We start from the raw sequence: 103,696 nt of genomic DNA, 5'->3' as shown, positions 1-103,696 counted from the left end.
TATTTGTTGTCGTTGTTGATGGAATTCTGCAATACTTTGATGGAGGATCGGTTACGACCCAGAACAGGCAGGAATTTTTTCTCGCTTTTCTTTAACAACATCATCAAATCCTGCACTGGGACTGTCGGGCTTTGGCTGGAAGGTTTGTGTATGAGTGCAATCTAATACATCATTGATTACTGGCTCAATGCAAATTACATTTGCTAAAGATGATCAGGGTCCCAAGAGGATAACTCCTCATGATTTTTGCCTGACCACTTATCTTGTGTTAATCCAATATTTTACTTTATGAACAAACAACTCAAAATAATGACATTCCCATCAGCTGTTTTTGTGTTTAGCACTGAGAAATTATAGCATGCTAACATGCCAGTTATTATTACCAGCTCAACATCAGCACTTCAGAGTATAAAGTGCAAATGTTTAGCTCAGAGCACTTCCGTGCCAAAGTCTGGCCTCGTAAAGCTGCCAGTGTGACTGCAGACTCAGTTTTGTCGGTATAAATTGCCCTCTTTGGGTCAGCGTTCCTCCACTGCAGCTCAGTGAGGAAACGCTGTAGAGAAAAAAAAAAGAAAGAAAAGGACTTCTGTTGAAAACAAGGCTTATAGAATTTCTTCCCCATCTCTTACATTCTTCATGACAGTTACGGAGAGGAGGAAGCAACCGACATGTACGTATGGCCGTGTGAGTTTCGGGAAACGTCTTCCAGGCCTTCAGACACTGGGACTGTATTAGTGCTGCACATTTGCATGTTATGTTTATAGAATGGACGTATTTTCTGAGGTTTTGCATCGAGAACCAATCATGTCTGAAACGGACATCTGCGAATACCTCTGCTGTACCTGTTGATTGTTTATGCTTGTAACCACCCTGTAGTGCACTGTGACACGATATAAAGAGGAAAACAGATGTATAAAAGCAAAGTGAACGGTGACCTGGGATGAATAACCTCCATTGCCCCCCTCACAGACACACTGCTGTGGGCGACATGTGGGATTTACCAGCGAGGAACAGAAGCTGTTCTTTCCATCAGTGCTCTCTTCAAATCCATTCTCTGATAGAAACAGTCATTTTACGTCAACAAGTTGCTGGTCTGCCGCTGCACTGATCGGTAACTTTGGTGTTTAAATGTGTTAGTACATCTTAACAGATCGGAGCAGACCCTCAAGGCCCTCCTGGAGCCAGCCCTGCTTGCTCTACATTGAGTTTCATCTTAATACAATAATATACCCGGGCGGCAACTTGTGTTGCTGCCAGTATGAAAAGTTATTCACAGAGGAGTATTATGCATATTTGTGTTTTTTTTTTTATGCATCCCCGGTGTGTGAAGGTCATTAGTTTCGAAGCCTCTCAGTTAATTCTTTGGATTTCCGAGCAGTGTTATCGACGGGAACAGACCAGAAAGCTTGTCCAGCCGCTCAAATTAGCCGCGGTGATTGTGCTCTGTCAGTTATCACATCTTGCCTGCCCCATTTTAGATGAACAGTTGCGATTGGCTCTTCACAAAAGGACACAGCGAAATCTGTCTGAATGGGAGGGTTAGGCCGACAAATCTGCCTGAGCAAAAAAAAAAAACCAAACAAAAAACAAACTTGCATCTTCGTCTGGATCCCGCGGCTACATGTGAGTAACGCTTTTAACAGAGGCTTGAGATGAGGTGAACTCATCCTTTAAAGCGAGGCTGCGGAAAAGGGCCCAACCTATTGACACAAGCTTTTCGGAGATGGAGGACGCACTCTGCTTCCTTTCAAGGCGCGAGTTTATGTGGGAGGGCTTGAAAATGGCCTCGCGGCGCTCCCCGACAGATGTAGCCAGAGAGAGAGCGAGAGAGAGGCGCCCGTCGAAAAAAAACCTGATTGCTCTCCATCAGGAGCGGAGTCCAATTAACAGAATAATTAACTGAACTAACGTCTCTCTTAAACGACTGTTACAGGCCACTGTGACAGCAACGAGTGTATTTTAATTAAAGTGCCCTCCAGTTAGCGTGTGCATTTATAAAGCCCACGAGGGAGTCCTTCCCAGCGAAAAAGAGATGTTCAATGAACTGCTGGAAGGCTGCATGTGCAGTGTGAACGCTTTATCAACGCGGGCTAAATTGGTTGCGGATTGTTGTCAGGGAAAAAAAAAAAGAAGAAGAAGAAAAAAAAAGGCAATAAAACTATTACTCTCCCTCGCGAACACCAAAAACAGCTCATCTCCACAACCAGTGCCGGCTCGTTCCTTATGGGCGTCCAATGAAGCATGCAGATCACTGTTGAAATTAAAGAGGGATCTGTAATGAAACTCCCAGAGCCCCCCACCCCCCAGTAGGCAAGTAACAAGACAGCCCATAAATAAGACACAGGGAACAAGATTATGAAACGATTCAGACACGCAGGAAGCAGGAAGTAGGACGCCAGACGAGAGTAGGAAGTCTTCTGGTGCCTTAAACGGCGTACCTGCGTTCCCGCGGCGGCTCCGGCGAGAGACATGTTTGGTATTTGGGGCAGAGATGTCATGTAGCCGTCACGAGGAGCGTTTAAACGAAGGACGCCGACGTCTCTGTTGAAGGCACTGATCTCACTCTTCAGTTTGAAATGTAAATCAAAGCCGGATTTAAAGAGTTTCTTCGCTCTGAGAAAAAAAAAAAAAAAAAAAAAAGGCTTCACATGAGTGCTGAATGATTTATAAAACAAACTACTGGTTCCACTCGACGGTAGGAGGTGGCTTTAATCCTGGGACGCCAAAATGATACCAATTTTAGAAGCAGGGCTCCTCTATTTTTTTCTTTTTACGGAAATATCAAAAAGATGAACTTAAGGTAATGACTTTTACTCTTCAAAAATAGATGGATACCCTTCAGGAAATGAACACTTCAAAAGTAAAAAAAAAAAAAAAAAAAAAGCCTTGATTTCTCAGTTACTGATGTGTGTGATGCAGCTGAAGCGTGTTCGGGCTGACTGAACGAGCAGGTGTCGCCCGTTAAAGAGATCGAGCAGCAGATGGTGAACAGAATCAAGACCGACAGAAAAAAAAGGAAGGGAAAAAAAAGAATAATATTAAAAATAAAAATATCGTGTTGGTTTCTCAAGTTTATTCGATTTGTGGTTATCAAAGACAATGCCCAAGAACATAAGTTATGAAAAAAAGCCTTCATGATGGGGACTCTGAGTTTGACATGACATAGCATTATCATTTTTAAACATATTTTTCCTCATTTATTTTTAAAACAGCAATGTTAAAACGTAGAAAATAAAAACAAACAAGTAGATGGACAGAAGAGACAGCAGAGGCGCTGAAAAAAAGGACTTTTTTTTTTTTTCTCGGCGGAGTGCTTCTTTTGGTGAGCCTCAAGTCGGGGACGGCTCCTATGTCTGCGGCGTGTGCGTGCACCATGAGTTCACCAAACTCCACATAATCTTACCATTGTTCACTAGAGGTTCACCAAGCGGAGTGACTGGAGTTTGATCCAAGTGCTGAGGGAGGGGGGGCTGAGGACAGTTCCCCCCCTGCTGTCGCTGCCAGTCTCCCGCCGGCCACACAAACACTATTCAGCGGGGAGGAAAAATAAAAAATAAACACACACTGCTCACCAATAACCAGGCACCAGGTCGTGACATGGCCCCCTTAGACTTAAAACAGCACACACAGGCTCGCTCAGTCACACTCTCGCACGCACACACTCATCCGTCCGCTCACACGCACACACACACACACACACACACACTGTACAGTATACAATGCACAAGCCCCCCCCCCACACACACGCACACAAAATTAAGACCGTTAAAAACACTCGATAAAAGCACAATATGGTATTTTAAAAAATAATTGCACATGTAGAGACGAGGTGGAGGAAGCACAGTGAGTGGAGCAGGTAGGAGGTGGAGGAGGTGGAGGAGGAGGAGGAGGAGGGGCAGCGGTGAGCATGGTAAGAAGAGGATACAGTACATTCAGTAAACAAAAACAGAACCCCAGGAGGAAAAAACTGAAAAAAAGGCAAGATTAGAATCAAAACCACTGAAAAGAATTAAATAAAAATCAAAACACTTTTTTTCCAGTTTGTCATTTTTTTTTCTCCCCCCCCCCAGTCATTGATTCGAAGCTAACTCTGGGGTGTGCCAGTCTTACAGTAGTCCCCCAGTCGTGTCTCTGGAGAGCGAGCTTGGTCAGTTGTGTGGATTTTAATTGTTTTCTTGCTTTTATTTTAAAATCAATGTTCAACGTCTAAAATCTCTACAGACCCGACAGACGTCAGAGAGTCGGGCGGGGGAGTGGTGGTAGGGTGCAAGTCTTCCATGACCTGACATATGCACAGGCATTTACACAAGTGCGCACACGCACACACACACACACACACACACCCACACACGCTTGCTCGCTTGCGCTCCTTCGTGCGCGCAGACACACACACACATACACACGCGCTCCCACATAAACACACAGAGTGCATTCTCATTCCTATCACCCCTGGGTGCAGGCTTTTTTTCTTTTCTTCTCAGCTTAGCGCACTAAGTACGCCTCTCTCTTCTGTACAAAAAAAAGCAGCCTCCTTCCCTGGAATCGGAGTCTGCGTGTTTCTCCTCGCTCCTTCTCCTCTTTTATTATTTTTTTTCATTTCTTCTTATTACTTCTTTTGAGAGTTGAGCAGTTTGTCTGCCTCGGGGTACGTCGGGTACTTCACCGTCTCGATTTTCTCTTTGACCTTGTAGGAAGGGTAGAGGCCCGTGCGGCCCAGTTTGCGGTTGATGCCTTTGGAGTATCCGTCCCAGTGGTTGCCGGCCACGCCGATCACGTCGCCGGGCTCCAGGGGAATGTCCTCGCTGTTGCGTGGCTGGTGAGGGTATATGGCGATCTGGTTGTGGGCGTTCTGGCCTCCGAAGTAGTAGATGTCGTCCAGGGAGTAGAAGAAAGACGAGGCGTCTGGATGCAGCATCTGCATTATCTCATAGGCCACGCGGCAGACCTGAGACGGAGACAGAACCAGGGATTACTTTTATTTTCGGAACTTTAAACACACATAAACGTCTTTGTGTGGATAATAAAGCTGCGGAGACAAGAGAACACCAGGATGAGGGACAAAGGGCCTCTTACTATAAGACACATCCTGGTAAAAGAGGGATAAAATGTGCTAAGTGACTCATTCCCGTCAGATCTTTCAAGTGGACTAATAAGCCCGGAGTGTGAATAGGAATTATGAGGCTCACACTTTATTTTTAGGGCTGGCAGGAAGCCCGACTCTCATGTTAAAAATGATGAGAATAATGGAAGATGACTGCCACTGTAATGTCAGAGCCCTAATAAAAAGGGCTAATCACTTCCACACTTTGAAACCTGTGAGTGATAATGAGACTGTGAGGTTGTTGACAGTCACATGATCGTGATGATCAGAGGAGTTCTGGTTTGTCTCGTGACATCAGGTGATAACTGTCAGGTCACTGAGAATGAAAGCCTTCGTCACGTTGGATGAGGTTGTTTTCTAAAGTCTGACTCACAATTCACAATACAATCAATCAATATCTTTTTGTTTTATCTCACTCATTGTTTTTTTCATCTCACTTGTTTTTATCATGCTTTTTTTTTTGTTGCTTTTTTTGTGCTTCACAAAAATGTTTAAAGAAACCTAAAGCAAGACAGCAGGTGAAAAGTGTGTATCGAAAAAAAAAACTAAGTAATCAAAAGAAGTGGAAGAAAAAGTTGACAAAAAGGGAGGAAGGCAGTAAATAAATAAACATATACTGCACGCAGAACAAACAATACCAAAAAAAAATACAAAATCAATGTGGAATAAATGTGGTATATTTACAAAAGAGAAAGTTACACAATCTGAACATAAATGATAAAACTATAATATGAATTAAAAAAAAAAGTGGCTATTTAGAGGCAAATTATATTCCTCAGTATAGCGACAAACAAACTGAATGGCTGTGATTAACGTAAAGAGGTGCCGATGTACAACATGAAGAGAAAATGAAGCACAGGTCAACGTAAAGTCAAGCTGAGGAATTCAGCTGTTTTCCGTTAAACATTAATTTTTAACGTCTCCTTTCATGGAAATTGTTCAGGTGTTATCACATGACGTGTCCATGTGACATGATGGTCGCACTTCGTTCATGAAATCACACATGAACCGTCTCCAAGACACTGATGAAGGCCGCGTGACGGGACTGACAGCTCCACAAAATGTGACGTGTGTTCACTTGCGTGTGTGTGTAAGTTTGAATTCAATTAACTACAGTTAGTGTGGATTCAGCAGTCTATTCGACAAACAAATGCCTGAAAACATAAAAAAAATTTAAAAAATCAAAATAAATAAATAAAAAATAAATAAAGCTCCACTTGCTTAACTGTTGTCATGCCAACATCAAATCCATCCAAACCTCCAGTTTCATGTGTCATCATCTGGATCACAACATCGTGTCGTGCTGTCTCCAAACGTGAACCGAGGAGGGCGGACTGACCTGCGAGGAGAAGGTGCAGACCAGGAAGTCGGTCTGAGACAGGAAGTGGATGTCCAGGATGACCCCTCTCAGCGAGTTCTCGGTGTAGCGGTTGTGAAGGCCCGCCGACCACGAGATGGAGTTATCGCTGATGAACTCGTAGTCTGGATACCTGGAAGAGACGCTGAGTCAGATCAAGTAAAGAGGGACGAAGACGAGACTCATGCTCGCTCATAATGGACACGCATGCACGCACACACACACACACGCACACACACACACACACACACACACACACACACACACACACACACTCCCGGGGACTGACTTGGTCTTGGCTTCCTGCAGCAGGGACGGATCGTCAGTGGCCAGGTAAACTCGTTTCTTGTCCACGTGCACACGTCTGGCCAGATGTTGGAACTGCTCCTCCACGTGCAGCATGTACTCCTCGATGGGGTGGAAGGCTGCCTCCGTCCCCACTTTATCTGTCCTCCTCACGTGGACTCTACAGACAGACAGAGAGACGGGGACACAGACAGGGTCACAGACAAGTACTTCACAAATACCACGACTGAGACTGATTTATTTTAGCTCAGTTTCATGTGATTTTTGGTGAAATCGATGTTGAGTTTCGGACAAAAACGCAAACTTTTAGGCATTTTCTATTTCCCTTAATATTTAATTAATACGAATGACAGAGACCGTGCACTTATTCCACAAACTCTCTTCCATCCAGGCGGCGAGAACTTCCTTTTTCACACCACCGAACAACGTTTGTTTGTGCTGTAAAGCAAAAACAGCTTTAGAGCCACCACTGTAAGCTGCTTTAACGCTGATCCGTGCACTTTTTTTTCTCCCCCTCCCCGCCGTCGACACGCACCCATCCTAATCCTGAATTACGCAGCGAGATATCAAGTAAAATAAATGGCATCTTGTCTGCTTTCTCCGAAACTAAATTTCTGTGTTTTTAGACACATTCAGGAAAGATGGCTTAGAAAAAAAACAGAAAACTTTCTCTGATGGAAAGGATTTGCACATGCTCGCACTGTTCCGTCACATGTGAAGGACAACTTTTATACGCTGTCTTACAACATTGTTTTACAGTGGATGACCTAAAAATGAATCATAATTAAGGAAAGAGGTGAAGGAAAATCGATAACACTGAGTGCTGCTGGTGTACACTCCGGTTCAAAGGCTTAGTATCAACTGCTACACAAATGTTTCCTTCAATAATGGCTGTTTTGACCTAAATAAAAACACCACATTACGTTTGAAATCTTTTAATTCCAGCTTGTTGTAGATGTGCACTTGACACTGAAACAGTAACCACTTATATCTGCACTCGTTTTGACGCTTAGCCTCCAATTTATTTCACAATGACAGGCGACTTCTTATATTCTCATTTGACTGCTTTTCTTATATTTTCTAAAAATAAGTAAACATGTCAGTCAGCACACCAAAAACAACACTAAAAATAAAGGGATGGCTTAATTTCAAAATGTGATCAATTTGATTTGCTTCCATACTTCTTTACCTTTGTATTAATTATTTGCTATTTATTTACTTCCCATTCCCATACCATATATATTTGCACATTTACTTTTTTATCAAGTCATTCATTTATTTCAGATTTTGGCACTTTCAGCCCTCCATAGCACAGAGCATGTAAGAGTTCTCCTCTCAGCCACGTGACTGTACCAAACAAGCTTTGCGTGACGTGATTTATTTAGAAAGATTTTCATCCTTGTTGAGAACCTCGCTGTTGCTCCGTCTGTTTTTGTCATTGTGTATTCATGCGTGGTCACATTTTCAAATACTCACAGCAGTGGTTCTTTTCTCTTTTTACACTTCAACTTGAATGACATATTTTGGGAATACTCCCATTGTTGTATAAATGCAAACAAAAGACTGACGGGACAAAAGACACGGATAAAAGGCAAACTGTGAAGTAGGTAAAGAAAGACGGACAAAGAAAAGTTTTTTTTCAGTGTCCTTGTCATCGCTTTCAGTAAGTAAGGATAAAGAGTGTTGTCGCCGACTGTACATACGAGAGCGAAGGACAACGAAGGAGGGACGTGAAAGGAAGTATTTCCTCTCCTGACACAGAGACATCCCTCAATCTAACGGAGGTGCAAACATAATTGTATCCTTCTCCCTGATACTACACCCACTACTAATACTATTCAATTACAAAACTCCTGAGCCACGTCTGCACAGTGACTCCTGGCCTGCAGGAGCAAATTAGAATTCTAAATCTGAAAGGAAAGAAATACATTTTATTTTAGACTTCACTTATTTAGGGAAAATGTAGTTTTACGTGAATGCTTCCTCCCCCATTTCTCCACATAGTCTCATCTGGGAGCACAACCATCTGTCAGCTTATGACCAGCAGCTCCACTGGAACATCTACGGTCAGGAACCTTCTACAAGTAGAGTATTAGACTTTTTTTCTTCCCGAATTCAGGGGTTTCCCAGTTGATTCGGGGCTTCAAACAGCTACTCTAACCTCGAGGCTGCCTCCAACTCTTGTGAGAATGAGGAAGAGGTGGGAAAGGTAAAAAAAAAAAAAAAAGTCAGCGGTTCAGAGGAGAATAAACAGGCTGCACCTACTTTCTACCACTTGCCAGTAATCAATCAGAAACTATTGGGGATGCTCGCCGGCGAAATAGACCCTTTATTTACGCAACAAATAGATACCAAAGAATGGAGTGAGAGCAAGTGGGTGGCGGAGGGGAGGGTGTCGGAGTCTTTCATTCAGCTGCATCTCTCTGATCAGACAGAGGTCTCGACTCCAGGCTTTTCCATCTTTTGTCCACGTCCCTCTCTTCTGCTCCCTCGCTTCTTTCATGTCTACTGTTTTTTTTGTTCCTGTGAACCCTTTTTTCTCTCGGCCTTTTCTCTCTCTGTCGGAGCAGCAGAGGCCGCGCTGAGGCACTGCTCGGCTCTTAACCGTCTCCTCCCTCCTCCGGCACCCTCCTAGCACTCTCCCACACAAGTGCTACAATAATTCAATTCATTTCTCTCTATTCATACAGCTCTGGCAAGGCAGGGCGATCCTCATGGTAGGCGTAAAAGCATACATTAAAGACATCAAACACACCCACACTAGACACAGCAAGTGCTGATTCTCGGATGCCTGTGATGACGAATGCAGCAACTCTGGGCTACCTGGCTTTCGAACCGCTGCATCCATTAGCATTTGAATCTGAGGAGACATCTCATGCCATCACATTTACATACACTGGCAGTAGAATCACTGCTTCTGCAACATGTGCCTTGCCAGCAAAACATGTCAAAATTCACTTTACTGCTCGGAAGTACAGATGGGTGACACAGGCCCACAAGACGAGTCTTAATAAGGTGATGGGTCACCAGCTTCTGGAACAACATCCGATTCCACAGAAATTGTCTGTGGAATCGAAGAGATGCACGCTGCCTTTCTTAAAGGTATATTCCGGTGTAAATCTAATCCATGGTCTAACACACCATGACATTGAGAAAAACCCCCTCATTGAGAGATCAAGTTTTCCATGTTTTAGCAACCTCAGAAAAGACCGCACAATAACAATACACTGCAGTCAATGCCTCCAACCAAGAAACTGCCATCAAATAGCCACTCATAGCCACAAATAATGCTCAGAACAGCACCAAACTTCAGCAACAGTACAAACAGGGTCCCAGCACATAGTTCAAGGCATCGAAAATCTGCTAGCTTTGCCAGATTTCGATTGAAAAGAGAACACAACTCACCACTCTCCTGCAGCAGCTTGCTCATTGTAAGGAAGCCCTGACGAGTTGATTACCGAGTGCAGTAGAGTTCCGCAGCTCAAGGATGAAAATGTATGATTATTACTCCATGGAAATGCAATCAAAGTTCATATGTGTCTTGTGTACCAGTTTATAACAGTTATTATCGAGAGCTGACAGGGAAAAGAACAGAATTGAGCATTTCTAACTGCACTCTGTAATCGACTAGCAGGGCTTCCCACCATCTCTTCTGGGCGGCTGTGGCTCAGGAGATAGTGCGGATCAGCCAACAGTAGAATGGCTGTTGGGTAGATCCCCAGCTTCAGCTGCAGGTCAAAGTGCCCTCGGGCAAGATCTGAACCTCAAATAACTCATCTGCTGTGACTGGCTAAGCATGGAAGTGTCCTGAGGCGTTTTAGCTTGGAAACGCTGCATCGCTCCTGATGAGCATGTCAGCACCTTGCATGGCAGCCTCTTCCATCAGGGTGTGAGCACTGCGCAGTGCTTACCACAGGACGGCTGCGAGACTGTGGTGCTGCGAAACGTGGGTATTTGATGATCTGAAAATAACACTGACAAAAAAAATCAATGACATTTTTCACTTTAAAAGTTTGCTGTCATAGTGTTGCTTTAATTGTCCACCTTAATGCACTCCCGCTGGGTGTGCCTAGGCTTTCTTTCCTCTCACCCAGCATGCGTCTGCTCTGTTGACTTTCTTTGTCAGCAGTATGTTTCACAAAGGCACCCAAAAAATACACCTCTCGGTCTTTTTCACCACTGATTCCATTTACACAAACAGCAGGTGAGCTGCTTGTGGCGGAAGCTTTTTGGTTAATCATGTAGCCTGTTGAAACTATCCCATGACATCGCAACAACCAGGGCGCCCTATTGGCTCAGCGTTAGAATCCATCCTGTGGCCCTTTGATGAACATCATGCCCTCTTTTCTCTGCTTCCTGTCACTCTACACCTGTTCTAACAGTACTGCTGAGAAGGAAGAAACAAATAAACAGGTGCAATTACAAGCTTTCATGACATAAGTAGGCCTATATTAAATAGGAGAGGTTGCATCACGAACAGTGTGTTTACAGGAGGGATGTAATACCAGAAACCATCTCTCTCTGTCTCTCTGTGCCTCTGCAGAGCATGTGTGAATGTCAGCAGACAGGAGGTGTAGAGCGAGGGCAGCCTGTCCACTACTTCACTGATTCGGATGCTGCTGGTGTCTTGGAGTAATATAAAAACAAGTGTTTCCAAATATACCTCGGCAGGCTGCCCTTGTAATGTCCATGTGTGGGACACACTGGCCTGTGACGGTGGCGAAATGGCGTGAAGTACATTTACACAAGTACAATTTTGATGTACTTTGCTGCATCAGAGACAAAGAATCACATTTTCAAATTAATTTGTTTTATCTGCAATCAGAGAAGTATTAAATATCAGATCAAATAATCAGACAAGGTGATAATCAGTCGACTCGTAGTGTACAGTATATAGATAGATATCATTTTATGTATATTTTACTTACTACTATTTGTAATATTCTAACCTGCAATCTTTGCTTTTCCTCAAGTATGACTTCTGAGTACTTGACACAACACAGCCTGTGAACAGGTCAATGTGGTGAAAGTTGTAAATCGCTTTGAATGTTTGGTGGACCATCTAAAACAAAATGTCCCGAGGGGGCTCCACTGGTCTGAGATCAGGTGACTGTGATGTTCAGATCTCATCATACATTGAACTCATACAGGGAGCCCTGATGTCTATTATGTGTCTGTACACTCATCACACACATTGTTTTCACTTGTTTATATAGATTTAAAACCACATGTTTAAGTTAAGTAAAATAATAAAAGACACATTTAGACGTTTTCTCCACTTTTGTGAAATGTGTGGAGAAGAAATAAATGAGTGTAAATAGAGATTTGATCATAATTTTATGAGTTAATGCTGAACTAATCAATATTCAATATGAAGAATGAAATCTATTGACTGCCTGTAGTGGTGAAGGATCCTCATGCACTATGCAGTTCCCCCGCAATCCAACAGCTCACTGTTTTGATTTAGAAGCCTGAAACTTTTCTGGCTCACTCTCACTTCTCAGCAGGTAGTTGTTGTTTTTTTTTAAAAACAAAAATAAAGCTCTAAAATCTTTCCTTTATTTTTTACCAGCTCTGCGCCAAATTGCTGCCCCTGGACAAAGTAAGTAACTAGCTGGTGATCGTAAAGGATCCATTTAGCAGCTAACAGCCAGATATTTCCCTCAGGAGTCGTCGGAGACCAAATTATTTCATTTAGTGATTTGTTCTGTTCCCTGCTGCAAGACGACGTCAACTACTGTCGTTTGTTGTAAATTGGGCTCTCTTGCAATGAGCAGTGGAGCAGAAAATCTTAAAGTATGAGTAAAAAAAAGTGAAAATGCATAATAGTTGCCGATTAAGCACACTCAAAGATGGGGGGAAAAGAAATAAAGAAATCCTGAGCTACACACTTTCTGCTGCAAATTGCAAAATTATATATATTTCTGTACCATTCTTTAAAAGTTTATCTGATTAAAAAAAACATATACACAATATATTGTATAATTCATGAATAGAGAACAGACCTGACACAAGGTTTCATAAAATATTTACACAGTAAATACACCTCTCGCCATGGCGATGACGCTGCTCTGGTATCTGCAACCGAAGCACTAACCCCACTCTCTCTCCGCAGCCTTACTACCATTAGGAAGTATTAAATGGAGGCAGGATGGAGCTGTGCTGATAGCTGCTTTTAGTCGCTGGCTTCCAGCCTTCCTGCAGCTCTCGTCCTGAGGGAGCAGCGGGGAGAGAGTGGTGCTGGGGACTGAGGCTTGCTGGGGTCGGCTCGGGGTTGCTGGGTGCTCTGGGGACAAGCTTGCCTTCCCATCCCTCGTGGTACTCTCTCCATCAACCCCTGTGTTTCCCACCACTGCCGCCCTCTCGGCTCCACACTATGGATCTCTTTCAAACCCACTTTTACATCCCACATTCGCCCCCCCCCCCCCATTGCTGTTTCATGCACGCACATATCGCCTTCCCCCCACAGCGCTGATAGAAGCACACAGCCGCTTTGTTGCAACATCAGTGCAGAGTGGAGTGGATGAGGAGGGAAGGGGGGAAAAAAAAAAAAAAAACGGGATGAAAACTTTGTTCTACCCAGCAGTACATTTCAATAACCCTTTTCCTAGTGATATGGATGGAGAAGAGCGGTGGGAAATATGAGCGTATAGAGGGGGGAGAACACAAAGAACGGTGATAGAGATGTGTGTAACACTGTGAGAGCAAGAGAATTGTGGGTACGGATGTGCGCCCGGGGAACGCAAGGGAGAGGTGAGTGTGAAATGTAAAATTTTCTGAAAGATGTTGAAGCAGGATGAACAAATGAAGACGGAGGAACGATCACAAATGAGGGGATGTGAGAGGACGGGGAGAGATTGGGAAAAAAAAAAAAGTTGGGATGAGTCACAGAAAATAAAAAAAAAAGGGGGAGGAGAGTCAAGGAGGGCTGGGATGAAGCGGCGGCAGCTGCCGGAGTGATGAAAGGAAAAGAGGTAGAAACCAAAGAAAGGAGCATCTGAGAACAGACGGGGAGAGAGTGTAACAAGAGGGGGAGCCAAGCAGAGCAGGACGGAAAAAAATGAGGGAGAACGGCGCCGATCGCTCGCAGCAAAATGTTAAGAAGAAGGTGAGAAAAGGAGGAGTTACGAAGGGCGAGAAGCTGGCGCCGAGACTATGAACATATGGATGTGAGAGATATGAAGGGCGTGACAGAACTAAGCCAGGCTGATTCACAAACTACGAGAATATAGCTCTTTGCATTCGTTTTAAAAGCACTTCCTCTACCAGGCCGGGTGGAGTCAGCCTCATGGGACGGTGCTTAAACTTTACACGTTGTCAGCAAAGTACCTGAAAGTCATTTCACATACGTTCCCATGACTGACATCTCACCAGTCATCTTGTGCATCGTCCTGATACGGTAAATCCCCTCCCATCTTCTGGACCGAGGAGGTTAAAACGACCGGAGAGAATTATTTGCGAGGTATTATTTATCCCGGTTTGAAGACAGCTGGAATTATTTATGAGTCGAGAGAGGCGGGCAGACAGCACACGAATGTTGACTGAGCGCCTGACAGGGATACAGAGAAAAATAAACGAGTAAATAAAAAGCTAAATGTGGCCGACCCATTTCTTTAGAAGCTGCTGTTTGAAGTGGCTTACGCTACTGTGACTGTTCCCACAAGGGGGTGAGGGCCCTTGTGGGAATTGCGCACGTCACGCTGATGAAAACTTTTTCCAATTATTCTGGACTGGACTAAAAGAAGTCCCGAGTCAGTTTCAAGCCGCGAGAGCAGAATCTCTGGGGACAGCACAATGCTGAGTTGTCACAATCAAAGCCGAGACGGTATCAAAGACTGAAATCAGACCTAATAATGGCACATTTGGAACGGGTGCTATCATCTCATCTGCACCGGGCATTTATGCCAAGTTTCATGAAAATAATATCTCAGCGGTGAGTTGTGATAATAGGACACTGAAGTGCATTGTACTGAATGTAGAGATCATCCCGCCTGCAATGCGGAAGTGCAGCTCCGTGAGGATAAGGGCGGCATTATTCTGGATTTTTAGACACGCTGGCGGCAGTCCTAAGGCCAGCCATGTCAGTTTTGTCCACACTGATATATCTAACTATTATTTAGCTCACTAGTGTTTTTCTACATTCATGTTACCCAGAGATTGATGCCTGCTGACTTTGGCGACCTCTGGACTTTCTCTCTGGCGCTACCAGCAGGTTAAAATGTGGTTTTGAGTGAAATGTCTCAACAAATGAAACAAATATCTCAGTCACTGAGAATATTCATTTGCATGCCATTGCATCCTGTCAAGCATGCTCACTTATCATTTCCTGCTGTCAGTTGGGACTACTTCAGCAGTGCATTATATCCAGTCTAATCCTTTGATTAACAGAGGCTACTGAAAGAAAAGGTGTCAGTCTTTTCCACACATGCATTAACTGTGTTACAAGCTTCACTTTTCTTGTCTTGTTTAGTTTCACTGATTTTAAAAGCAGCTATTTATTCAGTGTTCTGCTTTATAAATGCTTTAACAAAAATATCACATCAGGATTTGGCATCAGCAGATCCTCAGTGTTAAATGACTCGGACTGAACTGAACTGAGTCTAAAAAACCTCATGGGGACATTAATACATGAAACAAGACAGAAGCCGACGTATCATACCACCACAGAGTGATGAGTACAGAATGATGAAATGTCTTTTACAAGTTGATTTGCATGAATATGAGCCCTGTGAGTGTGGAGCAGGGAAAGTAATGAACAGGCAGAAGCTTTCTAAGGAAAATTTAAAAAGGCAGAAAATTATTCAAACAAAACACGACAAATTAAGTTACTTTTAATGCTATTGTATTAACCCCGTATTAACCTCACGAAGGATAGTTTGTGTTCCACTGCAGCCCTCAGGGCTATGTCTCTGTTTTTTTCTTCCTATGCCTTCTGTTTGCTTTGATTCTGAAGCACTGGATGTACAGTAATTGCAGAGCTGTGCTATAGAAGCAAACCAATTATTATGCAAGTGTTAATAACTACAGAAAAAAAGCCACACTCAGTGAGTTGTGATATCTCGGCATCCTTACCCGATGATGGGATGTTTGAAGCCCAGCTTGGCGGTGCTCTGCTGGATCTCCTTCTCCAGCCACGCCTGTGGGCGCACCAGGTACTTGACAAACTGGGACACCCACCAGACGGAGGGGTCGCCGTGAAGACGATGCAGGCGCGGGCCCAGGTCCTCCGGGATGGCCAGGGGGAGGTAGGGTGGCCGAGGGTGCAGACTGTCCACAATAGGCAACTCCACAACTTGGACGTCCTTATCGTGGGCCTCTCCTGGGTGGTGCAAGAGAGAGGATGATGATTACACTCAAGATTCAAAATGTATTCAAGAATTCAGACGATCAAGGTTAACGCTGTAATGATTTTGTTCGTCAAAATTACAGCGAAGATTTTTCTTTTGTCTACTAAAGGAGCTCTATGGAACTTCTGTGCTGTGCTGGTTGTTGTTGTTGTTCATGTTAGCGGACTCCATTTCTAAACTGAAGTCAGCCACTGGTGCTCTCTGTTAGATGAGCAGAGAGAGGCATTGAGAAGAAGTCACATTCTTTGGACTGTCAGAGTCTTTCACAAAGGAATCCACAATCCAGCAGCATCAAACAAGTTCAACTCATCATTCAAAGGCGTGTATATGCAACCGAGAGACATGAAGGAGGTCTCATTTTTCACGTCATGTTGAAATTATATATAGCCAAAGACGGAAAAAGGGATTTATACAAATTATCACATAGAGCCCCTTTAACTAGTTCTGTCTCTCAGTGCACAAAATGGTCAGAACCCAAAGTACTGGCTTCACATTGCCTGTTTTTGTTCCAAACCAAATGATATTCCAAACAGAGGGAAAAGCAGCAAATGCTCGAATTTCCATCTGTTAGCCACGCCTACTCAAGTAATGGTGAGACATGAAATGTGATTGAGGAAGGACAGTTTGAGTAATTTATCTTTGATTTGTAAGACAAAACAAAACACTTCACAGTGGTTCATCAAACAGGAACTTACAACTGTGGCAAATTGTTAATCTTTTATAATTAAGTAATCCTTTGCTGTGAATCAACATCACAATGTGTGCAGATTAACTCTACTCAGCTCTTCAGTATTCAAGCTGAATGTTAAGGTTGCAGCACTTGATTAATATGAACAAAGTTGCCACTCAGTAGTCTTTCTGCCACTAAGTCATCGGAACCATGGTGACGTCTGCCTACTGTCGCATCATGTGCATCGCCACTACTGAGCTATCCAAGTCAAATGGTGAAAAATTCCTGTATTTTTACATTTGCAATCACAGCATATATCGCAGAAAAGTAGGTTTTTTCTAGTATATTGCTCAGCGCTTGCTATGACCACTGCAAGGTAAAAAGTAGAAATACACTTTTCATACTCTCACCAGATGTAGTCACACTGTAGTCCAACAAAAAGCTGACCCGGGTTCTACCTTTTTATGCCAGAATGCATTTTTTCTTGCAGAGCTAAAGTTGATCTGAAATGTTCTCTGTCCTCCCCAACCAAACTTTTTTAGTGGGGAGTTTTTCCTCTTTTAGAATGAAGTTCCAAGGGTAGAGAGTGTGTGGCATGCTGCACGGATTGTTAGAGCGACACAAACAAACAAATAAATAAATAAGCTTTCCAAAGTAAATTTTTGATATTTGGTGATGTACACAGTAACCTGACTTGACTGGTTCAAACCTCATGTGCGTAAACTGTCTGTAGGATTTAGAAAGTCAGTGTCTCACTTTAGTTCTGTAGGAAACAGATGCACCTGTTCAAGGAAGACACAGTACACCTTTTATTCTTTCCTCTTTTGTTAAGTAAAAGGAGTCTGAAGACATCAGCGCAGCCTTCAGTAAAACCTGTCGGCTCTGTCATATAACTGACAAATCTGATAATCGTCTGTAGGTTGTACGCTGCGTGAGACTCTGTGAAAATTTTTAAAATATTATGTCGTGAGGTATTCCAGCATTATTACTCAGCCCCATTATATTTATTCCTGCTCTGTTTCCACCATGAACCCAAACCCCTCCAACCTCGGTGAGTCCGGCTTTTGTGATTGACAGCTGCTCTTTGCATGTCCTTGCTTAAAGGCCAAGGTAAGCTCCTTTCTATCAAGGCTGTGTTGGGCCAGGGGCTGATGCAAGGACCTGGATTGGAGGGATTGGGGGTGGGGGGGGTGGGTGGGCTGCTGGTCAGTCTGGCACTGGCCCCCTTCAGGCTGAGTCCTGCTTGGCAGAGGCCCTGGGCAGAAGGTTGAGCATGGCTGATTACGAAGGTCACCTCTCTGGGCGGCAGAAAGCCCCCGTGCACTGCCAAGCCCACCACTACACACCAAGGCCAACTGTCCGTACACAAAGGCACACTCATGTGTATGATGCACACCTGCACATGTCAACAAAGGTGGAAAGCACACAAGCCTGCAAACACGCGTGTACCAAGCCAGAGAAAACGGATGAACACGCGCAGGTCTTGTGAACAGCTGGGTGATCCGGCGAACAGTGAGAACTAAAGAGGGTTCAAATAAAACAACAATGAAAAAGAGCGTCCACGTGCACACGCACGCACACACAGCCCCAGTTAATCTCATCTCACCAGAAGGGATATGCCTGGCAGACAAAACCTTCACTCTCTTTCAGTCTTAAAACCCGAGGAGAGTTTTTTTTTTGTTTTTTATCCGCGCGTGTGCGTGTGTAAACCCCTGATTTACGTAAAAAACAAGTTGGAGGCCTGTGCTCTGTCAGACTAAAGTGGCTTCTCTAACTGCTAGAGACAGGCCCCTAATACGGCTGCAAACACATCCACGACACACTTCCAAATAAATGGCATAATGACTCATTAAAAATGGCCTTTCACAGAAAGGGTACACAAAAAAAAAACCACGTTAAAAACAAGGACAGAAACAGAGGCTTCAATTTGTGTGCGTGTTTGCCTGAGCATGAACTGAATATAAATTGGTATAAGCATTAAATATTGAACAGAAAAAATATTCCCAGGCCTGTCTCTGCTTATATAACAGCATTGGCATGATTCACATAAGGGGGAATGGGCATATTTTGAGGCCTGCACTTCTTGGCATGAAATGTACAGATATGCAGTATGTCTTCCTCCCACAGCTACTTAATTAGATCACAAAGCTCTTCTAAATTTCATCACAACTCCAAAGCCTCTGCATAGATTTTCTGCATGCATCATGGCTTGAATCACACAGGCCCGCACCGCCACTGACGCAGAATTCACTGTATCTTAAACCTATGATGTATACCGAGCCTGATAAATATTTCACGAGATTAACACGGCTATGAAACCGGAGAAGCAAGAGTGACACCAACCAGACAGAAAATACGGAGCCCCTCCATTCATAATACATTTGAGACTCAGTTTATGAACTTGGAGAACTCTTGCTCCAGCCTTTACATGGCAGGGAACATTATGTTTCTCTCCCTGCTCTCAGACTCACTCATAAGGCAGTAATATCTCTACAGAAAACCTCAAAGGAATACACTCTCTTTGGCAAATTAGCTCTTTGATCAATGAACCATTGTTCCACAAGACGACTGGTTTCTCCTTTGTGTGTTCAGAATTTAGTCCTTTATAGCAGGCCTGTGAGATGGTGCTAAGCTCTCTCATGCTGCCCATTGAACATAAAAGTTGTAGTGAAACAGCAACATGCACCACTGGGTTAAATAGACGAGAGGGTCGGTTATTTAAAACTCATTACTTTCTTTAAGAACTGACAGAAGTGCGTCCGTTTCGCCAAGAAGCTAAAATCATCTAGAACTAAGAGCTGGGACTGAATGCCTGTCCAGATTTATAGTGGTACATCTGAAGTGTAATTAAAAGTTTTCTAACTGCACTTAGAGAACACTGAAGAATTTTGGTTTCAATGGGTCTGCAGAGAAAACATATTTGTACAGTATGTACAGTACAAAATGTGTAGGGAATGGTGGTATCTGCACTCGTATCCAGGATCCAATCCAGAGAGAAAGCAGGTTCAATAAAAAATATTATTTGATCGCTAAACAAACAACAAAATTTTGCCAACTTTAATTTGTATTTCACTACCACCGCCAAGGACATTCTGTTTTTCACCAGTGTCCATTAATTGGTTGGCTGGTTTGTCAGCAAGATTACACAAAAAAAACAGCTGAACAGATTTCCATGAAAGTTAGATAGAGGATGGAGGATAGACCATTTCAACTTTTGGTTCTGATCTGGATAAAGAATATCTAATAATTTTTTCTCACTTTCTTTTATATTACGAGATGGGACATTTTCCGTCATTTTCCTTACTTTCTTGGGGAACTTGATTACAATTGTGCCACATTTAGGTGGCTGGTATCAATGACTGAGTACAAATTTATGCAGACCAAAAAAAAATTAAAGGAATTAAAAGGGGACTGATGGGCTTCAGCGGAGGTATGCACTCCATAGATTGCCATTCTAGTAGTTTAGAAAAGTTCTTACAAGGTTGCTTTGACTGAAGGTGCAATATGTAAGTAATGGCCACCATATATTTATGCTCACAACAAAACGGGGCAGCAGAGAATAAATGCAATATACAGTTGTCATAACAATGTAATTCCTCCAGATTTTGTTTGTCTTGAAAGAGAATTCTTACACAAACACATTTAAATTAGAAATAAATGTCTGGTAGTATTTTTTGTAGATATTTCAATCTAAGCTGAAATAAATAAATAAATAAATAAATAAATAAATAAGCAAAAAAGCATCGTTTCGGCATCAGAACTGAAATTTGGGCATCGTTTCAGCACCAGTATTGAAAACTTCAAAAGCCAGTATGAAGAGAGCGCCACTCTCACACAGGCCACTGGGGGATAATTTAATATAATATATGCAATTTTTCACTTACTTTCTTTACTTTACCTCCTGTAAAAATCCCCATGCAACTAATTTTATACTCCCAAGTCTATTTTCAATACTTTTTCTGACACAAAGCTTCCCTTGTTTTGTTCTCCCCATTTCCCATTTGCGGGAAGCAACTCAGCAGGTCCCATAATGACTCCATCGCTATCTTTGATTTCCCCCCTAAGCTATATGTTTTCCTGATAGAACTACCCCATCACAGATGGATATACCAAGCACCCTCTCTTTTGTCTATAAATGTCTCATATCCTAGGGGAAGCACTTAACAGGAAGTGGGATAACCATGTAAAGATAAATGAGGAAAGGTGGAATCCAGTAGGGCTGCTAAAAAAAAATAACAAAGCCAATTTTGCACATAAACACAAAATGATAAAAGCCTTATCATGTGGAACAGATTACACTGTAGGAAATGAACAGTGGTGAGCCATAAAATAAGAGGCCATGTTCTGCTAGAACATCATATTTGCAAAATGTATGTGCTTCCACTGGCACCATCTCAAGTATTCTAGAAATCGGTATTCACTGCATTCAAACATTGTAATCGTAATGGCGTGGGCAAACAGTCCACCTAATTAATGAGATATTCAATGTATATCTAGTTATTAATCCAAGGATTTAAAACCCCGTTGTGGTCCAAGTGCCCCAAGGAATGTTCTTTCCTGCCCGTTAACAAAACAGGCATGAACACAAGGCATAACCAAGTACCCAACAGGCTTACATTAGCTATGCCAAGCTAGTTAGCTGGCTTGGTCAACAGAACACACTGCTGCTGAAAATTGCAAAACTTTCTGAGGGAAATAATTCAGAATGCTAAACTGGCCTGAGGAGGGGGAGGGGTGGCATTTGCCCTGAGTTGGCTGCAGGCTGTGAGCAGGCAGACGGCATATATGGATCTATAGGTGGCAGTTTCTGAGACAGACACCAGAGACAGACATTAGATAGTGGAAAAGGACACATGAAAGGCAGGAGAATAAGGGAAGAAAAGGCACTGGGAGCGCAGGAGATAAGGAGGGAGAGCCCAGGAGAGCACAAGTCAAATGAAGCGATAGGGGAAAAATGAAGAGCTGAAAGGATGCAGCGACGAGAACAAGAAGGCAATGAGAAAGAAACTGATAGCGAGGGAGAGGGAGAGGCAGGCACAGTCTCATAGTAAAACCTCAATCATCAATGGTCTTAATTTACAAATGCATTGGTTTTGTCAGCTTAGCGCAGGCAAACACACTCATACTGAGGGAATATCCATTAGTCATATTAAAAATCTAAACCTCGATTCGAGCCTCTACACAATCTCATTCATAATGAATCTGCCACCTTTGCATTCACATGGAGATCCATTTCCCCCAAACAAGCACATCGATCTTCAGCCCAAGGTATTCCTTTACCAGGTATACATTATGAACCACCATATGCTCTAGTATGGTTTTCATTAAAGACAGTCCATGACCGGCACAGAATTCTAATAACAACCATGAATAACAAGAAAAACAATCCACAGCCAGGCAAAGCTGGGCTTTAATGCTAGCGTAAGCATGCTACAATGCTCAAAATGAAAATGTTCACACGCTGATGTTTTGCAGGTACAATGTTTCCCATGTTCACTGCCACTTAGTGTAGTGTGTTGTCCTGATAACATTTGCTGAATGATAAGAAGCTGACACTGAACTAAAATTCTGTTTCTGGCTTCAAGCATGACTGAGTAGATAAAAGTTCAAACAGGTCAGAATAGTGGAAGTTGTGGGAAGGATTTTAAAATATAAGGCAGAACATAGTGTAAGCTGTGTGATGAATTATTGCTCCACTCGCGGCTCGGAGCTGAACTGCACTGCTTGACAAACGACTGGGAGCTAAACTGTATTGTTTGGCTATCGGCTGTAAGCTAACCTACAATGCTTGACTGTCAGCACGGAGCTAAACTGCATTGCTTGAAAAATGGCTCAGGGCTAAACTGCTCTGCTGGCTTAAGAGTTGAAAATGGCCTAACTAACAGACCAACAATAGCCCTCCGGCAAACACAAGGCTACAGGTGCTGGTAAGAGCATGAAATATGTACAAGGAAGCTCAGTTGGGAAGCCAATTACAAGCCAAGAGCCTGCATGTTTACACTCCTTTTGGGTCTCCACTGATATTTAAAATTCTAATGGAAAATACAAATTAAATATTTGATTCATATACAGCACTTGCTTCAAAAGTAGAAAAGTGGACCTATGCTCCCAGGGTTGTCAGATTGAGTAGACTTTCACTAACGTGGTAGGAAAAGTACAATTTTCGCATCAACGCTGGATTAAATATTGATGTCAGAGTGGGTTTGCATCATGAAAAATGTTTACATTGCATGGGACAAGCTTTCAATGTGAAAATGTAGGACCCTTAGTCGGTCTTTGCAACAACAAACGGCTGCAACAGTTAAAAATAAGCTGCTTTCCTCAGTTAGTATGGTTTTGCTGTAATTACTGGAATTCAATTCTGTGGTCAAGGATGGACTATGAGGAAAGATATTCTCAGTGTACACGAAAGGAGGAATAAAAACTGTGCGAGGGGCTTGAGTTATGAAATAACAGACAACACTTCTGCAATCTCTGTCTACATCAGACATTACAAGCAGAATCTTACTGTAGGTCAAAGGAGCCGGTTGTTTACTGAAATCAAGTCGCAGGATTTCTTGGCAATAAAACCTTTGAACAATAACCTGCTGCTGCGATATTGGCTGCCAAAGTGCTTTAACAGGGATTGCATAGTCCTGCTTAGCCAAGGAGTTTGCACTTCGTTTTTCGCTGTAGCAGCACAAATGAGAGGTCTGGCAGACCCCATCTTTTAGCTGGGATTGTCAAAATATATATATTTTTTTTAAAAAGCGAGGGTTATTTGAATTTTTAAGCGACTGACTACAACTGTGTGTAGCTCGTGATGCCGGTATTTGAACGTGTGTACCTACCTGACCAGTGTCCAGTTGTGGCTCCAGAGCGGTCAGTGCAGGTGTTACTGACGGGCAGGAAAACCGTCTCCCAGCCGCCAGGGGCGTAACGCCAGTTGTGAGACTCCAGGATGAGCGTGCGCTGGGTGCCATAAGCAATCATGAAGCAGTAGACGACATGGTGGAGCTGGCAGCCATAACCACAGCCCTTATTGATGTTACACACCAGCTTTCTTGCCTTACTGCAGTCTGGGGGGTTCTGGGAGGAGGAGAGGAAGGAATGTTTCAACATCTTTTATTGCTTGACCTTCATCGTGTATCTCTCAAAGCCCCGCTCTCTGACTTGTAATAACACATGGCTCATATTGTTTTCTTTGTTCCCTTTCCCTGCCTGTCTCATACTCCACTTCACTCTAATTTTACACCTGTTCAGTCTATTTCTCGGCTCGCCTTCCTCTCTCACCCAGCCACTCTCTCCTTCTATCGCTCTCATTCTCTGTGATAACCTTGCAAATTCCTCTTTAACTTTCTTTTCCATCTCTTTTATTTACTTCTTACATTCTTATTGTTCAAATAATACAAATGGTTATATCATATATACATATATAAATTATACTTAGTATAGTCACATGAATGCCCTGGAGTCAAAGCCTAATACAGCACCTTTTCATCACTAGTGAAAACATGAAGTATTGACATTGTTGAGCTGGATGAAGATGTTTCTTCAATACTACGAATATGGCGGTAAAAACCATATACACTCTGCTAGTGCTGTAAATATTTACTAGCAGTGTTTCTCACTGGATTTCCTGAGGCTATGGAGGGTGGACCTCAGACCTTCTAAGGGTCCCTGGTAGGAAGTTTTGCACGTTTTTAAGTTAACGTATCAAGCTTTACCTCTGCTGCTACAGCTCATAAACCCAGTTGCATTTATCAAACGTAACACATAACGCATGCTGTAATTCAGTCTCACGTTTGTCTGGCAGAAATTCACAGAACACTGCTGGAAGTGGCTTGCAAATAAAACACTTTGCGTTTGCTTGAGCAAAATTGCACTAATTGTTAGAGATCTTCAATGGTAGTACGAGAAGTGAAAAATAATTTCTAATTGTTAAAACTGTGGCGGGACAAATAAGACTATGGCTGGCCACTACAGTTAAGGTAATTCATGGGTAATTCATGAGAAACACTGCACCAGCACATATTAATATGTGTCTGAAAACAACCAAAGGCCTGGTTCTAGGCCAGGATAACTGGTTCTAGAGCGACACCAAATCTATGCTGGTCTAGAACAAAGAAATGCTTACACCAGGGGCCGGGGACAGGGTTACCCAGGGAAGCTAAAACTGTTTATGATAGACATTTCTTTAAAAAACAGAGCTAGCGTAGTGTGTTCTGACTAATCCATGGGAGAATAAACAAAACAATTCTCTGTGGACGCCAAATCGAAGGAACAGTTGTCTGAGGACCAGTCGTGTTTGGATGCCAATGTAGGCATGCCAAGCCAGGAGCAACACTTATTAAGAGTTGATGTAATCTGCTGTAGTTGTTCCGAGCAATGCTGGGAAATTGGAAACGTTTGCAGGGACTGAATGATGTGACTCTGACGGTGGCTCTCATGCCTGTAGAAAAGCAAACTGGTCCTTAAAAGATCAAACTCATTCTGAAACAGCACTAGCACCAGCCCAGAACCAGTACATGGTTTGCTTTGGTGGAAGATTTGAAGATGGACAAACTAGTGGGCTCTGTGTTTTCCTGGGATTTGTTGACAGTAAGGAAATTGCAGAATATAACCAGCCTTATCCCTAACATCTCTTCCTCTTTAATCTCTCTTGTTTTTGCATTCTCTTATTCGCTCACTTGTCACTGCCACATTTCTTTTTCTTCTTGTCCTTTTCCCTGTCGTTTTCATTATTTTATCCTTTCCCCTCAATCCCCCCCCCCCCTCCTATTTTCTTTCACTCTTTCTTCCTCATGCCCCTTTTTCTCTGATCCCCCTCCCTCATCTCATAAATTAGCTTCAATATCAAGTCTGAGGGGAAGAATACCAAATGAGAGGCACTGGAGAAGAAAAAGGATTCCTCTTTCCAGCATGAAAGAAAAAAAAAAAAAAAGTGGAAACCAACGGAGTGACACATGCTGTGTTGTCGATGAGTCGCCGGGCGGTTTGTGATTCGCTCGGCAGCCGGTTTGAGCGACTCCGCAACGCTCGTGCCAACCAGCTTCCTAAACAGCAATTACCGGCTGATGGGAGTGTTTTCCTCATTAGGCTGCTGCAGCTGTGGATGGTTCACAGTAATCAGGCCGCACGGCACCCACCGGCTAACGCTGCCTATCACACACTAGCAGGAGAGGAAGAGGAAGAGAGGGGAGGAGGAGGAGGAGGAGGAGGAGGAGGAGGAGGAGGAGGAGGAGAGGCAAGCGAAGGGGAAAAGAGATGAGAGGATAAAAAAACATGAGTGGAGATGAAATGAGAAAGAAGACAGGAGGCAATAGAAAAGAGGGGCAAGGAGAGGAAATAATGAAAAAAATGAAAGGAGAGAGGAGAGGAGAGGAGAGGAGAGGAGAGGGGAGGAGAGGATGGGCTCCTTGTAGGTGCTAAAAACTGATTACTACCACAACTGTTCAATAATATGAAGAAAGCAGCCATCGAGCTGACAGGACAAGCCGCAGAGGTATTTCCTCCAAGTTACAGGCTGCCGGTTCATTACTAGCCCGACTGCTGTGTGCAAACTTACTGTACTAACAATCTACGTTTGCGTGCTGACGAAAGAACACGCATGGAGCCCTTCTGCAGAGCTTGGCGTGTCAGCACACAGCGTCTGCATGAGATCAGTGCGCGGCGCGAGCCATGTGGCGTGGAGGCCACCGTCGGATGCCGGCTTGACAACGACCAGGCTGGACTGACTCCGAAGCGCTGAGAGACTCGGTTCAAGGATAATGATGGCAGATGCGTGCACAAAGGCAGCCTCTCAGTGCCGCTCTGCACTGTAGGTTAAGTGCCTGTTTAAGCGGTGTTCTTTTGGAGTGTGAAACATAGACAGGCGATTCCATTCACAGAGACCACTGTGATATTGTTTATGTAGAGAACATGGCAGACATCAAACTGGATATGAGGAATAGAAAGTTAGTAGGCTCAGGTAATTACCCACTGAGGTGCCCACATTCAAAAACTGTAGAGGAAGATGAAAGGAAGCTGCGCACACTTTAAGAACCCCAAAGAGAGGTAAACGTCTGTTTTGCTCATCACTGGTGCCAGCAGATTCACGGTATATCCAGCTCATTCGTGTCTTTGTATTTTTCCTCATGGACAGGTTGTGCCATCTTTCATGCAACAGTGCGTCAATTAAAGAGAGCAGTTAGCACAAACATTAACGTCTACACTAACTGAAGTGTCAACAAGCCCTACATCGAGAAAATCCAAGCAACAAGGAAGTTAAAGATTTTATCATTTCATTGTGAGTTTTATTGCATCAAACCCCATTTTATACTGTTTACTGTGGGCAGTATTTCTCAGCAATATCCCATTTACTGTTTGCATTCTGTAAACGCTTCTATTTCGTTGCCACTTGCTGAGTTTGCCTTTCCTGCCACGGGATTCAAGTTGTGAACCCACGCACATGAGATTCATGGAAAAGAAAAGGCACTGACTCAGTAGATGAGTTGTGGAAAACAAAAGCCAGTGTAATGCACTTGATCACAGCTTCAATATGACTGCTTCACAACACAAGGTTGCCTGTCTTCTTCAGTCTTGGATATTAAAACAATGTGACGTGATGAATGCACTCACTTCATATTTTTCTGGCTCTGCTTTAAATCAATAGGGCAGTTTTCTTTTCTGTGCATCCGGCAGATATGAAGTAACATTAGTAGTAATACGGAGTTGTGTTTCTGTCCACCTGACAAATTTCAAACCAATCTTCACTCTCCTCTTAGCTCTCTTTGGTCCCCCAACTTCTGGGGAAATATCTGGCTCATTAACCGCTAAATGCACCACTATTGCCTAACTTTTTCAATTTGTCTGCTGTTCGGTGATTTGCAGGTAGTGACGAGCCAGCTTTTAAGCTTTTGAGAGCAATGAGAGCGGTGACACGGAACCAGTGAAGTTGAAGCCGGAAAACCAACAAGCTGAGAGATGTTTAAAGCCCCCTAGAATGGAGTCATTTGATAAATGGCTATCGGTTCACGATCAGTGTTGTGCATGAACATGCTCATATTTTTGGTGAACGGTGAACTGAACATATCCATTTGCAAGTATAAGCATTCAGTGTTGGATTTATCATTATGGATTTATTTCAGAGCAACCCCAAGAAGATACTGCAGTCAGGGCTGGATTACAAAGCTGCTCACAGGGATACGACTGTGCCAGAGCCCTCATTAGCACGACTGGTATCCTTCCAGCCAAAAATAGTGTTAAGTCATTAACATGCAGCTTTCCCAAATATTTCCTTTGCTGTATACAACATATTTTGATATAGTATATGACATTGTGGATTCCAGATGGCCAGGTTGGGTGGTAATGCTACAGTAAACACTGAAAGAAGAGCTGACCCTGAGCTGTGGCGTTGGATAATGACTTGAACATTTTTTGCATAATATTATGATGTCACAGTGCATTTAACCTTTGACCTTGTGGACATCTAATGTCATAATTTTATCCAATTAGACTTTTGTGTGTCAAGTTTCTTTGAAATGAATTCTTAAGTTATGGCCAAAAATGTGTTGTGTATGGTCAAAGTGACCTTGACCTCTGACCTTTCGCCACCCAGACGTAATCAGTTAATTTTTGAGTCACAGTGGTTTTTTGCACCAAATCTGAAGAAATAACCTCAGTGTGTTTCTGAGATGCTGCGTTCACAAGAATCTGGAGCCATGAGGTCACAATGACTTTAAATTTTGACCTTCAAAAACAAATCAGTTCATCCTTGAGCTGAACACTGTAACAAATTTGAGGCATCGTGTTTTTTTTCGGAAAATATGTCTGTGATGAAAATGATAAAATGAATGAGTTTAATCTGTGTGAACCAAACGCTGAACTTATGAGGTTGTAAAGTGTGAACTTGCACAACACTGTTCACATACGCGCAGTCATGTGCTCGCCAGTTAATGTAAAAACACTGCTTATAGCTACTTGAAGCATTCTAACTTCAACAGACTGGACACACCTGTTGAGCGGGTTAGATCTCCTGAGATGCCAGGAAAAAACGCCAAAAACGTCAAAACCATCATCTTGCTCGCTGCCAATTAACACCACTATATAAAGGCTCACGGCGCAGAAATAGATGAAAGCGTGTCCAACAGAAATCCATCTGTAGAAGGCGGCCATGTTCACTGAATGTTGTGAGTGGACAGATGGAGCAGACGCGGAGATGGAGTTAGTTAAACCAGGAATGAAGGGAGAGGCTTGTGCGGGTGGCACACAGACAGCAGGATAGGAGGGAGACGTCGATCTGTGTGTGTACATATAGACGTGTGAATATGAGTGAGGGAGTCAGCAAGATGCGCGCTCACACACACACTTGCACACACACGCACACACACACAGGGCATCTCTTTGCATCCATCTTGTGGCTGAGCGTGTTTGCGGCAATTGCTTGCGTAGGTGTGGGTGAATCCATCTGTGCACGACTCTGTGTGTGTGTGATGAATTAGTGATGGCAGCTGGTGGAGCGGTGTGATCCCTCAGCGGTGGTGACAGCAGCTGTTAGTGGTGCTGTCTCCGCCCAGCCAGACTGACTGGGTCCTCTTCATCAAACACACCGGCTCATTAATGCTGCAGGGCCCGGTGCCGCGGCGCATCGCCCCACCCAGAACCCGGCAGCACCAGAGCTGGGGAAGGAGAGCAGGGCGGCTGCGGGTGAGCGGATGTGTCATTGCTCTCAGGTTGTGTGAGTGTGTGTTGCGCTGTAAGCATATGTGAAACTATCTAAGCCTGAGTACAGTCCTGTTTCTGTCTTTCCTTATCCCGAGTAGATGCTTTTTGCATTGCTGCATGCGCGTCGGTCTGTCATTCTGCAAGTCAGCATGTTCGTCTATGGCGCTTTGCTTGTGTGTTACTAAACTGGTGACGAGCAACAAGAATCCTGCCCGACAGATCCAACTGCTGAAACAGTCTGCTACCACATTCCTCACCTGCTCCTTGTAGAAACTGATTCTGACAGTTACGGATGGTGCAAATGAGACAAGCAAGTGTGAAAGATATCGTGAGGAACGCATATGCGCTTTTCCACGCATGATGGAAACACCCGCAAAAATGTTTACTACACCTTTGTGGGTGCGTATTTCACTCTATCTGTGTGTGCATGAATGAGAGAGACAGTAGATGGCCAGTTGGCAAAGCAGCAGGTGTGTCTGTAGGTACCTGTAGGTAGGTGATTCTGTTCTGGACCAGATCCGAGAGGTCTTTAGCTTCCTTCATTCTCCACTCGCCCACTCCGTCCGCCTGGCTGAGGTAGTACAAGTTTGTCATGATGGACCTGCAGGCACAGACACATTACAACACTTGAATTATTCAGACGGTACATTGAGCAGAGAGATTGATTGCTACCACCTCTTTTGGGCACTTTTGTTTTTTTTTTTTTTAAGGTTTGCAATAATCTGGTTTGCAAAAATAAGACTGCAGCATCATCTCAACAAAATTTTGTCACTGTCTACTGACCAAGTTTTGTAGTCCAGATTATTGCAAACCTTAAAAAAACAAACACAACAAAAATAACATTAAATGGCTCCAAACAGGGCTGCACAGTGGCCCAGTGGTTAGCACTGCTGCCTCACAGCTAGAAGATCCCCGGTTCGCACCCCGGTCTTTCTGTGTGGAGTTTGTATGTTCTCCCTGTGCAAGCGTGGGTTTTCACCGGGTACTCCGGCTTCCTCCCACAGTCCAAAAACATACTGAGGTTAATTGATTATTCTAAATTGTGTGAATGAGAGTGTGCCTGGTTGTTCGTCTCTATGTGTAGCCCTGTGATAGACTGGCGACCTGTCCAGGGTGTCCCCTGCCTTCACCCTAAGTCAGCTGGGATAGGCTCCAGCCCCCCCCGCGACCCTGCAGAGGATTAAGCGGCGTACATATAATGTGTACAGATAATGGATGGATGGATGGCTCCAAACAGCTCCTCTGGTAAAAGCCCTGGGATCCCACATTTATTTAAAAAGACAATATTTAAACTCTTTTTAAAGTCCCCATCTATTTCACCTGACAACGCTGCAATGCTGTTTTGTTGTGAAGCTCCAGAAATGCTTTGTTAAATCTAAAACTTCTCCTGACTTTCTATCGGCGTGATTAGATCATGACTGATTTTTCATTTTGGTTGAACTTATCCTTTAATAACCTGCAAATCAAACATAACACCCCATTTTCCGGAAGGACGCTTCCCTTTTATTTAGGCCAGTCATTACGCTGCAACATTTCAAATCACATCAAAACTGCACTTAAGAGTATAAACATATCAGGGACGACCCGAGTAGATGACAAAACTTGTGGCCTCATGTCCTCAACTACAACATCAGCAACTCTATCATGTCTTGCACTTGCATTCCCAATGTAGTCATTTAGTGTGTGGCAAGTACTGACTCATCTTCGTGGTCATGATGCAATTAAAAGGGCAACATGTTGGGAAACCAGAGAAACGTCACACTGTATTTGCTGCATTGATCCTAGCTGCCAATTTGTGTGTCTGCTAGATCAGAAAACAAAGAACCTATCGACAGGTTTTCAGCCACACAAACACACATGGAAAAATCCATCCATACAGATTTCAGATACTGCATGTGGATTCAGTAAAGTCAATTAGAACTTGTATTGCCTCAAGTGTCTGTGACAATAAATGCTGTGGATCCGAGTGAACTCGGTTCTGATCATGTGGTGCGTCAGAAGCATGGCGCAAGAAAAATGTGTTTTTTGATTTGAGATGGAGTGTGTAAATTAGACAAGCAGAGAAAAAGGATATGTCCCTGGAATGTTTGACCACAGCTGCTTGTTAACATATAAAGCATCTTACTGCTGCCAGCGCTGGTGTTTGTCCGGGTCCATTCCGGTCAACTGGATTTCAGATCGAACCTGCTTATCCTCCGGCCTTCAGATGGGATCGCATCGGAGAACTCATTTATACATGTTGGGTTCAGGTAGGTTTTCGAAGGGTACATTTAAGATTGGATCCAACGTTCTGTCATCTGTGGTTGCACTCGCCCATTGAGGCTGTTGTAAATCAATAAGGAGAGCTGCTTTATGGCAATATCGATTTTACAGAAGTTCTGCATTAACCTGACACAGCACTGTATCAGATTTTTTCCTCTTCTAATTCACCAGAAACATTCCTACCTCATTATTTTGCCTCAACTTTTAACCTTTTTAACTGCCAAAAGAAAATTTACAGCACCAGTATCAGAAATGTTAAAGTACATCTACAATTTAAATCAATATTGCCACTTCTACTTCGCAAATCATTTGGGATAACATGAGTCAACAGGTTCGGCACAAAGTTGTGGAGTCCATGCAGGCTTGAGTGGATGCTGTCATTAAAGCAAAAAGCGATAAAAAGCAAACATTTTCAAAATACCTTGGTATTCAATATGCCCCTCATTTAATTTAATGAGAGCATGCACTCGAGCTGGCATGGACTCCACAAGTTTGTACAAAAACCGATGACTTGACAATAGCTCAAAATAGACCTCAAACCTTTAAAGAACGTCTTAAAGACCAATGAGTCCAGACTGACATGGACTCCACAGTCACCTGACCTCAACCCCACTAAATATTTACAAAGACATTTAAAAACTGAGAAAGCCAAGCCTTCCGTGAAATCATGAGAAGCTTTGTGGAACAAATCATATTGGGTTTAACGTGAATGATAAGGTTCTGCACAAACCTGTGGAGTCCATACCAGTTTGAGTGCATGCTGCCATTAAAGCAAAAAGTAGACATACAAATACTAAGATATTTGGCAATTCAATCGAGCTACTTGGGGTAATTATCCTGCTATAGAATAAAATCAAGGCATCGGGACAAATTTGTGGCGTCCACTCCAGCCTGAGTACTGGATATTCTGCAATTCAAAGACATTTTCAAAGATTAAACTTGTGAAACTGATATGCTCATTGGTCTATAATTGGATTTAGTTACATTTGAAACAAATGCGAAAATAATTATTATGATTAGTGGTCTCAGACTATTTGACCCTGCTGTATATCTGGCATTATATTAACATTCTCGCCTGTTAAAAGGCTGTTTTTCCTCGCTTCTGTCGCCAAGTGCTTGATCATGGGGGAATGTTGGGTCTCTGTTAATTAAAGAGTATGGTCTAGACCTGTTCTAATTGGAAAGTGTCATCAGATAACTTTTGCTGTGATTCTGCGATACAGAAATAAAATTGACTTGACATGCTTGCATATCTTGTCTGTGACCTTATATTTTTCCCAGATAGGATGCCTGTCTCACTCCTCTTCATATCCTCACATCAAATAAATGAACTTTGGATAAACTCTGCACAGATATTTTCCTCAACAAAACTCGTATGAATCATGTTATTTGTGTATGCCAGCAGGCAGATTTTTGAAGGAAACCCCCTCTTCTACAGAAAACTCCCCCAGCATTATGTGGCGCTTCGGGTAAAGTCATTTACCGGACAGCATATGTTGACAGTATACTGTGTGATAAACATTAACGCGGTTCAACATGCGCTCAGGATATTTTTATAAAATGTGTTGTGTCTGTCATGCTGTAATGACAACAGCATCCTCCTGGTTGTTTAGCTTTTTTTAGATTTAATCTGCCATCTGCGTGCCTCCAACAGAGAATATGTGTCCATGTCACATACTGCCAAAATTTGTGGCCATCCACTTAAAACATGCCCAAGAGCTCTGATGTACGAAGCTTAGGGCAGATGCAAACACATCACACACTCTCACACTCACACAAACACACATACACTTATGCAAGCTTAATTTATTACTCATTTCTTTGACCCAAATCAGTCACATCCTGTGTGACTGAGAGTTCTTATGCACACATTCAGCAGTGCATTCACAGAGACACTCATACACAACACAGATATATGTACCATGTCCCATTTCAACAGCGCGGCAGGGTGAATCGTGTCTTTCTCTATGACAAAACAGCATCATTACTCATTGTCCCATTTTGAAGCTGGAAAGACAATGTGTGAATGGATGTCAAACTCTCTTTCACGAGAGCTCCGGGGAGCCATCATAGACCCTCCACAGGAAGGAAAAGCCAACCTTGCTGGACGTACAACTTAACAAGAAGGAATCAGCAGACAAGCCCCGAGGGATTTGGTAGCAGGTCGGGGGAACTCCACACAGCCACGAAGTCCTGCAATCCTGAAGTCCTTATGTACCGGGGGGTGTTCCTTTGTGGATGTAATTGTGTGTGGTATTGGGCATATGTGGAGCTTCCGGGCTTCCCTGGTGCTGCTGATTGGCTCGAGCGGCAGACGCCGGGGCTGCAGCCGCTGGGCTTGGCGGCAGAGCACAGCTTTTCAGAGTACTGGTGCAGTACCAATGAGAGAGCAATTACAAGGTTTCAGATTTACATTAGAGCCTGCACAACACCAGGCCAAGTAAGACTGAAGATGGGCTAAAGGGAAAGACAAAAGGTACTGGTCCAGAGATTTGTATGCCGTGTTGTCAACAAAGCGCTGTCAGCTTCGTTCCCTTTTAACCCATACATCACCCATGATAGCTGTCTTTTTTGTATTTGTGGACTGCAGACAGTATTCTTAAAGATGATGCAACGGCTCTGGTTGTTCTGAATGACCAGTCAGTGGTCTGTAGAGTTTAAACTCCACCTTTTATTTCTGGATCCTCTGGAAAAATGAGGTGTAATGGAAAGTCTTTCTGGTACCATCCACAGGTTTCTTACAAGGGAAATGTATAAAAAAGAAATTCTAATGTGTAATGAACTTAACTGAAATGACTGCTCAGCGGATATGAGGCTTTAGAGTTTTGTATCTAGAGTTCCCTGCCCTGAAATAAAATATTTGATTCTTTCTTTGCTTTATTTTTAATCACATCACCATGCAAGTTGTTATTAAACAAATATTTTTTCGTATATCACTGACATTTTATAGACTAAATGATTAATAGAAAACTAATAATAAAAAAACTAATGATCTGCTTCTTAAATAGATCAAGATCATTAAATTACTCCAGTTAATTCTAATCTTAGGTTCATTTTCATTTATTAGCTCTCCTATAGGGGAAAATCATATCACATAATCTTCACCAGCAGATGGAGTTTGCCCTCTTGTCGTGAAAGGTGTCCATGTCCCTGAGTGTCCTTTAACTTTGAACCTTAACTAGGTTATTTTAGTTCAATGTAATGGTTTTCACAGAGACTTGATGTAACTGACATACTGTGATGTGCTATTTTACTGCTGTACATGTTAAAAATACACTGGCAGCAGGATTTCAACACACTCAGGCCATGTCCACATGTACCAAAACAATCTTTTTTCCCCCGTCCTCCTTGGCATCGTTTCAAGAATATTTGCGTCCAAATGGATCCATTGTAAACGGCTCAACACGCCTTAGTTCATATTCCAGGCCTATAGGTGGCGCTTGAAATTCACAAAAAACAAAGAAGAGAGGGAGCATGTGCATAAAACCTGCGCGCGGTATACAAACAGACAGTAGAAGGAGAAACTGAACACAACAAGAATAGGCTCAATATCTTCTGCAGCACGAACACAAGCATGTAGTCCACCATTGTTGTTGTTGTTGTTGTTATGAGACGTCGTGGGGTTAAGAGTCAAAGGTTAGAGGTCGAGGGGTGGGGCGATGGCGTCAACGCTATGGAAAGTATGCTGATTAGCTGTCCACATGAGAACGCCAGGGCAGCGTTTTCGGATTTTTCCACCCTGAGACCAAGTTTTTAAAAAAATGCGTTTACAGGATCCATGTGGACGATCGGTCAAAATGATGCAAAATGTGCGTTTACACACAAAAGCATTGCCATGTGGATGGCCCCTCATTTACAGATACAGAAGTGTTAATTGCCTTCATTTCCTGTAGCAGATATTTGAACTTTGAACTGCTGTGCTTCCTGGCAGATCACTATGAGCTTTCACACCTTTTCAATTCACATCTAGAAAACTAGAAAGCCGAGCTCTCCATCATGCAGTGATCATTTTCACTGAGCGAGCAGGTAAGCAATTACATGCTTTTTTAAATTCACTACATTATTATTTTACTTGGGATTTTTTTCAAGACGAGGACCTTACCAGCTCCCTGAGCAGAATTTAAATGAGAAGGCAGCGCATTTATTCAAGTCAAACATTTGGTTGCTCCTTCCACCTCTGCCCCTATCGGTACTGGCTCTCCCAGCCTTTGCCTGCGGCACATACAAAGAGAGCTAGGAGGTTTAGGATGAAAGTGAAAGCATGTAAAAGTCTGTGACTGTATGAGTGTGTCTGTGTGTACGGGGTGAGGTATCAGTCGTTGGAAAGCTGCTTAGGCAGCAATGACTAAGACAATGGGCCCTGTAAGCCACTTCAGCAGGATTACAATGAACCACTTGGCTAAGTGACACCGGGCCTTTCTTCATTCACCGTGTGAAAGCAACCATCCAGGTGACAGCAAGGGTATGACCCTTGGCCTTTCTTTCCCTAGAGTTGCAGCAACTGCAAGTGCTGCTTCCAAGATCTCCAGAATGAGGAGACACAACAGTGTTGACAGCGTTGACATCAACGTATTGTGAAGGCAGCTGAGTGGAAGAGCTGCTGGAGCTTCATGGTGATGACATCCAGGTGCTCTTTGGAAACTGCAAGTGCACTCTGCGTATTCCATCTTGTGAAGGGCTCGCTGCATGGGTGAATTATAGTCTTGTGACTGGAGACTGTATTTCACCCATGCAATGAGCCCTCCACAAGATGAAATAAACATCTACATGTTGTGTTGCAGACGTGTCTACTGAATCAAGTGTAGCACTTCGCCTAACAAGGAAAAAAATAACCTCACAAAAAGGAAACCTATTTTCCTTTCTTGACACTCATTTTCCTTACTGAACAGAAAAACACAGTCCAGGGTTCACTGAGGGCTTAGATGTCTCATTAACTCATCCTAAAACTCCTTAACTCATTCAAACTTGACGGGGACAAATCTCACCAAAACAGTCTCGGTTTGTCCTTCCACAATCCCCGCTGGTTTGGTTGAAATAAATCCTCAATTCACAGAGTAAGATTTGAAAATAATCCAGCTCTACAACACCGTTTTCGCCAGCTGCTGATGCCCAACCCTCTCTCTCTCTTGTCTGTTGCTTCATGCCTCCCTTGTCCCTGCCTGCCTCATCTTTTCATCCCTGAAGTCAGAGTCTTGGTCCGAGCCGCTGCAAATCCCCTCCAGACTATATCCCCTGTCTTCAAAGTGACCTCTCTGTCGGCCCTGGAAGCTGTGTTCAGTCCCAGTCAGGTGTTGAGCTGTGTTCACTGGAAGGCGGCTAAGTCCGGTTGAGCTGACCCCTTCGCCCACACTGACTCCCCCCTGTTAACTGAGGTTGCAGTCCAGGCAGACTCGCAACAGCTAATAGGGCCTCTTCGCTCCACGGCTAATTGAGCTACCTGCTATCAAGTTGCCACAGCCAAGATAGCTACAGCTGTAGTGTAGTTTTGTAGCTACCTTAGAATTCTAGCTACTAGGCTTAACAGTTCCCACAAGATCTATGCATTAATCCTATTAGAAATGCCCACGTCCCATTTTACAATGTTAATAAAAGTTAAGGAAAACTCCTTGATCTGGTTGTATACCAAAAGTTAATGGGGTCTACTCTGGGCCAAGACTAGGTCTCCATCCAAGTTTTGTGGAAATCTGCTCAGCAGTTGTTGTGTAATCCTGCTGACAAAGCATCCAACAAACGTACATGGGTGAAAACATAACCTCCTTGGACATGGTAATAAGAAATAATAACACTTTTGATAATTCACAAAAAGCAGCAAATAGGCAAAGACCACCATACAAGAGGGTTTCGTGAAAATCCATAAAGAATGTTTCAATACTTATTGGGGTGTTATGATTCCAGCTGTGTTTAATACTGTCCACAACTGATCCTCATCCCAAGAGTTGCCCCTGTCAGAAATAAGCAGCAGCAAACTCCACAGTCAGGTCTTTTTTCACCCTGTTTGTAGAGGTGACAGCGTTATACCCTGAGAAAATAACAAGGCTATTTGGGTTTTTTTCCCATGAATTTTTAATGGTTTCTTTCAAACCATTCTGACATTTCCACTTGTGGTTATTTCCCAAGTGTTCAAGAAACGACTTGCCCACCTCTCCTGGTGTCCCAGGTCCTGCAGGAGCGTGTCGGCGTACTTCTGCCTCTCGCTGGGCTCCACGGTGGCCAATTTCTTCACCTCGCTGCGAACAAAATACCAGAACTCCTTAACGCCGTTCTCCACCCTCCTCCGCAGCTCCTCCTGATTGGGCCCAGGGCCTGCAGGGAGAGAAGGGGGGTAAAGGAGAAGAGCTCACAACAAAACATAACAACGACACTCAGCTGGCATGACATTTGAGACACAGGTATGATCTAAAACAATGAGCGGATGACGTTAACTTCAAAGCGCCTCCATGGGAATACAACGTGGAGAGACGCAGTCAGAAAAGATGCCAAGAGGTCTTTGGGAATGTTTCGGTGTTGGATTATGTGAGCCTAAATAGGCTAACGGCACAAAGCAAGGTTTCGGAACATAAAATTTTCCTCTTTCATACCGTGTCCCTGGGTGTTGCTTTGACCTCATTAAGGAGCACTTGATCACTGTTTTTGTGCCTCACGGCTCCTCTCTGTGTTTTTTTTCTCACACAGTTCTAACAACAGGAAGGAACTCTATACCCCACCCGAGCTAAACAATGTGGAGTAACCCACATGGATAACACAGCTGCCTGCTCTGGTTTCTGCCGAGAGAGAAAAAAAAAATGTGGAAAGGAAAGGACAGCCTCGAGCGGCAGAAGGAGGTGGAGGTAGAGGTGGAGAGGGAAAAAATATATATATATTTTTTTTTCTTCTTTCCGATCTCACACTCTCTCCTCTCTTCTCACTCCCTCCCTTGGTGGAAAAAAAGCTGGAGGGTATTTTTAGCTTTTTCTTCCCCTGCGGCAAGATGGAAAGGCTGACCCTACACTGCCCTCCACGCTTCCATGTCCTTCTTTATTCTCTCTGTCTCTCTTCTCTCTTTTCTTTCTTCTCTCTATCACTTTTTTCCCTCTCCCATTCTGCCATCAGGGCATTCACACCGTTTCCACTTCATTCACACATTTCCCCACTCACTTGACAGCTTCCCTGCCCCCCCGACCACTGCTTAGAGTGGCAAATACACACATAACCCCTGCCCATCTGACACCGCTGCTCTGCCATCATCGCTGTTAAGCTGCCGCAGGTTTAATGCCGGTCTAGACTGAGACTCTCGCTGCAGGCGGAAGCTCACAAGAGCCTCTGACTTTGTTTTGTACCATATATAGTCAACCCACACACCTCCAGAATCAATCCTTTCATATTTCCTAGCTCTGTGCCAAATCCTTTCCCCTGCAACCTTTCAGATGGCCCCGACCCGCTTACCATCTCCAGTGAGTTTCTGGAAGCTGTGGATCTTCTGTTTGGCTATGGTTAACTGGTCCTCCAGGGAGCGCAGTCTCCCTGCAGCCAGGGACCCGGCTTCTGCCTGACCCTCTGGTATCCTGGGGGGGAAGAAAGAGACAAGGATAGGATGTGATGGGTGAGCATGGGAGCATGTGCACATTGACAGGAGGAAGACAGTGCAAAGGAAATGCCCTGGTCTGCATAAATACTCTGTTGAAATTGTAAAACTGTATTCCAGTAAAAAAATAAATAAATAAATAAATAAATCGACTGTGAAAGATAATTTTGTGATTTCTTTCACTATTAAAGAAGCTATCAATTATTTTTTGGATTACTCAATAAAGTAAAAAAAACATCTTGACATCTTCAAGTAGCTTATTTAGTATGAATAGCAAATACAGCATCTATCAAATTTACGAAGATATAAAATAGAGTTAAATGGAAAATCATAAAATCTGAGCAGCTGAATTCCTTAAAATGATGAAACAAGCATTTCAATTGCTGTCAATCACGGACCACGCAACTGGTTCAGTGGTAAAATTACTGAATCACTTGAAAAAACATGATTAGGAGTTTCAAAATTAATACTTGACGCGATCTTTCCGATGCAACAGAAACAGAGTTCAGACTGATTTTGACTCACTTAGCTCCGGCAGCACCTTGGATGAATTAGCTTGAGACAGACACCATTTAAAGTAAGTTGATTGACAGCTTTCTTCAGTCAACAGCAACCGTTTCTACACCTGACTGGATGCACACACCACTCACTTGGCTGCAAATAAATCTGTGCTCATTATGTTCAATTTAGTGAAAAAAAAAAACACGGTTGCTTTTCTGCAAATATTGTGAAATTCATCTCACAACATCAACCAAAATCTGAATAAATTTGCCGACATATCAGTTTTAATGATCATTAATGAGGTTCAGGAGTTTGGAGAAGAGGCGAGAAGATTTATCATCCCAACACTCAACACACAGACGCGCAAGTCTGATGAGCAGTGTGTCCTACTGTGGTGACTCGGTTACCATTTTGGTGTTTTTAGACTTAAAAGCAGCAGTGAAAAGTGAGCTGTGATGGCTGGCATCTTTTAGTGCTCAACAGTGAAAATTCCATTTCACACACTGAGACACAACAGTGGAGCCTCTCTGAGTCCCAGTTTATTTATCTTACGCTCAAAAAGGAACTCAGAGTACTGGATCACCTCCGCTATCTGTGTCAAAACAATACATCCAGAAATTACAAATATCCTCTGAATGGTCTATGTAGTGAGCATCTAATTATGGAGACAAGTGGCAGTTCATTTCTTTGTGAGTTTTAAAACTTTATGAAATGGAAGAAATTACTTTCCTCCCTCGACTGTTTGATGGCTCTAAGACTGCCTGCCTGTTGTATTGTAATGAGCCCACACTTAACTCTATTTTGGATGCAAATTTAATGAAGTGAAGCAATATACATAAGTAAAAACATACTCTTTCCAATAAAAGAAACTGCACCAATGTCAAAGCCATTCCAGAGCAATAAACACATTGAATACAATTTGTTCCTGTAATTTGACCATTTATCTCTATCCGCGCTGGAAATCCCCACTCAGTTACTTTAAAATGATTGGTGCTGCAGCGATCATTCTGTCTTTAATGTGTGACGTAGGAATAAAAGGCTCTATTGTCGAACACTTACACTGTTTTACTATTCAGGCATAACACAGCTGCAGTAGTGTCGAAAAGTCCACCAGTTAAAATACTTCTATTTCTTTCTTACTTCTAACAGCTTGGTGAATGGTTGAATCTTTGACAACTGTTGATACATTTTGGATCATCTTAGCACTTGTCCCCCTTTTGCATTAATGACAGCATGCACTCGAGCTGGTACGGATTCAACAAGTTTGTGCGAAGCCTGATGACTCACGTTGTCCCAGCATGATTTGATGTGTGTTTGGGGTCATCATCCTGCTTCAGGTTTTGCTGATGGAGTCCACGCCAGCTCGGGTGTATGCTGTCATCAAAGCAAAAGGGGAAAATACCAAATACTAAGATATTCATGGGCATTTATGACAAACTTGTGGAGTCCATGCCAGCTACTCTGAAATGTAAATCAAAGATCCAACTTTTTACTCGTTAGCAATCGTTAAACTGGTATTGTCATTTGTAATGAAAAAAATGTATCAGATTGTAAGTGAATTCAAAATAAAACTATTGTGAATAGTGGTCTGAGGATTTTTGACTCTACTGTGTGTGGCTTCGGTCTGTCTTGACAAAATGAGCACGCATGAAGGAGATCTGCACTCAAAAGCATAAAACTTAAAAGGCCTCCAAAAATTTATGGGCTGATGATCTTGCAAAGCCTAATTGCTCATTAAAGTTGAAATGATGTTTGTGCAGCCTTTCAGTCCATTTAATTCATTCCACATTAATGTAATGAGCTTTTTTCAAGTAGATACTGTATATGTAAACTGATCTGTGTGATTGCAGTGTTTTGATGATAGATTAAGAAAAATAAATAAAGCATGCACACGGCACTGCGTCGATGAACTATGACTAACTGCTGCATGCATGTACTGAAAACACAAATGAGCACTCAGACACGCTCAGGACACAGAGTTCAAAACCAGCCAAGGAGAAAAAAGCACCGCCACCGACATTACACCAAATCAATTCCTCTACATAAAACTATTAAAAATGGAATATGTTCGAATGCACAGGGGCATTGGCGAAGTGCTGCAAAGGCCATGTTAATGAGTCATCAAGGCATGCAAACTCAATTTGCTCGCTGAGTGAGGAACATCAGTCGCTGGCAGGCATAAAGATGAGACTTTAAAAGTTGCAACAGCCCTTCTCGCTGCACAGCTCCCCCTCCGCTGTTCAAGCCTCGGCCCCTGAGAAGCCACTTCACTGAGCACTAACTGAGCATTGTGCTTCAAAGCCGTGACAATAACTGAGGAGAAAAGGGAGGATATGGTAACTCACATTATGTAACTGTGTGATGGACCAGGAGAAACCTTTCCATCCTGTTGTGGCATCACATGCGTTTACATGCGTGTCTTAAATTCACAGCTCCTTTCTCTTTTTAAATCTGTGTTGTGTGCAAATTCAGCTGCCTGACACAGATATTTTGTAATAAGATCCAGGTGCATCTCCTTTCCAGGTATCGTCTCGACTATCTATTCTCCGAACTAAGACTGTTCAAACAATATGCAACAGGCTTTCCCAAAGGCCACACCCTAACCTGCTGGTTACACCACTGTAGAGGAAGTAGGACTATTTCCTGGGTGACATCATTTCCCAGGGGTTTTAAGTGCTGCTAAAACTGTAACATAGAGCAACATGATATCTCCTTGAACAAGGCAGAAGAGAAATAGGCCACACCAGCACAGGCTAATGAGTAGAGACGTGGTACAGAGGTTAGCTAACATCCTCCAAAGAGATGTAAACTGCTGAGACACATTGCTGGTGCAGGCAAAACACAAGCATCCCCAACCAGGATATGCAGATATAAAATTTATCCAAACACTCGGTGGTATGAAAACCCACAGACACACACACACACAGGAAGGAGGCAAACACCATACACAAATACACAAACGATCCCTGACGGTATCTCTAGAGGACCTGCAGCGGAGACGAGACGCGGCAGCTGGATTCAACAGCGTCTTAATCAAACGGTACAGGAGAGGTAACAGATGAGAAAAACTCTGACTCGGGGGAGGCGGGGCGGAAAGGTGGGGGTACTGCGGAGTGAAAGACAAGCTATGAAAGCGGGGTGCGATGAGCCCAGCCGGCACTAAGCACTGAGCCGGAAAGCAGGTGAAGTTCGTGCATCTCTCCCAGTTTGCTCTGAAACGCTGCCCCAGCTGTCGCTCTGTCGGCTCCTGCCCCCGCACCCGGAAACCACGGAGTTCACAGGGTGATCAGGGCCGGGCGGAGCTGTGTGAACGGCGGGGGCCATGGATGGCACCGCAGCGCATACATATTACCGTGGCACGATTTAATACACTGCGGCTGACATCAAAAGAAAACCCATGTGCTGACCTGGGAAAGCATACATATGGATGGAGATGTAAAGTGTTCTGGGAGGTGGAGATGAAAGTGGGCTACATGGAGTCAATTTACCTTTACATTAAAAAGGAACCCTGTTTCATTGTTCCTGTAACTTCAACACTTATACATGTGCATCACTACACCGAGATGCATCAAACACTGGACTGATGTTGTCCCAGCCTTTCCTGGGAACTTGCTGTGTTAAACCAAACCACTTGACTCCAATAAGTCAAGCTAATAAACCACAGGAATGTCTCTGTGTGTTGCAAGTAAACACTGCAAATGGGCGGAACAGTCTGCTACCACCATGAAAACCCACAACCACTGCTCATAATCGCTTTGAAAGATGTGTCTGAAGAGATAGGAACAAAGCTATCTCCACATATATCTTCTGACTGTATTTACTGTATTTCATATGTACTTGGTTGGTTTGTCAGCAGGTTTTCAAAGAAAAAGTACTTAACAGACTTCCACAGCACTTTTTGTGCAGATCCGGACGAAGGGGCGGATAAAGGGACTTTTTCTCACTTCCTTTAACATTGAAAGATAAACACGTTATTGATAATTTCTCAGGAATTAAAGCATGGGTTTTAATACTTAGATGGCTGGTATCTAAAAATGAATACAAGGAAGATCTGGTGAGCTTAACTGAAGGTTAATCAGTTAAGATGGTTTAAAATTTAGAGTGATACAGGACTGTCGGGAGTTTGATACTGGATTAGACTTGACTGAATTAAAAGGGACTGGTGGGCCTTGGTGAGGGATGCACTCTGATTACCATTCTAGTTCTGCATTGTGTCAAATCAGTTGATCTCATCTCCTCATCTCATGTTATGTCTGCTGACTCACACTGTATAATCCACGTAAACTGATTCTGAATGCTGCATTCTTGCATTGCATTGCTTCAACGCCTCAGTACAGCCAGAGCGAGGCCAGCTCTGCTACGTGCCCTACTTGACAGAGATGTTCTGACCACAGACAGCTCACACAATGGGGCTAGTGTGCGCCGTAGCGGGCCGTCCCTCGCCGTGGGCCTGAGCGACGGCTGGGTCGATGGGTGTTTAGGTCTACATCTGTTTGGTGGGGCTGCACTGGGTTAAAACCATTACAGGATAAATGAGTCTCCTCACTTCCTCTCTTATACGTGGGCGAAGAGAGGCCTCGCCATACCAAACACGTATGTTTACATTTTTATGTTTACATGACAGATGGGGACCTAAATGAGGCAGACAATCAAACGGTACCATGCGTGGACGCGATTTCAGTGCAACGACTGTGGTCCCCCGCAACTCATCTCATCCCCTCGGTCTTCCATTTTCCGTTTCTTCCTAGCCGCACTTTACTTAGCGCAGTCCTCGTACCATCCATCATGCTCCCTTGCTCTTTGCCTCCTCTGCATCGCCCCCCCTCCTTGCCTCCATCCCTCTGTTGGCATGCCTAGGGGATCGATCAGGTCCTCATCGCTCAGCCCAGCTGTCACTCTCACCCCTCGCTCCCTCCGATGTCACACCATCAGGCTGGCGCATGTCATTGTCTCTGCAGGGGCCGTGGCTTCGCGCCCGAGGTGACTGACAGCTGCAGAGAGGGCGGAGCCAGACCGACTGAGTGACTCGACCTCGTGCTCACCTCTCATTAATGCTGCTGGGTGATTGGTAGGTTGGCACGCTGCCTGTCACTCAGATCACTCAGGAATGGCCTGACTAACTGAAGCGTTGGACTGAATCTGTAGGCCAGCCAGGTGATACTAATTTGAATCTAAGGGTTGATTGATAGATTAATTAATTTCATATGACAATTCTGTTCTAAAAATAATAGAGAGCTCAGAAGAAAAATTGTGCGTGGACTCAGCTGAGCCGGCTGAATAACTAAGTATCTTCATCTGCTTTGATGCTACTCAAATTCGCAATTTGTGACCAAGAAAATCAATATCTGACGCAAACTGCTTCAGCCTGACTATCACTCTCTATCATAAAGCAAATGAACAATGTAAACAAGATCCCTTCAGGTACATAATGAATGCACAACACTGCCCAACAATGCAGTACACATCCATCTAGTGCTGCTGTGGTGTGATGGCACTAACCAAGTTAAATCCCACTCTGAGCCATAAATCAATCGCAATGCAGTGGGTTTTCTACTGCGCAACAACTCAACACAAAGGTGTAATAATGACAGTTTTATAGGTCTAAATCTCTCTGAGGCCGCTCATAAAAAATGAATGCACTAATGCGGAGGTTAGGTGCTTCGAATGAAACCCGCTTTATTGCCCTAATGTCAGCGGGATGCCTGTGGAGGACTGGTTCTGCGTCTCATACGGAACTCAAGATTCATGTTCTCAAAACAAATATGCAGAGCGTTTAAGTCGGTGGATTGAGTTAGGCATGCGTTGAGCTAGTCAATCAGCAAGCTAGTGAGTTGTTACATAGTCAGTCAGTCTGTGACAACCTGCCGCCTGGAGTCTGGCTCGGTGCCATGCCTCTGTCAGCACTTTGGTGGCTGGGGGAGGCAGAGGGAGGAGGGAGGCGAGGAAGGAGTGAAACGAGGAACAGGAGGAGGTGATGGAGAGAAGGGAGGGGCTGTGCCAGGACTGATGGGCAGCTCACTAACAGCCTCTTTGCCTCTATTAGGGCTCTAATATAAGGATAAGAGACAGTACGGGATGAAGCGGTGGTGCAGTTCTCGCTCAGGCCAGTATCTGACCGCTGCACACACACGCACAAAGACACAAAATGAAACAGAGGACGAACAGACCCCTGTAGCCATCGATAGCTCATAAAGCTTAACCTCCGCAAGCCAGTTGCCTGCTTTTGGCTTGCTGTGCTGGATACTTAGCTGAAGCTCAGGGGGACTTGAGAAGGCACTGTAGCGCTGCCCCAGTAAACAACTGTGGAGGCCTCGGTCCCAGATCAACAACCCAACTCAATAACAAGCAACAAGCGTGCAGTGTGTCGGGGACCCATCTGGACACTGGTCGACTGAAAGCTGCACTTGTTTTTTTTATGCCGTGAATTCCACCTTTGTTTTTGAGCCAATTTTGAATAATTACAAAAGCAAGGGATTTAATCAGGGACCAGCTGTCTGAAGCAACGTGCGCGCGTGTGTTTTTATGTTACTCTGCGCTGATGAGGGCCCTGCATCAAAGTGAATCAGAATATCACAGAGGAGCAGCAATGGGCAACATCTGAAGCTCGGGTTCCCTGTTATATGGTGCGCAGCAGGACACACTAACTGCACATGCATGCACACTCACAGACGTACACACCCATGCGCAGACCCAGTGTTTATGTGTAAAGAGAAACCCTGTCAGCATGCAGAGATAAGAGCAGAACCATCTGTCCCCTCTATTAAACATGGCATAGTGTGCGAACGATGCTGTGTGGTTAATGGGCTCGTACGATGTGCTATTGTCTGCCAAAATAACACAATGAAATCTGGTGAGGTGTGTGACAGTCCATCCATCTGTCTGTCACACTCAGCATCTCCAGCACCACTGATCGGCTTTTGATGAAACTCTGCCTCAAAATTTGTTCAACTGTGCGCAGCACAAGATGCTGATTTAATCAGATGCTGATTAAAATTTCACAAAAGCAAAAAAAACAACAAAAAAAAACCAACCCAAAACAACCATCTCATTGCCACATCATGGCCTTTGTAAAATGACTTTGATTGGACAGCAATGGAGCTGGAGGCTATACTTAAATGCTGGACTTTGTGGAACTTGTTGAGAGAATGATGCATTGCACCATAGTTTTGTTTTTTCAACTTAAAAAGAAAGTAAAGTTTACCAACCAGGCGAGCAAAAGGGGTGCATCACATTTATTTAACGGTTTTCTTAGCTCAGTTCTGATCATATTGGGGTTAATGATTTATACATTAAAGGGAAACTTAGAATTTCCCTCTTCTATAAATTAGTTTGACAGTTTGTGGAGGTATTGTATGTAATCCTGGACATCATGATCACACTCTTTTTATTTCTGTGCTGACTGAGTCATCTCGGTGGTTGATGACGAGGCCACTTTGGTTTCTGGCTGCCTGAACTCTTGTTGCATTTAACACTCTGTTGGATTTGGCATCTCTGCTTAATCACCAGTAATGGAAAGCTGATACAGTCCATCTTCTCTTACCAATGTTGTGTCAGACTTTCATGAATAATTACATTGTTTATCATGGGTCTGCAAATCAAACCCTGGCTCCAGCTGCATGTCGACATGTCCTAGGACCAGATCGTGAGTCCCAAACTGCTCTGAATGGCTGTTACATTGTTGGGTACTTTGCTTAGGAAACACCTTGCATGGCTGCCTTTTCAGTCAGTGTATAGATGTGCATGGGATTGGGTCCAAATCCATTTACCATTTACAAAACTCAAGTTGAGGATGCTAATGCTTGGCTGTACTGGTTCAATCAAAGTACAGCTAGGATATTCAATGTTCAACCACTTGAACAGTACACTAATGTGCATGTTAACACAGTCATTTGAAGAAAAATAATGTTTGATGCAGTCAATCAAGTCAGTTATAAAAGCGCCAAGCTTACCTGAGCGATTCGGCCATGCGCCGCAGGTCTTCATTCTGCTGCTTGAGCCGCTCTAGCTTGGCCAGGATCTTGGAAAGCTCCCGGCTGGACCGCTCGGGGTGATCGCTGTCCCTCACTAAGTGACCTCCGATGTAGAAGAGCAGCGTGCCCCAGGCCAACAGCACCAGGGTAATCCAACGCCATGAACCCGCCCAGGGCCGCATGGTTCAACCTCACCCACCCGAAAATGCCTCTTGGTGTGCCCGTACACCAACCGACCCACCGGCCTGCCTGCCGGATGCGCGCACACACACTCTGTGCCCCGTCACCACAAGTGCCACAGCGCCAACCTTGGCATCGGCATCTTTGCAGGGATGGTGTTCGCTGAATGACGGATGGGGAGGGAGATGCGTGTGTTTGTGTCTCAGGCGTGGGTGAGAAAAGGCGTGTGGGTGTTTCTCCAGCGATCAGGCAGCCTCTCCCGTGTGTGCTAAAGCATGGCTAGCATTTTGACAGCCCGACTGGTGTCTTCTCCCCTCCACCCAGCTCCAGGTTGACCCGTGTCCCACACTGTCTTGCTGTTTCCTTCCTGTCCAATGGGATTCTTTTACTCGAGTTGGTTCCTGCAGAAACAGAGAAAGAGATGGTTGTTAGCTTAGCGTCTTGTTTTGTCTTGCAAATGTATCAAACAGAAGCAAATTAAAATCACTGAAAAGCTAGGGCGGCAAGCCAGCTTAACACTCAAGTACTCCTACTGGGGAGAGGAAAGCAAGAGACATGACTCATATAGCGCCATAAACACATAACTCAGAACAGGGCAGACAGATCGCCAGATGCCGCCATGATGCTGCAGACTGGTCCCGACATAACCCTGTCTCAGCAGCCTACAGGATTGATCAGCATGACACTGCAATTTGCATTTACATAGTGATGTGCAGTCCCTGAGCTATGCTGCATTGCTGTCGAGGCAGGACGGGGATGTTCTACTTTCCACGTCCTGCCTGCTTGCACATGACACACACTTGTACTCATACACACTCTAGTCTCTCAAACGCTCTCACTCATACACACACAGAAGCCATCACATAACCAGGAATACATATTTTATTTCCTCATCACTTAGTACCTCAACCACAGCCAACCACAACCCACTTCCAACGCTTTCCCCGTCGCTCTTAGTTAAAGCACGCCTCATACCGACAGCTAATGGATTTGTTTTGAAGCAGCTAAATCCCACAAACTTCTCCCCGAGCCTTTTCGCTCTACCCAAGCACCTTCTGCCATCCCTTTAGCCTCCATGACAGAATTCAACATTGTCAAGGTGATATGCTGAGCTCAATGGAGCAGAAGGAACGAAAAAAAAATCCCTGGATCATCACTTCCCTTCATCCCAAAGCGACGGGGGAGACTGAGATGGACGCGTGCCGGGTTTAAGAAGCAACCTTCGCTGTCAACTCCCCAACAAAGCCCTGCCACGCAACTGAGACTAGTCGTGTGATGGGATGAAGACTGGCAGGTGCGTGTGTGTGCATGTGTGCTTTCATTTCTGAGTGTGTACCACAGCGCGCTGGAATGATGCCAAACATCTTAGACTTTATTTGAGTGGTGATGGTGGTGGGGCGGGCTTGATTGACACATCGCAGCGTCTCTGGTGCTTCTTGCCTAAGAGCGTTCAAGACGGAGGAAAAGTGTTCCTGCTGGGGCTCGCCTGGCAGCACAGAAGTAGGTTAACAGTAGCTCATCATGTTTACCATGGCAGCATGGTTCATATGTGGGATGTAAATGGTGCCATGCTGTAATACCACAGAGACTGTTCATGCTTCACTGGCGCAAACTGCCCAGAATATAGCAGCTGAGATCGCTGAAACAACGAGTGGCAAACCATTCTCCTTCATTTCTTACTGAATGATATGGGATTATTGAAATCTGTGCAGACGCTCCCTTCTTTGCCAGCGCTCCTGTAGTGACTAACCTAGGCTGACACAAGGGTGGCTCCTCTTTATGCATGCAGCACAAGGATGTGCTGAGCTGTGTTTTATTATGGAAAATAAGAGCTGCGAGGGGGTAGCACTCCACCAGCTAATGCACGACTGGGACTTTACTAAAAGGCAGGCTGCAAAAACCCTTGTCAGTGTGTTGAGGAACCGTAATGAGGTTTGTGTTCAGCAGACTAAAACTGATAAATATAAAAACTGTAGGATGAGGCGGGCAACTGCTGCCAAGTAGGATATGGGAACTCATTGGAGAAAATGCTTCAAGCTAGTTGTTCTGCTTACACTTGAAAGTCAGGCTAAGCTAGTCATATACTACTGGTATATTAATAGAACTCTTGGGAAATTAACTCCTTGCAGTATTTTGGCTAACCTTGGACACTGGCAAGTCAGTGATTTCAATCTAGATAACAGAGCGGTAAAAAAAGTCCAGGAAATGCTAAAATTTCATTTACATGCAGTTAAAACAAGTTGAATTTAAAAGGCACACTCCGTCAATTTTATAGTTTTCTTATGTGGCTTTAGAAGAAACTTCATGACTACCAAATGAGTCTTCCAAAAAAAAAAAAAATCTGGTTTACAAACTAAAAGCACAAAATTTAAAAGACAGGGGCATTTAACAGCCAGGGAACGTCTAATAAAAAAAACTTTGGATTGGCATTTTGGAAATTGTAGGATCGAGCTTTTATGAAGCTTTTCTTATACTACTAACTAAAAATCAGGGTATCTCACATTCTTCTAAATGGGAAAGGCAGATAGATTTGTGACTTCACATGATGATGTGATCTTGAGAATCCATCTTTCCAGCTATGCGCTTATGGCTGAACCACAGTGCTTTTGGGCCAACCAGCATCCTATGAGGAACTCGGATGATGACGGACGGATGGTTCATCCAATCACCCGTTAAGTATCTTTTTTTTACATGCCTGTCGTATTCCAAACAGTTTCCACAGACGACTTCCAAAGTGGTGCACAGAGGACAAAGCACATAGAAAAACAGATCAATCCCTTTAAAATGCGTGGGTGTTTGACAGTTGTATCAGTCTGCTGAGCTCACACTTTTGGTGGAATTGTTACAATCTAGTGCCATTTAAAGCAAAAGCAAATACCCTCTAATGTTTGAGGCTATGATGTAGAACAGTGCAAACTAATCTGGTTCAATTACTGGATGCACAGTGTTTGAAGAGGTTAGTTAACAGAACCTGAGATCAACTGTGCAATTGAAGACCAAGACGCATCTAATAATCACTATTAATGTGGTGTTTTCTATTACATCTGTGTGGATTATTGGCTAAATCGTTTTTTAATCAACTATAAATGAGCGGAGATGGTTTTAAAGTTTCTTTTGAACATGCTTTTCAGATTAGCCTTGGTTGCGATTAAGTGGCAAACAAGCGAAGAAACACATTTACGTCCCTCTTTAAATGATTTCAGATCGCTGTGTTTTATAACTAAAAGAAAGAGGAGACATCTATTGAGCCCTGTGTCAGCAGAATGTGGCCTGATTAAAGGGGAAGTGACACTCCACTATAATCTATCCCCCAGATGAGGATCTGGCAGTGTAATATTTAAACCAGAGATATAGCCCGAGCATGAGACTGAGACCTAAAGACTTTTGCATTTTCTGAAACCTCTCACATCTGCCCTCGAGCCACCATGAACAGGGTACTACATAAATAATGGAAATTATAATAATGTCAGTTAAATAAATAAAAAAAAAAAGGTTCCCTGCTGTGGCCCAATCATTTCTAAGTTGGACTGTGAGACAGATATGCTGACAGAAGGGTTTTTATAGAAGCTGGCCATTTAGTGCCAGTTTTTTTTTTTTTTTTTCCCTTTTATCCACTTTTCCTCCACCCTCATCCTCCAAGTAGAGTGGCAACATGATTGCGAGGCTACAGCCAGTCCAGACAAAATTAAATACATCACCATTTCTTTTGAATGTCCGGTCCTTGAATTGTATAAGCGGAAGGACAAAGTTAGTCTATACTGTTCTTGTCAGCTCCACCTGCACATTTGCTCCCAAAATCCTCCTCTTGACCTTGCATTTCAAACGTGATCATTCTACAACAATGCCCTTCACCTTGCTGTCACAGCTACCGAGAGGGACGGGGGGTGGGGGTGCATGTGGTACTGTAGGGTGGACTGTCAGCCCGGTGCAGCAGCAGCATGCAGGAGCCTGAGGGGTCAGCAGAGATGACCCGTTTTCAGTCCTGCTGGTTAATCTTCAACGTGATTCAAGCTGCAGCAGAGGTCATCTATCACCGCGCTCCGGTCTCCAGGCAATGAGCACTGCGATGAGGTCCACCACTGAATTATGCATGGAAGCTTGGCTGAGGACGGCTTCTGTTACACCAACGCAGCCACTCGAGCTTGGGGACAACAGGAAGGGACCGCCATCTATACTTTATATACTCGACGCATATATGTGTCACTTTTCATCTATGTTGGCGCAAGACAGCGTATTAGTGCGAGCTGCTAGGGGCGACCCTTAGGGGAAAACGCAGCAAGACGTGGTACATGTTTTGGCATGTAGCATGGTGGCATAGATGCAGTGTGTGTTTGTGAAGAACAGACATGTAGGAGGAGATCAGGAAGAAATGCATGCAGTGGCAACACTGAAACGATGCAAGAGGGAAAAAAAGACCCACTTGCATCGGACGGGAGCTGCAGTTTTGTAGCCGATGCAGTTAAAAATGTTGTGATGAAATATATTTTTGGGAATTTTCCATCCCAGCGTCGTCCAGTTTGATTTGAGATGGCTGTTCTCAATATGAATTTATGAGGACAAAGGAGGAGGCACCTTGCAGGTGTTTGGATACAGAAACGCAGCAAGAGAAACATCAACACCAACCCTAGCAGCAATTTTTAGGGATGGTTTGCTGAGCAAGCTGTTCTTGAGAAACAGCCTTCTTTATAGTCATAAAGTTACAATGATTTCCACCTGATAGCTGCATTGTGCAGCCACAGTTTCTTACACAGGGTCAGTGAGCAGCTCTCTTCTGGCTGTTTTCTCAGCTGGTCCCGCGGTTCCATCCAGTGACCTTACAGCCTCTACCCCAGTTCCCAAGGAATGGATCACACTCATGGCAGGAACACAGGGTTGACACATTTCAAATTTAACAACCAGAACCAGACACAACGTAGCAGTGGATCTAACAAAGAAATCATAATGTATTAATTCCCAAAACAACAGCAACAGGAGAAAACAAACGTTTCAGGAGGGAGTGTAACCTGAAATGTTTTCTCCCTCGGTCCCTGCCATTTGCAACAAAAACATTCCGATTAAATTTTAAGTGTGACTGTAATTTTTTTTCTTTTTTTCCCCTTCATCAATATGAATATCAGCAACTGTGTGACTCATTCAGCAGCAGAGTGCTCCCACTCCCGGAGCTCCTTTCTGCTTCTCGGTTGGCAAAGAGCCGAGATGCGGAGACACCCTTAGCTTTTTGGGGCGCACCCGGCATTTCATATGCATGCGTGTGCCCATGGGTGGATGTGCTGGAGTCACCTGACTGCGCACGCACGCACGCACGCACACACGCACGCACGCACACACGCACACACACAGGAGAGTGGTAAATATTTCATGAGCTGCTGTTTACTTCACAACATGTCTAAGCTGAATGTGGAAGAGTCCATTAACTTAGGCTAAATGGAAGAGAGCGCGCCTGGCACGGGGACAAGCGTGCGGAAAGAGAAGAAAACAGATAGATGGCGACCTGGGAGAAGAAAAGGGCAGGACGCCTAAAGCAACCACACTGGGTTTGAACACAACGCATGAAAAAGGCTTGTAGCTAACAGGAGAGCACGTCGAGGTCATGTCCTCAGAATTGTTTGTGGGAAGATGGGGGTTTTAGCGCCACACTAGGTTAGGCTGATTCTGATATTTTCTGTAAATATCTTTAAATGTGGCCGTATTTACGCAAAACAATTCAGTTCAACTGTAATCAAGTGTTTCCCACCAGAATTACAGTTCTGGCTGAGAGAGAAGGGATGTAGGACGATAACATTTACAGAAAACTGAACGAGAAAAAACAAAAATATAATTGAATGTGAAAAGCAAAAACTTTTTCAATACATTAGCAAAGGTTTCTTGGATCACACAGGGTGGGGATTTGGTGTCATGATCTCAGTATTTCTATTAATACCTCTATATTTTTAAACTCCAGACTACAATGTGGCAAATCTGAAGAAGAAAACATAAAAGAGCAGAAACATCTGTATCTGTTACTTGATGTTCATCTAAACCTTATCAGTGTGTAAAGCAAACATCATTAAAATTGTTTATTTTTTTCATAACAACTATAAATAAAAACACATATAATCAAAGTACATCAGAGCCATCAGTCTAGCATACAGCCAGTTTGATCTACATGCGTGATTTGCCAGTGCAATGCCGCAATAGCAACATCATCTTTGAAACCTAAAATCTAAAACTTGAATTGAGAAATGTCGAGCGTGGATAAAAATGGGCCAATAAAAAATGCACCTCTGTTGTTTACTGCTCTGCAATATATTATTGTATCTGCCAACATAGCTGTTCAGTCCAGATCATCGAGGCTGGATTTCAGACTGGGCAAAACAACCTCGAGAAAAAAAAGGCTCCCAATAATGGCAGGTCTATTGAATGTCAGTTGGTCAATTGATTCATTACAAATTCCAGCAATTAACTTTGCACCACTAAAAAACAATGTCAGCTAAGGTGGCCTTAGCCTTGTTATTATCTTGATACCAAGTCTTGCAGAGGGACCCTATGCCGAAAGGGCTTTGGGGGGCATACTCCTTTTAACATTTTTTTTTTAGCCAATAACTGCAGGATTAATTCTGAGTCTAATGACAGACATCAGCCGCTGTTCCCGCCTCCAAAGCCTCAAAAGTCAATTTAGTGGGTGAGTGAGTGTTGAGCAGTTGGCGGGTCGAACTCATGATCGTCACAGCCCTGCGCACGTGAGACTGCACAGTAGAGGAGCTGAAATTGCGCTCTAACCTTTTACCTCTTTTTCCATGCAGCCAATACAATATCTCCATGCCTTCAGTGATCAAAAACGTGGAATTTTATTAAATTGGAAGACTTAGAAAACAAAGATCTAAAGTGAGAGTGGCCAAAATCAACAGTGCAGAAGAGTTTAGGTCAAAACCATTGATCCTACATTTCCCATAATGCAATGCATGTTCTCTTTTGTAAGGCCCTCAATGCCAACCACCTTCTCACCCACATCTTTCCATCTCCACACACTCAGTTTGTGACACAGGCTGTCTAGTTTAAAAAAAAAAAAAAGGTCCTCCAGAACCACAGAGGATGTTACAGAACTTTGTGTCCAGGCTGAGGAGTGCTCCTCATTATGAATAAACTTAACTTTAAATACTGATGAATGTTGGTCATCACAGTAATGGTAGAAGCTTTTTAGCCTCAAAGCATTTTGGTCAGCCCAAGGCTCAATTGCAAATATAAATTAAACAGGTTAATTCAGCCTTACAAATAGGGTATGATGACATCAGCCTGCAAAAATGCAGTGTCTGTGTACTCTAATGGTTCAATTTGGATGGTGTTATCAGAGAGTTTAAAAAAAATCTAATATTTGTCAGCTCTTTTTTTCAAAGCGGGTTGTGTGTTTTCACACTGTTACCATGGCTTTCACCAACTATCTGCAGGGACGCCACTCAGGCACTGAAGGCAGCCCACCTCATCCCAACTTTGGGATTAAGTCTCGCAGAAGTGGCCAAAGGTCTTAGAGAAGTTCGAGCCATGCAACCGCTGAGCCCGCTGCAGCTTGGCATTCAGTATCAGAGCTAAGCACACCGCCTCTCCTTCAAGGTTATCTCTGTGGAGAATTCGCTGACGGCAGGATACACGCGCACACGCATTTCCACGCGCACGTGCACTCACACGGTGACACAAAGATAGGTAACCCCCACCCCCCACCCACACACCCACACAGCGGGACACACACCTCATTGGCCCAGTGGGTGGGGGTGGGGGGCATGTCTGTGCTAGTGGTTTATGCAAACAAGTTTTTAATTGGGACGGTGGGACACATGATTAGCAGTAAAAAGCACCAATCATTCCTCTGCTTTATTGCTTTTTATGTCCAAATAAAAACGTGGACCTGGGCGGGGGCCCCACCTGCCAACCCAATCTGTCTCCTGACGAGTGAAGGTGGATCTCAGGGCTCAGACGTGGTCAAGGACAGCATTGTAAATTCACCGTGTCAGCGAGGGTGATGAACTGGCTCTGCAACGGCGTGTGCATGTGTGCGGTTGAGAGAGAAGGGAAAAGAGCAAGAGTCAATGCCACTCAAGCAGCTGCATGTATCATGCCTAGGGCAGAGGGGACATTAAGTGTCAGAGTGTGTGTGAGAGTATGAGTGTTTATCCGGGGATGGGAAGGTTGCAGAGAAATTGTGGATCTAAGCATCATTTCAAATTGATCATTTACTTTATGCTCAGCAGTGTGGTGAGAAATAGATTTCTCGGTGAAAGCCAGAGAGCGCTTTAAAAACAACCTTGACCGTTATTATTTGTGAGAAACAGAACAGAGAAAGCTCCATACGCTGTACTATCCATTTTCCTTGAGCTGTGTTGCTGCTTGGATCAACACACAGAAACACACAGACACACACGCACACACACTTCCTGTCTGTTCCAGTTTCAGTTCCTCGTAATGAGTCCCAATGACGGCTGACCTTTCACGGCCCGGGGATGAGCTTGAGAGGTGAGGCAAGTGAGGGTGGGTGGAGGGCCCCGTGGTGACCCCATACAGAGGGTGCCAACCATCATTCAGCCACCATAAAGAGGCCTAATGACTGGCTGAAAACACAAGGGAAAAAAGAGAGCAAGACGAAGGAATAATAGGTGAAAATCAGTGGCCAGAGAGGGAGGGCGATGGGGACAGGGAGCGAGGACAGCTACTGTTACACTGTGCTAAATTATGTGATTTTTATCATCTGAATATGCAGTGACGCATAATGTGATACGCCTGGAGCCACTGAATATGGATTTGGCTCAGATTACAATCAGACCTCTGAAAGTAGTCTTGGAAGTGGTCAGGCTCACATTGTGATTGCAATTCATTGTAATTTGGCAGCAATCCACAACGATCTACAAAAAAAGATGAGCAAAGTGTGGCATCAACATCAAGTATTTCTGTTAACACACCCAGAGGAGACAAAATAGGCAGCTCCAAGTCAAGAGTCGACGCACAACCACGTGAACCAATAAATCACACTGTGATCAGGTGTCTAAAATCGCACTGTGATAGACTAAAGTGTAACCACAGTTCGAGTGACAGGACTGGCAGGACGGTAAAAGGGAGAAAATGGCATCACAGTAAGAACAGACAGAGGAGAAATGTTTCTGAAGCCAGCGGTTAGGGGACACGAGCAACAGAGGCAGACACTGAGAAAAAAAATTGTCCGGCTCTCCTATCGCAATCTCCCAATAAAAGGTAAGATTGACGAGAACAGAGGGCTCGATGGTCTCCCGTGCAATAAGTTACGTTTTCCTACACAATAAGCGCGGCACCCCACCCCGAACACACCCTACCTCACTCATCTTCCACGACAGAATTTACGGTCAGTGGTTAACTCCCATTATACCCTGGCTCAGGGCAAAAGTAGCCCCCCCACCGCCACAAGTTGAAGTGCCCTCTCCGAGGCCTGAATGATAAAGTGGCAACTGGGAGGACACAAAAAAAAAATGGAGAGGAGAGCTCTGGCATAGGACACTTTGGCTGCACTAGAGGAGGAAGACTACGAACAAGGAAGAGGGGGAGAATAAACAGGACGCGAATGCCCAGACAGCAAGAACACCAAGAAACAAAAACAGCCACGGACAAAGACGGAGGGGGGAGAAAAAATTAAATAAAATCGCGTTGTGGTAGGAAAAGTGGGAGCCAGGGTGGTGGTAAGCGGAAGAAAGATGGCGGCTGTAGACGTAGACAGACAGGGGAGATGAAGAGTGTTCCCCGAGGGGCCCACGAGTCCTGACTAATACAGAGAAGGAGTTCTATAAACAGCAGTCACACACATCTCCCACCGATTCATCGCTCTCTGCTACATTACCTCCACTCTCTTGTCTTCAACCCTCAGCGTCTTTGCTACGTGACCTTAAATCCCCACACCGCGAAAACACATCAGCGCTAAAAAGTGACATATTTATTCATCCTCTGTTCAGCCTTTAAACCTTTGCTTTTTCCGAGACGAGAGAGAGAAAAAAATGGCTGGCATCTGCAGGAGACGGTTGATTACACGGCAACTTCCCAGTCATTTAAGCGAGCGTCTCCCCCCCCAAAATAAAGCATCATTCCATATATTTTCGAAATGTCACGCATTTAAAAGAAACTCTTGCCTAAAATGCGTTAAAGCTGCTCAAAACGACTCTTCGTCCTTGCTTTAATGCTTATTAAGACAGTTCGGCAGATTGTGAAAATGGCAGGATGTCACCTCAGAGTAAAAAGTGCCTCACTCCCTGCTCTGGTATTTTCTGCCCCGACTTCTCCCTCCACGTCTGCTCTTCCCTTTGACTTTCTTCCAGGTGCTCCAGTTTCCTCCTACACTCCTAAGACGTGCATACGAGATGAAATGAAAACTGGAAATTGCCCAGTGCTGCATGCGCTGGTCTGTCTGTACTGGCCCTGTGACGGACTTGCGACTGGCATGAATAAATGTTAAAGCCGACTAGGAAATTAATAATTGACAAGTTGGGATGAGTGTTTTTTGCGCCGTGCTCCAGCCTGGCTGCTGTCCTACTCTCAACTCTCTTCTCCACTCGTTATTGCTTTAACCAGGTCGCTGGTTTCGTCTTAACTCCAACCCGCTCTTCCGCATTTTTACAGGTTTTTGTCAAGGCTTGACATTAGAACACAAACCCACTGGCACCAGCCTAGACTTGGGAAAGCTTCTGCTGAATTTTCCTTTTAATTGCCTCACTTTGAGTCAGGATTGTTTGAAAATGTTTAAACACTCCTCCCCTTAATGAAGGGAAATGACTTCGCCATGTCGGGATTCAAGGTACTTGGATATAAGTTCGGAACAGCTCTGACACAATTTCCAAAATGAGATCCTATTTTTGCATCTCATAACCTACGTTTACCGCCCCGCTCTGTCCTTTTTTTTGTTTTGTTTTGTTTTTTGAAACCGCATTGCCTCTTCCCCTGTCCCTCCACCACAGCCTGCATGCGTCACAACAACACAACCCATATTGACAGAACTCCTCGTCCCCGTCAGGTTGAGTTTTCTGCTTCGGGTCCATACTCGTTCGTTTGCCTGACTTCTCCTCCGTCTCTTCCACTCCGGCTCTACGTCTGGCACTGTGTGTCTGCTCAGCCCAACAGCTTCCGCTCGGATGCTCCTTCCGCTCGATGTGACCTGTTTGTAAGTCTTTTGTACTTAATGTATAGATTGTGTTCCATGTGTAGAGCCTCATGTGGGAGGAGGGCTCGATTTTTGTGTCTGAGATGCAGCAGCGGCGGTTGGCATGATTTCATCTGACCGGTTCAACAAGAGTTTATTCCAAGTGTTGTAGGAAAACAATCCTGTCATCAGGCTTAAGGGTTTCTGCTTTGCTGGAGACACTAATCACATCCACTACATTCAGCGCTGACTTGCTTGACACAAATATACCATTGGTTGTTAGTGTAATGAAACTGACAATTACGGGCTGCAGTGCAAACATCCCCCTCTGTGGCCGTTCATGACCACGGGCTTTTTTAGTGAAGTCATTTGGGTTTGGCCCTAAATGGCTCAACTCGGCATTCCTCCGGAGGACAATAAAAAAGATACAGGACTCATTGAAAAAAAAAAAAAAACACAACACTGCCTCACCTCCAGGGGAAGAAGTTTCCTAAATGCGATTAAAGAGAAATACTGGCAGACTGTCTTCCCTGACCCCTATTAACAGAGCCTGAGAAAACAATCTCTCCTCTCCACACAACCTGCCACTAAGCAGAACCTGTTGCTCAAATCACATTAACTAACCGCAGATGAAAAAAACTCAATTCAATACACAGAGTGCCAGGCTGTGCTAAAACTGAGCTGATGCAATCACACCTACAAACAATCCCACCTTTTACTACTCCGTCTCTCACAGAGTAGGATAAAGAAATAAAATCGTGTGCTGTCGCAAAAAAAAAAAAAAAAGAATTTTTCGTTCTAGTCCTTTCGTCTACCCGGTGCAGGCACCGCTGAGGCCTTATTAATACTCGGTGAAGCCAGGGCAGGAGTTTACACAACATGACTTTGTTAAAGCTGAAAGTGAAGGAAGAGACACTTCAAGTTGCTGGCGGAACATTGTGATCCAACTGGGAGCAGCTGCATCCTTGTTTCAATAACACACCAACAACAGGCTGCCCCCCCACCCCTTCCAAACGCGAGGATCAGTCGAAAGACCCTCGGGGAAGAGTCCGTCGCTCTCCTTCACCACGCTCTAGGACACTACGCGTTTGCACATCAGACATGATGGCGATGTCACATATATGTTCCTGTACATGAGCGTCCTGTCAGTTGTCTTATCTAGCGGTCACGGCACTATTCTTGACAGCACAGGGAAGTCCATCAATCTTCCTCTAGGGAACTGGTTTGTTGCTTGTTCAGTTCCCTTGTGCAATGATTGGGCTTTCACCCCCTCACTTGCTTGCAGCTCCTATTCTCCGAGTGTGTAACCAGCCACTGCGCACAGCTGTCATGTGTCTGGTGAAAGCGGTGTGACTGACACTCATTGTTCAAGATTGAATATGCATTTCTCCCTCCAGGACTGACGCATGCCAAATGAAGGACATTCCCCTGATTGATGGCATCTATTTATAATAGAGCTCTCTCTTTTCGCTCTTGTATTTTCTCTCTATTTGTCTCAGTCTGCCATCCCGACCTTTGACAGGCCCAGGACTAGAATTCACCACTGCGTAAACAGAGGCAGCAGAACTTGAATGCCAAATCCAGAGTTATTGGAAATCTCTCACAGTTCACCAAACTTTCCTTTATAAATGTGAAAAAAAAAAAAAAATCATCCTTTTGGTGCAGAAATTATGCATGTGCACTGGGAAGCGGGGAGGAGGAGACGGGATACTCCTAAGCTCCAAGGTTGGATCACAAACATAATCAATAATGCACTGCCTACCGTCTTTCAGCACTAAAGTCAGCTCAGCTCAGTTCCATTCAGGTGAATGCAACGTTCCGAACCAGCCCGACCTGTGCTAAGTCAACAAGTCGGGATGAAAGATTGTTCTTCTGGAAGGCAACCGCGGTCGAAACAGCGAGGAAGGGGAAGAAAGGGATGATGGCCTGAGCAGATGAGAGGGAACGTGGGCGGACTTGGAAGAAGAACGAGGCACAGAGGGAGTGCCTGGTTGCTACTGCTGCAGATGTTGTTTGTGAGTCTTCACACAACGTTGCACTCCATACACAATCCACCAAAAGGGATGGAGACTATGGCCCTGGGCTGAAGCACTAAATTAAAAAATAGATGATAATAAAGATGAACAACGCTACCATCTCCTCTGGTACACTCGCAGTGAAAAACAAGCTTCATTTGATACTTTTAATTTGATGTAAACTACTTCAGTACGTCTCTCTTGTACTCTTTTCCCAGCCCTCTCGCCTTTTGCTCACAGCAACTTCACTGCTAGAACCTATCAATACTAGCCGGGCCGAGCAACGAAATGCTTCCTCAACGGCTAATCCTGCCCTCGGGCAGCACTGATGGTTCATCTTCAACTCGCAAAACTAAAACACTAGCAGGTAAAACTGCAGTCAACTGCATTTGTGTCCTCTGGATTCAACTGTCCCATTGATCATTGTTTATGGGCCCTTAGAGAATGTACATTACTGTCCATACAACCATCCATATCCACACATTTATTACTATGCAGCGTGCATAAGAGTTATTCCCATTGCTATTCCTGGTGACCATGCAGTGGGCATGGTGACAAACAGGCCATTCCAAGTTATTGCCGCTATATTGCCTTGTAATACAGATGGCTCGTGTGTCTCCCTCTGAATTATTGATCTGCTCGTGTGTAACGCAAACACAATAAACTGACATGATAATACCGCTCTGTCACCAAACACATAGGAGTGTGTGTGTGTGTGTGCTTGTGTGTAGATGACTAATCATAGATAAACATAGACCATCTGGAAAAAATAAAAAATAAACATGCAAGATCATAGAAACAATTCAACTGTGAAATGCATTTGCATTTTCTTTTTGATGTTATAAAACACCACAGGCAAGGTTTCTTTTGTTTCTTTTACTTTATATCTTGAGATAAAAGAGTTTTATTTGATTGTGTTGGGGGATCCTGTGCCAAGATGCTGCCTCTTACATGGTTCTCCAATTCAAACAGCCGTTTGGTTTAGAAATTCTAATCTCATCCCTGTCAATACATGATCCTGGAGAACAAAATAAACCTACGAGGCACATTTTGTACAAAGTATGCATTGATCTTAGCGCTGCTCAGCTAGCATTGATCTAACGCCAGGTCTGCAAACAAGCAGTGTGCTAGCTGGATCCCATGTGCTTCTGTGTGTGAGTTGGTAATGATCTAGTTCGGTCTCCGTTTGTCCGGAGGTAGAAACTTCCTCCCACCCCCTACGCTCCCTTCTTGCCTCCTCAGTCTGTCGGATCTGATCCTCCCAATGTGTCCTCTGTGGTGTCTGCTTCTGTTCCCCTTCCTGTCGGTGAGCTGAGGGCCAGCAGAGGGGAACAGGCTTCCAGCGCCTTGGCCTGGTAGCCTGCCTCCCCACAGCCTAGTCATTACTGCTGGCTAACAAGCAGAGAGCGAGGGACGTCTGCGGCTGCTCTTCCCCTTAACTAACAAAGAGAAAGACCTCACGGGTAACTGTGGTAGCAGCAGCAGCAGCAGGCTCCTGCTGGACCCATAATGGTGCTTTCTCATTATATGCTGTCTCCTGGGGGAAAAAAAAGATGTACATGCTGGGCTACAGGTCCTTTCAACTACGCACCGTGGGACTACAGGGCTAGAGAGGAAGGAACATTATGTGCACGACCTGTCACATGCAACTGCTTTGAATTATCTTCATGTCGTGGTGCTTTTGTGTGCCTGCATGCATGTGCTGTGCATCACCCTCGCGTGCGGCAAGCTGGATGTTTACACACTTCCTTAATGTCATCTTTTATTTTTTTTGTTGGTGACTTGATTTGATTTGATTCCGCTGGCTCCGTCAGAGCCAAGGGCGACGCAGGAGGAGGGCAGGACTCACAGACCCCATGCATACTCAAGCGGACATGGCTCAAATCAAAGCACAGGTGCACATGATGACCAAAAACACACACACACACACGCACACACGCACACACACAGGCATTCTCTGCTGTCTTTACAACCCACTTGTGGGGATGTGGAGTGTTTCCCAATAGCTGGATATCGATGATGGGGGGAGGGATGGAAGCGAGGGCTACGTTTGTAAATGATTAGTTGAAGACTCTTAAATCCTCGGCCCACCGCTTGTTTAACAGTTGTTTTCATCCATTTTCTGCTGGGTGTCCATATTGAAGTGGGACGGGTTTTTTTGGCAGTGTTTTTGTTGACATTTCATTTACACAGCTCAATATCTCATCTATGCTCAGGCACGAAAGACTCTCAGTCCATTATAAACAAATGGCACGAGTGTTATCTAACTTGCTGATGCTAATTTACCGGATTACACTCTCAGACATTCGTCACCAGTTTTGTCAAACAACTATTCAGTATCTCTGTGTCATCTCGTTCATATATGGCCCACTGACGGCTGTCTACTTACAGTAGGTGGACAAAACCCGCAACCCGATGCAAGAGCCCTGCAATGCATCTCCTTTTGTGCAGGTTACAATTACATGTTTCTGCTGACAGTGAGTCAGAGACGTTGTGACTCAGCTCAATAGTATTTTTTTAAGCTGTTTTTTGTGGTGGTGCCGCACTGCATTACACTACCTCGCCAGTGTTTTCATTATCTTTCGATATAACAGAGCCTTAGTATTGTATTCCAACACCCTCTGACCTCAAAACCGACTGCAGCGTTGGATCAACACCTCTCTGACACAGACTGAAAAATAATCGCTTAACACTGTAAGCCTCACACAAAAGGTACAGTAGCGTTAATTGCAAGGTTATTGCGTTGGATTGCATTACAGTTTACAAATGTCAAAGTAAGTGTGTCCACCCCCTGAATCTTGCATCATCAGTGCAATGTATTTTGAATACTGTAGTTCGGCTCTACGTGAGACGCATTACATTTAGATGTTCTGCGGGAACAAAAGTGATGATTTAAAATGTACATATATACAAATCATACTGTTACACAGTGGCAGGCCCAAACTGTTTTAAAAACCAACTCAGCACTTCTGCCTACACTACCCAACCAGACAAAGGCTTAAAAGTATCTTTCTTGTGTTCATTATAAAATTGCAACATACAGTGTTTTCTCTGCCACGGGCCCATCAATGTACAAACTCGCCAAATATAGCAGGAAATATTTGTTTGCAAAATATCCACTATTAAAGGTGCACTTTAATGTAGTTTTGGGAGCAGAATTCACTGACTGGTATTTATATGCCTTAACAGACTAAATAAACAAAGTCTTCATTTTCATGATTGAATAAAGTGACTAAGCAGACTGACCTCAAAGGACACACACAATGTCACACTGTTGACTTTGTTGTTTGGACCCTGTCACCTCTCAGCTGTTTTCTGGGGGATCTTATACTCTCCTGAGAACAGCTTATTTAGTCAGTTGTGGAAAAAAAAACAACAGATATACAACATTAAAATTCTGGGTTTTGAACCACATAGTGTCTCTTTAAGTATAAAACCATGATTTACCCGGACAAGCTACCAAACAGCTGTTGTTACTCTGTTCATTCCTTCAGTAGCTCTTAAACCAGTGACACATGGTAGACACCAGTTACCTCCTCCCAATCCAGGCATGCATCCCATATGTACCCAGGTCACGCAGCTGATCTTTGACAGGTTGCACACAGAAGTCTGCGCAGAGACACCACGAGACCAGAGCTCTGACCCCTAGTAATGGGTCTCTGGGGTGTGCGGGGTGGGGGGTGGTGGTGGTGGTGGTGGTGGTGGTGGGGTACCTGTTCTGCTCTGTACAGTTGTAAACCGGCGTGCTGTTCCCCTGGGACCGACTCCCCCCACGTTGCAACCTCTCATCACCTTCTCTCCCTCCTTCACCCTCCACTGCAATGAAGCAAAGTGACGCTGTTGCCAAGGTTACTTGGGGGCAGGGTGAGGAGGTACAGATGAGGTGGTTTGTTATCTGCCTACATGGCTGATGTGAGACGAAATATGATTGTGTCCTGGTGGAATAGGTAGAGATGGGCTGACGGAGGTATAGGAATTTAGGACTGGTGGGGGTAAACAGGACGAGTTATGTATGTTTCTGAGAAATTGCAGATACATCCGCATATATATATATATATATATATATATACTTATACATACATATATGTATGTATGTATCTGTGTGTGTGTGTGTGTGTCTGTGTGTCTGTGTGCATGTCTAAGCAGAGCAGAGGTTGGTGAAGCCTAGCCGACTCTGTGGAATGTAAACTAGCTACTGCAGCACTCCTGCCTGGCCTCCATCAGACGCTGCCCCAACGGAGATCGGGCGTGTCGTTCGAAGCCCCCTCCCCCCGAGCACACGGAGCCGCCATCCCCGTATAAAAGTGCCTGCCTAGCATCCACCTTGCGTTCCAGTTGCCACAGTGATTCGCCCGTCTTGTCTCTATTTTCAAGCATGTGCAGATAAGTAGAATTTGAACAAAAGCAAGCAAGCCTCTTACCATGCACTATCGTTTCACAGCTATTTGATACCTGCGCTGCGCACAGCCACAGCCATCTCCCTAGATGATTGCCCAAGGGAAGGTTCAGTGCTTTAATCTAATCTGATGACAAATGATTCGATTAGCTTGGCCGCTGATTAACCTCTTCCTCTGTGTTTTGTGCACATATAGCCGAGCAAGTCTCATTTCATAACCCCAAACACACACACACACACACACACACACACACACACACACACACACACACACACACACACACACACACACACACACACACACACACACACACACACACACACACACACACACACAAACCTCCCCCCGCCCTCCCTCAGTGGATGCGGCTCTACAAATGTCAGTGTTGGCTGCATGTGTCACTGACTTGATGCATTGTGTTGTGCTATGTGTGTGTATAACGGTGGCTCTCGCAGCCCACTGAGGGACACATGATGATGACGGCTGAGTCACCCATTAGCCCAAATTAGAGCCATCCTTCCACCATTCAAGACAGGGCCGCTGGCAATGCCACGCAGTCAAGGCCATTACAGAAAACACGCGCTAAACTGATTTTTGCTCTGCAAATACCATTAGCTGGTGCCCAGAGATTATAAATATCCAAACTTCCAATCTGACGAAGAAAGGGGGCTTGGAGGGGGAACCGTGTTACGAAAATCCTGCATCAATGTCACAGACGTCTTCACTGGTTGCCAGAGGGCAGATTTAGGAGGGTAATGGCTACTACAAAGATGAAGGAGCAGCAGTGGTGGGTTTACATGGACAGCTGCAGTGGCTGTGAAGAAACTGCGTTAAAGACCCTGGTGTGAATACAAAAAGTTCCAGCTTTCTGTTACAACAGATTATCACACTAGCTCAATGTAGAACAGCTTTACATCACTTTAACAGCTCACTGTTAGCACTGTTAGAAGTCTAAGAAAAGGAAAAAAAGGTTTTAAAGTTTAGAGCTTCAAATAAATAATCTCTAAAATGGCTGCAATGATGTTGGGCCATGCTGTTCAAATGGCCTTGGTTTGGTAAACAACTGTCCTGCATGTGGGCCAATCTGCCAAAACAACATATCCACTTCAGGCCCGGGGAAATTGCCATTTTGTTCATACAACCTATTTTGAGCCACTCATGTTTTTCCGTTTTGCCACAAACGCACCCCAACCGACCGCCTTTTTCACCGTTTCCTTTACTTGAGGTTTTTCTGTCGAATGCCAACAACAGTTGCCTAGCAACTAAATATTCACCCTGAAGAAATCTGCTAGATTATTATTTCTTTCCAAGTTTCACATTTCTGAGAGAGAGAGAGAGAGAGAGAGAGAGAGAGAGAGAGAGAGAGAGAGAGAGAGAGAGAGAGAGAGAGAGAGAGAGAGAGAGAGAGAGAGAGAAAGATATCTTTGTGATTTCAAGTTTACAAATCCCAGTGGTGCACAAGCAGTGGTGCGCTTTTCAAATGAAATGCACAACCCTCTGTCACGTCTACAGAGGGAAACCGGGACAGAGACACCATGGGTATTTCAGGGCAGATGTATGAATTCTAACAGATTTAATAACTACAGGAACCAACCAAATGTATTGGGTGTAAACAACACTTTACAGATGATCTGCTGTACATTTGAATTAAAAAGAGAATGTGAACTTGGTTTTTAGGGACTTTTGAGATGGACAAGCCAGAAGGCATCCAGGCATGTTTTCATTAATATTTTCAAACCTGGCGCAGGTTTTTTTACAGGAGCTCCAATGAAGGTCATTTCCAACTGAGAGTTGTATGTTTGCTCAAGCAGTGAATATACAGTATTGTTCCCTTGAAGACTGAGCGTGTGCCCGTGGCTAGCCGGCAGTGTGGCCTGAACTCTGGACTCTCAGTAATATGTCTATTTATCCAAGACAACAAAAGCCTTCTGTGATAAACACCATAGGGTGGGGACTCACAATGCACACAGTCAACATTGTGGTAGTGTACTTTGAATGTGTATCTGACCACTGCAGGATGAGCCTCACGCCAGAGACAGCAACACTACCAATTCAATAGCGAGAATTTCTTTTTAACGCTGGTTGTTAACTCAGAGTTTGTTTTTTTTTGTTTTTTTAGAAAAACAACAATCATTTGACGGCTCATTTTTTTACTCTTCAGAGCAGCATGTTTCTTCATGGCTACATTGTGTATCCGTTAATAATCGCCAGAGGGGCATTATTTGCTTTAGTCATGGGCACAACAGTTAAGCGGCTTCCCACAAAGTGGTTACAAACTATTGTACACATAATGTACTGTCAGAGATAATGAAGCATAATCATAGTTCTCATGTATTTCAGCTTCCTATGATGAAATATTTTCTTTAAATAACTCATGTTTAAAAAGGTTCAGACATAAGGAATTACAAATGTAAGGATATCACACACATATCTGAGGGCTTTAATTACTGGTTTACACACAGGAAAGAAAGGTGGCATGGTCCGCCAATGATAAACAGTAAAAAGGTGTGAAATTGTGCTGTGCTTTAAGGTCAGACAAGTGCTTATTTAGTTTGTCTAGGCATACATACATTTTTTTCAAATCAGCAAATGCGGGTCTTTCTCTTCTGATTAAACATGTCTTACCCAAAAGTCTACAACGCACCTTTAATCTGAAGTTATGAATTGCAAATTTCGAATAAGGTTGCACAATGACTCAAAATAATTTGAAATATCTGTGACAAAACAGAATTATAATGAAGTGCTGCAGTGCTGCACGGAAGCCCCGGTCTACCGCTCTTGATGCAAAGATGTAAGAAAGCCTGTTTTTGTTTTTTGTTTTTGTTGGCTTTCAGTTTGTTTAAAATGAAAGCTGTGATGCAAAAATGAAAAGTTATATATATATATATTTTCTGTTAGAATAATCACAATACTATTTAACATAAAAGAATATCCTGCAGGCTTTTTTTGGATGCAACTTCTAACTATAAATCATTTTAGCAAAACCTGTAAGCTCTGTAAAATGAAGACAGTATGCTGTCAGGGCTGAGAAGTTAGCCTTAAAACAAAACCACAATCATTTTTGGCCATATTGCGATATAAGAAGATATAGTAAGATATTGTAAGATATCGTATACTAAGATATTGTTGTAATGATTATTGGTACTTTCACAAGATACCAACACAATGAGATTTTTGACAAATAATCATCAGTGATGTGTATATAAAGACAACGTGATTAAAGGAAAGTAATAAAACAAGTAGAACAGTCTTTTAAGATGAAAACACCAAAATGTGCCACTTTTAGCTATACATGTATCAAGAGAAAGGCGGTGAATTACCCTCTCAACATGCCACTTTTCAGTCAAACTGAGTGAACATTTTCTGTAAAGGGATTTATGTCGCATAGAAGAGTCCCACCATTGTGACTATGCACTCGGGGAGTAAGTGTTCCAATGCCGACAACTACAGGGGCTTGTTTTTTTAATAATTAATGACATTCTTCTGAGACCAAAATGATTCTGCTTATCTGATGTAGGCTCTATGCTTGGCTGCTTATTAGGACCATGCCCTATCAGTCTCATGCAAAAATATGAAAATGACCTGCGAGAGAGCAGGTTTGGCGATTGAAAGCGGACAAGCATAAAAAGGAAGGATGTCACAAGTTCACATCACGCCTCACAGTGATTTTCTCATCATCCGATCCTGAAACTGGAAGATATCCGCCCACCGGAGACATGCCTTCTGCTCCTTCATCTATACGTGCATATCAGCAAGCCACTGCCGAGCGAGTGGACAAAAATCCAACATGGCCACACCAATCTCCGGCTGTCAGAGGTGAACGTGTGCATTCGCGCTAATGCAAATATTTATCTGAATTCACACTTGGCTTAATGTGACAAGTGCAACCCAGTCTTGAATGGCTTTGGATGCAAAATGGTAATTACTCCTGAACCAGGCTGGAATAATGAACTTGTTAGCATGCTCAGCCTCCTGGAATTCATTACCCAGCTCGACGCCGCGCTCCTGATGGAGCAAAACCTGATCTGTTCTCGTTCCCAGCTGCTCAAATGGAAGCAGTCTGAGGGGAGCTCTGAATCAAACAGACGCGTTGGTTGTGACATGTCCAGCAGCCACTCGAGACTTCTCACATATGTACAGTAGACAAGCATGTGTCAGCTCATCTAATGAGACTGATCCGTCTGATCCCTGCTTCCTACTGTCTCATGTGATCGCACAGGGACTCCTCAAGGAACAGCGTGATCTGTACAAATCACAGGAAGGAGGTGCAGGACGGCCTTAACCGGTACATTTCACATTCCCCTTTGAAAGAATGGGTTGAAACAGTTTGAAACCGAAAAACAGGACTTGATGAAGGCTGTTAATATCAATGTCACAAATTAGACAACTGAAAGTATTTTATTTTTCATTAAAAGGAGGGAAGGCAGCCATTTGACTGCCATGGGAACTATTTTTGAGGCAGTTAAGCGCTCGTTGGGGAATATCACTCCTGCCTTAAAGGGCATTTGGAGCATTATTTGAGGGGTTTGCTCATATTTCATATTTTCTGTCAATGTAAAATTAATTTTAAACTGAAAGATATGTTCAAATCAGTTGAACCTAGTCTCTTCATTGCAATATTATCCCAAACATTAAAGAAAACAACCCCTGAGACTTTCAGTTTTAGTAATCCATTTCGCAGAACTGCATCAGGCTGTGAAGTTGCACATTTTCAGGAAAGCTCCAGCAAATTTGAGAACAAAGCACCAGCTGCAATGAGACAGGAGGAAGTGTCTTTCTTCCTCTTTCTGCTTCTTTGTTTTAAAGACAACTTCTTGTGGTTATTTATGGAGGTTGGCCTGTTTAGGCCAACAGACAAGCCAAGGAGACTAATACGAGAGTAATGCTTGAGTTTTTGCATAATTATGGCTGAAAATAGCCACCCACAGCGGATCACTATATCAAGGGACTCAGTGATATTTATGTAGAATTAGATGCTACACATCATAAGTACGAGGCGGGCATTTCACACAACGATGCAAAAAGCAAGAAAACTACTTGCAGTGATACAAAACCACACAAGAATTCAGAGAATAATCGTATTACTTTTATTACCTGAATGAAGCAGACTGCTCTGCACTCATTCTCTGCTGGGTTTCTCACCGTCGTCCCTACCAGCTGGGTCAAGGACAGATCAGGGGCGACACGACTCTAGTCAGCATTCGTCCCTTTTTTTTATCTACGGGAAATGCTCGCAGGCACTCTGCCTGTTTGTCCAGCGTTCGAGTCAATCACACCACCAAACAGGGCTTACAATCAATGCACACACTGCTGATTACATTTCAGATGGGTGTTTGGGAGGTAAACATTTGAATGACAGTACAAACAGACACAGTACTGTCTGTGACACTGCTGCGTGCCTCGCCAAGTCTGTCACACGCCGGCAAATGTAGATTCACGATCACATTCTGCCACGACGCAGCTATGCCAGCGCCTTGTAGAGGCTGATATTTATGCAATATTGGTTCCCTCTAATGTTGGCAATTTACGACTATAAACTAATTCTATGGTTGCCCTCCCTGTGACTCACTCTGGATACAAGCGTTGGCTAAGCGCCTAATATCTGTAAAATATAACACAGCTTTTTTTTTTTCTTTTTTTTTTTTACCAGCATAATTCAGCACCTGCAAGTGAGTGAGCTTTATTAGGGTTGTAGTGTGTGTGGTGACAGCTAAAGAGATTTTCAGGGCTGAAGCGTTTAATGGAAACAGCTGGCCAGCATGTGGGTTAATGTAATGGCTTTGCATGTTGAGCAGAAGTGGTGCTAAGCTCAGGCTATCAGACAGCCATCGACGGAGCAGACCCGCCGCTCCATCTCTCTCGCACTCAGTCTCGCTGGCCCCCGTATCTCCAGCTCTCCTTTTTCACTCCCCTCTAAGCACCCATCAATTGAGGCAGTGAAGCCATCAGTGCCCACGCTTAGCCCGCCTGTCTCATTGCTTGGATAGTCATGTGTGTGCGTGTGAGAGAGAGAGCTTTAGTGTTTGAGGGTGCTTGTCTGTGGAGGCCCTTGATTGGACTCCACAGCAGAGGCAGGAGCATTAATGAACACTGCCTGTCACAGACCCAGTCCTCTTTGCAGATCCCTCACCCATCACTCCAGGGGATGGATTGGCGTGGTCTGATCTAAATGGGCGCTCTTTTACTTTTTTTTTTTTTCCCCCCGCCTCCCCTGCTGGCTGGGGATCACAGAGATCAGTGGAGGCATCTAATCCTGGCCAAAGCTACCTTTGCGGTGCTCGAGTCAAAATCAGGACCAAAGTGAGCTCAGTCTTATGATGGATCATTCTGTGAGAAAAAAAAAAAACCCCAAAAAAACTGCTGGGGAGGATACAACTCAATACAGCAAGAGTTCAAGTCAAGTTTCAACTTTTATTTGTACTTTAATGATTTTATATAAGATAATAATCATTCTTTGACTATTTGCAAGCCGGGATTTTGACCAAATGTCAATGTCAGGAGCAGGAAACATATCAACGTGTCTCATCTGGTCATATAAATATGTTACACAATGTTTGTCAGTCTTCTTTCGTTTCTAGGGCCACAATCTCGTTAACTGCCAAGACCAAAACACATGAAGAATGCACAAGTCTGAAAATGTTTATGGGGTATGAACTCTGACATCATAATTAATCAGTGATATGATGCTAGGTCCTCATGTTACAACAGATTGTCTGTGTGGCCTTGATGTGTAACTGAGGAACAGGTACTGAAAGGGTTGATGATTAGGCGATTAATCATTGTTAAACACATTAAAAATCTATTAACCGACAATCCAAGGTGGAGACATATACATCAAAATGTGTCTCGTTACGAATGACAAATACTTGCTTGTCAAGTACATCAAAAATTAAATACAAAAACTGGTATGAGAAAATGCATTTAATTAAAATATAAGTGATTTGTCATTTAGCATTCCTCAGGCGTTTTATACAAAATAATGGCATAACATTTAGTCATTTTTTAGTTCACTTCAAGTGACTTATTTAATTGAACTATTCTTTTAATCCCTTCCATAGGCAGCCTATCAACTGAAGAAACAGCTAAAGATTTGCATCCCTGGTTAGTAATGCATTTTTGTTTCAGAGTACCGCAAGTTTGAGAGTGCAACAAATTCTATGCTGGAGCCAGTAAAGTTACTGAAAAAGTCAAGAATGCTCGATTCCGTATTGTCAAACTCAGCAAAACCTCGGCTCGGAGTCTGCAGATCAACAGCACACACTCAGACCCCAGACACATAATGTCATCCAGCATAACATCCCTCCGCATTAGGAAAGAGCACTCATTATGAATATGCAAGGTTATAGTAGAAGCAGGCTTTTGTCCTCGCTCCCATGTTTTATTTAATGAGCCCGGGGTTGGTTTGACTTGATTTGCATGTGCTTGTTATAGAATCACACAGTGCTACTGCTCATGCCCACACTCCCCAATATAGGGACATTTTGATTCCATTTTTCGCTTGGCTTGTCCGTCAGTTTACGCGAGCAGAAGGACCATGACTCAATTTTCCACCAAAGGATGCTGGGGCTTACATTTGTGTGCACTTTCACATCGAGGATGGCGGCGCTGCTGTTTCGAAAGGCTATGTGCGCGAGCGAGCATATGCAATGCTGATCTGAGGTGTGTCGTTTGAAGCAGAGCATGTGAGGAAGCATTGGCTCCCCAGTGAGGGAAAGCTCTGAAGAGAATAGTGCTGATGTGGTCCCGCACTTCGAGAACAGCCAGATAATACCAATGCGAGGAGGCGGCAGGATACGAAACTACATGAAAAAGGCCTAAAAATCTGCAGCCAGCTAGATTATGTCTTTGATATCAGGAAAAAAAAGACAAGGCAAAGATGTGACGCTCCCTTTCCCCTTCTAATCTGGATATCGCATGGAAGAAAATGTGGCTCATACCGTACTTGGCAATTAATAGCCCTCGGGGCAGAAATGTGTCCCATTTTGATGATGTCAGTGTTTTGAGGAGTGAGGGACAGGTCAGTGCAAGCGTCACGGACATCAGAGGCCCTTAGCGCTGTGGCGAGATGTCAGCCCGGCTAGCGCCATCGCCGTGTGATGAGGCCTGGACAGACGTGCAGGGGGGCCAAACGTGACAAGGCAAGCAGAAACGGGGATGATTCAACCCTGCAGTGAGGATGGAGGCAGGCGGGCAGAGACAGAGATGCGAGGAGGAGGGGGAGGAAGAATACAGGGAGCACATGGCACAAGAGAAGAAAGACTGAAAGGGAGAGGAATAGGAGGAGAGATGATCATGATAGGGACAACAAATGGGAAGTTTATATATACAGTACTGAGGAATTCACCAGGGAGGTGAAAGGAGGAATGCATCAATAGAGAACAGCACCGAGTGAATGAAGCACGTTAATGAAAATGGGTGCTGCTGAGCATCGAGAGTGAAAGGGAATAGCTTTGAATGGATGAACCTCGCGGCAATAATGACCGAGAGGCATGATGACAAGAACTGAATTCAAAGACATACAAGTGGACTGAATCTAAGGTGAAAACAGCAACATGTCAAAGAAATGATATGGTGACCACAAGGAGCCCAGCTGAGGACATGTAACCATGCCACCCCTTCCCCCACCCCCCCAACACTTCACATGTACCGCACAAGCAGAGAAAATACTGTCCAGTCAGCTCCAGTGTAGCCGCTCTGCACATGAAGAAAAGGAAGAAGAAGTAGAAGAAAAACAAACATGTGGTTCTCCTGCAGAACTCCCCAAGTGAATTATAGTTGCTGGATGAATGTGAAACAGGGCTTTGCAGAACAGAGGAGTGCACATCCTCTGCAAACTTTCCCTGAATAATTTAATGAGCTGTGTTTTAAGACATAAAAGGCTGTTTTTCTGTTTTCTGTTGCTGACTAATCCGACGCCACGGCAATTCAATCTATGGGCAGTTTGTGAAAGCTTTTTCATTTTCTCCTATAAAAAAAAACAAATCACCGGTCCATCACAAAAAAAAAACTGCAGGAGATTCTTTCAATTTGTGTTTTCTTTTTTCATGGCTATAATTCATATAGAAAATAACAACCTGTTTCGGTTAAATTTATGCGGCTTGCCACGCTTTTTAATTCCTGTGAAATCTAGGGCTGACCCAAATGTTTTGCCTCAAAGCTTCAACCATTGCCATGGTAATCAAGGTACAAATCTGTATTTGAAGCAAAACCCATGCGCATAAAGTCCAGTGAGGCAGCATTTTAAATCTGTACACACAAATATGAACATTCAACAACAGCAGGTGATTTACTGTAGAAAAAACACTAGGTCACACCCCAAGGTGGGGCTTATCAGGTGTATCTGAAACGTAATCTTTGTTAATACGGATGTAATTACATTTGTATTGTATTGTTATTGGCATCCGTACCTGTATCAAATATTACTAAACACCACCCAGCCCTCGTCAAATATGTTTTGTGAGGTCACGGTGAGCTTGACCTTCGACCATCACAATCTAATCAGGTCATCCTCAAGTCATATGAGAAGAAATGCCCTGAAGCCACTCCACACTTCCACAAGGATGACTGTGATACGTACGGGAGCAGAGGCATCAGAATGCAAACAGTGTATGTGGTAGAAATTCATCAGCCAGCCTGCAACATTTTTGAAAATTCAGTTTAGTTCATTTGATGGTTAAAGAGACTTTTCTACAGTAAAAAAACGAATACAGAAATGCCCCCATTACACTATCAAAATGAGTACAACAGTCGGATACACCATGATTTTGACAGACTACCACATTAGCTCACACCTTACACTCACCTTGTCATTAAAGATAATCTATCCATTCCCTGACAGTTATCTGTAATATGAAGCAAACAAATCAAGTGCAAATGTAGTTATTCATCCTTCAGGTGATGATGGAGTTTTGACCTCTTCCACGGGCACTTTGGACATAAGCGAAACTGTGCCAGGAATCCCTATACTGTAATTATTGCCAGATTAATGCTAATGAGGGCTTTTGCACAGGACGTCTCTCACTTTATTTGTAATGGCGCACTTTGTTAGAAGGAGCAGGAGCTGTGGGGGGGGGTGCAGGATGTAGGGAGTTTCTCATGTGTGCAAAAGGTGTGGTGCTGACACCGTGGCCATCTGGAGGGCCGGTGGGAGCTGAGGACCTAACAGAGAGAGCAGACTGCCACCTCATACATGCACCTGATCTCAGGCCAGTGTGTGTGTGTGTGTGTCTGAGTGTCTGTGTGCGAGAGAGAGACAGAGAGGAATAAAGTACAAGGGATGTGATGAAAATCAAGATGCTGTGTTTGTACGGCCACTTAATAGAACTCTACATATCCGTCAGCCGCCTGCGTTTACACAACAGCCTAAGTGACAAGAAAATGGGTTAAGAAATAAGAAGAGAACGGAACGTTGACAGATGGAGAGAGCGATATGAAATGATGAAATGAGATATCATATAAGTGTGTCAGATCACATTGACAGCGGCATCTCCAAGCAGAACTACGGCTCCTTTGATATTAAACTACATCACCTGAGTCGCAGAGACCCCAGTAAATGAATGATGAAGGTGATGCAACAGCTTGGCAGGAATAGGAAAATTCCAGGATGAGAAAATTCAAGCAAAATTCCAGAAGAATTAAATGTTTAAACTCTGCACTAAACATGCGGAGCCTCACTGACAGAGTTTACTCTTACTAACACAAACATTCTGTTAAGGTTTATTTGAGCGGTTCATCACTTGACGGGAGGACGCTTTATGGTGGGGGTTTGTAAAGGACAGTCGGGGCCGGCTGGACAGGCCAGTCAAATCCTTTAGAAACCAGTGTGGAAGCGAGAGGAGACACAGGGCTAAAACATCAGACGTGCACCGACATTATCCGTAACATCAGTGCTGGTGCTGATAAGGCACATTCTCATACTCAGCATCTGAAAATTAATTATTCCCTTTCAGATACCAGAACTGATACTTTCTATGATATGTCCTCCTTTCCCCTCGGTTTTATCTTTATAAGGAAAAATGACTAGAGTGAAAATTCTTTATACTCCGTGTGGAGAATGATATAAATTAAAAGACTTGAGGTTAACAGTGGAGTTACTTACTGTGAATGTATTTCTTTGATGCACACTTTTCATTTGCCATTTAATTAACTATTCTGATTGTGCATGGTTTATACGCACCTCTATTAAAAATTAAAGGACTGTTGCTTTGCACAGACACTTTCCATTTTCTTTTGCCAGGTTCAGTAGTTTTTTCGCCTCCATTCTCTTTGCCAGCATCCCGTATTCAGCTTTTTCAACATTAATCATTCTGGGGCATTATTTGCTTAGCTTGTCAAAACAATATCTTCACCTTTATGGCCCACCATCTCTTCGCGCTGGCATTCCCTCAAATGCCCCTGTTGAGACTTCACCAGCTGCTCTTTTTCTTCAAGTTATGATGTAATTATGTGGCTGAAAAAACAGAGTGGAAACTGGGATTTTACTGGTATCGCTGCCCACAGTTATTATTGTGATCAGTCATTCAATCAATTCATTTTCTTCTATGAATTGTTCCAAATAGTGAAAAATGACTTTTTTTCTTTCTAGAGCCCAAGGTAACATCTTCAAATGGTTTATTTCATCTCTGCAAACATTTTCTAAATATCAAATGGACAATATTTTCAAGTTTTAGTGGGAAAGATTCAAAAAACAACTAAAACTTTGAACAGAATGTGAATTAATATCAGCTTTGACATTTTAATGTCTTTGTAGTGAGCTGCAGAGATATCTCATGAAGTTAGCATGCTAATCAGCTAGCCCTGGCCCGTTCAAACATTCTCCTGGTCCTAATCTCCCAGTCAACCTCCTCTTTCTACTAGATCAACCGACTGCATTACTCTGCTATTTCATCGCACTGAGATTGGGAATTCTAGATCGTATCAGGATTCTTTCTGTTTTTTTTTTTTTTACAGGCCATTAGCTCAAGCCCTGCTGCTAACGGCAGCAGTAATTACCACAGGGAAACACTAGGAGGGGTGGATTCCAAAATGTGTCTGTTTCAATTTTTAAAAATAGATTCAAACATTTAAACCTTTTAAAGTATTGCATTTTCTGCCTTCTGACTGTCTAATCATTTCAGCTCTATTTCCTGGTTTCAATGGGTTGCGTATTCAATGGGTCTATATTCCTGCAGCACACACTGTGATGGAGTGCACATAAAACAACAATTCAGGGCTGCAGTGAGTGTTCACAAATCTGTATACCGCTCTGTCTGACTGTTTCCACTTCCGGCAAGTTAGACTTTGCTGTTATTACACCGCTGCCTTGAGCATGGCTGGAGCAGGTCCGACACGGTCTGGGTTTACTGCTTCTTGCGGAGTTGCCTACATTGTAGGTCAACGTGTACACTGACACAGTCCTGTACAAAAACACACCGACATGCATACAAACACATAGAGTGACGCCCCTTGGCTATACAACCACACTCCTTACCTCCAACATAATATATGTTGTTTGTTTGCTGGATCTAAGCAAGCCAACAGCATTACCCTGATGCATCCAAGCGTAGCCTGCACTGGACACACACTCTGTCAATGGCAGTAAGCAAGCAGAGTACTGCACTGCCAGAGATATGGAGCAACAAATCTATACCTCTCACAGAATAGGAGGGTGTGGAGTGGGGTAGCATTTGATAAACAGCAGGGGTCAGAAGGCAGGTCAGCACACCATTAAGTTATTCTGACAATTTTGATCCATTGCACAAAATGCTGGGACGAAAGCACTGGGCGTCACCAAAGAGTAGGGGTAAGAGAAAAGAAAAAGAGAGGGAGAGAGAGAAAAAAAAAAAAAGGAAAAACTGGCAGGAAGCATAAAACAAACAGAGACGGGCGTCTTTACTGCGGGAGATGAGAGGAGATAAGAGACATCAGAGGGAGAGAGTCTGCTTTATCAGAACGCAACGAGAGACCAGCAGGAGAAACGCACTCCCTCCAGGGAGAGGGGAGGAGAAGGGATGGGCGATATGGAGGGGGAGAGCTAAAGTAAAACTGTATTTTAAATAATGTAGAACTGCATTAAAAGAAAATTACATAATAATGCATTTTGACTTATTCTAAGAATGTAGTAAAAAAAAAATGTGGATGTGGATTCTTTGGGGTATCTCAAAATACGGTATAATGGGACATTCCTTGGAAAATGGAGTGTTAATATTCTGCTTTTTACTGTCTATTTCTGCTCTTTACTGTCTTCTGCTCAGCGAGGGGAGTCTGGGACTCAACAGGGGGAAACTAAGGCCTTTGTTTTAATTAACAGTTCAATTATCAGACAGCTAATGGCTTGGTAAATATAATGGGTTAATAACCCAGCAAGCAAGATCAATCATCTGATTGTCATTGTGTGAAAAGCGGAAGAAAGTTCCGATTTAGGCAAGCACATGCACGCACAGTATGCACTGTGTGTGTGTGTGTGTGTGTGTGTGTGTGTGTGTGTGTGGTGTGTTTGCGCTGTTACACGAGTGAAGAGCACCAAGCAGCAGCCAGTCCCGAGAAGCGTTTTTCGGCTAGATTTTGGTGTGAAACTGAAAACTGACCTACTATCAGCTCTTAGCAATTCATATCAGGAGGTTATTTTCTGTAAGCCGATGATCCTCATGTTTGGCAGTCTGTCCCGTTCACTGAGTAGCTGTTAGCAGCTCGCAGAGTGTGGGTCAACAATCTAAAATGAAAGAAAAAAAAAAGGGAAAAAAAAGTCACTGTAATAGACAAAAAACACTAGGTGGGAGGAAATAATTTTGCAGCATGTCCTAAAGGCATGTTGAATCACGGTGGTTTCAAGATAGCCTTCTGTACAGTAGATTCATTCAGACGAAGTATTCCAAGTGTGTGTGTGTGTGTGTGTGTTTGAGGCCATTGCACGTGGGCATGCGCCCAATGAGGCAAAAAGGGTGCCAGTAGCCTTTGAGGAAGGAGCATGTGTCCGGCATCCACCGCTGTTGTGCTGGGTCACAGATGTCACCTGCTCCAGCAGCCTGCCTCACACCACTCGTCCTCCCCCCACCACTCGTCCACTTGTAAACAACACAACACTGGAGGCAAATCCAAGTAGCTCATACTGTTGTTGCTAATTTGAAATGTAAATAATTATTCTGTTGGAGGAAAAAAAAAAAAAGAGAGAAAATCAGATACAAGCATGGGTCACAGAGCCAATGTGTCCCCTCCAGTCGCACTGGAAAAAAAAAAAAAAGAGAGAAATGTTATCCAGGGCTACTGGCTATGTCATGTTGCTATGGCCTTGCCAAGTACTGACACCGCTAGTTCAACTGAATTAAATACTGCTGGCTGTCGGCTGGTAGCCTTAAACACACCAAATTAGTCCTGAGAGAAGCCTGGCAAAAGAGCACATACTTAGATAATGTCAGCCACAAGAAAAAGTGTGAAACCACCATCCAGCGATATAAATCAGCGACGAGACAAAGGGGTGTGTGTACGCGTTTGCCTGTGGACATGAGCATATAGACTCTGCTAATCGTTCAAAGGCGCTCCCTCGCAGTCGTATGGTCATCTTTTTGAGAGGGCTTGAAATTCCTTTTTGCACGCCTCACCGCTTGTTTTCTCGGGAAGCCGAGAATGCTTTACCACAGGAATCCTCCGTGGAGATTGTTGATGTGTGGAACTTCTCTCTCGCGCGCGCGCACACATTAACTGTGCCCACCCACACATGGCTGACATTTCTTTTCGGAGCGTCTTTAAATTACCACGCATATTAGTGAGCCACTGAAAAGACCCCCTTTTTATTATTCCTGTTGATCTTGTGTGTTTTTCGGGGTCAGCGGCTGTCCCCACTCTACCATACGCCTCTCCTCTCCCCTTCCCTCCTCCGCCTCCGTGTTTTTCCAGCTCGCAGGGACAGACAAGTGGTTACACCCATTCTCCCATAGAGTCTCTACCGCGCTGCACAGGCGGATCGGGATGGGACAGCATGACACGGCTGCTTCATGCCTGCCTCCTCTTCCAGCGCTTGCCGCCAACCGAGCCCACTTGCTACCAACTGTGAAAACCGGCCAAGCAGTTCTGCATGCCAGTCCAATGTGTCGTGATTTTAATTAATAATCTGGAGCATTTCTAGACTTTTCTCGCCTGCAGTCTAATAGTTTACGGTCTCCAAACAAAAATTAAAGCGGCAGTGTTCTTTAAACAAGTCAGATCACTATGCATCATCTGAGTTTCGTAACTTTTGGGTCTGGAGTGCAAAGTGGAGTAAGCGTGCAGGATTTGGGCTCTCCACACAAATACTCCTGTCACATTTTGTATATACAACCGAGTGCATGCCTTGGGAGAGAGATTGCATGTGTGTGCTTTTACCTCTGTTTGAACTACTGATTGGGCCACGTAGCTCTCTCTGACAGCAAGCTCTTCACCCCACCTTTGACTGTGGCCTTTTTGGAGGAGTTATACACACTTTTGGCACAAGATGAGTTAGGAGGATACTGTGTTTGAATTACATTGCTTCAAGTATGCTAAACCCTGTGCAAATTTACTTCAGAAGGGTTGCAAGGTTCATGCACACATTCAAGGTTGAGATAACTTTCTGGCGAATGTAACAATCAGGTATATAATCCAAAATTAAACTATTTGGTACAGAGCATGCCACATAAGCCACTCAGACAAACCTGGCAGATGTTTTTGCCTTTACTTTAGTTAGAAAAGGAAAGCCTTCTTAACTCCAGTCCTTTGAGAGAAAGCATAGATTGGGACTCAGGGCAAAGTAATACATGGTGAATTTCTCTTTTTAAGTAAACTTTTGAAGTGCTTGGGTTTAACACTCAGGTAATGCTCATTACATAATGGTGATAACTAAGATATTAATTTCAATTTTTTTTGCTTTGCCCGCAAGAAACACCCAAGGGCGAGAAGATGGCTCACTCAAGTGCGGAGGCAGGGGCATGAGCGCAATGTGCGGGCCTGATGGGTGCTAGCAGCCCGTGCTTCTAATCCCAGTTAAGACAAGCCCGGCAGCGAGCCGACACAAAGGAGCTTGGTCCAGTGTTAGTGGGATTAAAGCAAAGCCTCTCCTCTGTTGTTATGCTAATCCACAAGACAATGATTATCTGCAGGGCAATGTTGCCACGGTGATAAACATGGCTCAAGAGTGCCTCAATTAGGACGCCGATTGCCAGAAGAGCGCAAAGACCGAGTGAGGCCGATGATGCTGCTTTGAATGAAAAAGACAGTGCGGTAGACGTTTGCGTTATTTCGCATGAGTGGACTGGGTCAAACTTAAAACGGGGAGGGGGAATTTACGGATGAAACTTGAACCTCACAGCTTGACCTCGCCCAGACTTGACCCTCTCCGTGCTGGAAAGACTTCCCCGCTCACTGCACAGGTACTTCAGCAGTGAACGTGTAATTAGCATAGCCGCACAGGGTACGTTATTCTGCAGCGACTATAGGGTACCATTATGGCTCTGAATAACATGTTCTCCATGCTGTGCGAGAAGAATAATGATGAGTGAGTATGGCATACAGGGTTGCTGGCTTGCCTCATTCATCCTTTAATGTGACAGCGCAGCAGTTCAGGTGGTTGCACTGTTACAGTTTTTTGTTCAAACATCAAGAGTTGGAGGACAACCACAACACTGGATTCATCTATAATAATCCTTCATTTACTCCACAAATCAAAGCGAGGAGGCAAAGCAATCACCAAGTGTTTTAAGCTCCTCACTGAGTTGATGTGCCAACTTCGATTCTTTGCCGTTGTCACAAGATCAAAGAGAAGCGAAAACCAGGCCAGGGGAGGCTGTTTTCTGTTTCTGGAGCGGCTTGTCACACAGCTATTTTACAGACGCATATTTGAAAAGCTGGTAGCGTTGCTGGCATCGCGCGAGTGTCTCCTCGATCCTCGTCAAAACTAGCTCTGGGTCACTGACAGAAAGTTCATAAATCCTATCGCGTCAGACTACCTCCATCCAGTCCTCTGTCGCACATTGCTTCCGTTTCTAGGAGAAACGCAAAGCTCTTTCTTTTTTTTTCGTTATGTGGTCAGTCTTGCTCTCCTCTCCTCTCCTCTCCTCTCCTCTCCTCTCCTCTCCATCTGCCCCACAGCTCCAATAGCATAATAGGTCTTGGACTGCTGTGTCATCTCATTGAGTCCTATTAGGGGCTCTTATATCTGACTGGCATGTTGTTATTGCTCTCCCAGACCACAGCTTAAACTGAGGAATGGGTCTGCCAAGACGGCCCTTTAAAAGTCCCCATCTGCATTGACAGCACTGGCAATAAGGAGCAGTGGAGCTGTGGTGGAGGGTAGTACCACGACAACATGAAAAGAGAGCAAGGGTAGGAGGTGACACCATGTGATGTAACACCCCCGGGGCGACATGACGGGCAAGTCAGATGCAAATGGTCTCATGCTGGTTTGCTATGGGCTTTGCCATAGGTGAATGCCACTGCTGTCACTCTTACATATGCTGAAGGACGACTCAACAAGCTTGGAGGGGCAGTGGGATGCAAAATAGAAGAAGTGGCGCTCGTCGCAATGTAACAGGTTTTTAGTTCATCCGAATGGCGACTCTTTTCGTTCTTGACCAATGCATTAGTCGTTGCTGCTCTACATGGCATGATAAAAAACAGGAGAGTCATAGTCATACATCATAGTTCTGAGCCTGGAGGTCCTTTATTTTGAAAAATCTTGTTTAATCTTTTTTTTCAGTGTGTCGGAACAATCAATATCAATCAACAATCAGCTTTTCAAAGGTTATGCTCATCTCTTCTCATTTTCAGGCTGTAGAAACAGGCTGTGAATTTAATTAGCTTAGCGTAATGAATGTTAATGTTGATTCATTTCGCGAGTTACACTAAAAAAACATATTTCTGGTTTCTGTGTTTGAGTTTGAATTATTCAAAACTTTAGGTACTTGCCAATAATGAAAGCAAGGTCATTGGTTTTGGAGACAACCAACCCCAACAGTGATCTGGTAAAGGTACTGTAGGATATGAATCTGACTGGGTGCTGAGTGCAGGCATTGGATTTGAACAACGGGCCCTCAAGGCTTCACAGTCTTACCATGCCAAACTAGCAGAGCAAGATATTGCAGTTGCAATATTTAAAGCCTTTCACCCTGGATAAAAGATCCACAATCACCCACTAGCATCTGGCTTTTGTCTTCACTGGGAAGGGGTACATTGGCATTGATTCCTGGGTCAAATGACTCTGCATTGTCATGGGTATTTATTGGTTCCAGCTCTGACCAGCAGTGATGGAAACACAACACCTGGGTGGACACACAATTTTTCGCCCTTCTTTGTCGCAGTGCTATAATGCATGTTGAAGTTCTGTTAGTGTGAAAACAGTTCCAAATACGTATTTGTTCAAGCAGCATTCAGTTGCCGTTGATTAAAAAAGTAAAATAAAAATGAAATAAAAGACAAAAAGTGACCACTGTAACATCGTCAGTGGCCTTCATGCTGCTTCCCTATTTTCAGTCAAACATGACTCATAAAAACAAAACAAAAGGCTAACTTGTCTGTTCGCAATGAGACAAAGGACTCAACTGCCTTTTTTAGCAGGTTTATCTGTGTTTTAAAAATTTGCATATAAGCCATCATTTTGGTATAAAATGGTAGTTTTTAGCCCAGTGAACTCCTCTACAACACAAGCTAAAAAAGAAATCTGATATTAAGAAACAGCAAGAAGCGACCAGAATAGGTACAAAGACAATCTGGAAGGGAGGGGAAAAGAAACATCAACTTTTAGAGGGTCTTTTGTTCTTTTCCCCTCTCTGGGCTTCATGGAGCCTCGAGAAGCATCAAAGAAAAAGCAGCAAATGTGCTTCCAGCATACCAGACTGATAAAAGACCACAACTATCCTCCTGCCCCTCAAACTCACACAATGTTGAAGCTCAGGCTCATGGTGGTAAAATCATACTTCTCCCAACATGCAACCAGCTAAACTATAGACACACTATGTCGTGCTGATGCCTCAGAGAGACCAGAGAACACTTAACCCTCCACTGTGTCAGTCACTGGCTCAATACTGAGCAAGATTACATCCTGTGGACAGATGGTTTAAGTTGCACCACTTTAATAGAGAGGGTCAAAACCAAATGGAATACATGATAAAGTTGCTTTTTTTAGACACTCTTTGTGAAACCATGACTGCCCTGCACCACTGAACAAATGAGGCAAACTTTCAAACAGCTGTATAGCAAATATACAGCTCAATTGGCCATCAATGTTGTGGTTACAGTCTACGCAACAATGCACAGCTGTTTTCATCTCTGCATGTATTCGTTTTGGAAATGTTGTGAAAGTGAAAAATCAATCTGGCCCTTGCTGATGGAAAACCCCTCACAGCCAATGGGGTCGGTGTTGTCGCCCGAGTAATACATGTAACTTTCTATAAGACTACTTACTGCATATGAACTACAGCCGACAAACACTTGCCATCTACACTGTACAGGGCCTGGAAATTCATATTGACATTTAACATTTCAGTACTGAACAATGAATCATCTATAATGCAAGGCCTGCAACATGAGCATTATAAATTCATTTTATAACTTGAATCAATAGCTGAAACATTGGGCATGAGACTTTTTTGGCATGCAGAACTCCTTATTATCCAGAAATATCATTAAGCAACAAGAGATTGGACATCACCGAGAGGTCCGGTGGGAGACATTCCCGCAGTCATCCAAAGGGGAAGTGTCTGGAAATATTTCAAGTCGCATCTATTAAGTTAATAAAACCTTACATCTGTTGTTCAAATGCATGCAGCTGTACTATATGTCAAATTAATGCTGATGTTTTGTCCACACTGCAGACCCAGCTTGGTGGCTCTCGTCTCCCTTTGGGTGAGCAAATTGCACAGGTATGAATTAATGTCAAATCACTGTGAAAATCCCTCTGTAATCTGCTCCTTAACATTTCTGTGATCCCTCCGTTTGTACAATGAACATGAAGATTTTCTGTCTATTTGAGGGGTGATGATCCACAGAAATACCAGAACTGCTGATGCTGTTAATAAGCTGGTGCATCCTCACCAAAGTCAATGGTACTATCCAACAGTGATATCAAATAAATATATATCACTTCTGAACAATATAAACAGTTACATTACTCATTTTCAACAGTGTCCACACAAAGGAACCAGCTGTTATTTCTTGCTCTTTCCAGCAAGTTGACACACAGTTCAGGGTTAATAAATGCTAAAAACATCTCAAGACCCAAGCCAAGCTGCACCTTGCTTTCCACTAAGGGGTTTATTAAGCCACGCAGTTAGCAACAACTCTGACCCAGGGTCACTTTAAGAGGTCATGTTATGCTTTTGTTTTTTTGCCTTTTATTGTGCTGTGTAGCATTTTTGTGCATGTAAAAGGTCTGCAAAGTGAAAAATTCCACGCTAAAGGGAGTTACTCTCTCCCACAGACCACACTGGCCCTGCACTGACTGAAACGCCTGATTTGAAGTCAAGCCTAGTGTAAAAAAGGGAAGCTGCAGCAATGCACCATATGAGAAAGAAAAAAATGTGTTTTTTAGACAGTAGTAATTAGTAAAAGTATGTAAACCTATTCTACTAGGACCCCAAAATTAAAGTATTAACCTGAAAAGTAGCATAATATGACCTCTCTGAAGGTCCCATATTATGCTACTTTTCAGGTTCATACTTTTTTGGGGGCATCTACTAGGAAGGAAATGTTTAACAAGAAAATGTCATTATTTTTCTGATACTGTCTAGCCTTAAAATCTTAAATGATATGCCCTCAATGCTGTCAATGTAATTCTGTGGTATCAAAACTTATATCAGCCATCAAACATGTTAGGTTTCTGGAATTCAATTTGGCTGTGAATGTTAATGTTAACCAATTAACATAACATTAACAGTTATCTGGTTAAAATTCTAGACCTTCTTTGTAAAAAAAACCCTGATATCCTCAATTAACACCACCTCAGCCCTCAAGGAGATTTGTGAGAAAAGAACTAAAAAGAAGAATAACCTAACCCTCAGATACTCCTACGCTGTTGAGAGCCATCAATATGTGATGAACAATGCATTCCAGGAGTTATTCTGTGATTTTTATAATTACTTTTTTGTAGTACCCACTTTCTTTCAGCCTTCCTCTTCTAATTTGACTTCAGTTAGTGATTTCCTATATTTCCCAGAGTGCTTTTCAACAACCCCCCGAGAAAAAGGCCTGACAAGCTGGAACAAGCTGTTTTATTCAGCTGTGGGGTTTAGACGTATATATAGGGGGAAAAAAGATAGTAAGCATATCGGAGCTCTTTTTTTTTATTTCAGTCGAGAGTGTTGGGCGCTTGCATCAGAGCACAAAATGTCTCATTGCTGCACTGAAAGCTGGCCTCTTGAGGCAAAAAAAGCACCACAGCCTGGTTAACAATGGATTTCTGCCAGTGTGTTCACTACTCTTGATTTAATAGGGTTAAAAGCTAAGTCTTTGTGTTTAATTGTGAGGGGTGTATATGAAAACCATATGCTGTTGAGGCTGTCAAAAAAAAAGACATGACCTCTTCTCCTAAACTTTCAGTTAGTTGCTTATTCTTTGACGACATCGGGCCTCTATACCTGATACCTTTAGCCTTCTTGCATGCGTCTCTCAGGCTTACTGAATCTATGACGCCCAGCACTCACAGTCCATGTTTTTCCTGCTGACAAGAATACTGTAAACCTGAAAACCACTGCATCTCTGTAATCTGTTTGTTGTCGGCCTACAAGCAAATCAGCTTCCAATCTGCGTGCCTATCTGTCCCTCTCTCCCCAGTTTCTCCTCCTTGTCCTCAATTTCCTCTCAAGCGTCTCTGTGCCAGACCATCAGCTGTCCTGGGACCTCTTTCTCTCTCCCACCCCCCGCTCCTGGCCGCCAGTGGCTCGTTCCAGATGTTTCGGATCTGGATCTTCATCCTGCGGGGGATTCAGCCGCTCCTCTCCCTCTCTGTGTTTGTGTAGTCTGCCCTCTTTTCACGTCTCCATGGCGAAGAGGAGATTGTGAGGATCAATTCCTATCTGTTGGCGGCACCTGGGAGTTTCTCAGTGTCTTCCTGATTAATTTCATATGATTTCAGTTTGTCTATAATTTTCATCCTGATTGTCAGAGAGGTAATGTTACCATGTTGGTTTTTCAGTCCTTCCTGGGTTAAGGATCCACAGTTGCTCTTTTTGTGTTTTGGGTCATTTTCTCCATATGTGTATCAAAAGTTAGTGGCAATTTTCATGATACTGAGTTGTTAATAATTTACCCGACTGTCATGAAGTTCATCTCCATACTCTGTACTAACACGGTGGATGTTTGTGTCTGCAGTGCGTAAATGCAGATTTTGCTGTATATTCGCAGTGTGACTGCTGTCTGATTGCTACCCTGCTGTGTTCCAGAGCTCCACGCTGGGCCAGGTGACAGGGCTCCTGCAATGGAAATCCAATCAGGCCAATCCTCCACGATCCCTCACAATCCTCTCTGCCGCCGCCCCGCACCGCATCCCGTCTGCAACACACACTGCACATGCCACGCACGCTTACAATGAGCTCTTTGATAGATATGGAGATGGACACATGCACATTAACCACTTCACCTCATGTGAACTTGGCACAGACATTCAGGGCCTTGGTGCTAAGCGAAACACTAAATCCCTTCCAGCTCCAACGACTACGCGGTGCAACTGACCTTACATTGTGACCTCTCAACGGAGGTCACAGAGATGAATTTACCCCTCGGGGATCAATAGTGTAAAGGCAAAAATCCACAAACACTCCCCGCACCGCTGCAAACAAACCCTCTATGAAGCAGGACTGGCACCAGTGACAAAAATAGCCCACCCGCCTCTGAGGAAGATAATGCCAGCCTTTCATCATGGTCCAGGTCCCACTTCGCAGGGGCCTGGGGTTGAACCCTCTCTGGACCTGAGTTGAGGTCACAAGTGGGCCATCCAGTACTGGCCAGTACTGGATCAGATACCACTGGCTAAATGGGGGCCATTCAATAGTCCTCGTGTGTGTGTGTATGGGTAGAGGTGGAGTGGCTGCTGGGAATTTTGGCTTCCTGTTGAAAACAGAATAATATCCACAAACCCCTGTGCAGAGGCAGGCCTGTCACACAACCTTTCTACCCAAGTGTGGGAAATGCACCCATTCTGTCAGATGAGCTCATAGTCTTCTTCTTTTCAATTCCTATGTGTGTGCCTTTGTGAGCTTGTGCATTCTGGCTGCAGAATGAATTTGGGCTATTGTCACTGTGATCCTAATGGCCAGCATCTGGCTCTCTGGCACTCTTTTTTATTTTTCCGGGGTGGGGGGTGAGGGAAGAGGCGGTGGCGGGGGAAGGAGTGAGGTGGGTGATCCGACTGCTTACGCCTCAAGCTGAGCAGCTGTCCCAATTACTACCTCTCTCTTCTCTCCTAATTTCCCCTTCGTACCCATCTGCTTCTTCCACACTCCAAATCTCTGTCCCATCCATCCGTAGATGCCACTGGTGTGTGTTCGTACTTTCTGGAGGCTCCCATGCTAGAAAGAGCCCTTCAGCGGTCGAAGTAGGTTTGGATCCTGTTTTAAGTTCGACGCTGCAGGGAGCATAAGACCCAGACAGTGCACTATCTTGTCAGGCGGCTAAGAATTTTTAGCAGCATCCCTGAATCCCTACAGCCCCCCATGCCTGCTCTGATCCCGGCCTGAGCTGTGGACTCAGAGGGGCTGACAAGGCTGTTTGATGGGCCATGGGCACTGAGCATCAGGGGATTTTGTGGGTAGGTGGGCGGGTGGCTGGCAGGGAGATGGGGGGGGGCTGTTTGTGTCCCACGGTGAGTCCCTCAGCAACTTCTGATGAGCTAAAAATTCTTAGTGTGTGTGTCATACCCATGTGAATTCAGTTCCTCATGCAGATGAGGCCCCATACACTTAACTGTGCTCTTCCTGTCATAGTGTTAAGCATTCAGAGATATGGTCAAAATCTAGACTTAATACAAATCCATGCAGATATACAGTACATACATATATAGGTATATACACAGATATAAATTAATTCAAATGCACTGAAGGCACTGTGCAAAAAGAGGTGGGCAAGAGCTTCCAACTTAAAAAGGAAAAAAAAAGGGGAAGGAGAGAACTTAAGCGCTGCATGTGGATGAGTACATGCCCATTTCTGGATGGCTCCAATGAGCCGAGAAGAAATGTCGTAAGACCCACTTCCCAGCTCAGGCTGCAGCAGCAATAACTCCCCGAGATACAGCAAAAGCAAGCACACATAAGCAAATGTGCACACACACGCACACACAAATACACATCCTTTCTGATTTGAGTGCACTGCAGGCTGGACGGCCTCCCCTGCAGGGCCAAACAGAGCAGGGGCGACACGCTCTTCGAGGGGCATTCCAGGTCAGCATCTCTGACTGGTCGGCCCCCCCACACAAAGCCAACACACATTCACACATCCTCCAAACACACTCAAGACAGGCATTATGTGATCTAGACCCACTCCGTACACAAATCAAATCTGATGCCACATGGCTATCGGGCCAAGCTCCTATTGTGCCTGTCTGACTGCATTTCTTTTCAGAACTCCCCCTCTTCCACCCTGTCTTTAGTTATTCAGCTGAGTAAGACAGGTAGACGAGCAGCATCAAGACATTCAGACAGGCAGACAGGAGGGCAGGCCTGCTGGGGCCCTTTTCTTTTTCTGCTGCCGGAGAATGCTATCAGGCTGGATCAGGCTGGGCTGCTGAAGCTGAGCTTCGGCAGCCTCACAGCCCAGCCCGCTTTTCTCCATGGAAACCTGCCCCGCACTCGCCCTGTGATTGGCTCATATGATCACTAGACAGACACTCTGTCTTACAATACAGATAATAATGGCCCTCGGGTAGAATGAGAGCAGGAGAAGACTGATAGCAGAGAGGCCTTTTTTCCTACAGATTTTGCCCTTTAGGAAGGCTGCATCCAGCGAGCTTACAAGAAACTAAAGACTACAGATATGTTCCCGTACAAGGCATGCAGCAGTTATCTGCACAGTCACTAGTCTAATGCAGAGGTTCTCAACTTTTTTAGAGCCGCGACGCACTAGGAAAACTCAAGTTGGTGTTCACACCCCCCCCCATCCATCCACCCACTCATTGTATACGTCTCCGACTCTTTACAAGTACTGGCCCTGACTGTGTATGCATGACGGGGCCTCAGACCACTGCCTCTTCAATCTGGCATCTGTCGTGAAAAACTTTTTAAAATTCTCCCTTGGATAAGTCAGAACACGGTACACTAGAACTGGTGGTAAAAATGGCAGTCATAAGTGATTTAAGTCAGTTCACAACAACACAGCAATGCAAGCATTTCCTTTTTAAAAAGTGATCTGGAACCAGTTTTCCTTCTAGAACTAGTACTTTAGCAGTCAAACCCACCAAAAAGAACTGGTTCCAGAGTAGGCAGTGGCTCCAAACCGGTACCTGAACTAAACCTGAAACTATTTGTCACAAAGTATTTAACAACTGTATGATTTAATCTCTTTATTGGTGTCTTCAACAGCCTGGGGGGTAGAGAAGACAGAAAACTGACATTAAACGTTATAGTCTCACATGGGAAATGTCAGCCAAATGCCAACACCGGACATAGAGAGCTTACTCACTGAACCCTATACATTAACCAGCTTTTATTTATAGCTCATGTCTTTATAATGAGACTCAGAACTCAGATGTGTGTGTCCATGTATCCATATGTTATAGTGTCTGTCTTTCCCTTTCTCAAAGCAAGAACAACAAAGGCAAAAGCTTCTTTTCAACAGCTTCTGCTCTATTTACAGTACATTGTCTGGAATCGGGGAGCAGAAATACCCCGCACATGGATTAACAATACAAACAAACAATGCTTCCAGATGAGCCTTCCTCTTTTGGTGGCATTGTTACTGCAGCTCGCTACAAGCATTGCTGTGTCTTGCATATCCTCTTCACTTCACAGATTTCTGTGTTTGTAGCATGAAGCCCCCCCAAACTGATAACGTGTCTTCAACAGTGTGCTGTTTGCTTGCTCCATAGTTTAATTCAGCCTTCTCTTCACATTCTTCTGACGTTTTCGGGAAGGGAAAAAAAAGGATATATCTGGGACAAGTGTGTGCATAAAAAGGGGATGTATAAACAGCACATTGAAGCCAATATCAAGCATTATACACACACTGTACAGTGCGCCAAAACACTGTGATGCTTGAAATTAGAATGGCTTTTCATGCAAACAGAGGCACTTGCTGTGCAGGTGACAGGCCGGTATTGCAGACTAGAAATGAAATGAAAAACAAATCCAAATGCTATTTTAAATAAAACTCTGCTTGGCAGTGGCTTGCTGCACTAAACCAAACAGAGGAACTGGAGCTCGCCACGTGACAAATGTGCACAGTGTTAAATACAGATAAAACTACGAAATGAGTCACCGCCCATTTTTGCTCACTGCACTGCATCTAACCTCTTTGGCAGAGCCACACTAATATGTTTAATGAACTCATTAGTCAAAAATGAAGACAGACAGTGGCATGAGGCATGGAAGGTGGAAGCACAAAGGGCAGAGAGAGAGGGAGGGAAGGGGGATGAGGGAAAACAGACAGCCTAAAGTGAGGGAGAGAGGAGGAGGGAGGGGTTATTTCTCTAGAAAGCACATTCTCCTGTATTATAGATGCAGTATCATGAGTTTCGGTAGCTACATGGTAGCAAATGCAACATTTGTCCAAAGCAATCAACTCAGAAAAGCAGAGACAACACAACTTGGCTTGGAGGCATCCTGCAAAAAAAAAAAAAACAACAACAACAAAAAAAACCACTTCAAATCTGCCAAGAAAATTTCAAGGGTTAGTGTGAGTGTCATCACTACTACTTCATTTAAGTGCTTCATCAAAAATTACACAGGCTGGAATGAACTGATCTGATCTAATTATTTGCACTTGGCTGATATAGATGGGTCCATGCACTTCTTTGCCTATTCATTCTGAAAATGGTAAAGCACAGGTCGCAGCAACATGCAGCCAAAAGCATGAGTCACTTCACTGTATGTTAAAAAAAACAAAAACAAAAAACTGGCCCCTGACTGTTTGAAGGTGCACTGTGTAGTTTGGGAAAATACATTCTGAAAGGTACTATTAACAACATTAATGAGACAGTAATACAAACTCAGAAATATTCATTATTTCCATAACTGAATACGCTACCCTTCAAAGCTTCAAACAGTGTTCTGGGGACCTTAAATTCCTCTGAACTTGGTTATTCAGTTATGGAAACAATGCACATTTCTGAGTTAGTGTTATTATTACCTCATTAATATTAAATATTAAAGTTCTGAGTTATTCTTCAGAACTACATGGTGTCAATTTAAGGTCAGTTGTTACAATCAGTTTATCCAGTCGTTAAAACGAAGACAGTGTAGTTATTCAAGCAAGAAAACCAATCCATGGAGATTCTCTCCTTCATAGCGCACCTTTAAAAACAGGCGTGTATCTGTTTCCAAGACAGAGCTCCCCCTGCCACTGCACAGACTGCTGTCACCGCAATATTTATGGCTGTTTACTTATTCATGAATGGGTTAAGGCTACTAACTCAATCAATCTGCTTCCCGTTACCAAGGCTCACTTTATTAGATAACATTAATGATGCATTAGTTGTCCATAGGTGTTGAGTTTCTCCCCAGTCAGCAGCTCCAATTCAAATGAGAGCACAATGGATATTGGCTGCAAACAGATCAAAAACTTGCGGATAATTGCGGCACTATACAACATGATGAGCTAATCATTTATTGTCGGACAATATGCTGTCAGAGGGGGGAAAAAAAATCACAGCGGGCTTCACAGTGGCGGACGGTGAAGTATGTCCTGCAATATCAGCTGCAGACATTAAGTGATATAAAACACTTCGGCTGGGGGGGAAACAAAGCCGTACGTCATCCATACCACAAATCGATTTCATGGCCGAAGCAATAAGCTATTGGACCTGTCATATTAAATGAGATTTAAAAAAAGAGCCTCAGAGTATACTGTGCCTTGACATGCTCTGACTTCCAGCATCACACCCATTCACTCAAATGAGCTGTGCATTCATCACAAGCCATTCACTATGAAAGCATCTTCTAATGGGTGGCCCCTGCAGGGAACTGAACCCCTGGTCTTTACCACCACTGACACCAGACTCCATCAGACGTGGTACACTGAGCACAGGTCCACATACACTCTGTGTGCGTGTGTGTGTGTGTACAGTGGTGGTGGGGGGTAAGGCCGGAATCAACCTGCTGATTGTCCCGAGTTGAGCTGCTTCATTTCACTATCGCATATCAGACCCCACCTCCTGATACTGAAAACAAACGCACGCCTGGCTCTGGTGATTATTACAGAGCAATCCCTGACTCTGGCAGCGGTGCGCCGAGGCTCAAACACAAGGCTGCCGCTTTGTCTGCCCGCCCGACACACATAACACACAACACACACAGTGACGGGAGGATGCAAGCGAAGTGTCAAACCATCCCTCTGTCATGTGTCTTCATTTTCACGCCAGGGCAAAGAGGGAAAAAAACTGTTAGATTTCGCTCTCGTGTGACGGCGAGCACGACAAACCGAAAACAAACGCACACAAGACAAGACAGCTAGCTTATCGGCTACACGCTCCTTCTAGCTCTGTGGATGCATTTAGCCGTTAATGTAAACATGGCAGCCGTATTAAACCACTTTGATTCGCACAGCCTCAGTCCAGGTGCCGCTGCTGTGTGATGTTTCGGGGCCAGGCTTTTGCGCGGACAGGCTGCGAATTGTTTTGAAACATGCCCTCTTGCGTTCTCCTCCAGACGCGGATAAGCAACAAAGAGGACGTGCGGGGCCGGTGGAAGGATGAAACAGAGCGGGAACAACGGAGCCAAAATGTCCGGGCGACTGCGTTCATATAACGGTACCAGGAATCCCTGCCTGCTGTGACCGCTATTCGGCCACCGTGATCTCAGCAGCGACGCAGTCAACAGGCCGGGATGTAGCGGGCGGAATCTACGGGGCTGAGCTCTCTACGTTTCCGCCATGCAGCAGGGTTCATTGCCACCTACCTTGACGTGATACACCGGCTTCCAGCGGCATCCGACCGGGGCTGCGGGGGCCGGGTCTGTCGCAGCGTCAGCCGAGATTTGTTGCTCCAGAGAATTGGGTAGAAAGGCTGCGGCGGAAACAGGAACTGGGAGAGCGGGGGTCTCTGAATACGGCAGTCGAGGCTGCTCTGTGCTGGATGGCCGGTGTCAGCGCAGACCTGAGAGAGAGGGAACCCAACATCCGGTGGCGGCTTTTCAAATTAAAAGTCTGCGTGGTCGCCGAGGGCTGTAACTTCCAGGATAATGTTACGTTAATGCAGGTGACTGTCAGGTGACTGTCAGGTGACTGTCAGTGTAGTGTAATGATTCAAACACTGCAGTTTAACACAAATAACCCTGTTTTCTTATTCCAATTCACATGATTTTATCTCAACCACTCTATATTTCTGTATTTTTTTTTATTTTACTTTCATACATTTTCTGCAACATTTTATTTTAAATGTAAATATAATGTAAAATAATGTTACTTTACATTATTGTTTTTACAGTGTCAGTATTTTCTCTTTTTTTTGTTTTTGCAAATAATTTTTGTGCAGAAATAAAGTTTGATTGGTCGACATTGAGTTCAAACTCTTTTTAATTAAATGTTTAATAATTGTACAACACATTTTTGTTTTATTTGAGCTTTCCTTAGCTATTGTGAGGTATATTTGGCTGTTTTGGTCACAAGTAAATAAACTTTACTTTCCCATATAGTTGTCACATAATAAATCACCAACACATTATTGGCTCTTAATAAACACTAAAAACAAATAAATATGTTCAATAAAATGTTTTCAAATCAAAACATCTCAAATATATATAAATATATGCCTCATGAGCAATACTTGCCTCTTAAAGACTGTCTATACAAATAAACTTGTCCCTCGTTTTAAAAACAGTGACAGCACATAATCATTCCACTATTTGTCAAGTTGTGATCGCTGGGCCATTTATTTTGAAGGCGTGGCGGTGTAACTTCCTGTTTGTGTCTGGCTCTCTGGCTGTCTTGACTCTGGCTGATGCAGATCCTGATGGAGAAGGATGGAGTGGAAGCTACAGTGCGCACACCAGTGTCAACGTGTTGTACTGCAGTCGGGGCACAGACAGACAGGGCTGCCTGGTCTGTGTCATAAAACCATCCCTGTGGTCAATAACACCATCCAGATACAGGATCTCCAAACAAGCCCCTCTTTGAGACCTTTCCAACTGTTTTACATCATAGACTAGTTTTCCCTAAACGGTTCTTTTCACTTTGGTCCGAACATGACCTTATGTAAGTAGATGCAGTAAATTATCATAAATACATAATAGCTTTGTGAACATGTACACTATTACACTGACACATAAACTAACCTTGTGTTTCTGCTTTCTCTTCACTTCCTTCGATCCTCCTCGGCTAGAAAACAAGAACACAATGTAATGACCAAGATTCCTGTATACAGGAAGTAACTATAGCTACTTCCTGTATACAGGAAGTTGCTATAGTTACCACCACACCTTACTACAGCTAAAACAACTCATAATGTTGCATCACTCTCAGTCGTGAGGGGCAATAGTGTGGTATTTCTGGTGTCCATCCCTGTTGGTCTAAGTTTTAAATTGTATCATGATTACTGTGAGAGGGGGCTACTCCTGTGCAGCATCATGATTGTTTTGTTTCGTTCTGTTACCTTGATTATAATTTTCAGTTTTCCATTTCAGCAAGCTGTGGTGGTATTTTTTTTTAACTGCGGTCGTTCAACATTACTGAATGAATGTAGAGGAAACTGACTGTATTTTAATCATATCCTCAGTAAAAAACAAAAATTGTACATGTATAAAGTGGATATGTTTTTATTGGTACTTGTGTTTACCTTATTTCAACGGATACACCTAATCATGTTAACTAATGCAACAATTTAAACCTGTGCAACATTTCAAAAGTAGACCAATATTGAGTGAAATTTGCAGACCTGGCAACCCTGCTGACAGACCTGGCGCCACCAGGCGATGGAGGGTTACAGCTCCCCCCACTGAGGGGCAGGCACGTGTACAGATAGATCCCTTAAAGTGGCTTGATATCCTGCCCTTTTAATCTAAGAGTGAGAGAGTGAACAACCGCTCGGCTGGTGTAACTGTGGCCAAATGAGGAAGTGAGGAAAACATACACGAGTGTCAACAAAAATGTCACACATTATTAATATTTCAACCATCAGGGTGGTAGAGAATTAATGGGTGGGGTGAGTGCCCCTTTTTTTCTCTGCACCCCACCCCCAAAATGTCTGTGCACATCCCTGCCCATGGTTGACACAGTGCCCGACCTTCATACATCATCGCTGCAGGGCAGAGCCTCTCGGACACTTAGCCCTCAGCCCTAACTCATATCCACAGTGATCGAGTTACCTTTCGCTCCTCAAGAGCACGGCTCTGAGATTACTGCTGCATATTCCTTCGTCCTCAATACAATCAGCGCAGTTCGATTCTTCCCCGTTGGAGTGATAAGAGAAACCAAATTGCTCTAATATTCAATTATCATCATGCTTGATAAACCTGGCGCAGGTGGGAATATGTCCGAGAGGAGGCAAACTTTTCCTTTGGTTTCCCACCAGGTGGAGGACACTCTGGATATACATTAGGCTGTGTCGCTGCTCAGCTGCTCAGCTCAGATAAATCTTTCAAAGAATGATGTTAATATTTTATATCTATCCATCAGTCAGAGAGGGGTGGTTTAATTATGTACATGGCACACAGAGAAGGACCTGGTAATGTAAGTAGTAATGAAAGTACATTAACTCCGGCACTTTACTTACAGTAAGTATGGTTTGAGGTACTCTGAAGTACTCCACCTGGAAGCAAATATCGTACTTTTTGCTCACAACGTTTGTTTTTTTAAAAATCACACTGGACAAAAATTGTACTCTCAAAATTGTTAGTCATTTTATGGGTACTTAGGGACAAAAAAACTAGAGCAAACCATCACCACGTTGGTTTGCTCTAGTTCTGAAGGCTTTGGTTTGCTGTTTGGCGGACTCTTACAACATTGACATTCATTCTCATTTGACCTTGAACTCCTGAACTTTACTTCTTCATTCACACATTCAGACAGCTCTAATGGAGGGCTTGGTATTAAATACAAAAACGTTTTCTCAAAGGCTGGAAAACTGAGAAACGGCAATTTAATAATGTTAATAATGTTTAATAATGTATTTCAAAATGTCAACATAAATGGGAAGCAGCCTGGGCTCCCTTGTTGCAACATTTGGACTGACTGCATCTGCAATCATATATTAATCAGGTCGTTTCTTTCCCTCTTTTCTTCTCGTTTGCACCAAACCCTCATGGTTATATCTAAGAATGACGAATGAAGAGTTTTTATGTCATTGACGCGTGGCTAAGGTGAACTTCCCTTTGTTACTTGTATCCCTCCTCCTGTATGTGAATGTGCATCTGTGAGTTTTTTGTGCGCAGCTGCGACTGAGTGTATCAAACGAGGTATTTTGTTTATTCCTTTCCTTGAATGTTTTGTTTGGTTCTTGTGCATGTCAAAGTCAAAAAGCCTGTTTGTCAGCAACAACAGACGCTTCTCTCTCCCACAGAAAACACTGCACCTGAAACGCCTCGTCAGTAGTCCCGCCTTTAATTATGTGCTGTTGTGACATCACCAGTTAATTATGCAGGTAAGAATTAGCAGCTGCTCTGCTGTTGCAAGCGGCGCTGGCTCAGGTATGTGTGAGCTGACCAATCAGTATTCAGGAAGGGGGGCCTTAAAGAGACGGGAGCTAAAACAGAAGTCTAATACACTTATGGAGGAATGGACAGAATGAGAAAACTGACTTATTTTCCGAGCACTGAAGCATGTAATCCTATTCTAGTAGTCACCCAGAATCAGAAAATGAAGAACTTGAAAATGGTCATAATGAGTCTCCTTTAATTTCACTTGAGGGTGTTGATGTATGTGTGGTTTACATGTTGTTTTTCAAACATGCCAATAAAAAAAATACTCAAAAAGTACTTTTTGTTTGTTAGTTTGAAACTCACACCACACTGAGATACTTTTCCTGCCACAACGTTCAGTGAACATTAGTGCAATAGCATTCAATTGATATTGATAAACATCCATTTAATTTTCATAAATTGGCTCCAGTTGGGTTTTGCGTATGTTTCCAAGCGAGAGGAAAGGAAAGAAGATGCCAAAGGGCTGTGTGTTATACGCGTGTGTGAACGCTGTGAAACAGTAAACAGGCTTTCAGGTTGCCCTTGAAGATGTAATTTACTGTACCACTCTCTTTGAACTGCTGTATTTGAATGTTTCCTTGCCTCCCCCTCCTTTTTTCTCACTCTCACTTGAGAATTAAGCCACTAAATCGAATTCATAATACAAATGCATACTACCCGAAGGCTTTTCATTTGTTGTTGCTTCTCCATCCATCTTTCAGGAAAAAAAAAACAAAAAACCACCAGCGTGCCTCTGAGAGGTCTCACTCCAGTGATGGTGAGGAGCTTGCATCACAATAACAACCCCCACCCACGTCTGGTGCTCACATATTTTCCATCTTACAAAGCTGCCTTGGCTCCTAAAGATGGTGCAGCTGCACCATCATGTGGTGCGAAGGCAAACGTGCGGGAGAAAAAACAAGAGCGAGGCGTTTTTCTTGGGCGGTGTGGATGCTAGTTCGAGGAAAATGTGACTCAGTAGGCCTCTGAGCTTTGCATCGTCAAGCAGGCTGATCTTGTGCCCGGCAAATATGACTCATTGTGAAAAGGGTCCTCGATATTTGTTGCTGGCACACGAAGAAGAGAAAAAAGACAAACTTAGCATGCAATGATGAACACCCACCTCCACCCCCACCCTCCCAGCTACACACACACAATTTTGTCAGTACACAGTGATGTCATCATCAGGCAGAGGCAAGTCAGTCCCTCCTGACCTTTTTGTCTCTGCTGACCTTTTCAGATTGAGCCACAGTGGAAGAGTTTCTGAAAGGGGAACATGTGAACTCTTCTTCTCCCGGAGGTACGCCAGAGTGGAGTGAACCATAATGGAGGATATGAAGCACTGATGCAAATGCAGCTACGATAATCCAACTGAACGGATGTTTATAAAAAAACGAAGAAGGAAAAAAAAAAAGAAAATCAGAGATGTGGGCAGCAGATCAAACAGCTCTGTGAGCAGGCTGGCACAAATGCATCTCATGCTATGAAACCAAACAAAATGGAACAGAGCAGAATAATTAAAATATCATTACAGTATCATTAGAATAACATTACCATTTTCATGTCGGGCCGAGTCATTGTGGCACTTGTATCTTGACTGCGCTACAATACATTTCATGAAGTGTCTGATACATGTTAATGGAGAAGTATATTAAATGCAGACCAGGATCTTCAGGATTCATAACGTGTGAGTGCACAGTCCCCTACTTAAATTCGGGCTAGGGAGCTCTGTGGTTGAGGAGTGATTTTGGGATTGTAACATCCGCATGCAAGAGACACAGCTGGTTAAGCTTGTATTCTCCACACAAAACAGTTCCTGGAGTTGGGGAATGAGTCCAAGGTTGAATACTTGGAGGAATGGTAATAGATTGATAGGGGTGTCACGATTCCCGGAGTCCTCTATTTTATTCCATTTCCAATGGAATGTTAGATTTGCATCTATTTATCCCACTGAGCATAAACACGGCCAAAATATGTCTTTTTCTTTTTCGGCACGTTTTGGATGTTCACCATTGATGCCCAGTTGACCTCCAAACAGGGTTCAAAATGATCTCTTCAACTCTAGTCACAAACGACTCAATGACTTCTTGTGGTTCAAAATTAAAGTCTTGTGATGGCCAAATTTGACTTCATGTAGCAAAATCTCCAGGGAGGATTTACAACCCTGGTCTCAAACCTAAGTACCCTGCATGAGGCTTGCACCTCACCAGGCGAGCTATCTATCAGCGTTAGTCATTTTTTTAAGGTTTGGTCACCCAGCCGTCATCAGGTAGGCTAATATTCCAAGGTTGTTTGACCAAGATGATTCATAGCAAACATGGCCGTCAAAGAAACTTTTGTGTAAGTTAAAAAAGATGTCTAAAATTACACCTAGCCTTGATATCTATTACCTTTAAAATAAAATTTCAGTTTTCGGCTGAGCTGTGTATTTTTTTAGAATGCTGAAAAAATATGGTATTTTATATGGTGGCAGATTATGTTTTCCTCTCTAGTTTACAATGAGATCATTTTAAAACACTGAAAAAAAAATAAGAGGCTCTTCTTTACATATTTGGAAAGAGTAGATGAGCTATTACTTGAGTATAGAGAAGACATTTTCTGAAGATAACATTAAGATTAACAAGATTAACTACCTACTTTTGGAGAAGAAATCCAAACACAGAATTTTTTACACTTACTATATTTATGAGGTAATAATACAAACTTAGGAATCTTAAAGACTGCAGCGGAATAACATCTCAGAAGTGTTTTACCGTGTGAGTCAAAATGAAAAGAAATGAGAAAATAACAAAGACTGATGAGCTAATTAGAAGTTATAATGAATTTTGGAATGAGGTCAGGGCCATTAGAACCACCTTGGCCTCTAAAAAGACAAGTGTGAGTGTGTGGCCCAAATCAAGTTGTTCATTCACAGCAGCATTATTTGTAATTTGTTATAATTATGTGCATAATATAAAGTCAAGCCTGCTGTTGACTTCATTCAGGGTATAATAGCGAGGTCTAATAAGGGATCTGAAGCCTCTGCCCGGGGGGAAGAAGCTGGCATCCAGTCGAGGGTTAAGGCTTATTTTGACACTCAGTACTCCTGTTTAATCTAATACATGTTCTTCCTGCAACACTTCAACATGTGTATGCTTACACTTAAGGCTTGCAACTATGAAGTGCATAAGCAGTGTGTGGAATGTACATAGTGTAGCATAATACAAAACAGGTCAGTCAGGAATAACATTCATGTACTTACAGAAGAGGCTGAAATTAATTCAACTGTAAGGACTGTACATGTTTGTCTATTATCATCTCCTGCTGCCACGCATAGCACTGATGCACACAGTTTTTACATTATATTTATTTATTTTTGCACTTTATTTATATATCTCACTATATTTATTTGTTTGCACTATATAATTTGTCTACACTATATTTCATACGCTATATATTTTTTTAATTCAACATTTTATTCACTTATTTTTACACTATATGTATTTATTTTATCACACTATATTCTATCACACTATATATGTATTTTTAATTATATTTTACACACTATATCTATTGTTACAATTTATTTTTACCATAATGTTTTTACTTTTACACTATATTCATTTATTTATTTATCTATTTATTTATTGCACAACATTTTTTTTTATCATACTATATTCATTTATTTATACACTATATTTATTGTTACGCTTTATTTATTTTTACCATAATGTATTTACTTTTACACTATAATTGTTTATTTAGTATACTTGATTTTTGGATTATACTATATTTACATATTTATCTATACACTACATTTATTGTTACACTTGTTATTACAATTTATTTGACATTATATTTAATCATTTTGACACTATCTTTTCACTAAAAGAATTTAAAAGCACCATATCAATTGAGGAGACCCAAGCTGACCCAAGCCTGAGTGTCATTTTATGTCCAAACTCCACCTAGCCCTTCGGGTCCCAATAGGTCCCATCAGATTTGGCAGTATTGAGAGTAATAGCCATAAAGCTTGTTCCATTCATAAGACAAATTCAGGAGTCACAGCATGGAGAACCTTATTTTAAAAAAAGAGGCAAATAATGCAACACACACGCACAAACATGGTGAGGAAAATTATGTTAAAGGTGAACCGTGTTGTTTTGGGAAAAAAAATGATCTTCATTGAATGATTTGTTATCTCTAAATAAATTAAATAAACAAATTGACCTTTCAGGACAACACAATTTCATACTATCTTACTTGGTTATTACTGTTTTATTGTTTTTATGTGGTGGACCCTGCCACCTTTCTAGCTTCAAACAGTGTTCTGTTGACCTTAGTTTCCTCCGAGAACAGCTTGTTTGTTCTGTTATGGAATAAATAAACATTTCTGAGATTGTATCATCACCTCATTAATATTGTTAATATTAAAATATGTTGACTGGGGGTCATATTGGTGTGAGCTAATGCTAGGTCTGGTAGAGACAGCAGTCCCTAAAGTAAAAAGTCAATCAACTGGTACATCTGTAGGAGCAGATAGGGGTCACTGGTTTTTGAAATGATGTTCACAGATAGTTACAGCCTACATGGGGAAAAAAAAACAAAAAATGCATGCATGTATCTGAATGTGTGAAAAAGTCTCACAATTCAAGTTTGTGAGTGTGTGCTAAACTTTTGTCATGATTTGCCTCGACCTCCCCTCACTGGACAATCAGGAGGCAACATTACAACATGCTGACTGGCCAACTGGCTTATGCGTGCAAACATTTTTTTTGCTTGTAACTTGTAACTCAAGTGTTGCACACACAGTTAAGTGTGTCCGACTCTCAGACTGTGTGACATCTCACAAAAAAAAACCCAAAAAACTTTTTCACACAGGAACAAAATAGTGTCAGTGCTGCAACTTTAATACACACAAACTTGAATGTGTGAGAATATGTTTAAACATTTATTTTCACGCGCGCACAAAAGGTGACAAGTGTAGGCTGTCAATACGGGCTCACAATATAATGACACTTATTTGCCTCTAGCTGCATCCCACCAGCTTACACATGGTGCGACCCCTGTGAGAGCCCTTCAAGCGGGACATCTGGCCTGAAGGGTGAACTAATACTGACGTAAATCTGCTCAGTGCCACATGATTTGATCCCTCCTTCGACGCAGGAAGGCGAAAAACAAACACCTGCTTCGGGGGTGAGACGACTCGCTCTGTTATCGCTCTGTTTAATGTTTACTGCCGGTTTAATGAGCGGAGCAACAGTTTGTGATTCTGTATCATCACTGCTCAGCTAATCGGTAAGCAAACGGCAGCCTGTGTTTAGTCAAAGTGTGTGAATTGCGGCTGCCAGGTAGCATCAATTAGGTGGTTAATACAGATGTGAAGCTGATGGATGATAGAGCATTTGTTGGGATTGGTCATAAACAGGCGTATGGTGTTTAATTCACTGGTGTGCACTGAGAGAGGCTGGTTCTACTTCACTGTATCCATGGTTCAGTTCTAAATATT

General features: G+C 43.5%; 1 protein-coding gene across 4 annotated transcripts; it reads right to left on the bottom strand.

Annotated features, from left to right (window-relative positions):
- Positions 1 to 3,058: 3,058 nt before the first annotated feature.
- Positions 3,059 to 95,981, bottom strand: fut8b (fucosyltransferase 8b (alpha (1,6) fucosyltransferase)). Of its 4 annotated transcripts, none has more exons than XM_037086245.1 (12): positions 95,869 to 95,981; positions 94,495 to 94,691; positions 47,739 to 48,340; positions 41,077 to 41,163; positions 39,150 to 39,268; positions 37,868 to 38,030; positions 29,952 to 30,066; positions 23,612 to 23,849; positions 15,837 to 16,083; positions 6,748 to 6,924; positions 6,441 to 6,591; positions 3,059 to 4,945 (listed from the first exon to the last, which is right to left on the bottom strand). In XM_037086245.1, exons 3-12 carry the CDS (start codon positions 47,939 to 47,941, stop codon positions 4,607 to 4,609), a joined length of 1,839 nt encoding a protein of 612 aa, XP_036942140.1. In that variant the 5' UTR covers positions 47,942 to 48,340; positions 94,495 to 94,691; positions 95,869 to 95,981; the 3' UTR covers positions 3,059 to 4,606. The 4 variants fall into 4 exon arrangements, with proteins under 4 accessions (XP_036942140.1, XP_036942141.1, XP_036942139.1 ...); XM_037086246.1 differs by lacking the exon at positions 95,869 to 95,981 and adding an exon at positions 79,039 to 79,163 and having other exon boundaries at positions 94,495 to 94,963; XM_037086244.1 differs by lacking the exon at positions 95,869 to 95,981 and having other exon boundaries at positions 94,495 to 94,963.
- Between the last annotated feature and the right edge of the window lie 7,715 nt (positions 95,982 to 103,696).

This window comes from Acanthopagrus latus, chromosome 22, assembly GCF_904848185.1.
Source record: "Acanthopagrus latus isolate v.2019 chromosome 22, fAcaLat1.1, whole genome shotgun sequence".
NCBI classification, from domain to species: domain Eukaryota; kingdom Metazoa; phylum Chordata; class Actinopteri; order Spariformes; family Sparidae; genus Acanthopagrus; species Acanthopagrus latus.
This window is presented reverse-complemented; position numbering and strand designations above follow the sequence as displayed.

Bases quoted from the DNA above. Each gene is read 5' to 3' on its own strand.
- fut8b (XM_037086245.1), bottom strand. From the start codon at position 47,941: ATGCGGCCCTGGGCGGGTTCATGGCGTTGGATTACCCTGGTGCTGTTG. The intron at 30,067-37,867 runs GTGGGCAAGTCG...CTGTGCCTGCAG, and splicing joins GACCTGGGACACCAGGAGAG to GTCCATCATGACAAACTTGT. The intron at 16,084-23,611 runs GTAGGTACACAC...TGCACCACCCAG, and splicing joins CACAACTGGACACTGGTCAG to GAGAGGCCCACGATAAGGAC.